General features: G+C 44.7%; 2 protein-coding genes across 2 annotated transcripts; one reads left to right on the top strand and one right to left on the bottom strand.

The window, feature by feature from the left end:
- Positions 1-6,606: 6,606 nt before the first annotated feature.
- SV2A (synaptic vesicle glycoprotein 2A) lies at positions 6,607-120,642 on the top strand. Its single transcript, XM_075283172.1, has 13 exons — positions 6,607-6,751; positions 70,666-71,491; positions 86,472-86,652; positions 89,229-89,380; positions 89,515-89,648; positions 90,969-91,058; positions 91,469-91,579; positions 93,873-93,961; positions 102,903-103,067; positions 105,770-105,903; positions 109,337-109,543; positions 118,140-118,299; positions 119,994-120,642. Exons 2-13 carry the CDS (start codon positions 70,909-70,911, stop codon positions 120,175-120,177), a joined length of 2,190 nt encoding a protein of 729 aa, XP_075139273.1. The 5' UTR covers positions 6,607-6,751; positions 70,666-70,908; the 3' UTR covers positions 120,178-120,642.
- A 17,460-nt stretch (positions 120,643-138,102) lies between these two features.
- Positions 138,103-140,187, bottom strand: BOLA1 (bolA family member 1). The gene is made up of 2 exons (XM_075281148.1): positions 140,141-140,187; positions 138,103-138,670 (listed from the first exon to the last, which is right to left on the bottom strand). The coding sequence occupies exon 2, from the start codon at positions 138,650-138,652 to the stop codon at positions 138,236-138,238; it is 417 nt and encodes a 138-aa protein (XP_075137249.1). The 5' UTR covers positions 138,653-138,670; positions 140,141-140,187; the 3' UTR covers positions 138,103-138,235.
- Between the last annotated feature and the right edge of the window lie 3,992 nt (positions 140,188-144,179).

Raw genomic sequence — 144,179 nt, forward strand, 5'->3', positions numbered from 1 at the left:
TTATAGATAGGGTCCTAGGAGCCCTGACAGTGTTAAACACTATGTATTATAGATAGGTTCCTAGGAGCCCTGACAGTGCTCTACACTATGTATTATAGATAGGTTCCTAGGAGCCCTGACAGTGTTATACACTATGTATTATAGATAGGGTCCTAGGAGCCCTGACAGTGTTATACACTATGTATTATAGATAGGTTCCTAGGAGCCCTGACAGTGTTATACACTATGTTTTATAGATAGGTTCCTAGGAGCCCTGACAGTATATACACTATGTTTTATAGATAGGTTCCTAGGAGTCCTAAGAGTATTCTACACTATGTTTTATAGATAGGTTACTAGGAGCCCTGACAGTGTTATACACTATGTTTTATAGATAGGAGCCTAATAATATGTGGCTGGAACATTGTTATAGAGGCATCAGAGGCTGACACATGGCAAAAAGGGCATTGTGATAGGGGCATCTGAGGCTGGTACATTGTTATAGGGACATCTGATGCCACTAGATTGTAAGGGGCATCTGTGGGTGATAAATTATTATAGTAGCAACTGAGGCTGGTACATTTTTATAGGGTATCTATGGCGGTCACATTGTTATAGGGTCATCAGAGTTGGTCATATTGTTATAGGAGCAACAGAGGCTGGTACATTTTTATTGGGGTATCTGATGGCTTTAGATTGTAAGAGGCATCTGTCAGTGGTACATTGTTATAGTGATCTATGGCTGGTACATTGACATAGGGCATCTGTGGCGGTCACATTGTTATAGGGGTATTTGTGGCTAATACATTGTTATAAGGATCTATGGCTGGTACATTGTTATAGGGGCATCAAAAAGAAGCACATTGATATAGGGGCATCTGACGGATTTAGATTGTAAGGGGCATCTGTGGGTGGCAAACTGTTACAGAGATCTATGGCTGGTACATTGTTATATGAGCATCAGAAGCTGGCACATTGTTAGGGGCTTCTGTGGCAGTCACATTGTTATAGGGGCATCAGAAAGAAGCACATTGATATAGGGGCATCTGAAGGATTTAGATTGTAAGGGGCATCTGTGGGTAGTAAACTGTTACAGGGATCTGTGGCTGGTACATTGTTATAGGGCCATCTATGGCGGTCATATTGTTATATGGCCATCTATGGCGGTCACATTGTTATAGGGCCATCTATGGTGGTTACATTGTTATAGCGCTATCTATAGTGGTCACATTGCTATAGGGCCATCTATGGCGGTACATTGTTATAGGGCCATCTATAGCGGTCACATTGTTATAGGGCCATCTATAGCGGTCACATTGTTATAGGGCCATCTATAGCGGTCACATTGTTATAGGGCCATCTATAGCGGTCACATTGTTATAGGGCCATCTATAGCAGTCACATTGATATAGGGCCATCTATGGCGGTCACATTGTTATAGGGCCATCTATAGCGGTCACATTGTTATAGGGCCATCTATAGCGGTACATTGTTATATGGCCATCTATGGCGGTCACATTGTTATAGGGCCATCTATGGCGGTCACATTGTTATAGGGCTATCTATAGCAGTCACATTGCTATAGGGCCATCTATAGCGGTACATTGTTATATGGCCATCTATGGCGGTCACATTGTTATAGGGCCATCTATGGCGGTCACATTGTTATAGGGCCATCTATAGTGGTCACATTGCTATAGGGCCATCTATAGCGGTACATTGTTATAGGGCCATCTATGGCGGTCACATTGTTATAGGGCCATCTATAGCGGTCACATTGTTATAGGGCCATCTATGGCGGTCACATTGTTATAGGGCCATCTATAGCGGTCACATTGTTATAGGGCCATCTATGGCGGTCACATTGTTATAGGGCCATCTATGGCGGTCACATTGTTATAGGGCCATCTATAGCCGTCACATTGTTATATGGCCATCTATAGCGGTCACATTGTTATAGGGCCATCTATAGCCGTCACATTGTTATAGGGCCATCTATAGCCGTCACATTGTTATCGGGCCATCTATGGCGGTCACATTGTTACAGGGCCATCTATAGCGGTCACATTGTTATAGGGCCATCTATGGCGCTCACATTGTTATAGGGCCATCTATAGCGGTCACATTGTTATAGGGCCATCTATGGCGCTCACATTGTTATAGGGCCATCTATGGCGGTCACATTGTTACAGGGCCATCTATGGTGGTCACATTGTTATAGGGCCATCTATAGCGGTCACATTGTTATAGGGCCATCTATGGCGGTCACATTGTTACAGGGCCATCTATGGTGGTCACATTGTTATAGGGCCATCTATGGCGCTCACATTGTTATAGGGCCATCTATGGCGGTCACATTGTTATAGGGCCATCTATGGCGGTCACATTGTTATAGGGCCATCTATGGCGGTCACATTGTTATAGGGCCATCTATGGCGGTCACATTGTTATAGGGCCATCTATAGCGGTCACATTGTTATAGGGCCATCTATGGCGGTCACATTGTTATAGGGCCATCTATGGCGGTCACATTGTTATAGGGCCATCTATAGCAGTCACATTGTTATAGGGCCATCTATGGCGGTCACATTGTTATAGGGCCATCTATGGTGGTCACATTGTTATAGGGCCATCTATAGCGGTCACATTGTTATAGGGCCATCTATGGCGGTCACATTGTTACAGGGCCATCTATGGTGGTCACATTGTTATAGGGCCATCTATGGCGGTCACATTGTTATAGGGCCATCTATGGCGGTCACATTGTTATAGGGCCATCTATAGCGGTACATTGTTATAGGGCCATCTATGGCGGTCACATTGTTATAGGGCCATCTATGGCGTCACATTGTTATAGGGCCATCTATAGCGGTCACATTGTTATAGGGCCATGTATGGCGGTACATTGTTATAGGGCCATCTATAGCGGTACATTTTTATAGGGCCATCTACGGCGGTCACATTGTTATAGGGCCATCTATGGCGGTCACATTGATATAGGGCCTTCTGTGAGTGGTACATTGTTATAGGACCATCTATAGCGGTCACATTGTTATATGGCCATCTATAGCGGTCACATTGTTATAGGGCCATCTATAGCCGTCACATTGTTATAGGGCCATCTATAGCTGTCACATTGTTATCGGGCCATCTATGGCGGTCACATTGTTACAGGGCCATCTATAGCGGTACATTGTTACAGGGCCATCTATGGCGGTCACATTGTTATAGGGCCATCTATGGCGCTCACATTGTTATAGGGCCATCTATAGCGGTCACATTGTTATAGGGCCATCTATGGCGCTCAGATTGTTATAGGGCCATCTATAGCGGTCACATTGTTATAGGGCCATCTATGGCGGTCACATTGTTATAGGGCCATCTATGGCGGTCACATTGTTATAGGGCCATCTATAGCGGTCACATTGTTATAGGGCCATCTATGGCGGTCACATTGTTATAGGGCCATCTATGGCGGTCACATTGTTATAGGGCCATCTATAGCGGTCGCATTGTTATAGGGCCATCTATGGCGGTCACATTGTTACAGGGCCATCTATGGCGCTCACATTGTTATAGGGCCATCTATAGCGGTCACATTGTTATAGGGCCATCTATGGCGCTCACATTGTTATAGGGCCATCTATGGTGGTCACATTGTTATAGGGCCATCTATAGCGGTTACATTGTTATAGGGCCATCTATAGCGGTCACATTGTTATAGGGCCATCTATGGCGGTCACATTGTTATAGGGCCATCTATGGCGGTCACATTGTTATAGGGCCATCTATAGCGGTCACATTGTTATAGGGCCATCTATGGCGGTCACATTGTTATAGGGCCATCTATAGCAGTCACATTGTTATAGGGCCATCTATGGCGGTCACATTGTTATAGGGCCATCTATGGCGGTCACATTGTTATAGGGCCATCTATAGCGGTCACATTGTTATAGGGCCATCTATGGTGGTCTCATTGTTATAGGGCCATCTATGGCGGTCACATTGTTATAGGGCCATCTATGGTGGTCACATTGTTATAGAGCCATCTATGGCGGTCACATTGTTATAGGGCCATCTATGGCGGTCACATTGTTATAGGGCCATCTATGGCGGTCACATTGTTATAGGGCCATCTATGGCGGTCACATTGTTATAGGACAATCTATAGCGGTCACATTGTTATAGGGCCATGTATGGCGGTACATTGTTATAAGGCCATCTATAGCGGTACATTGTTATAGGGCCATCTACGGCGGTCACATTGTTATAGGGCCATCTATGGCGGTCACATTGATATAGGGCCTTCTGTGAGTGGTACATTGTTATAGGGCCATCTATAGCGGTCACATTGTTATAGGGCCATCTATGGCGGTCACATTGATATAGGGCCTTCTGTGAGTGGTACATTGTTATAGGGCCATCTATGGCGGTACATTGTTATAGGGCCATCTATGGCGGTCACATTGCTATAGGACCATCTGTGGGTGGTACATTGTTATAGGGCCATCTATGGCGGTCACATTGTTATAGGGCCATGTATGGCGGTACATTGTTATAGGGCCATCTATAGCGGTACATTGTTATAGGGCCATCTATAGCGGTACATTGTTATAGGGCCATCTACGGCGGTCACATTGATATAGGGCCTTCTGTGAGTGGTACATTGTTATAGGGCCATCTATAGCGGTCACATTGTTATAGGGCCATGTATGACGGTCACATTGATATAGGGCCTTCTGTGAGTGGTACATTGTTATAGGGCCATCTATAGCGGTCACATTGTTATAGGGCCATGTATGGCGGTCACATTGTTATAGGGCCATCTATGGCGGTCACATTGTTATAGGGCCATCTATGGCGGTCACATTGTTATAGGGCCATCTATGGCGGTCACATTGTTATAGGGCCATCTATGGCGGTCACATTGTTATAGGGCCATCTATAGCGGTCACATTGTTATAGGGCCATGTATGGCGGTACATTGTTATAAGGCCATCTATAGCGGTACATTGTTATAGGGCCATCTATGGCGGTACATTGTTATAGGGCCATCTATAGCGGTCACATTGTTATAGGGCCATCTATGGCGGTCACATTGATATAGGGCCTTCTGTGAGTGGTACATTGTTATAGGGCCATCTATGGCGGTACATTGTTATAGGGCCATCTATGGCGGTCACATTGCTATAGGGCCATCTGTGGGTGGTACATTGTTATAGGGCATCTGTGGCGGTCACATTGTTATAGGGCCATGTATGGCGGTACATTGTTATAGGGCCATCTATAGCGGTACATTGTTATAGGGCCATCTACGGCGGTCACATTGATATAGGGCCTTCTGTGAGTGGTACATTGTTATAGGGCCATCTATGGCGGTCACATTGTTATAGGGCCATCTATAGCGGTCACATTGTTATAGGGCCATGTATGGCGGTCACATTGATATAGGGCCTTCTGTGAGTGGTACATTGTTATAGGGCCATCTATAGCGGTCACATTGTTATAGGGCCATGTATGGCGGTCACATTGTTATAGGGCCATCTATGGCGGTCACATTGTTATAGGGCCATCTATGGCGGTACATTGTTATAGGGCCATCTATGGCGGTCACATTGTTATAGGGCCATCTATGGCGGTCACATTGTTATAGGGCCATCTATGGCGGTCACATTGTTATAGGGCCATCTATAGCGGTCACATTGTTATAGGGCCATCTATGGCGGTCACATTGTTATAGGGCCATCTATGGCGGTCACATTGTTATAGGGCCATGTATGGCGGTCACATTGCTATAGGGCCATCTGTGGGTGGTACATTGTTATAGGGCATCTGTGGCGGTCACATTGTTATAGGGCCATCTATGGCGGTCACATTGTTATAGGGCCATCTATAGCGGTCACATTGTTATAGGGCCATCTATAGCGGTCACATTGTTATAGGGCCATCTATGGCGGTCACATTGTTATAGGGCCATGTATGGCGGTACATTGTTATAGGGCCATCTATGGCGGTCACATTGTTATAGGGCCATCTATGGCGGTCACATTGTTATAGGGCCATGTATGGCGGTACATTGTTATAGGGCCATCTATGGCGGTCACATTGTTATAGGGCCAGCTATGGCGGTCACATTGTTATAGGGCCATCTATGGCGGTCACATTGTTATAGGGCCATCTATAGCGGTCACATTGTTATAGGGCCATGTATGGCGGTACATTGTTATAGGGACACTAATAGAGACAGTACTGCATTATGATCCCTCCCCATCCATGCCAATGCCAGCCTGTCCCCTGCCCGTCACCCCAGTCCTCCCTCTGCTGCCCCCTTCCTCCTGCTGCAGTCAGTGGGAGCCGTCAGCTGGAGCCTCCTAATAATAACACACAATTTGTCAGGTTCAGCTCCTTCAGTGCATTTCAATGAGGCATATTAGTCCTGGCACGGCTACAAGGGGGAGGGGGGCACAGCAGGGCCGGCACCTGTCTCCAGGTGATGCGGCGGCTCCGTCCTGCCCTCCTCCCTGCTGACTGGATTGGGTGTGTAGGATAACCCAGATGTCAGGCCCTGCAGCCAGGGGGGAGGCTAGGGGGAAGGTGATCCATGCCTCCTCTTTGCCCTCCCCCCCCTATTTGGCTGTGCTGAGTGGTTTCACCCGATGCTCTGTTGTAAGAGCAGCTCTCAATCTGGTACCCAGAGCCTCAGCATCCTCATCCCTCCTGCATCCTCCCATACAGGTGCTGCCCTGGCACAGCCTGGCATGACCGACACAAGGTAACGACAAACACCCATTTAACCCTTTCTCTAGCCCCCACGCCTTCCTTACGAGTCGGCGCGCTCCGTCCCCATGGTGTAGCCATTTTGTCCTAGAAATCCTTGGCCCCCCCACCTATAGATCTACATACATGTCATGGTATTACGTGTGCATTGCATGTTGGGTCCGTAGCAGGACCCAGGCTGAGGAGCAGGCACGGTCCTGGTGCATTAGCCCTGTGCACTACCCTATGACCTTGGAATATAAGACAGCCATAGAAAAAAAAACTAATATCACTTCTGGTCACCCCATAGATTGTAATGGAGGAAGCGGGCACCAGGGGGTAGATAAAGGGCACAGCCTGGTAATAGTGGATCAGGGAATCATCTATGTATCACTACACGTGTGTGTCCATGGACTGGGGGGTGTGGAGGTGGTCACATAACCTTGGTCCTAAATGTATTATGTGGATGGCTGTGGAACAATCTAGATAATTGATATTCGGCAATGGTACAAAGGTCACAAAAGGGTTAATGCGAAGTCAGCTATTTTCTTTTAATCTCAGGGAAAATACTCAGTTATCTAAATTATATCTATATATCTATGCATTTATATCTATCTCCTATCTATCTATCTATCTATCTATCTATCTATCTATCTATCTCCTATCTATCTATCTATCTATCTATCTCCTATCTATCTATCTATCTATCTATCTATCTATCTCCTATCTATCTATCTATCTATCTATCTATCTATCTATCTATCTATCTATCTATCTATCTATCTATCTATCCATTTATCTTTCTTAAATCTATGTATGTGTATATACCTCATATCTATCTTTTTATCTATCCATCCATCCATCCATCCATCCATCCATCCATCTATAATATATCTATCTTTCCTATATTTTCCAACCATCTTTCTATTATTTATCTATGCATCTATCTATTTATCCCGTATTTATTCATCTATATTTCCAATACCCAACTTATGTTCTATCTATCTATCTATCTATCTATCTATCTATCTATCTATCTATCTATCTATCTAATATATATCTATCCATCCATCCATTCTCTGAAATTTCCCCACTGTGGGACTATTAAAGGATTATCTTATCTTATCTTATCTTATCCATCCATCCATCCATCCGTTTATCTATCTATCTAATATCTATCTATCTATCTATCTATCTATCTATCTATCTATCTATCTATCTATCCATGTATCCATCCATCCATCCATCCATCCAACCATCCATCCATCCATCCATCCATCCATCCCTCTATCCATCCATCCATCTATCTATCTATCTATCTATCTATCTATCTATCTATCTATCTATCTATCTATCTATCCATCCATGTATCCATCCATCCATCCAACCATCCATCCATCCATCCATCCATCCCTCTATCCATCCATCCATCTATCTATCTATCTATCTATCTATCTATCTATCTATCTATCTATCCATCCATCCATTCATGTATACTATACCACTATTATCATCATTCCCCTCATTCACTTCACAATGACCTTGACTTTCTGGATACTTAATAGTAAAGGTATACAGCTTTTAATGGCTTGTTTATGCTTATAGCAACGTGCAGCCTCCGTCGCCTGGTTTGGGAATATCCAACCCCCCGTGCTGAGATGAGGATGCTACATGTTGCAATAGCTTTTCATTTCCATTGCCTAGGGCAAGCTATAAGTTACTGCCAGATCTTTAGAAATAAAGCCGTGCCAGATGTGGGTCTACAACCGACCTCCTGCGGTGCCCTGACGTGATATAACATGTCCTATATCACATGCGTGTGTATGGCACTCGTGCCTTTCATGCCTCTCCTCTATGGCGTGTCCTCTGCACCCTGAGCTTTCCTTGGCATCCTCTGTCTTTCGAGCCTTGTATGACAAATTGTGAATTTCCTTATTTGATGCATGAGCGACTTCACCCACGATGAATAGCTGCCAGAGGAGAAACATAAAAGCCACCCCTCACCCGGGCCCGTGGCACATCATACATGTTCAGTAATTGGCTCTGAAGGCTCATGGAGATCTCGCTGCCTCTGACTGCACCAATTTGTCAGCAGGATCTGTGTTGTCGCTGCTCACAAATAGGGAATCCCCGCCATATTCTGATGGTTGTAGTCGTGAACAACAAGTCCCAGCAAGCCGATAAAAGGGAGATTTGTAGGGTATCTATCCAACCATAGGTCGCCACTGTCAGAGGCCTAGTATCCTGTAGTGTATGACCTATGGCATTTGAAGGTCTCCATATACCCTGTTGGCATCTCAATACTGGTTTTAGGGTACTGACCTACTCTTCTTAGTGCCCGCCATCTTGTCCTAATTATTTTATATGTACCCATATAAATCCTCTATTCCAAGGCACCACTAGTAGGCCCTGCACCTGCTATATGCCATGTTAACTATGTACTGTGTGGCCTATGGGCCCTTATACACCACGACGGGGTATGGCTGTTACCTCTGTAGCAGTGTAGCCAAGAACTGGCCACCTGTCACCCATTATTGGGATGTAACATACCCTACTGGGTACATGTCCACCACCCACTAAGTGGCCCAGAAGCTGACGTACCACCTAAACCAGGGATAGGGAACCTTTGACTCTCCAGCTGCTGTCAAACTACAACTCCCATCATGCTCCATTCACTTCCATGGGAGTTCCAAGAACAGCGGAGTAAGTATGCATGCTGGGAGTTGTAGTTTTGCAACAGCTGGAGAGCCGTACGTTCCCTACTCCTGGTCTAAACTGATCGAGGGATTTCAATCAAAAGTGATCGAGGGATTTCCTTTCATCCCTTTTAGCCAATCAGAAGCACTAAGATGAATCACATGACCTGACTCTAGAATGCCTAGAGCGCGGAGATATTTTTATACCGCATCATGGCGGTACTAAATTGGCAAGCAGCATGACTCATTGAAGGGAATCCCCCATAGCCATAATAAAGTGAGCTAGCTTTTAGCCCCAAAATTGGCCCTTCAGGGACCCCTATATTGAGGAAATATGATTGCAGACCTTTCACCAACTCCACCAATTCAATCCTTGAATAGGCATTAGCCCACTGATACCAGAACAGTTTTATTTTTTTCTCTAGCCCCCTCCGTTCCTGAGCAATCAGTATACTAGTTAAATGCTAACTAGACTCTCTAATGTCAAGTGGATGGTGTCAGGAAGGGACATGCAAAGGGGGCGTGGCTCTGATCTCTGCCTCTGATTGGAGCTCCGAGTCACGCCCTCTACCTGACATCACCCACTCGCTACTAGAGAGTCTAGATAGTATATCAGGCACCAAAACTACCAGGACTGATTGCTCAGGAATGATGGGGGCTAGAAAGAAAATTCCAACTGTGCCGGAATCAGTAGAATGGCGCCTACCTCATAAAACCAGTTTTGATGTTTAATATTATATGGATTTGACAAGCGTCCCGATAAGAGCTTGGTTACAGGTGATAGCGCCACTTTTTACTTACATAAGTCACGTGTTGCACCACCACACCTGTTAGTCCTACCGCCTCTTCTCAGAAATCATATACATAGCTTATTGAGTATCTCACCTGCTGCTGGAGTGTGAAAATACCGCGGTAACACTTGTCAGAGTGTAAAACTGCTTGATGGATCTCAGCATACCGTTTATAGTGCACATTTATTCCTGGATGTGACGGGATTGCTTTGTGCTATGTAGCAAGGTGTCGGGAGTCTTCTTTATATGTCATTTATAGGTATATCATTATATATATGACTTTCACCTGCCTAATAATGCGCTTACTATATGCATGATGGTATCACAGTGCCCACACCGATGCAATTCGTACCTGCACCCCTTGTCACTGACTAAAGGGAATTAATACCCACAAGGGTATTGAATCCGTCTACTATACACCTGGATATTCAACTAACACTCCTGTGCTATTTGAGAATTGTATGGTGGTATTGTTCGGCAGAATGATACGGACACCGTATGGCGGTATTATGTGAACACTATGTGACATTATTATATGGGCTCTTTATAGTGAGAATGCGATTTACGCTGCGGGTTTCGAGCCCGCAGCATGTCAATTATTGAAAACCTTGAAACCCATACACCATGTTGCCCCACCAGTAACTAATGCATTTTGTAAATTTTTAAGTTTTTTTTTAAGGTTTGCAATACCGAGCTCGAAGTGTATAAGGTCCCCCTGAACGGGGCCCCATGGCTCTCATGATATATGTATATAGGACCCATGTGGCTTAGTCATAAAGGAAACCTCATGGTTACAAAAAAGTGCAATCTATGCATTGTATCTGCGTTCTATGGGCTGCGGATGCAATGAAAATAATATTGTTCTAGTTTTTTGGGTGACAAGTCGATCGCTGCATGCTACGCGCTCATGTATTTTCGTAACGCACAATATGTGTTGTGTTAGCAAGATACACAAGTGTTATCGCAGGGCAGGCTGCACGCTGTTCCTTCTTGCAAATCATTTTGCTGTCAGGAGTGTGCTAGTGATCTATTCTTAGAGGCGCAGCAGCGAGGGAGGCGAGAGGTCTACGTGTAACAGTGTGTACGAGGCACGGAAATCAGATATTTATAGGTAGAGAGGCCACTGCATCGGTGCAGCTCTGTAATGGCTGCCTTACCATTAAAAGACCTGGGCGATCAATCGAAAAATAACCAAAACCGAACATCACCCTGGATAACCGACGCGATTTTGTTCACATTATTTGTGAGATTCCGAATCGGAACTGATATTATTATATCTCTTCAGGCCCCAGAGTATAATGATCGGAGGCCCGGGGTAGGTTATCGAACATTAAAAACAGTGTTACTCGCATCTCCTAGGCTGCTATCAGGAAACGCGAGGCTTGTGATTGGGCCTCAGCAGGTCACGCGGTGTCGTGACTCTTGCGTCTACGCTGTGTGATCCTTGGAGTCCGTAACATCAGGCAGAAGACTTGAAGACAGTAGGGAGTCGGTGCTAGAGTCCAGGAGAGGTGAGTAACACTGGTTTATATGTTTGCACACCTCTCCTGGGCCTCTAATCACTATACTCCGGGGTCTGAGGAGACCCCCAACAGTATAATAGCAGTTTCTGTCGGAATGAACCCCCAATACTTAATGGTACTGTAAAAGGGCATGACCTAAAAATGCTTCCTTCCATTCATATGGCCTAGGACTCCAGCTCCAGGTCTAGGTAGCTGCTTTCTAGGATGACATGTACCAGACAGACTCTCCACATGTCCACTGTCCTGAAAATCCTCGAAATTGCTCCTATACAGTGCACCCCCATACAGTGCACCTAAGCGTCATTCTGCAGTGGGCACGTGGTCATACCAAGTGCCAAAGTGGTACAAGACCAGTGCACCTGCAAGAAAACACAGCAATACAGTGCAAGTCCTGCACAGACAAATTTTTCCTCTTAAAAAAAATGGACACCTGATGGACCCCATTATAGTCAATGAGGTCCTTTGGCTCTATGTAACCGTTGTGCTAGCGGTCCGCCTCTCCATTGTTCGGGTCCTCCATCGAACCAGAACAATACCCCATCCACTGCTTATCAATGATTCCGGTGAACTGCAGCACCTCTCCTATTACGTGAATAGGAGAGGTCCTGCACATAGCGCCTGTACACTAGCACCTGAAATCTGCTAAAGCAGCTGATCTGTGCAGGGTCTGGGTGTCAGACCCTAATAGATGACATAGTGATGACCTATCCTGTCATCAGTATCCATTACCTTCAGATCCTTTAAAGGGATCCTATCATTAAAACTCAATTTTTTGTCCCTAACACGTAGGAATAGCCTTAAGAAAGGATATTCTTCTCTTACCTTTAGATGTCTTCTCCGGGCTGCCGTTCGATATAAATCCCGGTTTTCATCGGTATGCAAATGAGTTATCTCGCAGCACTGGGGACGTCCCCAATGCTGCGAGAGAACTCTCCAGCGACGCTTCCATCTTCTTCAAGAATGGGCTCTCTTCGCTTCTTCTTCCGGCGCTGGCTTGAAACTTCTAGGCCTCAGACAACCGATTGCGTGTGGCCGCCGGCCACAAGAAAATGGTCGCTTACGATACTGTGTAAGTGGCCGTTTTCTTGTGGCCGGCGGGCATGCACAGTTGGCTTTGCCTTAGGCCCGAGGCCTAGAAGTTTGAAGCCAGTGCTGGAAGAAGATGCGTGAAGAGGCCGTTCCTGAAGAAGATGGAGGCGGCGCTGGAGAGTTCTCTCACAGCATTGAGGATGCCCCCAGTACTGTTTGAGCGCTGGGGCCCGCCCCCAGTGCTGCGAGACAGTTCATTTGCATTTCTTGGATTTCTACCGAACGGTGGCACGGAGAACACATCTAAAGATGAGATTCTACCATTAAAACTTTTTTTTTTTGTGGATAAGACGTCGGAATAGCCTTTAGAAAGGCTATTTGTCTCTTACCTTTAGACATGGTCTCCGCCGCGCCGTTCCTCAGAAATACAGTTTTTTACCGGCAAATGAGTTCTCCCGCAGCGATGGGGGCGGGCCCCAGCACTCAAACAGCAATGAGGCCATCCCCATCGTTGCCAGAGAAGTGTCTCCAAGCGCCGCCTCCTTCTTCGTCCGGCGCGTCATGTTCAATGTCTTCTTCCGGCGCAGGTTCGTAACCTAGCAGAGCAGACTGCGCAGGACCCAGGCCACGGGAAAATGGCCGCTAACATTACTGTGCAAGCGGCCATTTTCCCGTGACCTGTGCAGTCTGCTCTGCTCTGCTAGAAGTTACGAGCCTGCGCCGGAAGACATTGAAGATGACGCGGCGGACAAAGAAGGAGGCGGCGCTTGGAGACACTTCTCTGGCAGTGGTGGGGACCACCCCCATTGCTGCGGGAGAACTCATTTGCATACCGGTAAAAACCGTTATTTCTAAGGAACGGCGCGGCGGAGACCACGTCTAAAGGTAAGAGACGAATCGCCTTTCTAAAGGCTATTCCGACGTCTTATCCACAAAAAGAAGGTTTTAATGGTAGAATCCCTTTAAGGCTATTCCTATGTGTTAGGGACAAAAAATTGAGTTTTAATGATAGGATCCCTTTAATAACCCCTTTAAGAATACACTTATTCACAGAAGATCCTTTAGGAACCACTGCCAATGAAGGACGTGTGGCGTTCATCATGCCCGGTAAGCGGCTCCTATCGGCATCTGCTTTCTCCACTCAGAGTACATGCGCCCTCAGGCGAGTCGGGTATGCATGTACTGATGGTTGACCGCTACCTGAAGTATACAACCAGCCTTAGCAGAGATCTTGGAAAGTCTATTAAAAGTTCCATATCCAGCGATGCTGTTCCATTCATATAATACCGCCATACCCATGCCTTGGTGACATTCTGTATCGACTGTTTATGATGCAACGTATTATAGCAGTGATTTGCTGCGCAGCATTAATACAGCCGGCTGCTTCCATTGCTGGTGTGGGGACGTGACCTGAATATTAATGGTACATCGCCTCTGTCTTGCAGTCATGCCTGGGTCACCGTGATAGGGACATTAATCAGGGCGCAGGGCCTTCAGGACAAGCCCGCCGCCGATGTCCCAGCTCCCCACATAGGATACAACTGGCTTGCTTTAACCTTGCCAGGCCATTCCAGCGTCTGTAGGGAACGGCGGAGCAACTGAAGCGTTTGGTCCTTCCTTGTACTGACGCATTTCGGAGACTTTGGATGTCATGTGCCATTTAATAGCAGTCAGGGAGATGCAGCCGGCAATTTACAGCCCTTCAGGCTGTGGACTCGGAGGGTGCAAGGATACTAACATGGTTTTCTGGAATTATAATAATATCGCAAACTGCTGCAGACAAGTAACAAAATTATTATGTTGTTCCGCTGGTGAAAATCAGCTTAGTGCTAAAGCCTATTTGTAATGTGGAGTGGTTTGGCGAATATGACTTTTACTCCATTCGCATCCAGAGCAGCACTCGAAGAGCTTCCTATTCGTTCTATGTGTTCTTGCCGACATATGTGCATTGTGGGGTCTTGTGGATTTAGGGCCTACACCTGACATTATATAAGGAAACACTACATCTCCCATAGTGCACTTCAGCAGTAGAAGAGTGAATACAGCTTTGGAGGTGAATAGAGGATGAATCAACCAATCAGTCAGCATAGAATGCAGATTTTTATGTTGAAAAATGGGTCTGTTATGGGTAAAGGCCGACTCTGACTCCTCTATGAGTCCACAGACTGACTCCGGCTCTGGACAAACGGATAGAAGGAGTAAAGCTCCAGTGATTTATTCCTGTGATAGTAAATATGAAACAAACTAGACATCTAATTAATTCTATCTTGTTAATAATTGTATAAAATCACTGAAAATTATTATTATATTTTGAAGTCGGAGTTGGTAACTTTTTTTTCCAATTCCGACTACCGTTCTCCAGCCCTGCTTATGGGCTGACCACTATCATCCTATAGCTGTGATGGTGAACCTATGGCGCGGGTGGCACTCAGAGCCCTCTCTTTGGGCACTCATCTGAGGAACAGATTATACTGTGTGGGGGCCACTGTGCAGCAGATTATACTGTGTGGGGGCCACTGTAGAGCAGATTGTACTGTGTGGGGGCCACTGTGCAGCAGATTATACTGTTTGGAGGCCACTGTGCAGCAGATTATACTGTGTGAGGACCACTATGCAGCAGATTATACTGTTTGGAGGCCACTGTGGAGCAGATTATACTGTGTGGGGACCACTGTGCAGCAGATTATACTGTGTGGGGGCCACTGTGGAGCAGATTGTACTGTGTGGAGACCACTGTGCAGCAGATTATACTGTGTGGAGGCCACTGTGCAGCAGATTATACTGTGTGGAGGCCACTGTGCAGCAGATTATACTGTGTGGGGGCCACTGTGCAGCAGATTATACTGTGTGGAGGCCAATGTAGAGCTGATTGTACTTTGTGGTTAAACTGTGTGGGGGTCACAGTGGAGCAGAAACCTCTATAAAGCTCCATTCACATGACCATATTTTGCAGGTCTGTAATTGTGCGCAATTGTTGATCCGCGCATTATTAAGGTTAAATTGCCGTGTTGACACTTTGTGATAAGTTAGTGGGTTTTGGGTTGCAGTTTGGGCACTCGGTCTCTAAAAGGGTCTCCATCACTGCCCTATAGGATCTGGTGACCTGTATGAGATAAAATCACTAAGGGAGTGTTCACACAGCACAATTTGACCTCAAAATCTCTTCCTCCATTAAAGGAGTTGTCCTGAATCAGAAAAACATGGCTGCTTTTCTTTCAAAAATAGCGCCACATATAGTGTATTACACTGAAGAGAATCTGGGTGAGGTGTAATACCACACACAACCCATAGACAGGGGTGGCGTTGTTTTCCATTGAAAGGGATTGTCCAGGATCTGGAGGTAATTGATACTAATGACCTAGACCTAGGACCCCGTTCCAATCATCTGTTTTGGTTGCCAGAAGTCGTATACTAGCCCTGCGCCTATTCAAAGGAATGGGAGTGGGGCTGCAGTTCCAGGCGTCACCACTACAGTATACAGAGCTCCGTATACTGTATACAGCTTGCTGTATGTACATACCGTACATATCCATACTCTGACCAGATTAGAGAGTGGTTACAAAGAGTGTCTCTTGCTCTGGAGGACCTGTCCTGTCATATATTAGATAGAAAACCCATTGATTTTGAATGGACATTGTGTAATGCTTCAAGTCCCCTGTGGAGGCGCTACAGGGAAATTAAAAAGGTGGTATCAACAATTTTTTTTTAAAATCTATTGAAATCTATATTGAAATTTATCACTTTTTTTTCTAATTTCTTTTCATTTCAAAGCGTAGATTTTTATATTATTTTCTGTACGTGATTATGAGGGCGGCCATCTTGCCTACGTGTCACTTCTTCACTGTGAACAGCATTAAAGGGATTGTGCAAGACTTCGAAAACATGGCTCCTTTATTCTCTGTAGTTTTTATTGAAAGATTTTCCATAACAGATTATACAATAAATCAACCGAGAACAATAAGCTAGGGAGGAGGCTTGACTGCCAAGTCCCAGGCAAGAAACAGCGAAATACACAATCGACCAGGAAAAACACAAAAGAAAAAAGGGGAAGGGAGAGACGGACGCACAGAGACTGGACGGGAGGAAAGGGATGGGGAGGGAAAAGAAGGAGAATCTAGGCTCAGAGACCACGCAAAGTACTATAAGTGTCCCACGGGGACCAAATAGAGTGAAAGGCTCCTTACATCCTTGATGCGGGCCAGGAGCTCAATACCAGAAGGAAGGTCACACTCCGCCAATGTTTAGCGATGAGGGTCTTAGCTGCAGTGTGGAGGTACAGAAATAGCCTGAAGGCCTTCCTACCCAAGTGTCTGCGGCGGAGGTTCAGAAGATAGACAGGGGGATATAGGGGGACCCCCTGCAAGAAGAAGGCTTCAGTTAAAGTCCTGACCTCCCTCCAGAAGCCCAGGACAAGAGGACAGGTCCAAAAGATATCATACAGACAGTGTCGTAACTACTACAGTAGCAGTGGTAGCGCCATAGGGCCCGGGTCATGTGACGTCCCGTACCTCAATGAAGATGGCCGACATCATGGGGGGGACATCATGGGGTCTCTTTTTGATCAGTTTATTTTTGTGGGCCCAAGCCTGAAAAGTAGGGACGGTCTAAAGCAATGAACCTCTTTGATATAGGACGGAGTTAATAGACAGGATCTCCGGGGCAGTCTCCATGTGGTACGTCTACTCTGAGACGTCTTGAAGACATTGCCTGTGTTTAGATACAAGTCCCCTGACACCTGTGTATTCCCAGCAGCTATGGTTCGGTGGCTGACTGCTCACACGAGGCAATGTATAACACCATGGATCGCAGCCAGAATCATCTCACACAGGAGGGGAAGATTTAGCCGTAACAATGCACAGATTACAAGATTATGGAGCTTGTTTATAAACTATGGCCATTAAGGCTGAGAGTTACTTATTTGCATTATTACCCAGAAGCCTTTGCAGATCCCTGCACAGAATTATGTCTGTCACTTTTAATTCCGTCCTCTTCTCTGTGGTAGTGACATGCCGTATCATAACGCTGGAGGCCGAGGCCTTCTCTTTTCATGTGTGACATTTTAGTGACATCATATCATACTCACGTGTCATCTCCTCAAGCTATGACCAAAGCGGAACTATAGGACTGGTGGGATTAGTAGCCGGGCGGTATATTAGTTGTGTTGTGATGGCAAGTCCCCTTTAAGACTACTTATCTACCACTTTCCGAGTCATTCACATCTAGCATTGACATGACTACCACTGCTTGTCCTGAAGTACTCTGCTGCTGCAAAACCGTGCCCTTCAACTATGTTGATACTACCCATGTCATGTTCAGTCCCGATCCTGAATAACCCAAGCGGGCCTGAATAGACAGGTCAATGCTTCCTACAAAGTCACCGTAATCTTCTCCTGAAATACTCTGTGCTGCTTATGGTCTGCTTCCTTAACGCTGCTGCAATGGAGAAAAGGATTCTTCGAGGGTTATACTAAATATATAAGATGGATTTTACATCCTACAGTAGGTGGTGCGGTACCGATTTGGGCGCAGTTGGAATTTTTTCTTACCCTCACCATTCCTGAGCAATCAGTGTTATTAGTTTCAGCACCCGATATGCTAATTAGGCTCTCTCTTGTCAGATGGGCGGTGCTAGGCAGCTTGGGACCACCCACCTGACAACAGACCTCTGTAATTATGCTGAAACTTGCAGAAATTATTGCTTGGGAACAGATGGGGCTAGAGAAAAAATTCCAACTGCGCTGGAATCAATGGATGTAAAAGTTGGAGTTGGTGGAGGTGGCGAAAAGTTCGCCTTTAAGACTGAACCAGGAATCCTATCTAACACTGCAGCCTGATATCGCCAGTCACAGTGTCAGCTAGGACAGCTCTATCCATACATCACTAGGCCATCGACTATATACTGACTCCGCAGGCAAATGATGTGTCATTTTAAATAAAGCTTTAATGAGCAGCGGTAAAGTCCCCGGGACTTCGTCTGCCGCTTCAGAGTGTGGATCACTGTGGCGGATTTTTTTTTTTTTTCATTCTTCGACACGAACGTCCGAGTCAGATGAAACAAATTTCCCACAATGTAGATTAAATCCGCACAAATCCTCCATTTAATGGGAACTTCTCAAAGAAGTCTAAAATAAAGTCATTAGTGCTTCTTGTCGAGCGCTCACGTCTTGGTTCTGAGTTCAGGTTCCTTAAGAAGACGTGACTGTAATACAGTACTGGTGTTATTACAGAGCGGGGTGCCCCATGTTTTTCGCCCTCTCTGACAATAGGAGAGACTCAATTAAAGGGGGTTTGTCGGAGCACAACAATGTCTAAAGGGAAGCCATCTGTTGACCACCGTGTTGATCTGCATGTCCTCTGCAACAACTACTGGCAACCATTCGAAATCAATGGGTGACCATGTCATGGCTGAGTTATGTCGACTCTTTGCAGCAACTCACCACTAGGGCTAATAAGGTAGGATCCGAAATGGAAGTCCTCACCATACTCCTTGATATCTATATAGGCAAGGGTAGAGCCCCACCAGTCCCTGACTATCCCCAACTAAAATTATTCCGGGGCCCACTCTCCAGTAACCCCAAGGAAAAAAGACCCTAGTACCCTTCAAATTTGGTGTCTTTTGTTGCACCATTTTCTTTTGCACCCATGTGCAAAAAAGTGAGAAAGTCCCACACTAAGAGTGCACAAGGGTGCGGTCTAAAGCAAGCCCTCCATTAAGGGTATGACTTTTTTTGACCCGTTGTTTTATATGATGCATTTTGCAAATGTTTTTTACTCTGATGCAACTCCCTGCCGTCTTCGGGCCTTCTGACTGATGTCAGGGACCCGATTGGGCCTCAAAGGTCACATGGGTCACGCAACATTGTGATACTTACGTCTATGTGTCACAATACCCTATGACCCGCCGAGGCCCAATCACAGGCCTCAGCAGTCTCTGATGTCAGTCGAAAGAGCCGAAGACAGCAGGAAGTCCTGCCGGAGCTCAGGAGAGGTGAGTATTGTATATACTCGAGTATAAGCCGAATTTTTCAGCACAGTTTTTGTGCTGAAAAAGCCCCCCTCGGCTTATACTCGAGTCAAGCAAAAAAAAAAATTAAAAAAAATTATTATTATTATTATTATTTTTTTTGGGAGGGGGGTGTCTATGACCAGCTGCAATAGTAATGTATAGAATCTCCCATAAAATAGTGAAAAAAAGAAGCTTAAAAAAAAATATAATAAAAAATAAAGTAAATAAAAGTTGTAAATCCCTCCTTTCCCTAGAATACATACAAAAGTAGAAAATGACTGTGACACGCATACACATTAGGTATCCCTGTGTCTGACAGTGCCCAGTCTACTGAATACAGGGGATCTGCAGTGCTCCTGTTCCATCGGGAAGGGGTTAATAGGAGCACTGTAGGTCTCCTATATTCAGCCAGACTGATTTCCAAGTGTGTGTGTGTGTGGGGGAAACCCATTCCTCAAGCTCAGGGAAGGGGCAGAAAGACAACCAAAACACCCCCTCCCATCACCCAGCATCTACTGCACCCAAAAACTCCGACCATTTTAATTTTTGGAATTTTCCAGTAGCTGCTGCATTTCCCCCCCCCTCGGCTTATACTCGAGTTAATAGGTTTTCCCAGTTTTTTTGTGGTAAAATTAGGGGCCTCGGCTTATATTCAGGTCGGCTTATACTCGAGTATATACAGTAATTCTGTTTTATTTCTTTACTCACCTCCCCTGGGCCTCGGCTGAAGAGACCCCAGAGTATAAAAATAGCAGTTACAATATGTACGAGTTTGGTCCACAGAAAACTGCAGGTAGAACCTCGCAAATCTTGTAATAACCGAACCGAAATAACGAATTATTTCGCGCTCATATATTAAGTGTTTTTAAGACCTTTAAAAAAAATAGTGGGGCATCGTGGAAAGTGGATGTGGCCTAAGTTGCGACAATGTACACCAAAAACGCATAAGAATTTTCTGGTGGAATCTAAGCCATCTAATAGGATATTGGTTAGACAAGTCAGTCTGGTCATACAACAGCTTTATCATCGAGAATCAGACACTGTGATAAATCTGGTGAAGTATAGGACTGCGTAGTCTAAGGGTTAGTTCACATGGGGCAAGAGGGGGTGGATTATGGCGCTGAATGTACGTCATAATCCCCCCCCCTCACAATGGAGGTCTATGTAGACCACCACGCTACTTTTTTCCGTGAGCAGTCAGCCATCTTTGGCAGGCCTATAGAAATGAATGATGATTTCGCAAACCTTAGCATGACCACATGAGTCTAAGTCACGTGCCACATGGGGTATCAGGCAATGGCCATAATGTCCAGTAGTAGCGTAAGCACTGGCGATATAACTAGGCGGAGTATATGATATCAGGATGTCAGTATTATTTTATAATCACCCGCCCGGTTTTCTGGAATCGGTTTACACCCTGTCTGTAGATGCGTCCTCCATGTAACATAAGCTGATGTGTTATTTTCGTCGGTCATGGTGGTGATTAGCAGGTATAGGATCACCTATGAGCGTCAGCCTCGCATTTTACGCACATGCAGAGCGAGGAGGAGGGGGAGGCTGCGGGGGTGGGGGGATTAGGCTGAGTCGCTGCATAGACTGGAGGTGGCTGTATACTTATGCCGATGAATACTGATTGATTTCTATTGTGTAAGACCACCTGGTAAGAGAACGTCTGCAAGATACTAGACGCCATCAATAACATAACCTATGTGGACGGAATTGGGTTGTCCATACATAGACACATATATATATATATATATATATATATATATATATATGCAGTATATTGCATCAAAGGGAACAATGGTGGAATCAGCGGTCGGTTTGACTTATCAAAAAAGGGAGTCTATCAGCATGAAATAGCATGTTAAATTGCACACAGTACCTTGCAGGGCTTTGCATGCCCAGCTGAAGATGAAGTTCAGCCCTCTGTCTGGGGTCAGGGTTCGTGTACACTTCGTAAAGCCCTGTGCGCATGCACTGCACATGCGCTTGATGTCAGTCTACACCTGGAAGTGCCGCGACCTGTACCTGTACCAGAGGTTATGTGGAGCTTCACTATGAACCACAAGTTGTGGCACTTCAATTAAGAAGTAAGGATCAGGCATGTTGAAATCCATCTGCCCAGTCCTGCTCTCCCATGATATTTACTATAGGCTTGAGACACATCCCTTACAAATCCTTCTGGTGGTCGTCCTGGCATCTCCGACACTCCAAAGCCATGAAACAAATCCAGTGCTGTGTTAAACAGGACCTTTCACCACCTTCACCAACTCCAACTCTATGTATTTTAAAATAGTCTCTGCTCCTCTGATCCAGACACAGTTGGATTTTTTTCTCTAGCCCTCACTGTTCCTGAGCAATCATTGCTGCTAGTTTCAGTACAATTGTGCTCCCTGCAGTCAGGTGGGTAGTTCCTGTCTTTTTGCTCCAGAACCAGGACCACCCACCTGACTGCAGAGAATATAATTTTGTTGAAAATTACAGCACTGATTACTCAGGAATGGCGAGGGTTAGGGAAAAGCATGCTGCAGCATGGTGAGTATAAGTGTTTGTTATTTTTCCTCACCTCCTCTGGGCCTCTCCTCAGACCTCCTCTGGGGTCTGAGGAGACTGTCTACGGCCACTGTGGAGCATTATACTGTGGGCAGGCACTATGGAGCATTATACTGTGTGGGGCCATTGTGGAGAATTATACTATGTGGGGCTACTGTGGAGCATTATATTGAGGAGGGGGGTGTTTGGGGAGCATGTTATACTGTATGGAAGTATTGTGGAGCATTATACTGTGTGGGGCCACTGTGGAGCATTATACTGTAAGGGGTTACTGGAGCTTTATACTGTGGGCGGGCACTGTGGAGCATTATACTGTAAGGGGTTACTGGAGCTTTATACTGTGGGCGGGCACTGTGGAGCATTATACTGTGAGGGGCCTTTATGGAGAATTATACTATGTGGGGCTACTGTGGAGCATTATATTGTATGGGGAGGGATGTTTGGGGAGCATGTTATACTGTATGGAGGTATTGTGGAGCATTATACTGTGTGGGGTTACTGTGGAGCATTATACTTTGTAAGGGGCAATTGTGACGCATTATACTGTGAGAGGCCATTGTGGAGAATTGTACTTTGTAGATATGCTGTGGAGCATTATATAATATGGAGCATATTATATTGTGTGGGGAGCACTGGGCAACATACTGCATAAGCCACAGGACAGGAAACTGTAAGATACATCAGATCAGGAGGCCTCACACAGTATTATGTGCTCCAAAGTGGCTCCACACAGCATTATGTGCTCCACAGGAGGGGGCTTCAAATGATGCCAGTATAGGTCCCCAGAATTCCTGATAGCAGAATAGAATAAAAGGTCCTTATCAAAATTCTCATCCAAAAGTGGGTCCCACTTTCAGAAAGTTTGAGAACTACTGCTTTAGATAGTTGTCAGCCACATACTCATTTATTCTATATTATTCCTATGTTATTCCTTAGATCACATGTCTACTGAAGGCTTATCACCTTTGAGAAATAACAGAATGAACATGTTATAATCTAAGAGCCGAATCCTCCTTGCCACTGACGTGTTCTATTGGGGGATGCCCCATACATATTAGATAGTTGGCTGGTATCCTGCCAAAATCAGCAGATTTGGCCAATGTTAATCCACTGTTCATGGACATCTTTATAAATTTGGACAAGAACCAAGAAGCCTACAAGGCCGCCATTGACTATATTGGGGTCTTTGCAGTCATCTAACTAAAATCTTGAGGGCCCCAGTGAAAACTTTTGTCTCGGGCCCCCTACTACATCTCTAGAAGACATTCTTGATAGTGATGGTTATGGGTGCTGTAGTGATATAGCTGATACATAAAAGGGATACAGCTTTAGTAGCCAAAACTGCATTTATCAAGAATACAGTGAATGAGCAGCGTCTGGTATGTATATAATACTGGGACAGTATTATGTGCTCCATAGTAGCCCCCACACCGCATTATGTGCTCCACAGTGGCCCCACACAGTATTATGTGCTCCATAGTGGCCCCACACAGTACCATGTACTCTACAGTGGCCCCATACAGTACTATGTGTTCCACAGTGACCTCACACAGTATTATGTGCTCCACAGTGGCTCCACACAGCATTATGTGCTCCACAGTAACCCCACACAGTAGCATGTGCTCCACAGTGGCCCACACACAGTATTATGTGCTCCACAGTGGCCCCACACAGTACCATGTACTCTACAGTGGCCCACACACAATATTATGTGCTCCACAGTGGCCCCACACAGTACCATGTACTCTACAGTGGCCCACACACAGTATTATGTGCTCCACACACAGTATTATGTGCTCCACAGTGACCTCACACAGTATTATGTGCTCCACAGTGGCCCCACACAGTATTATGTGCTCCACAGTGACCTCACACAGTATTATGTGCTCCACAGTGGCCCCACACAGTATTATGTACTCCACAGTGGCCCACACACAGTATTATGTGCTCCACATTGACCCCACACAGTACTATATGCTCCACAGTGACCTCACACAGTATTATGTACTCCACAGTGGCCCCACACAGTATTATGTGCTCCACAGTGGCCCCACACAGTATTATGTGCTCCACAGTGGCCCCACACAGTATTATGTGCTCCACTTTGGCCCCACACAGCATTATGTGCTCCACAGTGCATATATATTTAACAGCTACCTCATGTGAATCGCTGGCTTTAGTCACGGTCCTGACCACAGTCATACTAATATTATCTTCTACCACAGCTCAATGACATGCATCCACATTTTTCTTAAAGTGGACTTCCCCTTTAAGTGAAATGACTACTGACATCCTATGGGGCTGGCTCTCTGTGCTTGAGATATTCACTGAACCTGCTGTACTAGAGCCTTTATTTAGTAGCCAGGAGCAAAGCTGGACTGTAATCTAGTCCTGAGCAGATCCCAGAGGGCCGGCTGGATATGCCATCCCTCTTTTCCGGCACTCTAGTAGTTGTCGCTTCCGACTGATCTCACGGCGGGAGTCGGTAATCGTCCTCAGTCACTTAACACTTATTAAGTAGGTCCTTGGAAGAAAATGAAATCTTTATTGCTGACCCGGGTCAACTATACTGGGACAGAGAATGTCGCCTGCATTTGATTAAGGATCTACGGCAATTCATTACAGAGGAAGGCGAGCGGCCGGCGGCGGATAATTCCAGCTACTTATTGACGTAGCCATCGGTAGGTTTTGTGGCTGCTTGGTAGGAAATCACGTGTACTCAACCTCCGTCAATTAGAAATGATCTCCGTCCCTGTCTATATACAGATGGAGCAGACTTTGGTGTACAATAGAGCGCCGTAGTGCGAAATTCCCTTTACACAATCTATTCATTTCAGTGCAGAGGATCTTGTAATAGATTTCTTAACCCGAGGCTAAGTGGTTAGCGAAGTAGGCAAAAAAAATCATAGGCTGGAAAATACGAGTCTGAGAAACTCTCTTAAAGGGGAGGTTTGGAAAACCCTATTTCCATATACCCCATTGGAGCATTCTAGTTAAAGGGGTTTCCAGGATGACCGATGCTTAGGATAGGTCATCAATGGAAAATCAGCAGGGGTCTGACTCTGCCTCCTGCCTTCACAAGCCATAGGGTTCATCGGTCACGTGACCTGTTTGCAGCTCAGTCCCATTCGAGTAAATAGGTCGGAGCTGCAAAACTTATCTCACCTGCTATACAAAGGTGCTTGGTAAGTAGTGAGGACACTGTGTAATGCTTCACTTTCCCTGTGGTGGCGCTGTAGGGAAATGAAACACTTACAGGCTACAACAGAGCAATGGGATCCCAGCAAGGGAACGTTTCGTGGTTAGTTTATTGTCAAAGGACCCTTCTAAGTAGGGATTGTCCAAAGAGAAGAACCCGTTTAAGTCTTAAAGGGGTATGTTATCAACAAAAAGTGATGGTCTGTCCCTAGGATTTGATTGATGGCTATATGAATGTTGGGACCATCACCGATGTCTAGAATAAAGGGGTTCAGAGTCCATTTTTGAGTACTGACTGGGTGTTCTGCATTGACTTCTTTAAGGTAGTCTATAGGCCCGATGTCTGTGTGGCATAATTGGGGCCTTAGCCTTAAAGGGGTTGTCCCATTAGGGATACTTATTCCCTATCCACATGACAGGGGATAAGTATCCGATCACTAGATCCCACAGTGATCATGAGGACAGTGGAATGAAGCCCCATAAATCTGAATGGAGCGCCAATCATGCAAGCTCACTGGCGCTCCATTCCCAAGAAGGCCTTAAAGGGGATTCTCAGTTCTCCGTCCTCCTAATCACTGGAGGACTTGGTAATTGGGCACTCGGACATTGTGAATAGGGGATAAGTGTCCATAGTGTGGCTAAATGTGGATAAGTATAGTGTCCACACAACCCCTTTAAAGGGACCATAAATTTTATTAGAAACTAGCATCTGCCCGCGACTTCGTCTGCGTGTTCTTGTTGGCACTGAGTTGCTTATATTTAGCCAATTGTTGTTGTCAATGATCCACATGCTCCCGCGTCTCGGCTCTGCTACATTGCTGCATATGCGCAGCATGCCCAGTTGTATGTACACCTCTGCATATGGAGAGCCTACTGAGCTGTGCTACAGCGCTGCCTAAGCTCTGCTACATCTGGCCATTTGGATTACAGGGGTGTTCTTATGTCAGTGTATGAGCAGCGTCTGTATTAGAAACAGTTGAACAGATGTGGCAGAAATGTGCCACAGTTTGATCCACCTGCTCCCACGTCTCAGCTCTGCTACATCACTGCATATATGCAGGATACCCAGCTGTATGTACATCTTTGTATATGGAGAGTCTACAGAGCTGTGCTACAGCGCTGCCTAAGCTCTGCTACATCCGGCAATTTTGATTACAGTGGTTTAGTTATGTGAGTGTGTGAGCTGCTTGTGTTAGAAACAGCTGAACGGATGTTGCTGAAATTTGCCACAATTCTCCCCCCTCCCCCAACAGAGGCAGAACAACACATTCCCTATCGTACTCACAGCAACTCGACACCCAATATACTCCTCTTGCCCACACACAGCTTGCATGTTCTGTAGTCTCCTGATCTTCCATGAGACTTCATCTCCTGCAGCTTTCACACTGTCCAGTTTCCTCTGATATAGCTCCGGCCACAAAATAGCATGTAGCTCCGCCCACCCAACAGCGTGATCCTATCAGAGAACGGCTCAAGGACCTGTGATGATGTCTTCACGGGTCCTTTAGTGTACTCTGAAACTAAATTTGTTCATAGCGGTTGTGAAGTTACGTAATTTACCAGGATAAAAAGTAGCCTATGTTTTAATCGGGGTTCCTAGCTATGTATGTGGCAAATTTCAGCCAAATCCGTTCAGCCGTTTTTGCGTGATTGGGGGACAATATTAGTAGGATAGGATGTCTCCTAACAATAAGCTAAGCAGAGAGTGTCCCCCAGTGATCAGCTGTAATCTGGTAAGTGCTCTATTTTTCTACAGTGCCTCCACAGGGGAAATTAAGTAGTGCACGTTTACCAATAAATATTTAATTGACAGCCCTTGACATGCATGGACACGCCGGGTCCTCCAGTGCGGGAGACACTCTTTATCATCATACTCTCGGACAGACAAGGGTCTTGAATAGGGAATTTTCCTAATAGAGTATTAGTAATGGGTTTTGCGCACCCGGCACCTCTTTAACCATATGTTGGAAGTTCTGGAATGGCCTGACACTGTCTGCGCTCTTCTTGCATTATTAATAAATTACAACATAATTATAGTTTTCATTTAAGGAGAACATGTGCCATGCCGTAAATGCAATGGGTTTTCTCCTTGGAGATCGCTCAATTACGCCTTGTAGATTGGCATCGTCTTGGCAAGGAACGCAGGTACGGAGTTGAGGATTAAATTGTTATTTTTCTTTCTAAGGAGCCCAGAGAGAGTTAATAAAATCACGGCCGGCAAAGAGGCATGACTGTAGAGTCTGCAGTTATAGCAAGGAGATACAAGGGCAGGGTATATAGACTTGGCAGTAAGCGCTCATCTGCCAGATAACCTCGCCGCAAATGGCGCTCTGTGACTCACTACAATCTCAGGTCTCCTGGCAATGGGCTCATTGACCCTTTGACGATCAGGGTGCAAAGCATTGTGGGTTGTTTGTTGTGACAAAGGCGGTAGCAGCTGGAGGCGTACGATTAAATCCCTCCGGGGAGATGGGCGGCTTTCTACTAGGGGAAAAGGCAAAGGGATAAGAAGAGATATACCCGCTATAGGCAGTGCCCCTATATACTGCAGCGCTCTACTGCCAAGAGACAGCGGGGCAATCTCTTATCAATGTAATAGCATCCTATAACATTACATGATGAGGGTTGTAGTGAGGATCAATATCACCTATGATAGATGGATAGATAGATAGATAGATAGATAGGAAATAGATAGATAGATAGATGATAGATAGATTTATAGTATTTCATATCTATCTATCTATCTATCTATCTATCTATCTATCTATCTCCTATCTATCTATCTATCTATCTATCTATCTATCTATCATCTATCTATCTCCTATCTATTTATCTATCATCTATCTATCTATCTATCTATCTATCTATCTATCTATCTCCTATCTATTTATCTATCTATCTATCTATCTCCTATCTATCTATCTATCTATCTATCTATCTATCTATCATCTATCTCCTATCTATCTATCTATCTATCTATCTATCTATCTATCTATCTATCTCCTATCTATTTATCTATCTCCTATCTATCTATCTATCTATCTATCTATCTATCTCCTATCTATTTATCTATCTATCTATCTATCTATCTCCTATCTATCTATCTATCTATCTATCTCCTATCTATCTATCTATCTATCTATCTATCTATCTATCTATCTATCTCCTATCTATCTATCTATCTATCTATCTATCTATCTATCTCCTATCTAACTCTCTCCTATCTATCTATCTATCTATCTATCTATCTATCTATCTATCTATGTATCTATCTATCTCCTATCTAACTGTCTCCTATCTATCTATCTATCTATCTATCTATCTATCTATCTCCTATCTATCTATCTATCTATCTATCTATCTATCTATCTATCTCCTATCTATCTATCTATCTATCTATCTATCTATCTCCTATCTATCTATCTATCTATCTATCTATCTATCTATCTATCTCCTATCTATCTATCTATCTATCTATCTATCTCCTATCTATCTATCTATCTATCTATCTATCTATCTATCTCCTATCTATCTATCTATCTATCTATCTATCTATCTATCTATCTATCATCTATCTATCTATCTATCTATCTATCTATCTCCTATCTAACTCTCTCCTATCTATCTATCTATCTATCTATCTATCTATCTATCTATCTATCTATCTATCTATCATCTCCTATCTAACTGTCTCCTATCTATCTATCTCCTATCTATCTATCTATCTATCTATCTATCTATCTATCTATCTATCTATCTATCTATCTATCTATCACAGTCTTTGAAGAGACAATAGAAAAGGATTGCAACAGAAATAAGTGCATGGGTCAAATAATCTTGGGAAATGAATAATGCAGTGAGAGGTTGCTTAGCATATAGAGTGAATTCATTTCAATAATTATTAATCGACATTGAAAAAAAAAATCAGTTTGATGAATGAATGAATGCCATTTTATATAGACAAAGAAAAGCCAAGGGGGAGGGTGAAGTGACTGTCCAGAGTTATCTGAAGGCTAGTGTTACAAGACCAGAAATTATTACAGTTAATCTATGTAGTACCAAAGTTGAGTGTATCATACTCCAGAGCTGCACTCACAATTCTGCTGGTACAGTCACTGTGTACATACATTACATTACTTATCCTGTATTATACTCCAGAGCTACGCTCACTATTCTGCTGGTGCAGTCACTGTGTACATACATTACATTACCTATCCTGTATTATACTGCAGAGCTGTGCTCACTATTCTGCTGGTACAGTCACTGTGTACATACATTACATTACTTATCCTGTATTATACTCCAGAGCTGTGCTCACTATTCTGCTGGTACAGTCACTGTGTACATACATTACATTACTTATCCTGTATTATACTCCAGAGCTGTGCTCACTATTCTGCTGGTACAGTCACTGTGTACGTAACATTACATTACTTATCCTGTACTGATCCTGATTTACATCCTGTATTATACTCCAGAGCTGCACTCACTATTCTGCTGGTATAGTCACTGTGTACATACATTACATTACATATCCTGTACTGATCCTGAGTTACATCTTGTATTATACTCCAGAGCTGCGCTCACTATTCTTCTGGTACAGTAACTGTATACATACATTACATTACTTATCCTGTACTGATCCTGAGTTACATCCTGTATTATACTCCAGAGCTGTGCTCACTATTCTGCTGGTACAGTCACTGTGTACATACATTACATTACTTATCCTGTACTGATCCTGAGTTACATCCTGTATTATATTCCAGAGCTGCACTCACTATTCTGCTGGTGCAGTCACTGTGTACATACATTACATTACATATCCTGTACTGATCCTGAGTTACATCTTGTATTATACTCCAGAGCTGCGCTCACTATTCTTCTGGTACAGTAACTGTGTACATACATTACATTACTTATCCTGTACGGATCCTGAGTTCCATCCTGTATTATACTCCAGAGCTGCGCTCACTATACTGCTGGTACAGTCACTGTGTACATACATTACATTACTTATCCTGTATTATACTCCAGAGCTGCGCTCACTATTCTGCTGGTACAGTCACTGTGTACATACATTACATTACTTATCCTGTACTGATCCTGAGTTACATCCTGTATTATATTCCAGAGCTGCACTCACTATTCTGCTGGTACAGTCACTGTGTACATACATTACATTACTTATCCTGTACTGATCCTGAGTTACATCCTGTATTATACTCCAGAGCTGCACTCACTATTCTGCTGGTACAGTCACTGTGTATATACATTACATTACTGATCCTGTATTATACTCCAGAGCTGCGCTCACTATTCTGCTGGTACAGTCACTGTGTATATACATTACATTACTTATCCTGTATTATACTCCAGAGCTGCGCTCACTATTCTGCTGGTGCAGTCACTGTGTACAGACATTACATTACTTATCCTGTACTGATCCTGAGTTACATCCTGTATTATACTCCAGAGCTGCGCTCACTATTCTGCTGGTGCAGTCACTGTGTACGTACATTACATTACTTATCCTGAGTTACATCCTGTATTATACTCTAGAGCTGCACTCCTGCACTGAACCTGAGTTGCTATACAGTGTGACTTCAGTATACTGCAGGCTTCAGAGCTGAACTCTCCCTTCTCTAACTCCAGAATTTTCTCTGATATTTGTATTCTTGGACACGTTGTATCACTAAACTGATGTAATGAATAATACCCACATCACTGCCTTACCAGCCCTCAGCTAAGCTGTTAGGGATGTTCCTGTCAGTCAGTATGCTTGCTGACTGTTTCCCCGATCACTTGCAGTTATTTTCTGCCACCATTGCGGGGTTACCCTGACTGATACTATTCTGAGTACAACCATTTACATCATGGTGATGGATGGGGTCTGGGTCCTGACCGACAGAACAGCGTGCATACACATTTCCTGAAGTCCTCTGTGCTGCTGTGAACATTCTCATTAACCCATAGGGCACACGTATGACCGGCCACGCTGGTTCTACAATAGTCAGTAATGAGCCGTGAGACATAGTAATAAACAGACGTGCGGCTTCTGAATTCTGCTTCATTTTCTTAGAAACGGGGAAAAAAAAGATGAAACAATAAAAAGGCCAAAATCTATATTTTACATAAAAGAGTCAAATATGGGCTAATCCTCGTACAAATAATAGACGGCCTGTAGAAGGGAGGCTTTAGAAGATCGGGGAAAGGCTTGACGAAACGCTTGTCCTTACCGCTTATTATCACTCACGGTGGTTGCCATGGCGACCGGCCTGTGAATCCATGTTACGCTAACAAACTGATGATTTTACCCGCCCCCCCCCCCTCCCCCTCCCCAAGATGTGTTTTCTCCTGACGAGAGGAAAAAGACTCTGGAAAATTAATATTGTGACTCTGAAGGAGACGGAAAATGCTTCAGATGACGGGAGGGGATCGGTGAGGCCTATGAGCGATGCGGAAGATCGCGATCTGGTGTCATTATGTGCGCTATACAGATACGGAATTATATAGGTGTATTATACATGAGGTCTGGTTACCCCCCCACTCCATACCATGACCCCTCATCCGTAATATGGCCTATTAGGGTCAGGTCACACTGCTTTAGTGTTCTACACTATGTTTTATAGATAGGTTCCTAGAATCCCTGACAGTATTATACACTATGTTTTATAGATAGGTTCCTAGGAGCCCTGACAGTGTTATACACTATGTTTTATAGATAGGTTCCTAGGAGCCCTGACAGTGTTATACACTATGTTTTATAGATAGGTTCCTAGGAGCCCTGACAGTGTTATACACTATGTTTTATAGATAGGTTCCTAGGAGCCCTGACAGTGTTATACACTATGTATTATAGATCGGTTCCTAGGAGCCCTGACAGTGTTATACACTATGTTTTATAGATCAGTTCCTAGGAGCCCTGACAGTGTTATACGCTATGTTTTATAGATCAGTTCCTAGGAGCCCTGACAGTATTATACACTATGTATTATAGATAGGTTCCTAGGAGTCCTGACAGTGTCATACACTATGTTTTATAGATAGGTTCCTAGGAGTCCTGACAGTATATACACTATGTTTTATAGATAGGTTCCTAGGAGTCCTGACAGTATTCTACACTATGTTTTATAGATAGGTTCCTAGGAGCCCTGACAGTGTTCTACACTATGTTTTATAGATAGGTTCCTAGGAGCCCTGACAGTGTTCTACACTATGTTTTATAGATAGGTTCCTAGGAGCCCTGACAGTGTTATACACTATGTATTATAGATAGGCTCCTAGGATCCCGGACAGTGTCATACACTATGTTTTGTAGATAGGTTCCTAGGAGCCCTGACAGTGTTCTACACTATGATTTATAGATAGGTTCCTAGGAGGCCTGACAGTGTTCTACACTATGTTTTATAGATAGGTTCCTAGGAGCCCTGACAGTGTTATACACTATGTTTTATAGATAGGTTCCTAGGAGCCCTGACAGTGTTATACACTATGTATTATAGATAGGCTCCTAGGATCCCGGACAGTGTCATACACTATGTTTTGTAAATAGGTTCCTAGGAGCCCTGACAGTGTTCTACACTATGATTTATAGATAGGTTCCTAGGAGGCCTGACAGTGTTATACACTATGTTTTATAGATAGGTTCCTAGGAGCCCTGACAGTGTTATACACTATGTTTTATAGATAGGTTCCTAGGAGCCCTGACAGTGTTATACACTATGTTTTATAGATAGGTTCCTAGGAGCCCTGACAGTGTTATACACTATGTTTTATAGATAGGTTCCTAGGAGCCCTGACAGTGTTATACACTATGTATTATAGATAGGTTCCTAGGAGCCCTGACAGTGTTATACACTATGTTTTATAGATCAGTTCCTAGGAGCCCTGACAGTGTTATACGCTATGTTTTATAGATCAGTTCCTAGGAGCCCTGACAGTATTATACACTATGTATTATAGATAGGTTCCTAGGAGTCCTGACAGTGTCATACACTATGTTTTATAGATAGGTTCCTAGGAGTCCTGACAGTATATACACTATGTTTTATAGATAGGTTCCTAGGAGTCCTGACAGTATTCTACACTATGTGTTATAGATAGGTTCCTAGGAGCCCTGACAGTGTTCTACACTATGTTTTATAGATAGGTTCCTAGGAGCCCTGACAGTGTTCTACACTATGTTTTATAGATAGGTTCCTAGGAGCCCTGACAGTGTTATACACTATGTATTATAGATAGGCTCCTAGGATCCCGGACAGTGTCATACACTATGTTTTGTAGATAGGTTCCTAGGAGCCCTGACAGTGTTCTACACTATGATTTATAGATAGGTTCCTAGGAGGCCTGACAGTGTTCTACACTATGTTTTATAGATAGGTTCCTAGGAGCCCTGACAGTGTTATACACTATGTTTTATAGATAGGTTCCTAGGAGCCCTGACAGTGTTATACACTATGTATTATAGATAGGCTCCTAGGATCCCGGACAGTGTCATACACTATGTTTTGTAAATAGGTTCCTAGGAGCCCTGACAGTGTTCTACACTATGATTTATAGATAGGTTCCTAGGAGGCCTGACAGTGTTATACACTATGTTTTATAGATATGTTCCTAGGACCCCTGACAGTGTTATACACTATGTTTTATAGATAGGTTCCTAGGAGCCCTGACAGTGTTATACACTATGTTTTATAGATAGGTTCCTAGGAGCCCTGACAGTGTTATACACTATGTTTTATAGATAGGTTCCTAGGAGCCCTGACAGTGTTATACACTATGTATTATAGATAGGTTCCTAGGAGCCCTGACAGTGTTATACACTATGTTTTATAGATCAGTTCCTAGGAGCCCTGACAGTGTTATACGCTATGTTTTATAGATCAGTTCCTAGGAGCCCTGACAGTATTATACACTATGTATTATAGATAGGTTCCTAGGAGTCCTGACAGTGTCATACACTATGTTTTATAGATAGGTTCCTAGGAGTCCTGACAGTATATACACTATGTGTTATAGATAGGTTCCTAGGAGTCCTGACAGTATTCTACACTATTTTTTATAGATAGGTTCCTAGGAGCCCTGACAGTGTTCTACACTATGTTTTATAGATAGGTTCCTAGGAGCCCTGACAGTGTTCTACACTATGTTTTATAGATAGGTTCCTAGGAGCCCTGACAGTGTTATACACTATGTATTATAGATAGGCTCCTAGGATCCCGGACAGTGTCATACACTATGTTTTGTAGATAGGTTCCTAGGAGCCCTGACAGTGTTCTACACTATGATTTATAGATAGGTTCCTAGGAGGCCTGACAGTGTTATACACTATGTTTTATAGATAGGTTCCTAGGAGCCCTGACAGTGTTATACACTATGTTTTATAGATAGGTTCCTAGGAGCCCTGACAGTGTTATACACTATGTTTTATAGATAGGTTCCTAGGAGCCCTGACAGTGTTATACACTATGTTTTATAGATAGGTTCCTAGGAGCCCTGACAGTGTTATACACTATGTATTATAGATAGGTTCCTAGGAGCCCTGACAGTGTTATACACTATGTTTTATAGATCAGTTCCTAGGAGCCCTGACAGTGTTATACGCTATGTTTTATAGATCAGTTCCTAGGAGCCCTGACAGTATTATACACTATGTTTTATAGATAGGTTCCTAGGAGCCCTGACAGTATTATACACTATGTTTTATAGATAGGTTCCTAGGAGTCCTAAGAGTATTCTACACTGTTTTATAGATAGGTTCCTAGCAGCCCTGAGAGTATTCTACACTATGTTTTATAGATAGGTTCCTAGGAGCCCTGACAGTGTTATACACTATGTTTTATAGAGAGGTTCCTAGGAGCCCTGACAGTATTCTACACTATGTTTTATAGATAGGTTCCTAGGAGCCCTGACAGTGTTCTACACTATGTTTTATAGATAGGTTCCTAGGAGCCCTAAGAGTGTTCTACACTATGTTTTATAGATAGGTTCCTAGGAGCCCTGACAGTGTTCTACACTATGTTTTATAGATAGGATCCTAGGAGCCATGACAGTGTTATACACTATGTTTTATAGATAGGTTCCTAGGAGTCCTGACAGTGTTCTACACTATGTTTTATAGATAGGTTCCTAGGAGCCCTGACAGTGTTCTACACTATGTTTTATAGAGAGGTTCCTAGGAGCCCTGACAGTATTCTACACTATGTTTTATAGATAGGTTCCTAGGAGCCCTGAGAGTATTTTACAAATCTTTGATCTGAGGCAACCGAACCTAAAACAAAACTAATCCTGAGAGGTCTGGCTCTTCTTTAAATACAAGCCATTATCTGTACATAGGTCTTTGTTTTGCCCTTTCTGCGAGCGCGCTCATATATTTGAGGCCATACCTACCTCTGTATCCAATTTGTTTTGTATGGCCCAAAGCGACCAATCAGGTTGCAGCCTCCCTATTTTGTAGTGTAGAATATAAGATGTAATTAGTCACTATGGGTTCTCATTTCAACCCCAATGCCAGTAAGTAAGCCTGGCCGCTGTTCAGCTCCGCAGTAAACAGTTTTTCGCATGCATCCTCGATAAAAATCATTTTCACTTCCTCTAATCCCTTCCAATTTGATGAAGTTATTTTTGGTCTAACGGATTTGTGAAATTTCATGAGAGAGAATCCGAGCTGTTCTGTTTCCAAACCTAATTAGCATCGGCGTTAATCCACTGCTCATTAGCATGCAAAGTGAATATTTGTCAGTTTTTATGGTGCATCGAAAGGTCGGAGGTAATTTCATAGGGTGCGGAGGGATCTAATGCCGGCATTTAGGCTGCCAGCTTATCTTGGCCTTGATCTTCAAGGAGTTCTCCAAGAATAAAGAAACACAGCAAGGGAGGACGAGTCGATCTACGATATAACTCGTGGATCTGGGCTCATTCACATTGGTGAACTACATGCTAAAGCAATCATGCTAAAGCTAGGGGCATAGCTATGGGGGGTGTAGTGATGGCCATTGCTACTGTGCCCTGGACCCCAAAGGGGCTCCAAAAGTCTATCTGGAACTAAACTATTCCACTATTCTAATTTACACAAGGCAGGTAGGGGCCCCATTACTGAATTCGCATTGGGACTCAGCAGCTTCAAGTTTCGCCTCTGGCAGCAGCAAACCCTTTTTGCACAGGCCGAAGCTCGGAAACCCAAGGGGCTTCAGTTGATTTTGGGGTAGATTCTATTCAAAAATGAGTTCTAGAATCTGGGAGAATGCACAATCTACATTGGGACTCAGCAGCTTCAAGTTTCTCCTCTGGCAGCAGCACACCCTTTTTGCACAGGCTGATGCTCGGGCACCTAAGTGGCTGCAGCAGATTTGGGGGTAGGTTCCATTCCAAAATGAACTCCAAAATCTGGGATGAAGCGCAATCTGCATTGAGACTCAGCAGCTTCAAGTTTCGCCTCTGGTGGCAGCACACGCTTTTTGCATAGGCCGAAGCTCGGCACCTAAGGGGCTGCAGTTGATTTTGGTGTAGATTCTATACCAAAAAGGGTTCCAGAATCTGGGAGAACGCACAATCTACATTGGGACTCAGCAGCTTCAAGTTTTGCCTCTGGCAGCAGCACCCCTTTTTGCACAGGCTGATGCTCAGGCACCTAAGGGGCTGCAGGAGATTTGGGGGTAGGTTCCATTCCAAAATGAACTCCAAAATCTGGGATGAATCTTGAAGCGCAATCTGCATTGAGACTCAGCGGCTTCAAGTTTCGCCTCTGGCAGCAGCACACCCTTTTTGCACAGGCTGATGCTCAGGCACCTAAGGGGCTGCAGTAGATTTGGGGGTAGGTTCCATTCCAAAATGAACTCCAAAATCTGCGATGAAACGCAATCTGCATTTAGACTCAGCAGCTTCAAGTTTCGCCTCTGGCGGCAGCACACCCTTTTCGCATAGGTCGAAGCTTGGGCACCTAAGGGGCTGCATTTGATTTTGGGGTAGGTTCCATTCCAAAATAAGTTCCAAAATCTGGGAGGCAGCACACTTAAAAAAGTTGCATCCTATCCATTCTTGGCATGTTTTCTGCGTCAGAATCACTGCTGCAACCATGCTGCATAACTTCATTGTATGCGGCTAATCATGGGTCCAATTTTTGGAGAGGAACCCCTCAAAATCCTCTCTAAATTCCTGTTTATGAACATATGGTGATTTTCTTTTGTACCGCAGAAAAGATGTGATCAGCCGGGTTGGGTGGTCACTTACATCGTCTCTACAAACGTTCATTGCCAATAATTGGCCCAATAATTGACCTTAGTCATAGGATCTTAAAGGGGTTGTCTAGGGCCAAATCGATTTTTCATAGGTCAGGATAGGTCATCAGTATGTGATCTGTGGGGGTCCGACACCTGGGCCCCACACAGATCAGACTCTCCTATTTAACTCATATCCCTCATTGCAGCCCCATCCACTGTATAGTGCAACGCCGCCCCTGCTACGTTCTCCCCGTCCACTGCTATAACTTCCAGTTCCCGGGTGGCGGACCTCTGGACATACTGATTCGATTTGGGGCCAGAAAACCTTTAAAGGGGATATCCCGAAAAAACTGCTTTTTTTTCTCTGAATGCCAGGGAGGAGGACCCAGAGCTCCCCTTACTCATAGGCATGCAGCTTGGCTGAGCATGCATGTATTCTCAATCGGGAAAGTGGAATGCGCTGGTGCCAGACACATCTGGTGGGGGGTTGTCTCCCATGACAATGAAGGATCGGGGATCTTAAAGGGAACCTGTTGTGGCTGATATTAATCTAATATGTATGGCCTCCATTACCCAGAATTTTCACCTCAAATTTTAGAAAGATATTTTGAAAGATTTTTATCATAAAATTCTAATGGAAAAAATGATTGGTTGTTGCATACTTGGAAAATCAGATATTCTGTCGTCTGATATATGATAGTAATGTGATATCTGTCAGACTATGATAACCATATCCGGCGCTCGTAAATCCACTTGAGATATACAATCCGGCGAGACTAATTTTTTTCTAAAAAAAAAAAAATGATGTTCTCCAACCGTTACAGCGTTTCACGAGCCATCTCCCTGATTAGACAACAATCTGCGGAGATATTTATAGCATGAGATAAAATATTGCTGTATGTGCACTTCCCGCTACATCAGATGAGGTCAAGACGAAAATCTAGTGGCAGCTCCCTGGAGCCTCAATCATAAAGCTGCAACTGTGCGAGACAACATGGACCAGCACAGACCATGACAAGGAAATCTAAACTGGCCTATTTATCTATCTATCTATCTATCTATCTATCTATCTATCTATCTATCTATCTATCTCCTATCTATCTATCTATCTATCTATCTATCTATCTATCATCTATCTATCTATCTATCTATCTATCTATCTATCTATCTATCTATCTCCCATCTATCTCTATCTATCATCTATCTAACTATCTATCTATCTATCTATCTATCTATCTATCTCCTATCTATCTATCTATCTATCTATCTATCTATCTATCTATCTATCTATCTCCTATCTATCTATCTATCTATCTATCTATCTATCTATCTATCATCTATCTAACTATCTATCTATCTATCTATCTATCTATCTCCTATCTATCTATCTCCTATCTATCTATCTATCTATCTATCTATCTATCTATCTCCTATCTATCTATCTATCTATCATCTATCTATCTATCTATCTATCTCCTATCTATCTATCCTCTATCTATCTATCTCTCTATCTATCTATCTATCTATCTATCTATCTATCTATCTATCTATCTATCTATCTCCTATCTATCTATCTATCTATCTATCTATCTATCTCCTATCTATCTATCTATCTATCTATCTATCTATCTATCTATCTATCTATCATCTATCTATCTATCTATCTATCTATCTATCCATCCATCCATCCATCCATCCATCCATCCATCCATCCATCCATCCATCCATCCATCTATCTATCTATCTATCTATCTATCTATCTATCATCTATCTGTATCTATATATCACGGTATCTATCTAGATATACAATATGTTTGCAGTTTTTGATATTTTTTGTTTAGTTAGGATTTCCTGCAAAATTAAAGGGAATTTGATTCCAAAACAAGAACCTTAAAGGGATTGCTCCAATTCCTGGAAATTCCTTTAATATTACAGAAATTAACAACCACCAAACTAGAGGGCGCTGTAATTATCCCTCTGACTATGAATAGCTTGTTCTACACGCCCTCCACTCATTGAGCCCATTCGGCATAAGAACTTTATCACCTCGTTCGCCATAGACATCAGATTTTTTAGAATCTGCATTAAGATTATTTATCTGACATTTACTCTTCCCAGCTCTGAATACTTGTTTAAGTTGTCCGAGCATTCGTGTGCAATGAATGGGTAAAGGGAATAATCTGCTGCACAGGGGGAAGAGCCAGGAAAGTCCCAAACTCTATAGATAAGATAGCTCCTTCCACCAGAATCATTGGGTTTGGCCAGTGTATGGCTACCTTGTATCCATGGTTGTGACTACTGGGCTAGCAGATACAGCAGAGTGATCAGCTCGTCTGTTCCCAAGGACGTTCTGCACTACTAGCACACATACATCCCAAGCTGCAGGTCCAGAGGGTTGAGTTTTTGTTGTACATTGTTCTGACCAACTGTGTACTCGACTCGGAGAGGCCACGGTCTCGTATTGTAATGATCGTTGTCATCACGTCCGTTCCATAGGCACAAGAAACACATATGTTCTGTGTACCCGAACTGTAGGCCAAGCAGCAGCGCTACCGCTTTCAGGTCAGCACAAATTGTCCATTTATGTTCTGAGTATTTGATCATTTCTCACATGAACTCCATAGAAGCTCTTTCATTCCAGGTGCAGGAGCCAATGGAGCAGATGGTTTTTCGTTACCATTGAGCAACAAGACAGCTTATAAACTTGTTTTGTAGAGTGTATGAATAGTCTCCATTCATCGGGAGCGTGTGCACCATCTAACTCCATCAGTACAGAAACACATCGCGTTCCATTGCATAGTATAGTATAACTTCAAATCTAGACATGTGAGGTACATTCCGAGTTCATATTTGGAATCAGCGCACTTATTGCTTGGTGTTATCTATTCTCTGCTGCATTACTTTTTGCATTAACTGTAACTTTTTTCTACACATTATTTACGATATCATATTGTCCATATAGTGCAAGATCAGTGTGCACAGGGATCCCCGTATTGTGACATCACTGTGTGTATTATCCCTGTACTGTGACATCACTGTGTGTATTATCCTGTACTGTGACATCACTGTGTGTATTATCTCTGTACTGTGACATCACTGTGTATATTATCCCTGTACTGTGACATCACTGTGTGTATTATCTCTGTACTGTGACATCACTGTGTGTATTATCCCTGTACTGTGACATCACTGTGTGTATTATCCTGTACTGTGACATCACTGTGTGTATATTATCTCTGTACTGTGACACATACGGTACCTCCCAACTTTCGAAGAACCGAAAGACGGACAAAATGGGCAAATTTAGCCCCACCCACTTTTGTGTTGACTCCGCCCACTCATTCATTTTTATGTGCCCGCACACTGTATAATCCTCCTACAGTCACCCGTAAATTATATGTCCCCCCTCTATCTTTCCCCCAGTTTCATATACACCCTTCATCTGCTCCCAGTTTCATGTCCCCCCTCCATCTCTGCCCCCAGTTTCATGTCCCCCCTCCATCTCTGCCCCCAGATTCATGTCCCCTCCATCTCTGCCCCCAGATTCATGTCCCCTCCATCTCTGCCCCAGATTCATGTCCCCCATCTCTGCTCCCAGTTTCATGTCCCTCCATCTCTGTCCCCAGATTCATGTCCCCCATCTCTGCCCCCAGATTCGTGTCCCCCATCTCTGCCCCCAGATTCATGTCCCCCATCTCTGCCCTCAGTTTCCTGTCCCCCCATCTCTGCCTCAAGTTTCTTGTCCCCCCATCTCTACCCCCAGATTCATATCCCCCATCTCTGCCCTCAGTTTCCTGTCCCCCCATCTCTTCCCCCAGATTCATGTCCCCTCCATCTCTGCCCCCAGATTCATGTCCCCTCCATCTCTGCCCCCAGATTCATGTCCCCCCTCCATCTCTGCCCCCAGATTCATGTCCCCTCCATCTCTGCCCCAGATTCATGTCCCCTCCATCTCTGCCTCCAGATTCATGTCCCCCATCTCTTCCCCCAGATTCATGTCCCCTCCATCTCTGCCTCAAGTTTCTTGTCCCCCCATCTCTACCCCCAGATTCATGTCCCCTCCATCTCTGCCCTCAGTTTCCTGTCCCCCCATCTCTGCCCCCAGATTCATGTCCCCTCCATCTCTGCCCCCAGATTCATGTCCCCTCCATCTCTGCCCCCAGATTCATGTCCCCTCCATCTCTGCCCCCAGATTCATGTCCCCTCCATCTCTGCCCCCAGATTCATGTCCCCATCTCTTCCCCCAGATTCATGTCCCCTCCATCTCTGCCTCAAGTTTCTTGTCCCCCCATCTCTACCCCCAGATTCATGTCCCGCATCTCTGCCCCCAGATTCATGTACCCTCCATCTCTGCCCCCAGATTCATGTCCCCCATCTCTGCCCTCAGTTTCCTGTCCCCCCATCTCTGCCCCCAGATTCATGTCCCCTCCATCTCTGCCCCCAGATTCATGTCCCCTCCATCTCTGCCCCCAGATTCATGTCCCCTCTCCATCTCTGCCCCCAGATTCATGTCCCCTCCATCTCTGCCCCCAGATTCATGTCCCCTCCATCTCTGCCCCCAGATTCATGTCCCCCATCTCTTCCCCCAGATTCATGTCCCCTCCATCTCTGCCCCCAGTTTCATGTCCCTCCATCTCTGCCCCCAGATTCATGTTCCCTCCATCTCTGCCCCCAGATTTATGTCCCTCATCTCTGCCCCCAGATTCATGTCCCCCCGTCTCTGCCCCCAGATTCATGTCTCCAAATCTCTGCCCCCAGATTCATGTCCCTCATCTCTGCCCCCAGATTCATGTCCCCCATCTCTGCCCTCAGTTTCCTGTCCCCCATCTCTGCCTCAAGTTTCTTGTCCCCCCATCTCTACCCCCAGATTCATGTCCCCATCTCTGCCCTCAGTTTCCTGTCCCCCATCTCTGCCCCCAGATTCATGTCCCCTCCATCTCTGCCCCCAGATTCATGTCCCCCATCTCTGCCCTCAGTTTCCTGTCCCCCCATCTCTGCCCCCAGATTCATGTCCCCTCCATCTCTGCCACCAGATTCATGTCCCCTCCATCTCTGCCCCCAGATTCATGTCCCCCCTCCATCTCTGCCCCCAGATTCATGTCCCCCCATCTCTTCCCCCAGATTCATGTCCCCTCCATCTCTGCCTCCAGTTTCATGTCCCTCCATCTCTGCCCCCAGATTCATGTTCCCTCCATCTCTGCCCCCAGATTCATGTCCCCTCCATCTCTGCCCCCAGATTCATGTCCCCTCCATCTCTGCCCCCAGATTCATGTCCCCCCATCTCTGCCCCCAGATTCATGTCCCTCCATCTCTGCCCCCAGATTCATGTCCCTCCATCTCTGCCCCCAGATTCATGTCCCCCATCTCTGCCCTCAGTTTCCTGTCCCCCCATCTCTGCCCCCAGATTCATGTCCCCTCCATCTCTGCCACCAGATTCATGTCCCCTCCATCTCTGCCCCCAGATTCATGTCCCCCCTCCATCTCTTCCCCCAGATTCATGTCCCCTCCATCTCTGCCTCCAGTTTCATGTCCCTCCATCTCTGCCCCCAGATTCATGTTCCCTCCATCTCTGCCCCCAGATTCATGTCCCCTCCATCTCTGCCCCCAGATTCATGTCCCCTCCATCTCTGCCCCCAGATTCATGTCCCCCCATCTCTGCCCCCAGATTCATGTCCCTCCATCTCTGCCCCCAGATTCATGTCCCTCCATCTCTGCCCCCAGATTCATGTCCCTCCATCTCTGCCCCAGTGTCATGCCGTCCTCTCCTTCATCTGCCCCCAGTTTCACGTTCCACCTCAGTGTACACATTACACTTACCTTCTCCTTCGCTCCCTCGCCGCTCTCTGCACGCCTCTCTCTCTCGCTGACACAGTTGTAGACGCGATGTGACGTCATCACATCGCATCTACACAGCCAGTAGGCGGCGTGCATCGGCGAAGCAAGGAGCTGACCTGTAACCTGTAGCCGCGTATGTGTTCAACTCAGATCTGCGTCCTCTGGACGCAGATCTGAGTTGAAATCGGGACATACCTCCCTCCAACCGGGACCGCGGGACACGTCACCGAAATCGTGAATGTCCCGCGGAAATCGGGACGGTTGGGAGGTATGCTGTGACATCACCTTGTGTATTATCTCTGTGCTGTGCTACATACATTATATCTGTACTGTGACATCACCATATTTGTTATCTCTGTACTTTGACATGACTGTGTGGATGTGGGAGACATTCCCAAGGGACATTTTTGCAGGACCACCGTGGCCCCCTATCTGGCACTTACCTATTAGAGAACACCCTGTATTAGTTTAGGACACATTCATTAGCACAGGGCACCAGCCACATCTCTAGACTCAGGTATGCACATCCTCATACTTCTTGCGGTTCCCTAATATTTTGAGGGGCCATTTAGTCGGTGCAGTTACGCCCATCTGTCCAGCATTAAGCATATTCTGCCCCTTGAAAGCCAAATTCCCTTTAGTCTCATACATTAGATGAGATAGATTAAATCCTTAAACACTTACAGTCTGTGTATTGATCCAGAAGCTCATGACCTTCAGATATCTTCCTGGCTGTCCTCCAGGGGTAAACATATGGTTGTAAAACCTAAGTGTATCATTAATTCACTGCATCCAGGAGCAAAGCGTTTCATTCCCATTTTTTCTAGGAATTAAAGAAGCAGTCCATGTAGAAAATATTTGTCCTATACACTGAGTTATGTGTTCCCCTCTGGAGCGCTGACCTCCTCTTGGCTCCTCTGGCTCAGACAGCGGGGGAGAGTTATTAATGTATCGTGACAAAAATAGTCATAAGTGGTGTTTTGTCCAAAAAGGGGGCATGGGGAGGGAATGATGGGGGTGGAGCCATTGCCCCCACCATCAGATTTATCATCATGTATACCCGAAAACTTCCTGAAATCTGTATCATGTATGAGATGGTGTAGAGTTCAATGCATAAATCAGACGTATCATATGAAATCCGTCTTCATGAATCCTTCCCAGGTCATACCCACAATGCAAGTGTATTATAGCCTCAATTTCACCCCCATAAACCCGTAGTGTGAGTTTGACCTCCTTTTTATAAACACTGTGTGCATCAGAGGAACAAGAAGAGGTCAGTGCTCCAGAGAGGAGCACATAACTTCGCTATAAAGATCTCAATAAGTTATTCAATAAACATACACTACACACAGGTTTCTCTTAAAATGGGGTCGGGAGGGGGCAAAATTATTTGAAGGAACAATTCACATCACATTTTGATTATCCCCGTAACGGATTAGTTCTACATATGCAAATTATAGATACTAAAATGGATGCAGATGATTGTCACGATACTGGAGTCCAGTTTTCTTTTACCTCTGTCTATCTATGTATCTAACTAGACAAAACGTATGAAACATACACTATGGCCGGACAACCCCTTTAAGGCACGCCTCCATTCCCATGAGACCACACCCCCAATTGCAAAGTCACACCAACTTGTCAATCCAGTCAAAAGATTTCATATCAAACTAGATGCACTAGAACCCCAGAGTTTGGTCACCGCCATAATAATAATAAATCTGTCCCATAGTGTATATATTTACTATGGAGTTCCCCTTTAAATTTGCCTTTGATTTTCCGTGATGTTCTCATTTATGATCTGCCGCTGAAAATGTTGTAGTTCTGTATGGAGGATAGCCATCAGTGGTCTCCTGGGGGCGCTGTTACACACATCACAACATACGGTATATAGTATCGTATGTATGACCGCAACGATAAGCCCTCCTATAGGTCAGAAGGTCCTTTAGGTCCTCCGGCATAGGGGTATGATCACGACGACAGCCTCCGCAACCCCCATAGCTACACCAGCGTTACTCGCCACAAATGACTGAATTCTCAATGTACTTGGTATTAGCACGGCGGACCTGCAGAGTCACATGATAGCGGTTTGCGCAGGGACCCAGGGCTGGCACAGTAAGATAAGATTGAAGGAGACAGAGCAGTGTTGAGGGCTGCAGGCTGCTGCTGCCTCCCCCTCCCCCCACCTCCTGTTCCGCTCTACATTATAATTTTCTGTCTGCGGCTTTCTTACATACGCACCGCATGCGGGACTTTTTATGTTTTACAAATATTACAGCTGACGGTCGCAGGAGTATACCTTGTGTATACAGGAAGACAACCTGTAGGGCCCCAACTGCGGTAGAACTAAAAGTCCCAGCATTCCAAGTCAGAAGCTGTTATTACATACAGAGAGTGGGAAAACTGACAGTAGGGACATGCTGGGCCTAGTAGTGGCTGGTTTGGACAAGGTCCAGGTCAATGGTTCCCAATTGGGGCTCTGCACAGGTCCTACATCTATATCTGATGCCGGGACGTGTGTGCTGAGCCCTAAAAACAAGAGGGGTCACAAATAAGGAGAGATCTGTGGATTGTCTGGTCTGGGGTCGGAAGGATTTGGGGGTCTGACTTAGGAGTCTGAGTAATATAATGATCGGATCGGAGGTCAGAATTAATTCATGAATCTAATCTGGGGTCTAAATTAGGGGTCAGTTACAGGGCTCCAGTATTGGGTCTGGGGTTTCATCTGAGGTGTCAATTAGTTCATTGGTCTGATTTGAGGTCTAAATTAATTTAGTGGTTTGGGGTCTGATACAGGGCCCTGGTATGAGAGTTGATAAAATTTAGGGGTCTAGTTTGGGGTGTGAAATCTAATTTAGGACTCTGGAGTCTGGTTACTTCAGGGGTCTGGTCTGGGGTCGGAGAATGGATTTAGGATTCTGGTCTGGAGTCTGGTTACTTCAGGGGTCTGGTCTGGGGTCGGAGAATGGATTTAGGATTCTGGTCTGGAGTCTGGTTACTTCTGGGATCTGGTCTGGGGTCGGAGAACTGATTTAGGACTCTGGTCTGGAGTCTGGTTACTTCAGGGGGTCTGGTCTGGGGTCGGAGAACGGATTTAGAACTCTGATCTGGAGTCTTTTTACTTACGGGGTCTCTGGTTTGGGGACGGAGAACTGATTTATGACTCTGGTCTGGAGTCTGGTTACTTCCAGAGTCTGGTCTGTGGTTGGAGAACTGATTTAGGACTCTGGTCTGGAGTCTGGTTACTTCAGGGTCTGGTCTGGGGTCGGAGAACTGATTTAGGACTCTGGTCTGGAGTCTAGTTACTTGCGGGGTCTGGTCTGGGGACGGAGAACTGATTGAGGACTCTGGTCTGGAGTCTGGTTACTTCCGGGGTCTGGTCTGGGGACGGAGAACTGATTGAGGACTCTGGTCTGAGGTCTGGTTACTTCCGGGATCTGGTCTGGCGTCTGAGAACTGATTTAGGACTCTGATCTGGAGTCTGGTTACTTCCAGGGTAAGGTCTGGGGACAGAAAACTGATTTAAGACTCTGATCTGGAGTCTGGTTACTTCGGGGATCTGGTCTGGCGTCTGAGAACTGATTTAGGACTCTGATCTGGAGTTTGGTTACTTCCAGGGTAAGGTCTGGGGACAGAAAACTGATTTAAGACTCTGATCTGGAGTCTGGTTACTTCCGGGATCTGGTCTGGCGTCTGAGAACTGATTTAGGACTCTGGTTTGGAGTCTGATAAGTTTAGGGGTCTGGTTTGGGATCTGAATTATTTAGGGGTATATATTAATTGTGGGTCCTGACTTTTGGGGGTAATGTTGTAAAGGTTCTGAAATAATTTTGCACATGACATCTGGGGGTCTGTATTCATTTTGGGTCTGGGGTCTAAATTGATTTTTGTCTGACAACTTGAGTCTGAATCAGTTTTGGGTCTGGTGTGTAAAATTGTAATCAAATTTGGGTCTGAATTAATTTTTGGCCTGGTGTCTGAATTCATTTTGGATCTGATGTCGGGGTCTGAATTCATTTTGGGTCTGGTGTGTAGAGTTTGAGTCAATTTTGGGTCAGATATTTGGGGTCTGAATTCATTTTACTACATTTTCGATATTACATCCATATTAATAGGTGGTGTTTTTTTGAAGGGATTCCTCAATGGTGGTTGAAGGACCCCACTGTAAGTAATGTGAGGGTTACCCAGTCAGATGTTGAATGGTCGCAGCCTGCGCCTTGTGTCCCCTGATCTCCATGCATTGATTGGGGACTATGGGCTTATCAGATCCTCCAAGGGGTGAAGTCGAGCTTTGGAGATGTGCACAGGGTGTCTTTGAGGTTTAGGGTTCAGGTATCCAATTCCAGGTGAGCAGGGGTCTTCTAGTATCTATATATGTAATGCTCCATAGCATTACTGCAGGAGTAGTGAGCACTTGGTAATGTGTTCCCCAGTATTACCAGATGATCAGTATCCCCAATAACCTGGGGGATGTCCCAACATGGCAGCTGCTTCTTAAAGGAAGTGATATCCATATTGGAAATTCTTCAGCAGACCCGATGACCAGTCCAGGTCAGAAGAATTGTCTCATAGACCCCCCTGCATATAAGTGACCCTTGTTACTGATTTTGTATTGGGTCACAGGAGCTTCAGGCTTGTCTTGAGACGGTATGAATTGTGGGGGGACTACAAGTATCAGCCAGCTTAGGCAGAATGTAATGGGACTTGTAGTTCCACCTGGAGCATGTAAGAAGCTGTCCTCTATTACACAATGTCATTCAGTATGTTTCTAAAGGTCATATTTAGCATTTTCCTTGCCTTCAGCACATCATGGAGCCATTACACAGTGTGGTCAGAACACCCACACACATATCATTATACGGTAAGATAGACACTGTGAATGGTAAGATTTACCAGAACAGGGTGCAAACACATTGGATATATCACTATATTGTGTGTGGAGAACAGACCTGTATCCTGGAGGAGACATGTCTATTGTTCTAGAGAATCTATCACCAGGGCGGCCAGCTTATCTTTATTCCCTGTGCAGGTCAGTGCAAACTATTGTTCCCTGTTATCAGCCACATCAGGCTGGGGAGAAGCCAAATGTACTGATCTTCTATAAATGATGACTTGACTACTACTTTATGTCACAAATCTTTAGTTCTGAAAACTTCCAGGAACATATCATTTTACAATAGATAGAATTAATCTACAAAAAAGTAGATGAGACTCCAGAGCTGTGCTCACTATTCTGCCAGTACAGTCACTGTGTACATACATTACATTACTTATCCTGTATTATACGTCAGAGCTGCGCTCACTATTCTGCTGGTGCAGTCACGGTGTACATACATTACATTACTTATCCTGTACTGATCCTGAGTTACATCCTGTATTATACTCCAGAGCTGCACTCACTATTCTGCTGGTACAGTCACTGTGTACATACATTACATTACTTATCCTGTATTATACTCCAGAGCTGCACTCACTATTCTGCTGGTACAGTCACTGTGTACATACATTACATTACTTATCCTGTATTATACTCCAGAGCTGCGCTCACTATTCTGCTGGTACAGTCACTGTGTACACACATTACATTACTTATCCTGTATTATACTTCAGAGCTGCGCTCACTATTCTGCTGGTGCAGTCACGGTGTACATACATTACATTACTTATCCTGTACTGATCCTGAGTTACATCCTGTATTATACTCCAGAGCTGTGCTCACTATTCTGCTGGTACAGTCACTGTGTACATACATTACATTACTTATCCTGTACTGATCCTGAGTTACATCCTGTATTATACTCCAGAGCTGCACTCACTATTCTGCTGGTACAGTCACTGTGTACATACATTACATTACTTATCCTGTATTATACTCCAGAGCTGCACTCACTATTCTGCTGGTACAGTCACTGTGTACATACATTACATTACTTATCCTGTATTATACTCCAGAGCTGCGCTCACTATTCTGCTGGTACAGTCACTGTGTACACACATTACATTACTTATCCTGTATTATACTTCAGAGCTGCGCTCACTATTCTGCTGGTGCAGTCACGGTGTACATACATTACATTACTTATCCTGTACTGATCCTGAGTTACATCCTGTATTATACTCCAGAGCTGTGCTCACTATTCTGCTGGTACAGTCACTGTGTACATACATTACATTACTTATCCTGTACTGATCCTGAGTTACATCCTGTATTATACTCTAGAGCTGCACTCACTATTCTGCTGGTACAGTCACTGTGTACATACATTACATTACTTATCCTGTACTGATCCTGAGTTACATCCTGTATTATACTCCAGAGCTGCACTCACTATTCTGCTGGTACATACACTATGTACATACATTACATTACTTATCCTGTACTGATCCTGAGTTACATCCTGTATTATACTCCAGAGCTGCACTCACTATTCTGCTGGTACATACACTATGTACATACATTACATTACTTATCCTGTACTGATCCTGAGTTACATCCAGTATTATACTCCAGAGCTGCGCTCACTATTCTGCTGGTGTAGTCACTGTGCACTTACATTACATTACTTATCCTGTACTGATGCTGAGTTACATCCTGTATTATACTCCAGAGCTGCGCTCACTATTCAAATAAGCTATTATAGTTATACTTATAATTATATAGTGTGTTATAGTATTGCTAGTGTACATTTGCTAAACAGCAAGCAGCAGAATTGTGAAACCAGTCTTGGAGTGCTACAGTAATGCAACATAGTTTGTAACCTCGATTAACACATAGGCTACTGTTTATCCCGGTAAATGACACGACTGTTAAGAATTTATGTTCATATACTATATTACACTGCTCTTGGCAGCAGGAGAATCCGCTAATTGCACTTTGCCGATAAATTCAGGTCTGTTATCTCTCTATGTAAACACACAGATAACATAGAATACAAACATTTGATTATTATCTGATCTGCTCCAGTGCTGAGACACTGACATGGGAAAAACCCTTTAATCCAAATTGGTAGTTTGACAATTTTAAAAATTTTGGGAAAATGAAAATCTAATTTCTCGCAAAACTCTAAAACAATGAGAGCTATGAAGCTAGCCAGAAGTCTCAGAGTTCTCCTCAAGCAGAACTCAGATGGATTGAGCAAGCTAGGCGTCAAGTGGCTCTTAGCAGCCAAAACACCAGAGCAGGCGTATCATTGACTCCAACAACACACTCATTATATGGTTTCCCAGCGAGCTGCTGAGATGCCGCAAAAAATCACAGGCACGGTGTGAGGAACAAGTTCAGCAGCAGGACAGCTTAAGAGCTGCCGAAATGCTGAAGCAGGCGAACCGACGGCAGCAATTTGCTGAATATAGGTGGCTCATCCATGCCAACAACACGCAGACGAAGTCGCGGGCAGAGGCTAGTATATATATACATATATATATATAAATGATTTCAGTTTGGTTGGACAAATGGATTAACACTGTGTTTCATTCATAAAAAGTAAAGAGATATTTCATTCATCGCCTTATTTTACCCCTGAACTCCGCAGGATTGTCTACTCTCTATAACACTGAACCCTGGCACTTCCAATTTTGGATTTTGCTTTTTTCCTCTACACTATACATTTTTTATTTTTTCATTCACATATGAGTTATACGAGAGCTTATTTTTAGCCAGACAGATTATATTATGAGAAATTAGAATAATTCAGAATGGACTGGATTTGGAAAAAAAAACGCAACTACACAACTTTCTACAGACTTAGTTATTACGTTGTGGTAAAAAAGACAAGTTACCTATAGTCTTTGGTCAGGGGATAATCGTACACATCAGGGAGAGTGTGTGCCTAAATACAGTACGGCAGTACGGAGACTTACAAGTCATTCCTGCTCCGCTAGGGATTCTGGGTAAAAAATATGCAAATCTATTCTCCTGGATGGAATTAGGAGAACAGTGCACTCTGTATGCCACCCTCTAGAGGGCAGCATCCTTAACATCATGCATGACTCAGTTAATAAGCCTACTATCATGATGCGGATTTAATTGCCAAATTAGTATTTCTATTCCAAAAGGAACAGATTCCCAGCTATGGACAGCGCTGTTTCGGCCTATTGGGCCTCCTCAGCATAGCGCAGGGATACTGATTTGGCAGAGTGAGAGACTATAGACCAGGAATAGACTCCTAATTACATCCTGGAGAATAGATTTGCATATTTTTTCCCTATAGTCTTTGGGTCAGTATGGTGACAGCGATACGCAATTTGCCTAGTTTTTATGTTTTGACACTTTTACAAAAATTCAAAATTTTGAAAAATATAAAAATTTCTGTCGCTATATTGTGGCGCCTGTCATTCTTTTTATATTTCCATGTATCATGCTGTGTAACGGCTCATTTTTAGCTGAGCAACTTGTAGTTTTTATTAATATTTTTGGGATTGTTTCATATATTAAGCGCTAGTTATTCAGATTTTTGTGGGAGGGTAAACGCCAAAACTGTGGCAAGATAAGATAAGATAATCCTTTGATAGTCCCACCATGGGGAAGTTGAGTGTATTACAGCAGCATGGATGATACAGTAATATATTACAGGAGAGAACACATACAAGTTCATAGAAGATAGAAAGGATACTAGGAGTCGTAGCAACTAGGAAGAAAAAAGAAAGACTTCAGGATTAGAGATGAGCGAACAGTGTTCTATCGAACTCATGTTCGATCGGATATTAGGCTGTTCGGCATGTTCGAATCGAATCAAACACCGCGTGGTAAAGTGCGCCATTACTCGATTCCCCTCCCACCTTCCCTGGCGCCTTTTTTGCTCCAATAACAGCGCAGGGTAGGTGGGACAGGAACTACGACACCGGTGACGTTGAAAAAAGTAGGCAAAACCCATTGGCTGCCGAAAACATGTGACCTCTAATTTAAAAGAACAGCGCCGCCCAGCTTCGCGTCATTCTGAGCTTGCAATTCACCGAGGACGGAGGTTTCCGTCCAGCTAGCTAGGGCTTAGATTCTGGGTAGGCAGGGACAGGCTAGGATAGGAAGGAGAAGACAACCACAACAGCTCTTATAAGAGCTAAATTCCAGGGAGAAGCTTGTCAGTGTAACGTGGCACTGACGGGCTCAATCGCCGCAACCCAGCTTTCCCAGGATCCTGAATGGAATACACTGTCAGTGTATTCCCGTATACCCGATATATACCCCCGATACCCGTTCCAACGGTGTGCCCCCCCACCTTCACCCCAGAAATACCCTGCAAGTCCCCTAGCAATAGGATTGGGGCCATATACACCCACTATTTTTGCTACTGCCATATAGTGCCATTGTCTCACTGGGAATTCAAAGAATATATTGGGCTTACATATAACTTCAATTCCAGGGAGAAGCTTGTCAGTGTAACGTGGCACTGACGGGCTCAATCGCCGCAACCCAGCTTTCCCAGGATCCTGAATGGAACACACTGACAGTGTATTCCCGTATACCCCATATATACACCCCAAATCCCCGTTCCAACGGTGTGCCCCCCCACCTTCACCTCAGAAATACCCTGCAAGTACCCTAGCAATAGAATTGGGGCTATATACACCCACAATTTTTGCTACTGGTATATAGTGCCATTGTCTGACTGGGAATTCAAAGAATATATGGGGGTTATGTGCACCCACAATTTTTAATACTGGTATACAGTGCCATTGTCTGACTGGGAATTCAAAGAATATATGGGGGTTACGTGCACCCACAATTTTTGCTACTGCTATACAGTGCCATTGTCTCACTGGGAATTCAAAGAATATATGGGGGTTATGTGCACCCACAATTTTTAATACTGGTATACAGTTCCATTGTCTCACTGGGAATTCAAAGAATATATGGGGGTTATGTGCACCCACAATTTTTAATACTGGTATACAGTGCCATTGTCTGACTGGGAATTCAAAGAATATATTGGGGTTATGTGCACCCACAATTTTTACTACTGGTATACAGTGCCATTGTCTGACTGGGAATTCAAAGAATATATTGGGGTGACGTGCACCCACAATTTTTGCTACTGCTATACAGTGCCATTGTCTCACTGGGAATTCAAAGAATATATTGGGGTTATGTGCACCCACAATTTTTAATACTGGTATATAGTGCCATTGTCTCACTGGGAATTCAAAGAATATATGGGGGTTATGTGCACCCACAATTTTTAATACTGCTATACAGTGCCATTGTCTGACTGGGAATTCAAAGAATATATGGGGGTTATGTGCACCCACAATTTTTAATACTGGTATATAGTGCCATTGTCTGACTGGGAATTCAAAGAATATATGGGGGTTATGTGCACCCACAATTTTTACTACTGGTATACAGTGCCATTGTCTGACTGGGAATTCAAAGAATATATGGGGGTTACGTGCACCCACAATTTTTAATACTGCTATACAGTTCCATTGTCTCACTGGGAATTCAAAGAATATATGGGGGTTATGTGCACCCACAATTTTTAATACTGGTATACAGTGCCATTGTCTGACTGGGAATTCAAAGAATATATGGGGGTTATGTGCACCCACAATTTTTACTACTGGTATACAGTGCCATTGTCTCACTGGGAATTCAAAGAATATATGGGGGTTATGTGCACCCACAATTTTTAATACTGGTATACAGTGCCATTGTCTCACTGGGAATTCAAAGAATATATGGGGGTTATGTGCACCCACAATTTTTAATACTGGTATATAGTGCCATTGTCTGACTGGGAATTCAAAGAATATATGGGGGTTATGTGCACCCACAATTTTTAATACTGGTATACAGTGCCATTGTCTGACTGGGAATTCAAAGAATATATTGGGGTTATGTGCACCCACAATTTTTACTACTGGTATACAGTGCCATTGTCTGACTGGGAATTCAAAGAATATATGGGGGTTATGTGCACCCACAATTTTTAATACTGGTATACAGTGCCATTGTCTGACTGGGAATTCAAAGAATATATTGGGGTTATGTGCACCCACAATTTTTACTACTGGTATACAGTGCCATTGTCTCACTGGGAATTCAAAGAATATATGGGGGTTATGTGCACCCACAATTTTTAATACTGGTATACAGTGCCATTGTCTCACTGGGAATTCAAAGAATATATGGGGGTTATGTGCACCCACAATTTTTAATACTGGTATACAGTGCCATTGTCTCACTGGGAATTCCACAAATAATTTGGGGATTCATTCACCCTACATCTCAGGCTCTTGCCATATTCACCCAGGTTGTCAGTGCTGCACCAGCTCGTTCCCAGACAGCTCGGCCCGAAAAACACGTTACCTATATAGAGGATTTGGACAATGAAGACAACATGTTCTAAATCTAATGTCTGCACCTTCTCCAGAATTAAAATAAAGGCAGCGTTTAACTTTCAAATAGCACTGCACAAAGGAAGAGCTTATCAGCTTGTCTCATGACATGCTACTGAAAAGTTTCATTTGTGTATCTTAATGTAAATATAGTTGTATAAGCTTTTTGGGTTTTAGGCACTGCCAAGTTATTTATTACCACCCGCTCCCTTATAATGATGATGACGCCAAAGTCACTGTGGGTGTTCAGAGCTCACAGCTTTGGGTGACATTTGTCTTGCTCTCTGTCGGTACCAGCTGTCTTTTTGGATACCGTAAAGTTATGTTGACTTTATTAACAGCTATAGAAGCTTTAGCCAGGTTGTGACGGTGTGTAACCCTAACAACACTAAGTGGGATACACATTAATAGTCAGTCTATGTACGCTAAACGTATCACTGAAGTAATTTTTTTTCCCTCTCCCCTAATATAAGAAAGGAACAGACATTAGACCTAGACCGGGGTTCGAGGCTTGAAAAAATCCAGTATTATTTGTTCTTCATGATGTGAAATATGTGTTGAAAAGCAACCCAAGATGAAGTCAGCCATGTGTGCCAGTGTGTTACTTGGCATGCCTTTGCTGGCCCCAACTGTAAGGGTCACTCTCCATTTCCTCCATTTTCCACTCCCCTTCACACCATTTGTGGTGAAGCAATGGGATGCACTGAAGTGCACCCTCTAGCCTCGTGTGGGATAGGGACATCAGATGCCACTCCAACCCCCTCGTCTTCCTCCGCCAGCCAACGGTGCGAAGATGAGAGGAGTGTGCTCTGAATGTTTTCTGCCTAGCAGAGGCTAGTTCTCACTTACGAAAATGGCCCCACTTTGACCTGTATATCAGGCACAATGGTGTAGGTTTCAAAGAAACATGGCACCAACAAGTTGGAAAACGTGGGCCATGCGTGGACCGTGTTTGAGTCTGGCAAGCTCCAGATCTGCTACCAGGTTCCAGCCATTATCACAGGCGCAAAAATGCCAGGCCCCAGGTGTAGCAGGGAAAAAAAAATGCCATCTCAGCCAGGATGGCATCCCTGACCTCGGAGGCACTGTGCTGTCTGTCCCCCAAGCTGATCAGTTTCAGCACGGCCTACTGACATCTCCCCATGCCAGTGTTACAGTGTTTTCCGCTAGTAGCTGGGGTGGAGGTTGCAGCTTCGTAGGGTTTCAGTCTACTCCTGCCATGAATTTTGGCCTGGGAGAGGAGATAGGCCACCCCAGTTTGCACCCGGGGACCAGACTCCACCACATTCACCCTGCCTGTCATTAAAGATAAGCACTGCAGCATCCCTGACCACAGGCGCTTGTCCATGTGTCGGTGGTCAAGTGGACCTTGCAGCAAAGCGCAGAGCTCTGGGCCCGACTGATGTTATGGGACACATGCAGGCGCAAGGCAGAGACAGCACACCAAGAGAAGTAGTAACGGCTAGGCCCAGCATAGGGAGGTGCCCCAGCTGCCATCTGCTGACGGAAGGCCTGGGTCTCCAGAAGCATAAACAAACACCAACATCTCCAGGGCCAGCAGTTTATCGATGAGGCTGTTACAGGCTTGGGCATGGGGGTGGGTTGTATTGTACTTCTGCCTGCAATGAAAAGCTTGGGAAATGTGGAGTGGCTGGGAAGAGGCGCATGATGGTGCAGGCCAAAAGGGCGCATGAGGGTGAACTCCCCAATGTGTCAGAGATAGGTGTGTAGGTGTCCTTGCATCATATACTTGCACCATATTTGGCTTTGGAAGTTAATTTTGTGCCAAAAAGTGGTTAAGACAGCGATCCCTCAGCTACTCCCGTTACACTGTCTATTGAAGTTACCATATGTGGAAGTGGACCACCATTTCTAAGATCCCAAAGGAAGCAGGCAAGAGATGTGCAGTTCAGAAAAAAAGATGAGAAAATAAGTTTAGGCTGTAGAGCACAGAGGGATCGGAGAGGACAGAGCTGGTGTCGGCCAGGTATTCCCACAACATGCGCCTATACTTGTCCCTCCTGGTGACACTAGGCCCCTGAGTGGCAGTAATTTGTCCAGGGGGGCCATTAACGTGTTCCAGACCTAGGAATAAGTCTTCCAACAGGGTAGAGTTTTGCATGCCTTTGCTTCTACCCACTGTTTTTGCTGCTTAGCTTCCCTCCACATCTACTCTGCTTTCACCCCTAAACATCACCCCAGTTTATGCCTTTGCTTCTACCCAGGTTTTTTGTTGATTTAGCTTCCCTCTACATCTACACTGCTTTAGCCCCTAGACATCACCCCTGTCCATGTGGGGTCGGTGGCCTCGTCATCCACCAACTCCTCTTCCAATTGCGCACTGCCCCCTTACTGCAAACCGCACATGACCACAGCTTGCCTTGATGGCAACTGTGTCTCATGATCCCCACTTAGGTCCAGACAAGTCGGTGGCGGGTCCAAAACCCCAAAATTGGAAGGAAATGGCAGATGCTGCAGTATTTCTAACACCTGTTCCTGGTGCTCGGGCCTGGTCTGTGTTGTACCCTGCACCCTGCTTAACGCATCTGCCATATCCGAAGTTGTACTGAGCGCATGCTAATGTTTCGTGTCCAGTGCAATGGATGGGATGGGATTTCACATAAGTCTGCCACCCATGGCCACTCATGGTTGAGCAACTGAGGGAGTTGACTTTGACGAACCCGAGGGTTTTGGAGTTGGAACTACATCAAAGGTCTGTGCTGCTCACACACTCTGCTCAACACATGATATGTTTAGTGCCAGCAGTGTGGAGACGTCGCACAACAGCCGTTGTTCCAGCAGGTACAGGCGTTGTAGGAGTGCATAGAGGCTAGCAGCGGCAACTATACACTTTAAAAACTATCCGCACAAGCGCCACACTTTCACCAGTAGCTCAGGAACATTGGGGTACCTTTTTCAAAAGATTAGCAGCAATGAGTTAAAAACGTGGCCCAGGCATGGAATATGTTGCAGGCTGCCAAGCTACAGAGCCAATCCCAGGTTACGGCCATTATCACACATGACAACATGCCTGGGCCCAGGTGCAGTGGCAAAAACCACATTGCCGTCTCATCGAGGATGGCATGACTCACTTTGTAGGCAGTGTGCTGTCTGGCCCCCAAGCTGATGAGCTTCAGCACGGCCCGCTGACGTCTCCCCACACCAGTGTTGCAGCGTTTCCAGCTCGTAGCTGGGGTCAATTTAACAGCGGAGGAGGGTGGTGTTTCAGCCCTCCTCCCAGGAATGTTGTGTGGGGAGACAAGTCAGGCCACCACATTTTGCGACCCGGTCCACGCCTCAACTACATTCAACCACTGTGCCCAAATTGAAAGGTAGCGTCCCTGTCCGCATGCACTTGTCCATTCGTAACTGGTCACATGGAACTTTAGGGCTAAGCGCTGAATTTAGGGACCGCCTCATGTTTGGGGGAAAGTGCTGGTGTGGACGGCACAGTGCGGTGGCGCAGTAGACACTCTGCCCAAAAAGGGCAGCGTGTCCCCCAGCCGGGATTCCAACATCTCCTGGGCCAGATTTCTTGAGATGAGGCCGTTGAAGCCTTGGGCATGTGGGTGGGTTGCGCTGTACTTTAGCATGAAATGAAAGGCTTGGGAGATGGGGAGTTGCTGGGAAGAGGCGCATGATGGCGCGGGCAAAAGGAGAAATGGCAGGAAAAGGTGAGGATAAGGGTGAACTCCCCAAAGTGTCAGAGGCAGATGTGGAGGTGTCCTGGCTCCTGGTCTGGACTGCAGCGCCAGCCCTGTCAACAGTGGAAGAGGCAGTGGCCGCCAGGCCAAACGACGATTATCCTGCGCTTGCTCTCACCCACTGAGCCCAGGGCTTGCCTTCCAAATGATGGCACCCGCAAGAGGTGGTGAGATTCCTCTCCGCAGATCTCCAAACCATCTTGGACTTGCAAATTGCACTAAATTTGTCATGTAACTGACATGTATATGATGAGTCTATCCATTGTCTGTTCATTTTGGTGAAAGTCAGCCTGTCAGCTGACAGACAGCTGTGCTTGTCAGTGATGATGTCACCGGCTGCTTGTACCCCCAGTTTTTGCTGCTTAGCTTGCCTCCACATCCACACTGCTTTTGCCCCTACACATCACCCCTATCCATGCCTGTGCCTCTAGCCATAAGTCTGCCACCCATGGAAACTCATGGTGCAGAAAGTGAGGGAGCTGACTCTGAGGAACCCTTGGGTTTTGTAGCTGGTACTCCATCAAAGGTCTCTGCTGCTCACACACCCTGCTGAACATACGGTATCTAGGGTTAGAGCGTGTGGTGACCTCGCACAACAGTAGGTGCTTCAGGCAGATGTAGGCCTTGCTGGAGTGTATTGCGGCTAGCTCCAGGTACTGTAGACTTGGGAAAGTGGGTGTCCAAGTGCCGCACTTTCACCCTTAGCTCAGCTAATTTGGGGTATGTTTTTAAAAATCATTGCACCACTACATTGAACATGTGGGCCAGGCATGGAACGTGTTGGAGGCTGGCAAGCTCCAGAGCCCTCCAACAAGCTAAAAAACCTGGCCCCAGGGGCAGCGGGGATAAACAAATTGCCATCTCATCCAGGATGGCATCCCTGACCTCAGAGGCAGTGTGCTGTCCGTCTCCCAAGCTGATGAGCTTCAGCCCAGCCTGCTGATGTCTCCCCACACCAGTGTTGCAGCGTTTTCAGCTCGTAGCTGGGGTAAATCTAACAGCGGAGGAGGAGGAGGGTGGTGTTTCAGCCCTCCTCCCAGGAATGTTTTGTGGGGAAACAAGTCAGGAAAATTCTTGAAACGGGAGAGTTTTGCATCTTTGCCCTTGCTGCCTATGGACATCCCTTTGCCTCTAGCCACCATTTTCCCTGCTTTGCTTGCCTCCACATCCACACTGCTTTTGCCCCTAGACATCACCCCAGTCCATGCCTTAGCTTGTACCCCCAGTTTTTCCTGCTTAGCTTGCCTCCACATCCACACTGCTTTTGCCCCTAGACATCACCCCAGTCCATGCCTTAGCTTGTACCCCCAGTTTTTCCTGCTTAGCTTGCCTCCACTTCCACACTGCTTTTGCCCCTAGACATCACCCCAGTCCATGCCTTAGCTTGTACCCCCAGTTTTTCCTGCTTAGCTTGCCTCCACATCCACACTGCTTTTGCCCCTAGACATCATCCCTATCCATGCCTCTTCCCCTAGCCATAACTCTGCCACCCCTGGAAACTCATGGTGCAGAAACTTTGGTTGCTGACTTTGAGGAACCCTTGGGTTTTGTAGATGGAACTCCATCAAAGGTCTGTGCAGCTCACACACCCTGCTCAAGATATGGTATTGTAGGGTTTCAGCGTGTGTGAATGACGGACAACAGCCTGTGTTTGGACAGATGTAGGCCTTGCTAGAGTGTTTTTAGGCTAGCAGCGACTCCTGTGCACTTGCAAAAGTGGGCGCACAAGCGCCGCATTTTCAACAGTAGCTTCGGTACATTTGGGTATGTTTTTAAAAAACTTTGCACCACTAGGTTAGACGTGGGCCAAACATGGAACGTGTTGGAGGCTGGCAAGCTCCAGAGCCGCTACCAGGTTCCAGCCATTATCACAGGCGTAAAAATGCCAGGCCCCAGGTGTAGCAGGGAAAAAAAAATGCCATCTCAGCCAGGATGGCATCCCTGACCTCGGAGGCACTGTGCTGTCTGTCCCCCAAGCTGATGAGCTTCAGCACCGCCTGCTGACGTCTCCCCACACCAGTGTTTTAGCGTTTGCCGCTAGTAGCTGTGGTGGAGGTTGCAGCGTCGTAGGGTTTCAGTCTACTCCTGCCATGAATTTTGGCCTGGGAGAGGAGATAGGCCACCCCAGTTTGCACCCGGGGAACAGACTCCACCACATTCACCCTGCCTGTCATTAAAGATAAGCACTGCAGCATCCCTGACCACAGGCGCTTGTCCAAGTGTCGGTGGTCAAGTGGACCTTGCAGCAAAGCGCGGAACTAAGGGCCCACCTGATGTTGAGTGACACGTGCTGGTGCAAGGCGGGGACGCCACACCGGGAGAAGTTGAGACGGCTAGGGACGGCATAGTGAGGTGCCACAGTTGCCATCAGGTCCGGGAAGGCGGGAGTTTCAACAAGCCGGAACGCCAACCTCTCCTGGGCCAGCAGTTTAGCGATGTTGGCGTTCTAGGCTTGCGTGGGTGGGTGGTTAGCGGTGTATTTCTGCCGGCGCTCCAATGTCTGAGAGATGGTGGGTTGTTGTAAAGAAGCGCCTGATGGTGCCTTTGATGGTGCAGGAGAAGGAGATAAGACAGAAACAGGGGAGGATGAGGGAGAAGTCAACAAAGTGGCGGAGGCAGATGAAGTGATGTCCTGGCTCGTCCTCTGGAGTGCATCGCCAGCACTGTGAGCAGAGGCAGTGGCATGAACGGCGGGCGACGTTTGTCCTGCCGTTGCTGCCTGCCACTGATTCCATTGCTTGGATTCCAAATGACGGTGCATTGAAGTGGTGGACAGGTTGCTCTTCTCAGGGCCCCTACTCGATTTCGAGAGGCAAATTGTGTAGACGACACTATATCTGTCCTCGGCGCATTCCTTGAAAAAACTCTACACCTTCAAGAAACGTGCCCTCGATGGGGGAGTTTTTCTGGGCTGGGTACAAAAGGGAACATCTTCGGACATTCCGGGTCTGGCCTGGCTTCGGCAAAGCAGCTGACCTCTGCCTCTGGACATGTCTCTGCCTCTAGCTACCCTTTTTGGTGCTGCACCTGCCTCAACATCCACACTACTTTCCCAGCTTGACATCTGCCTTGTCCAGGTGGGGTCGGTGTCCTCGTTGTCCACCACCTCCTCTTCCAACTCCTGTCTCGCCTCCTCCTCCTGCACAATGCGCATGTCAACTGGCTGCCCTGACAGCAACTGCGTCTCATCGTCGTCGATGAGGGTGGGTTGCTGGTCATCCGCCACCAAATCGACCGGAGATGGAATGGAGGAGACTCTAGTGTTTGAGCATCTGGACACAGATACTCGTCTGTTAGGTCCGTGGAATCGCGAAATGGAGGGGCAGGTTGCGGTACAGTCAAAGGAAGGGAGAACAGCTCTGGGGAGCAGGGACAGTTGGGGTTATTGTTCTGAGAAGATTGGGAATTTTGGGTGGAAGGAGGACAAGACTGTTGGGTAAGAGGAGGTAGAGGCTGACTGGCTGGTGGACAATGTGCTTTAAGCGTTATCCGACAGCCATTGCAAGACCTGTTCCTGGTTCTCGGGCCTACTAATCTTTGTACCATTCAGCCTAGTTAATGTGGAACTTTTGTGCAAAGCACAGAACTTAGGGCCCGCCTGATGTTAAGGGACACACGCTGGTACAAGGCTCAACTCACCCTAAGTGCCAAAAACACTGCTGGTGCAAGGCTCTACTCATGCCAAGGGCCTCAATCTCTGCTGGTAGCTCAGCTTAAGGTCATGTAACTTTGTTTGGAAGGGCTCATGTTAAGGGCTAGAAAAGTGAATTTTGGAAGGTCTTACCACATCACACACACACACACACACACACACACACACACACACACACACACTCAAAATGACAGTTAAGGGTGAGGGCTTTTGGAATTCCCATTGCCTATTCCATTTGTGGTTGTCATGGGGAACGTGATTTAAAGGGGTGGTTGTTACTGTTTGTTGAGCTTAAATTGGGGTTTGTGTCCATCCATTTGGGGAGTAAAGAAGGTTTCCAGGTATTTTCCCACTTTGATAGAGGTTTTTTTGAATGTGGAAAGTGTGTAGTTGTTAGGCTGTGATGTTGGGGTAATAGAGGGTCTTTGGTGTGTTAGATGCCCCCAGACATGCTTCCCCTGCTGTCCCAGTGTCATTCCAGAGGTGTTGGCATCATTTCCTGGGGTGTCATAGTGGACTTGGTGACCCTCCAGACACGGATTTGGGTTTCCCCCTTAACGAGTATCTGTTCCCCATAGACTATAATGGGGTTCGAAACCCGTTCGAACACACGAACATTGAGCGGCTGTTCGAATCGAATTTCGAACCTCGAACATTTTAGTGTTCGCTCATCTCTATTCAGGATCATTTAGTTCTGTGTGGAGTGTCTCCGCTTGGTCTGATGTAGATTATAAAGCCTGGTCACGGATGGGAGGGAGGATCTCCGATAGCTCCTTCTCACACTTGGGGTGAAGCAGTCGGTCACTGACAGTACTACCCAGTGCTGTTACGGTTTCATACATGGGATGGGAGTTGTTCTTCAGCATGGAGCTCACCATGGACTGTGGCACCATATATATCAGTACTTTATGGAGACATTATAGAGGCACCCTGCCACAGTTTACTTTAGCACTTTTATCTATATATAATTTCCATACCTCCCAAACATCCCAGATTCTGCGGAGCAGTCCAGATTCCGGATCGTGTCCCGCGATCCTGGTCGGCGGGAGGTACTTCCTAGATTGAATATAATAGTAAATGAAGCAGGAGTTATATGCAGACAGCTCCTGCTTCACCACTGTGCCCCCTGTGTGCTCTGGTCCCGGGAGCTGTGGGCGCGATGTGATGACATCACTCACATCACGCCTGCAGTTCCCTGTACAGTCTAGGAGAAGAGACAGAGTGGCAGTAGAGTAAGGAAAGGTGAGCATCAGTGATTTGATTACATTAAGCTTTGGCGGGCGGGGGGAACATTTGACTGGGGAAAGGTAAAGGGGGCGTTAAACTGGTGGCAGATATAGAAGAGCAGTTAAACTAGAGGCAGATATAGGGGGACAATTAAACTGAGGGCAGATGAAGGGGCATTGAACTGGGGGCAGATGAAGGGGTAATTAAGCTGTTGGCAGATGAAGTGGAACATTAAACTGGTGACAGATGTAGGGGGCAATTAAAGTGGGGGAATATGAAGGGGATATTAAACTGGGGGCAGAAGGAGGAAGGAACATTAAATTAGTGGCAGATGAAGGGGGACATTAAGCTGGTGGCAGTTGAAGAGGAGCATTAAACTGGTGACAGATGTAGGGGGCAATTAAAGTGGGGGAATATGAAGGGGATATTAAACTGGGGGCAGAAGGAGGAAGGAACATTAAATTAGTGCAGATGAAGGGGGACATTAAGCTGGTGGCAGTTGAAGGGGAGCATTAAACTGGTGGCAGATGAAGGAGGGACATTAAACTGGGGAGGGATGGAAGGAGGGACATTAAATTCGGGGACAGATGAAGGGTGACAATACTAGGGGAAACTGGAGGAGGACATTAAACCATGGGGGTACATAGACGGGGACATGTCTGCCTCTAGTTGCCCCCAGTTTAATGTCCCCCTCTATTTGCCCCGAATTTAAAGTGGGAGACATTAAAGTGGGGCACAAGGAGAGGGACTTCATACTGTGGGGTATTTGGGTGGGCACAATGTGGGGGCCTTTAATGTTAGGGTGACTGTAGGACAATTATACTGTGTCGGGGCACAAAGAAAAATGGGTGGAGTCGATCTAGAAGTGGGCGGAGTTAAATTTGCAGTGGCGCGCCGCACATTTTGTCCCTCTTTCTGTCCTTCGAAAGTTGGGAGGTGTGCATCCCTCTACGTAACGGGTGCCAGACCTGTTGCCATAGCAAGCTTATTCTCAAGCAGCTGGCTCCTTAATACGGCTTCGGCGACCATAAAGGGTAACAGGATACTTTGTCACAGCGCAACGTCAAGAAGATATTCGCTTCCGCAATTCACAGCTCCCGACCAAAGACGTGTAAGGTGTCGGCCTTATTGGCAATGTTAGAGTGATTCTCAGTCCCTTACATATGTCCTTACATTCTTATAGGAGAAGGGTCTGAACCAGGGTTGCCGTCTCCATTTTAGTATGACATTGCTTCTGATACACCAGACGTTTTTGTCCAGTTTGTAATCTTCAACCTTGTGGGATTTAGGAAACCAGATGTTATCATTGTCATACAATGTGACCATAGGAAAAGGGTCATGTTGACCCTCAAGGGTTATTTTGACATGTATTTTTGCCGAATTTCTCAGAATTCTTGTTTAGATGCCAATGACTAGTCATACTTTGATCGATATACTTTGGGAGGGGTGCTACTCTGTCAGAGGAACGCCTCAGTCCATTGGAGGGACCACAAAGCATTCACCCCAGATGAATTGTATATTCTGACGACTGTCTAGTGCAGGCTCCAAATCAATTGTCGCTATTGTGTAAGATCAGGTATATTCCTCTACTTCTTGACTTCATGTTCTATCTATTGTATGACTAGCCTCTGCCCGCGACTTCGTCTGCGTGTTGTTAGCGTCGATGATCCGCCAATATTCAGCAAATTGCTGCCATCGATAGTTCACCTGCTCTGGCGTTTCAACAGTTCTCAAGCTGTCCTGCTGCTGAACTCGCTCCTTGTGCTGTGCCTGTGATTGTTTCGGTATCTCAGCAGGTCACTGGGACAACATAGAGTGAGCATGTTGTTGGCGTCGATGATCCGCCTGCTCCGGCATTTCGACAGCTCTCAAGCTGTCCTGCTGCTGAACTCATTCCTCACGCTGTGCCCGTGATTGTTCCGGCATCTCAGCAGCTCGCTGGGACGCCATATAATGAGCGTGCTGTTGGCACTGATGATCTCCCTGAGCTCCGCCTGAGGCTACCTTCATAGCTCTCGTTGTTTTAGAATTTTGCGACAAATTAGATTTTCTTTTTCCCAACATGTTTAATATGAGCAAACTGCCAATATGGATTAAAGGTTGAAACAATAGTGAATAAAATCCAGCTCCAGCTGTAGTCGAACAAATCACGTAGCGTGGTAGAATAAAATATAACTTTTATTATATCAAAATTCAACATTGACTCCTATGTCACTATGTGACGGTTTTATTATTTTGATATAATAAAAGTTATATTTTATTCTACCACGCTACGTGATTTGTTCGACTACAGCTGGAGCTGGATTTTATTCACTATTGTTTCAACTTTTGGACCTGGCATCCAACAGAGTTTTCCGTGCTCGCTGGTCGGACATTATACATATTGGAAAAGGGTGAGCTGTTTTATGGATTAAAGGTGTTTTCCCATCCAGTGTGTCAGCCTGGGCAGATCAGATAATATGCAGATGCTTGTACACAATGGACTGAGGGTTAGCTGTGTGTTTACATAGAGAGATAACAGCTCTGGCTGAGATAAGCTGCAGCCAAGAGCAGTGTAATATAGCATATGAACAAAGATTCATAACAGTTGTGAAGCCATGTCATTTACTGTATAAAAAGTAGCCTATGTGTTAATCGAGGTTACAAACTATCTATGTGCACGTTCACATTTATAATATTAGTAGGATTATATGTTGTTTGTCTCTATATGTTGTTCTTTATATGCCTGTTTTATGTATGTTAAGACACCCGGAAAGCCCACATGCTCATAAGATGGAAGCCTCTTCCATGTGCCGATGCCGTCATGTTTATTGTTCACATGGTACATTGGCAGCTCAGTCCCATTCAAGTGGCGCGCCAAACATTCTGTCCTTGGGAGTTATACCTAATAGGACATATATAAAGAGGTTGTCCATAGCAGACATCCCTTTAATAGGAGCACCACCCCTTTAAGTAGCGACAGGTCATGTGCTGCTGTATCCTGCACCACGTCTAGTGCCGTTTTGTCAGAATATGCCAATATAAATCCGCATTATCCCTGCATTTGACTGTGTGTGGGTAGAGGACATAACCATTTCATTTTTCTCCGGCTGCCGATAGTCTGCCTCTCCTATCTGCGGATAATGAATTTTTCCTAGTGAAATAAATTCCACTCAGCTTATTTTGAGCGATTACATGATTTGGCCTCTGGCGTTTCTGCAGACGACGCGCTTAGAATAACCGCTTGCTTCTTGTTCCCTGTATTAATTTGTTTCATTCTGTTTTTAGCTTGGAAAATTAGGAGGAAATGAAATCTCGCGGCAACACGCTGATAATTGAGGTTTTTTTCCACCTTATTGTTATTACTCGTAGGTTACTTTTGCATGGAGATGCATCCTTGTTAGTACTGGTGACGCGTAAAAAAATTCATCATTCATTACCAATTATGATGTCATCAGCAAGGCCCGGACTAAGGTCTACGGAGAACCCCGGGCCGGCATATCCATTCTATAGGTAAAAAGTGGAAATTAGGCTACAATATATTAAAGGGTTTCCTCAATCAGCAGATACACCACTGATATGCCGTCCCTTTAAGACAGAGACCCTACGTCGCAAAATGCTATGAAAAAAAACGCAGTTAAAAAGTCTCTCTGTTTCCCCCCCCTATTAAATATATGCGCACAATCCCGCATATAAAATTAACATGTGGGAATGAAATTAGTGTAATCTCATTTACAGTACTATAAGGCTAAGGCCCCACGGGCCTCAAACGCCGCGCTAAAATGCTGTGGGAACAACCGTGGCGGGAACGCATCGCGGTTCTTCCCGTGGCGCTATGAACAGAAAGTTCACAGAGTTTTCCTCCACGGACTTTCTGTTGCCATTATATCTACGGGGAGATCTCCGACTTTTCCGTAGATATAATTGACATGTTGCGATTTCCAAAAATTTTTATTTGCGGCGTTTCCACCGCGGGCAAATTGCGGCGTTTTCCCGGCCTAAAACACAGCGCTTTTCAGCAGCAGCCTTAGCCTAAGATATTCCCTTTATCAAAAACAGCTAAAAAAAATCACAATAATAGTCTTACAAAAACTAGAAACAACAGTAATAAGTGTCTAAATAATACCGCCATATAGTGCCCATATAAAAGAACTGTATAGTGACTATATACAGTAATAAATATATGCACTAAGTAACAGTGCAGTCTTAATAATACCACCATACTGTGTCCATATAAAAGAACTATATAGTGACTATATACAGTAATAAATATATGCACTACCTAAGTAACAGTGCAGTGTCTTAATAATACCGCCATACTGTGTCCATATAAAAGAACTATATAGTGACTATATACAGTAATAAATATATGCACTACCTAAGTAACAGTGCAGTGTCTTAATAATACAGCCATACTGTGTCCATATAAAAGAACTATATAGTGACTATATACTGTAATAAGTAAATTCACTACCTAAGTAACACTGTAGTATCTAAATAATCCTGCCATACTGTGTCCATATAAAATAATTATATAGTGACTATATATGGTAATAAATATATGCACCAAAGTAACAGTGCAGTGTCTAAATCATACCGCCATATAGTTTCCATATAATAGAACTATACAGTGACTATATACAGTAATAAATATTTGTACTACGCTTACAGTGCAGTTTCTAAATAATACTGCCATGCAGTGCACAAATAGTAGTGACATTACATAATGACTATAAAATGAATAAAATAATTGCCTAAGTATACAGTACTCAAATAACTATACGCTAAATACATGTACTGGTTAACTAATAGTACAATGTCTATATAATACCGCTATTTGGTGCCCAAATATAGGGTAACAAAAATAAATACATGTACAGGGTATGCGTAAGTAAGAATTACAATGTATAAATAATACTAACATACAGAGCCCAAATAACAGACATATATGGTGACTGTATAACATACATGTACTAATTAAGTTATAGGGCAAGCTCAAAAAACTACCACCATATAGTACTCAAATCACAGAGCTATATGGTGACTATATAATAAATACTGTACATGTACTATCTAAATAATAGTGCAATGTATAAATAATACCAACCTACAGTACTCACATAACAGAGCTATATGGTGAGTATATAGACAAATGCATGCATTGGCTAAGCAATAACGTAAAGTCTTTATAATACCGCCATATAGTACACAAATAACAGAACGATTCAAGTGAATGACATTATAAACAATAAATTTTATCTTGCGCACTGTTTTGACCTGTGGAGCAATGAATTGGACAAGCCACAGAAATTTCTGCCTCAAATTTGCAGAGTGTGAATGTCCCCAGTTTTAGCGAGTCTACTGTGTACAGTTCTGAGATACAGCTCTGTAGTATATTGTCTCGTAAAGTAAACATTGCAGATGGTAGAGGCGCACCTGCTGGACACATCCTGTGTGACGCCTGCACAAATTGCCCATCATACCCGAGATTTATCCATAGTTTGTCTATACCTGCCTTCAGATGAATGGCCAAATCTTAGAATCCAACCAGGACGCCATCTGCGTCGAGCTTGGCTTTTCATCCTGTGTCCATGTGTGCTCTGGTTTCCTTTTACGGTATTAGAAAATTGTAGTAATTATTATCCTTTTGATGGAATTTTGTTTTTCCTGTAGGCACAAAAATTTGTGCCGCTAGCCACTCTTTCTATACAACGCAACGTACAGTTCGGTAACACCAGCCAATTGTCGCAATTTACACAATTATCCGGAGTGCGGGAGATGCCTAACTTTGGCTCTTCCACCATCTACGTGCCAGAAGTGCCCATGTGACTCCATAGGCCCCCCCCGAGCAACTGATGGTCTATGTTGCCCAACTTTCTTGGCTACTTACGTCTGTTCCAGCCAAGGACCCCCAGGTTACCTTGCCATGGCACGTAGCTACCAACTCCACATGTATGGCGTGTTTCAATCCCACTGTACAACACAGAATGTCACAAAAATACAAGATTTCATATAGGAGTTTTCCCACAGGATAGAGAATGAGTGTCTGATTGCTGGATTCCGACCTTGAGACCCACAGTAAGAAGAATCTCACCTTACGAAGCCACTTGGAACACCTAAGATCACCTTTCTTAACCTTTCACTCACACCCTGTGAGTGTCTGGGCTCATAGGATAATACAAAAGGCACTTTATAAATGTAATATATTTATTTACCGAGTGGGTCGGTACTAGCCACTAAGATACCCAGAAATATATATCAATGGATCATCAAGCAAATACAGATAGAAGTACAATACAATACAGAAAATAAAATGGGGATAAAATAGTAGAAAAGATATAATACTGAACAAAGTTATGGTTTGGATCGCTGGGGCCTCACTCCTAGGTCGCAGGGAGGTTTCTTAAATCAGTCAAAAAGCACGTGTCCTTGTTGTTGCCTCTTTCCTGAGTGACCAAGAATCTAGGTCTGCCTTGCAGTAAAAGGCTGTTATCTAAACACCCCTCCCTTACAGGTGGTCCCCCGTCCTTCCCCCATTGCAGAATCCGGGAAAAGAGGGGTGTTTTCCTGGTTGGTGTAAAGCTGTGTGCCTTTGGTTCAACTGAGGGTCATTATCTCTCCCTCCCTCCTTGGACATCTTCCTTCTAGGGGCCATCTCCCATGGTATAGACATAAAACCACTGAAGCAAATTGACCTCCGAGGTAAACTCAACAATCCTAGAGGTTTGTGTAGGACTGATATGAACAAGTAAAAAATACATTTCAAAGAAAGATACATGGCTGAGGGTGTGTTCATCACACAAGGGTTCCCGAGAATGGTCTCCCCCGAGTCCCCGGTATGAATGGGATGGTAGATCACAAGCATGTCCATTGTTCTATTGACTTATATGGAATTGACGGAGCACTAAACTTGTTCCGTTCTGTTGAGGTGAATGCACTACTGCTCCATGGACTTTGTGATTCGGTGGGAGTCCTAGTGGTGGAACCCCAGTAATCTCTTATGCCTTATCTTGTGACCAATGCCATGTTATACAACCTACCTTAGCTAGCTGAAGCCCACTCTCCCATCATTGAAGTCAACATGGTCCTCCTCTATCTATAGTAACACATCTCATGGATAAAATTTGGATGTTCCTGTTCCTTCCTTACTGATATATGATTTTTCTCTTATTTTTGCAGGAGCTAAGAGATCTTCTTAGGTGGGATTTTACATTTCGGAGAAGTATGAGGATACCTGAGAACTTCACCTTGTGAATATATTCCGTATCCGAGACTTTGGGATGCTTTTTGGCTCAGCAACTGTCTCTTAAGAGGAGCTGTCCACCCTGCAAAGTGCTGAATCTACCATCAAAAGTTCTGGAAGAAGAACATTGACAGTGTCTACATTTTCATACTAGGTTAGGAAGGTTCTTCTCAGTCACCATGGATGATGCATTCAGAGATCGGACTGCTTTTATACGAGGGGCCAAAGACATTGCTAAGGAGGTTAAAAAACATGCGGCAAAGAAGGTCGGAAAAGGTGTCGATAAGATGCAAGATGAGTACACCAAGCGCTCTTATACTCGGTTTGAAGAAGACGACGATGACGATTACCAACCCCAGGATGGGTACTACCGCGGTGACCCTCTAAATGACGATGAAGGAGGTTCTAGTGATGCCACCGAAGGTCACGATGAGGATGACGAGATCTACGAAGGGGAGTATCAAGGCATCCCAAGAGCGGATTCCATGAAAGGAGACAACCTTATCGATAACCAACAGCTCGTAACAGAGTTTAAAGACTTTGAAGATCTAGAAGGACAGAAAAAGAAGGACAAGGAAGAACTGGCCCAGCAGTACGAGATGATCCTTCAAGAATGTGGACATGGAAAATTTCAGTGGACTCTCTATTTTGTTCTAGGACTTGCTCTCATGGCAGATGGTGTAGAAATTTTTGTAGTCGGCTTCGTCTTGCCAAGTGCGGAGAAGGACATGTGCTTGTCTGACTCAAACAAAGGCATGCTGGGTAAGTTGCTGACATTGTGCAGGACCTCATGGTCCATGTTACCGTACTGATATTGAATGAGATAGAATTGTGTAGATTTATCCTTAGTGATACAGTATTTAGCAAAATGGCGCATGACAATGGTGCACTTGGCGGTATAAATTTGATGCCTTTTAAAGTCACCACATGCATTCCATTAAAAGTTGCGCACATCACAAAAATTTTAGGCATGTCATGACTTCTCTTAGCCAAATGTGTTTTTGTGACACTTTCAAAGCTATTAAGGCATAAAAATGTCTACATCTTACTCACTTTTCATTGGTTCATTAAACGGTACCTTCCACCAACTCAAGTTCACTGATTTTGATGCAGTTGGAATTTTTTCTCTAGACCCCACCGTTCCTGAGCAATCAGTGCAGCAAGTTTTGGTACATGATATACTAATTAGGTTTTCTAATGTCAAGTGGGCGGTCTCAGATAGGAGCAGACAAGGGGGTGTGATTATGAGCTGAGCTGGTACCTTGACAGTATGGAGGCTACTTAGCATATCAGATGCCACATACAACTGCACTGATTGCTCAGGATCGGTGGGGGCTAGAGCAAAAATTCCAAAATCACTAAGAACTGGGGTTCTGGGTGAGAGGTCCTCTTTAAAGGGTTTGTCTGGATGGATAAAGTTTTTAGAATAATTTAGAATGTGTTAATAAAAAATAGAAGAAATATTACTCACCTCACCAATCTCCTGCCAATGCTCTTCGGGCCCTTTTTGACACAAAGCAAATGACCACTGATAAGACTGAGCAGAATTTCATCCATGTCCAAAGGGTCCAGGGCATCTCAAAAAGAGTAAAAACAGTAGCAGTGGGAATCAGTGAGGTGAGTAAAGCTAATTTTATTTTGGATTTTAACAATTTTTGCCCCTTTCGTCAATTTTGTAAATATAGACTATTTTCTAATCTCGTAAAACCCCTTGAAGTGGTTCAGGACAATCCAACCGGCCATTCCCCTGGGTTGGACCCATCTGAAAATAAATCTCTATATGTTAGAAGGCAGTAAAGCTCATCACAAAGTGTCCTCCTGCTAGGACCTCCAGCGATCTGCTGAAATCTGTGGGGGAAACCAGGCAGTAAGTGTTTCATTTTGCTGCAGCACCCCCACAGGAGAAAAGAAGCATTACACCATATATATTTAAAGTATTAATATTAATATAATTAATATAATTAATATTTAATATTATTATAATTAATACTATACTTAATAATAATATAATTAATTATTATTATTATTAATATAATTAATATAATTACTATTATTAATATTAATTGCCCATTAATATTAAAAGGACAATTCATCGAAAAATAATCGATACCAAACATCAACCAGAATAACCAACATTATTTTGTTCACATTGGTTATTTCAGTTTGGTTATTACAATATTCGCCAGGGTCCATCTGCAGTTTTGTTCGGACTGAACAAGGCCGAATCAGAAACTGATATAATTATACCCTGGGGTCAAAAAAATCAGAGGCCCAGTGGAGGTGAATACACATTAAACAGTGTTACTCACCTCTCCTTGGCTCTGGGGCGACTCCCTGCTGTCTTTGGGTCTTCTGACTGATGTGAGGGACCAATGAGACCTGTGATTGGGCCTCAGTAGGTGACATGGTGTTATGCCACAAGCGTCACAATGCTGTGTGACCCATGTGACCACTGAGGCCTAATCACAAGCCTCTGCAGTACTTCAAAGAGAGCAGGGAGTCACACCAGAGCCCAGGAGAGGTGAGTAACACTGGTTATAAGTTGGATAACTTTCCCCAGACCTCCGCTCATTATGTTCTGTTGTCTGAAGAGACCCCAGAGTGTAACAGCAGTTCCGCTTCAGCCATGTTCGGTCCAAAACAAACCCGCTGATACTCATACTCATACATGGGTTAAAAGGGGCGTGACCTAAATAATCACCATTAATTGTAATTGAGGTAAAATGCCTGAATACATTTTCAGGGGGAGGCAATAGTGGAAAACGAAGAAGGTATCTGAAATGAATGTCCATCCCCTTTTCCATAGTATGATCGGACCCTGATATAAATATAACTCACCTCTCCGTGGGCCTCTGTATCCAGAGGTGGTCACATCATTGATTTGTATACACGTCCTCCGGCTGTTTGTGCCAGTAGGCCACGGCAGTCCATCGCAGGCCTCGGCGCTCACCGTCGCAGCAGTCACATACCGTTTATAAAGGGGTCACCTGTGATTGGCTACTGCAGTCCACTACCGCAAATGGGACGTCCCTGGTGACGTCAGCCAGGGACCAAAGGAGTGGCCGCCATTGGGAACAGAGGCTCAAGGACATTACCAAGTAGCAGTCCTACTGTATCCTAAAAATATGAACTGAACAACCCCTTTAAAATAAAGGGGAGGTCTGTGTAATGCAGGACAGGACTGGTGCTCCAGTGCGAGGACCGATCCTGAGGATACCGTATTAACTAGTAGGGTAGTTTTTTTCTATATCCTATATAAAGGATCGCTCTGGATGGTAAACACTTCCTCGAGGATCCATTACAAGGCATAAATCTTCCTGAGGCTGAATTCCCTCTGCGCCACTTCTGCCACTGTCTCCTTCAAATAACCTTCAAATCCTTCGAAGGAGATCTACAAATCTCAGCAGTGGGGAGGGGGAATCCATTGATCCAGCAGAACAGTCAATATACAAATAGCGTTCTTCATCGATCCTTCCTCCTGTTAGTACAGCAGGGGAAGCCCCGGTGTTATTCAGTAACGTCTTGGAGTCATCCATTACTTCTTACCTCCGCCTCGGCACAGGCTATGGGGTTATACATCACTGCAGATCCATGCGGGAGACGGAGAGAACTCACACATAGGATGCTCTGTGGGTTCTCGGCACTCACAGCTCTATAGAAAAGCTGTGCATTCACACATCGGTTACGGTCATGGCGCTTAGCAAAATGTACTTTACACAGAACAAATCACGAAAATCCAGCAAGCATGAGTTTTCCCTGAACGCATTGGCAAGCGGTGTGCAGTGAAAGCACACGGACCCCATAGACTGTAATGGGGTCCGTGTGCTTTCCGCACGAGTCATGTGGACAGGAAAGTAGATTGCGAACTACTTTTCTATCCGCATGTTTCGTGCAGAAATCACACAGACTCCATTATAGTCTAGGGGGTCCGTGTGCTTTCACTGCACACCACTTGCCAATGCGTTCAGTCGTCCATTTGGGTGTGTCCCCCGAACGGATGACCGACACATATATGAACGAGGCCTTAGACGCTGTTATTGATGGCCAAATACTCAAGTAGCTGACAGCTATTCCTCTTGCCCCACACCATACACATGCATGCTTGAGCATTCATGTGTTCTCAATAGGAAGAGGGACGTAAATCACTACCAAGTGGTCTCAGAACTGGAACATCAGGGGAGCAGGATGTTATATATACTCATTTTTAGACTATTTTTAGACCTCCGCTTCCCCCTTTACGTCCAGTACAAACCTAATACTTATCCTAGGGTGGGATTTACTTGAATCTTATGTAGACAATCCTCTGCGAACCTCTCAGCTGTCCCAATAATCTACTACCTCTGGTGTAACTATAGGGTTGGCCCAGAAGCCAGGGGGGCCCATAGGTTACCCTCAACACGCTAGGGCAGGGCAAACTTCCTTGGTCTCTTTTCTGGCTTCCTATGGCTGCATTGTATATGTATGATCCCTGTCCTCTGGTGCACTGGAATGAGGAGATTTGTGATCCACAGCCTTCCACTGTCTGAAAGGAGAAAAACTAGTACCAGCAGTATCTGACTATATTTCCTCTTGTTATCCCTGCCCTAAGTAATGCCAGTACTATAATATATATATATATATATATATATATATATATATATATATATATATATATATATATGCCAGTACATTATAGTGAAGAAATAAAAATTACAATTAAAAATCGCAAAGTGAAAAAATTGATGAAAACACTAAAAAAAAGTACAATTTTTACAATTAAAAAAACCCCTAAAGTTTTAAATAAGCTCCACATAAATGCTCCTCCTAGCATCGTAACATACTCTTATATATTTATTTTTTATTTGGGGTGGAATTGTTCATTTTTTTTGCATTTTTGCCCAATTAAAAATTTATATAAATTAAAGAAGTTAATGGGGATGGGATATTAAAGGGGTATATGGGATTATGATATTGATTGCTGCGTCCTCTTCACTAATTACCAAACATGGCTCCCGACAGTATATAGTGGCCATGCTTAGTATTGCATTATTTGAATGGGACTGAGCTGCAGCATGGTATGTGATGTCTGAGAAGATGGAATGGAGCACAAAATCAATGCCCCCTCAGCTTAATTGAGGTTCGATTTTCGCTGTAGTGCTCGGCCTATCAGGTCCATTGGCCTCATGGCCTTTTAGCAACTCAGTCCCATTCAAGAGAATGGAACTGAGCTGCAATACCAAGCTCAACCACTATGAAATGTGTGTTGCTGTATCAGGGGCACATCTTCCATGAGATGATCTGAGGCATTGGGTTCAGACAGCACCTAAACTGGGGGAAGGGGCAGCATTCTAGTTTCTAATCGGGCTAGTTTCTAATCGACGCCTGGGCTGAAGAAGCAAGGGGGTCATATACTGTGAGGGGAGCCATAAAAGGGGATCACATACTGTGATGGGGCCATAGAAAAGGGGAATCATATACTGTGGGGGAGGCAGCCATAAAAAAGGAGGCATATACTGTGGGAAGAAAGGGAATCATGTATTATGGGGGGCAAAAAATGGGGTCATGTAATGGTGGGAGGACAAACCATCAGGTCATAAACTTTGTGGGGGCCAAAAAGGGGATCATATACTGGGTGGGGGGAGCGGCAGAAAAAGGGGTTTATATACTGGGGGGGGGGGGGCATAAAAATGGTGGTGATGTATTGTGGGGGCCAAAAAAGGAGGTCATATAATTGGGGGACAAAAAAGGAGGTCATACTGTGGGGGGAGCCATAAAAGGCCTGTACTGTGATGGGGCCATAGAAAAGGGGGATCATATACTGTGGGGGAGGCAGCCATAAAAAAGGAGTCATATACTGTGGGAAGGCTGTAAAAAAAAGGGAATCATGTATTATGGGGGGCAAAAGAGGGGGTCAAGTAAAATGGTGGTAATGGTGGGAGGACAAACGATCAGGTCATAAACATTGCGGGGGCCAAAAAAAGGGGTCATATACTGGGGGGGGGGGGGCGTAAAAAAGGGGTTTATATACTGTAGGGGGGGCATAAAAAAGGTGGTGATGTATGGGCAAAAAAGGGGGTCATATAATGGGGGGACAAAAAAGGGGGTCATATACTGTGGGGGGATAAAAAAGGGGGTCATATACTGTGGGGGGATAGAAAAAGGGGGTCACATACTGTAGGGGCCATAAAAAGAGTGGTCATGTATTGTGGGGGGCAAAAAAGGGGGTCATATACTTTGGGGAGCTGGCAGGGGGTCATATACTGTGTGTGTGGGGGGGGGGGGTGGACAGAGGGTCATATACTGATATACTGTAGGGGAGTGGACAAGGGGTCATATACTATGGAGGGGTCAAAAAGGGGTGTTGTACACCATTTGGGGGCAAAGATAAAGGGGGTCATATAAAAAAAAAAAGAGGAGGTCGGCACTTTTTTTTTTTTTTTGGGGGGGGGGCACCTTTCTGTAGTTCGCCTTAGGCAGCAGGGAGGTATACAGTGAAGAGCCTGCAGCACCTGTCCCCATCTCATGGTCTATTCATGCAGCTGATCGGTGGGGGTGCTGGGAGTTGGACCGCCAACAACCTGATATTGATGGTGGCTGCTTCCAGAGAACAATAGATTGCATTCAGCTGTCTCACAGAGATAGACAATAGGTTTTAGTATTTTGAGGGTGAGGTCCTAACCCCAATGCATTCGCTTATTATAAATGATAGATGCGCCTCTATTAATAGGTCCGGGCGCAGAGCGAGCGTTTTCCTGGCAAAAGCCTTTTTGCCATTAATTTCGGGGCCTCTTTGCTGCCGCACATTCAAAAAAGGCAGCTTAGCCGGGAGCGAGTCCAACAGCTTGGAAAGTTACTGCCGGCTGCGGGCAAGAGCGAAGCCATCCACACACCCACACACAAGTCCAAGCGACGAGCAAATGTGAGGAACCGCTGCAAATCGGATGGACGTGGAACAGTGCGAGCGCGCTGATGGAAATGACTGCTCCGGAGAAACTAGGTCACTGTCTATAGGATGTCTCAGCACAACGCTCCCTGCTCACCAGAGCGTCGCCTTCCTGCCACTCACTACTCAAATGATCAAGTCACCATTTTCTACTACATTACTCCCCATAACTGGCGCGCTAAAGCGGGAGAGCGCCAAGGTTGTAGTGTCTATGCTATAGAGGTGAGCGTGGCTCCATCCCCTGTCTACGTTAATGGAATCGCATAAGATGGCAGGTGATTGCCTCTCATAGGATCAGTACACTGCTCTCCTGAAACACTCTGTGCTGCTGCAGGGTCTGCTCCCGTCACTGACTGACTGTGACCTCCCTTTTGTCGCCTAGTGTAATGACATCATGGCTCAGTAGTATTATCACATGAGCGAACAGGTCTGTGCTTAGAGATATTTTCCTTAAATACTCTGTGCTGCTGTGCTCTACCCACAGGTCTTACATTATTATGCAATTATCATCAAAAGCCATTGCCATTTAAAAATTCTGATCCCTTAGGGTGCAGTGTGTAGGGCTGACTCCACCATCTGCTAGTCCGACTGCACCCTCTGCTGGTCCAACTGCACCCTCTGATATTTTCACTGAGCCCTCTGCAGGTCCGACTGCATCCCCTGTTTCTCTGACTCCACCTTCTGCTACCCTGACTTCACCCTCTGCTGCCCCAACTGTAGCCTCTGTGGCTCCAATCGCACCCCCTGCTGGTCTGACCCCCCTCTACTTCCCTGTCTGCACCCTCTGCTGCCCTGACTGCATCTTTAGCAGCTCCAATCGCAACCTCTGCTGCTCTGACTCCATCCTCTGCTGAGTTGACCAAACTCTACTGCTCTGACTCCACCCTCTGCTGCCCTGACTCCACCCTCTTCTGAGTTGACTCCACCCTATTCTGCTCTAGCTCTACCCTTTACTTCCCTGACTCTCCATACTCTACTGCTCTGACTCCACCCTCTTCTGAGCTGACTCCACTCTCTATAGGGCTCATTCACACAGGGCAAGAGGGGGCGGATTATGGCGCTGAATCCACGTTATTATCCGCCCCCTCACAATTGAGGTCTATGAAGACTCCCAGGCTTTCGACATGCCCTTTCTTCAGGCTTCAGACTCCGCGACATCACCCTCCAGAGTAGGCCCATTCATTTGAGCCTATTCCGGAGAACCCCGACGGGATGCCGTGCACTGCACAGCGACAGAATATGCACACGTGTAATTGTGTGTGAACTAGCCCTGACTCTACCCTTTACTGCTCTGACTCTGCCCTCTTCTGAGTTGACTGCACTCTCTAATACTCTGACTCCACCCTCTTTTGAGCTGACTCCACTATCTACTGCTCTAGCTCCACCCTTTACTACTCCAACTCTCCATTCTCATCTGCCCTGACTCCACCCTCTTCTAAGCTGACTCCACCCTCTACTGCTCTAGCTCTATCCTTTACTTGACTGACTCTCCATCTTCTACTGCTCTGACTCCACCCTCTACTGCTCTAGATCTACCCTTTACTACTCCAACTCTCCATTCTCTACTGCCCTGACTCCACCCTCTTCTGAGCTGACTCCACCCTCTACTGCTCTAGCTCTACCCTTTACTCCACTGACTCTCCATCTTCTACTGTTCTGACTCCACCCTCTGCTGCCATGACCATACTTCAGCTTGTCTCCTTCTTCTCATAAAAGTCGCATGCAGCACCATACACACTAATAACATCACAGATAACCGTCTCAGACAAGATCATTTTCTGAAATACTCTGTGCTGCTGAGTTACTCTCTTTATTTACTTGTGTCTCACTCCAAATTTGTCCACATTCCTTCGGGCTATCATCCATGGCAAGTATTCAGTTCACTGCTCTAGATCTGTATCCAAACACCCTAGTCAAAGCAGAGTGGCCTATTGATGCCCAACTGTAGCAACAATAGCCCCAGCTCTGCCCCTGGATCCTGCCCCTGTTATATGTAGCTTAACATTATCACATCAATGGCCAGGTTATTGCCTCCCACAACATCAGTGCACTCTTCTCCTGAAATACTCTGTGCTGTTGAGATACTTTCTGGGTCTGGGGTGCATTTTTCAATGTGCCCCTCCTTATGTACTGACACAGCAGAGTGTCTAGCTCTGTGCCCAAATATCCTGCACCCCTAGTATCCACCATTAGACCCAATAGTATCCTGGCCGATTGATATTAGCCCAGACCTCACTTACATCATCAGATGAGGGATCAGCTCCCTGCACGATCAGCACACTCCTGTTGTCTTGTTGTAAACATAGCCCCTGGTGCTAGAGGATAAAAATCAATGTACAGATTTCCCTGGAGTTGATTCTGGTGTCAGTGAGTAAGGACTAGGCCCCCTCTTGCTGTTAAAAAATCAGATTGGATTGATTTTGCATGGTACCTTGAAATGGTCCATTTAAAGGGAACCTTTCACCACCTCCACCAATTCCAACTCTTTGCATACTTCAGTTGGTGCTGCCCCATTGATTTGAGCCCAGTTGCATTTTTTCCTCTAGTCCCCACCATTCCTGAGCAATCGGTGCTGGTAGTTCCAGCATTGATTATACTATTTAGACTATCTAGGCTCAGGTGGGCGGTCCCAGACTACCTGCTCCAGTCTAGGACCGCCCACCCAACAGAAAGCAGTCTAATTAGCTGAACGTATAAGCATTGATTACTCAGGAATGGTGGGGGCTAGAGAAAAAATTCCAACTGCGCCGGAATCAGTGCCAATGTGGGATTGGTGGCAGTGGTGAGAGGTCCTGTTTAACCCCTTCGGACCTCCCAGAAGTTTAAAGTCAGCATTATTGTTCAGTTGCAGAAGCAGGGGCCGGCTGTTATAGAGAAGGCCGGACCTCCTATAGAGAAGGTAGGGATGATTTATTACTGTCCCTGCCATCCCGATCAGTTATGGGAAATGCATAGAATTGACAGTACTGATAGAAAGAAGAGGATCCCTTTAAGAAAACATGTGACTTGGCAGTATGTATAGGAACTGACGTTCATGCTGCGTGTTATCTCTCCGCAGCCCTCCTTGCAATCCATTTGATCGCTAAATATCATGGCTGTCACAATACAAGCTGCGTAGTAACACGAATTGCGCATTAATCGTGCCAAAAGCGACATAAACAGTAGCATCAAAGGCGAGTATTTGTGTGAGAGGGAACGCAGCGTGCAGACAGCGTGCAGTCACGATGCCGGCTGCCTGCGCTCTTATTAACGCTCTCAGTAATTAGAATCATCAAGCAGGAGCGGGGATTGTTTCTACATCACCTCCTCCGAGCCTGACGATCGGAAACGTGTGTCATCTGGATCCTGTCACTGACACAGGCCGGGGAGATGTACTGATTACTGGGTTCAACATGGAGATAAAGTTGGGGCTGATAAAGTGTTATCAGACAGACCGAGAAGCGCTTAGTTAAGACTCATTATCTCAGTAAATTGCTAGTTCTGGATGGGAGACTGCTGGACTGATGGCCTGTGAAATTTGTACAGAGCCAAATGAGCTACATGTACCTGCAGATACACCATGCTTGGCCGACTACATGACGGAAATGTATTGATATTTACACCACTCAACACCATCTGATGTAGAGAAAGTAATGTTGTTCAGTGGTACAGTCACTGTGTACATACATTACATTACTTATCCTGTACTGATCCTGAGTTACATCCTGTATTATACTCCAGAGCTGCGCTCACTATTCTGCTGGTACAGTCACTGTGTACATACATTACATTACTGATCCTGTATTATACTCCAGAGCTGCACTCACTATTCTGCTGGTACAGTCACTGTCTACATACATTACATTACTCATCCTGTATTATACTCCAGAGCTGCGCTCACTATTCTGCTGGTACAGTCACTGTGTACATACATTACATTACTGATCCTGTATTATACTCCAGAGCTGCGCTCACTATTCTGCTGGTGCAGTCACTGTGTACATACATTACATTACTTATCCTGTACTGATCCTGAGTTACATCCTGTATTATACTCCAGAGCTGCACTCACTATTCTGCTGGTACAGTCACTGTGTACATACATTACATTACTTATCCTGTATTATACTCCAGAGCTGCGCTCACTATTCTGCTGGTGAAGTCACTGTGTACATACATTACATTACTTATCCTGTACTGATCCTGAGTTACATCCTGTATTATACTCCAGAGCTGCGCTCACTATTCTGCTGGTACAGTAACTGTGTATATACATTACATTACTTATCCTGCACTGATCCTGAGTTACATCCTGTATTATACTCCAGAGCTGCACTCACTATTCTGCTGGTACAGTAACTGTGTATATACATTACATTACTTATCCTGCACTGATCCTGAGTTACATCCTGTATTATACTCCAGAGCTGCACTCACTATTCTGCTGGTACAGTCACTGTGAACATACATTACATTACTTATCCTGTACTGATCCTGAGTTACATCCTGTATTATACCCCAGAGCTGCGCTCACTATTCTGCTGGTGCAGTCACTGTGTACATACATTACATTACTTATCCTGTATTATACTCCAGAGCTGCGCTCACTATTCTGCTGGTGCAGTCACTGTGTACATACATTACATTACTTATCCTGTACTGATCCTTAGTTACATCCTGTATTATACCCCAGAGCTGCACTCACTATTCTGCTGGTACAGTCACTGTGTACATACATTACATTATTTATCCTGTACTGATCCTGAGTTACATCCTGTATTATACTCCAGAGCTGCGCTCACTATTCTGCTGGTGCAGTCACTATGTACATACATTACATTACTTATCCTATATTATACTCCAGAGCTGCACTCACTATTCTGCTGGTACAGTCACTGTGTACATACATTACATTACTTATCCTGTACTGATCCTGAGTTACATCCTGTATTATACTCCAGAGCTGCGCTCACTATTCTGCTGGTGCAGTCACTGTGTACATACATTACATTACTTATCCTGTACTGATCCTGAGTTACATCCTGTATTATACTCCAGAGCTGTGCTCACTATTCTGCTGGTATAGTCACTGTGTACATACATTACATTACTTATCCTGTACTGATCCTGAGTTACATCCTGTATTATACTCCAGAGCTGCGCTCACTATTCTGCTGGTGCAGTCACTGTGTACATACATTACATTACTTATCCTGTACTGATCCTGAGTTACATCCTGTATTATACTCCAGAGCTGCGCTCACTATTCTGCTGGTGCAGTCACTGTGTACATACATACATTACTTATCCTGTACTGATCCTGATTTACATCCTGTATTATACTCCAGAGCTGCGCTCACTATTCTGCTGGTGCAGTCACTGTATACACTATTCACCATATAACACATTGCTTTCTTCCTGCCACAGTTTCCCTGTGACTTTGCTTATAGTCCTCACCGCCCGCAGCTGAATATATTGTACATCTTCTGCTGCTGACTCAGAGTGCCCCAGCTGCTTATCCGAGGCCCCACAAACTCTGCACTGACGGGGGGTGGGGGTGGCGGATAGCTAAAGCAACGTCTGCAGTCCCTGGCATGGATTGGGTTAATAGCACGTCACCCGCTTCCCGTCCTACAAACACTTGCCTCGTAATTTCACGGCCTGATTACATATTTATGGGGGAATCCTCCAGTGGATTTTAAGTTTGGAAGCAAATATTTGATGTTAAATAATATTTGCATGTTTTATTTATCCGGGGTTTTAATTCCAGGATGTTTGTGAATAAAACATGGCAGCAGATTTACCGACGACGAGGACAATTGCCTCGCTAATCCCGACTGCAGAGTCAGCATCGTACAATATGGCTGACAAGTTGTATTTCTGTTGCACCCATGTCGACCATGTGACTGACCCTTGACCTCTTGTACTGAATTTAGGGTTATAAGGATCATGTTTCGATGTCATCATGTCGGTCATTCAATCCATTCCCACCGCACTATGTGTCTTTTTTTACTCATTACCACAATGAAATACAATTTATCCCACAAAAAATAAGTCCTCATGCGTCTCTGATAACGGAAAATCAAAAGTTATATAATATTCCATATGGAATAAAAAATTCAGAATGGGGTGGAATTAGAAAGAAAAAACAACAGTTGCACCATAACTTTTTAATTTTCCGTTAGCAGAGTCATTTGAGGGCTTATGTTTTGTGGGACAAATTGTCCTTGGTAACATTTAATATTCCATAGGAGGTTCTGGGGAGCTCGAATATAAACCTTAGAATGGGGTGGAATTAGAAAAAAAACAGCATTTGCACCATATCGTTTTAATTTTCCATTAGCAGAGCCATATGAGGACTTATTTTTTGTGGGGCAAATGATACTTCATAACGGTAGCATTTAATAGTCCATACGATGTATGGGGAAGCTGGAATAAAAAATTCAGAATGGGGTGAAATTAGAAAAAAAATATCATTTGCACCATTTAATTTTGCATTAGCAGAGTTGATGAGGACTAAATTTTTGTGGGATAAATAATATTTCATAATTATAGCATTTAATATGTCATACTGTGTTCCGGGAAGCTGGAATGAAAAAATTAAAAATGGATGGAGTTAGAAAAAAATAGGTATTTGCACCATAGCTTTTTAATTTTCTGTTTGCAGAGCCATTTGAGGGATTATGTTTTGGGGGATGATTTGTACTTCATAATGGTAACATTTAATATTCCATAGGCTGTTCTGTGGAGCTCCAATAAAAACTTTAGAATGGGGTGGAATTAGAAAAAAACAGCATTTGCACCATATTTTTTTCATTTTCCTTTAGCAGAACCATATGAGGGCTTATTTTTTGTGGGGCAAATGATACTTCATAAACGGTAGCATTTAATATTCCATACAATGTACAGGGAAGGCGGAATGAAAAATTCAGAATGGGGTGAGATGAGAAAAAAACAGCGTTTGCACCATAACTATTTAATTTTTCATTAGCAGTGCCGATGAGGACTAATTTTTTGTGGGATAAATTGTATTTCATAATGGTAGCATTTAATATGCCATACTGTGTTCTGGGAAGCTGGAATAAAAAAAAAAAAATTCAAAATGGGTGAAATTAGAAAAAAAAGGCCATAACTTTTTGATTTTCCATTAGCAGAGTCATTTGAGGGCTTATGTTTTGTGGGACAACTTGTACTTCATAATGGTAACATTTAATATTCCATAGGTGGTTCTGGGGTGCTCAAATAAAAACTTCCACAATAAGAGGAAATTCCTTGTCTATGATACCCGCTCAGCTCCAGAGTAGGAGACATATTTACAGTCCCGACATCCACTGTACTATTACAATGGTTGTCGAGAAGGGATAAAAAAGCCTACAAGAAAAACAAGTCTGGTTTCTTTCAAAACAGCGCCACTTCTGTACACAGGTCATGTGTGGTATTGCACTTTAATTCAATTAACTTCAATGAAGTTGTAATACCAATTACAACCCATGGATAGGTGTGGCACTGTTTCTAGAAAGAAGCAGCCATATTTTTCTATTTCTAAGATTGTTCTGATCAATGGAACAATTTAGTGGAACAACCGTAGAATAGGAACGCTCGTTTCCAAATTTTGCCGCATATCACTACGCCATTTACAATAAGATTATTAAATATTAATATTGGTCATTGTTTTTATTTTTTGTGGAGGAATGTGGCAGCAAGTGTAGAAATTCCCTGCAGCGCCACCATAGGACAAATGAAGAATTGCACAGCTCTCAACTAAAATCATGGGGCGGTCCATGTAATGCATAGACTGGATGAGTCCTCCAAAGCGAGAGACACTTTATATCATTGTTTTCTAATGTGGCTAAATCATGAGATCCTTATTATTGGACTCCAATAACTAAACTCATATGTTTCTAGTAGGATATTTGACCCCCTGACCCACTTTGCAGAATCATTAAGAGAGGTCATCAATATCAGATCTTTTGGGGGTTCGAACCCGCTGGCCTGCTTGAAGAAGCTGCAGCTCTCAGAAACAGTCACAGCACCATAGAGTGTGTAGTGGCCATGAGCGGTACTGCAGGCCTCTCCCATTCAAGTGAATGAATCCTTCATTTTCTTTGGTTATTTTCTATCCCTTTTATTTTAATTGAGTCAGCTATAAATTGATTCAGAGCTGTAGTTAGTCACATTTCGGATCAGTAACCCGACGCCTCTGAACATTCGCTAGCTCGTTCAGAACAGGGATCAAAAAGCTGCCGATTATCCAATTCTCATAAAGACTTACAAAGGCCAGATCTTATGGGGAATGTAAGAAGTAAGTGCCTGATGAGAAGGGAATGAAGACACACTTGGCTGTACATAAACCTGCCTGACCGCCCGCCGTGCCGAGGTGAGAGATGCGCCATATAACGGCTTAATTTGGAGCTTCCTCAGATGGGAATGTGCGAGAATATTATACCTGCTGGTTCTTCGCAGTGTCTGCTGGTCATGTGACCTTTACCGCTAATGCCTTGTGAAGGACTTCATATAACTACCATAGGTATTAACCTACTTGGCCAAGTGGCGTAGACAGTATCAGAGGGCCATACAATGTCATTTAAAGGGGTAGTCCAACATTTGAAAAACATGGCTGCTTTACTTTTAGGTTAACCCTAAATATATATATATATATATATATATATATAATCTATAAAGTATAAAGGGACCGTACGGACAGCGTAATCTCATTCACTTGAATGCCGTTCACGCCCCATGGCGCAGGGACCTGCTACAGATTGACCATTGTGTACAACAAGGCGCATAATAAAGACTAGGAATATGATTGATGGATTTTTCTTTACGATTTGTCCGCAGGTCTCATTGTGTACCTAGGTATGATGGGGGGAGCCTTCCTGTGGGGAGGAATGGCCGACCGAATCGGCAGAAGACAGTGCCTGCTCATCTCTCTCTCTGTCAACAGCGTGTTTGCCTTCTTTTCTTCATTTGTTCAAGGATATGGGACATTCCTGTTCTGTAGACTTCTGTCTGGTGTGGGGTAAGATGTCATGTCTGTCATCTGTATATCATTAATCTCATATCTATCTATCTATCTATCTATCTATCTATCTATCTATCTATCTTTATATATCTATCAATACATATATCTATCTATCTATACATATCTATCTATCTATGTCCTATCTATCTATCTATCTATCTATCTATCTATCTACCTAATCTATCTATCTTTATATATCTATCAATACATATATCTATCTATCTATACATATCTATCTATCTATCTATCTATCTATCTATCTCCTATCTATCTATCTCCTATCTATCTATCTATCTATCTATCTATCTATCTATCTATCTATCTATCTATCCCATATCTATCTACAGTGTTGGCCAAAAGTATTGGCACCCCTGCAATGCTGTCAGATAATATTCATGTTCTTCCAGAAAATGATTGCAATCACAAATTCTTTGATATTATTATCTTCATTTAATTTGTCTTCAATGGAAAACCACAAAAAGAATTGTCAAAAAGCCAAATTGGATATAATTCCACAGCAAACATAAAAAGGGGGTGGACAAAAGTATTGGCACTGTTTGAAATCATGTGATGCTTCTCTAATTTGTGTAATTAACAGCACCTGTTACTTACCTGTGGCACCTAACAGGTGGTGGCAATAACTAAATCACACTTGCAGCCAGTTGAAATGGATTAAAGTTGACTCAGCCTCTGTCCTGTGTCCTTGTGTGACCACATTGAGCATGGAGAAAAGAAAGAAGACCAAAGAACTGTCTGAGGACTTGAGAAGCAAAATTGTGAGGAAGCATGAGCAATCTCAAGGCTACAAGTCCATCTCCAAAGACCTGAATGTTCCTGTGTCTACCGTGCGCAGTGTCATCAAGAAGTGTAAAGCCCATGGCACTGCGGCTAACCTCCCTAGATGTGGACGCAAAAGAGAAATGGACAAGAGATTTCAACGCAAGATTGTGCGGATGGTGGATAAAGAACCTCGACTAACATCCAAACAAGTTCAAGCTGCCCTGCAGTCCGAGGGTACAACAGTGTCACCCCGTACTATCCGTCAGCGTCTGAATGAGACGGGACTGTATGGTAGGAGACCCAGGAAGACCCCACTTCTTACCCAGAGACAGAAAAAAGCCAGGCTGGAGTTTGCCAAAACTTACCTGAGAAAGCCAAAAGAGGCCTTCAAAGAAAAGAAGACGCCCCCTACAGTCAGACATGGTGGAGGTTCCCTGATGGTTTGGGGTTGCTTTGCTGCCTCTGGCACTGGACTGCTTGACCGTGTGCATGGCATTATGAAGTCTGAAGACGACCAACACATTGTGCAGCATAATGTAGGGCCCAGTGTGAGAAAGCTGGGTCTCCCTCAGAGGTCAGGGGTCTTCCAGCAGGACAATGACCCAAAACACACTTCAGGTCAGCACTAGAAAATGGTGGTGAGAGAAAGCCCTGGAGACTTGTAAAGTGGCAGCAATGAGTCCAGCCCTGAATCCCATAGACCACCTGTGGGGGAGGAGGAGAGATCTCTTGGTGGCAGTTTGGAGAAGGCCCCCTTCACATCTCAGGGGGGACCTGGAGCAGTTTGCCAAAGAAGAATGGTCTAAGATTCCAGCAGAGCCTTGTAAGAAACTCATTGCTGGTTACCGGGAGCGGTTGTGCGCAGTTATTGTGTCTAAAGGTTGTGCTACCAAGTATTAGGCTGAGGGCGCCAATACTTCTGTCCGGACCAGTTTTGGAGTTTTGTGTAAAATAATCAATGATTTGACTTTTTTTTCATTCTCTTTTGTGTTTTTTCATTGCAAGCAAAATAAATGAAGATATTACCAAAGAGTTTGTGATTGTAATCATTTTCTGGAAGAAACCGAGTATTATCTGACAGAATTGCAGGGGGGCCAATACTTTTGGCCAACACTGTATCTCATAAGTATATATTTCTCTATGTCTATCTATAAACCATCTAGCTGTACTATATCTTCTTGAATAGTTGTTGGCTGTGTTCTGTAGTCATTACAAGCAGCAGCTCAGATCTGTCTTTGTGTACGTGTGTAATGAGCTATGTAATGTACTAAGTGCGATGTGGCAGCCATAATGTGCTCCACTGCTCACAATGAACAAGTCTTCTAATCCCACGAACAGTCCAGCGTCCTCTTCTAAAGTATTGCTATAAGATACTGATGGGGAGGGATTACAGCAATAGGTGTGTGTGTGGGAGGGGGGGGGGTCACCAGAAATATGTGCCAGCCCTTCATGGGGTGTGAATTGAGCCCAGGTTTGGGGCAAAGATTAGAGGAGTGTCCTTTAAATAAATGGATGTAGCTTTACCGATGTGATACACAGTTGTCAGCTCAATAAGGTAGCAAGACGGCCTTTTCCAAGCTCGGGCCGTTCCCGTGGCCAGTGGATACGTTGCAAATTTTCCAACTGGATTGTCAGTCTGCCACATATAATAAGTCGTAAAGTGGATGAGATCTCACGTATCACCTTATACCCAGACCACTCAGTCTTATGGGAGAGTCAGGAATTACAAATCGGAATGGCAGCCATGTTGGATGTTACTCAAGTAACTAAAAAATTCCTCATTTCCTTTGCAGTATTGGTGGATCCATTCCTATCGTCTTCTCATATTTCTCTGAATTCCTGGCCCAGGAAAAGAGAGGAGAACATCTGAGCTGGCTAAGCATGTTCTGGATGATCGGGGGTATCTACGCCTCGGCCATGGCCTGGGCTATCATCCCTCACTATGGTGAGTTATAGGATGGCTTTTTTTTTGGACACTTTTTGTGACCAGGAATGAATTCAAGAAGGAATGACCTGGATGGCAACATCTAGTAGATGATGAGACGTAGACAGTCATAACATCGTATCGCATTCTTGCAGGATGGAGCTTCCAGATGGGCTCAGCGTACCAGTTCCACAGCTGGAGGGTGTTTGTCTTGGTTTGTGCGTTTCCTTCTGTGTTTGCCATCGGAGCCCTGACCACCATGCCCGAGAGTCCCCGCTTCTATCTAGAGGTAAGATATAACAATATGAAGAGACATCAAGCCCTTCTGCTTGCCATCAGTTCTTCCCCATCCAGGGATCAGATTTAGTGAGGATGGAAGACGTTGTAGGTCCTACCACTGGTGGAGACATCTCTTCTATGATCTTTACCATACCTTGGGTCCATATGGGTCATTCGACTTCCGCCTGAGATTCCTCTTCACTTTCCGGCCCCCATAGCTTTTACTCAATTATTAGGCTCAGATGAATGGGGCTAATCCACATGGGGTCTCGCACCGCGGGTTCTATGGCTGAATCAGACACAAAATCCATAGCTAGGGTTGAGCGATCGGGATCGGAAAAGATTGGATTCACGATCCAAATCGGGATTCTGGCCCGATCTTTTCCAGCGGGATCGAGATCGCAGGTTATCTCAAGATCATCTCAACCCCAAAAGTGACTTTTCCCATAGAAAAGCATTAACTAGGGTTGAGGATCGCGATTGGAAAAGATCGGATTCCGATCGGCGATCGAGCAAATTTCACGATCGGGATCGAGATCGGCTGGAAAATGATCGGAAATCGGATTTTAAAATCGATCTTGAAATCTCAAGATCGGCTCAACCCCATCCATAGCAAGATCGTGTAGGAAATATTTTTCCAGTTTCCAGAGTCCGTCTTTGCTTTCCATTGAAAACTAGGGGACGGAGATTTTGACCAAAATTTGGAAATGATTTTGAGGAGGAATCTGGCTTCAAATCAGCTCCAAATTGCACCCTATAAATTCATCAGGGGTAAATGATAGGTAAAGGATGGCGGACTTCAGTGGCACATGGCACATGCACTGAATAATATGACGCTGGACTCGTATTCCACCGGGTGATCCGGTTGCTGGTGGGGCATCCTGATGAATGGAAAGTTGGACGCACATTTATGGGGCTCTATGTTCACTTTTATGGGAATTAAACATGGCTGTTCTGTCACTCACATAGGAGTGAATGGACAGAGATGTGTACCCATTAGAGATGAGCGAGTAGTATTCGACCGAATACCTCCCCGCCATAGGTATGCGTGTAAGCGGCCGAACACCAAGGGGTTCGATGCGCTTAACTCCTTGGTGTTCGGCCGCTTACACGAATACCTATGGCGGGGAGGTATTCGATCAAATACTACTCGCTCATCTCTAGTACCCACCTCTCAGTTCATGCTCCACTTGGATATGGAAGCTAATGACTGCTTCACCAGGGGGGGGGGGGGGGGGGGCAGGTCTTTCGGGTAACATTAGTTTACCTATATTATTACCCACAATGCTTTGCATTAATAATGATATTCTAATTCTGAAATCTTTTCCAGAACGGAAAACATGATGAAGCTTGGATGGTGCTAAAGCAAGTCCACGATACCAACATGCGGGCCAAGGGCCACCCAGAGAGGGTCTTCTCTGTAAGTATTCTTGAGTGCTCAGTCTTCCTTAGGTAGTGATCTTCGGGGTCCTCTACCTCCTTTCTGGACCTGCACATAATCTCCAAGGTCCCTTCAGATCTTTACCATGGGGGTATCCACCAGGATAGCAGGGACTGTGGTTGTTTTTGGACCTAGCAACTAAAGGGGTCCCCTATGTTAGCCAGAAGTGAAGGACAGATTGAAATACCTATCATTTCTCTATCAGACTACACAGATTTGGTTTGTTGTATGTTACCATGTTGATGCATAATAAACATAGAAGCTGAAGACACAAAACGGTCGAAAATTTTTGAAAAATTGCTTCGTGAAGGACATTTGAATCGAACATCTTTATCGCTCGCCTACAGTCTTTGTAACCCTTTATTTACCGGCCAACTATGTCTGTACAGGTCACCCAAATAAAGACCATTAAACAAGAGGATGAGCTGATTGAGATCCAGTCTGATACGGGGACGTGGTACCGGCGCTGGATGATTCGGATTCTTAACTTGTCTCAGCAGGTAGGACTTAGATTTTAGGATGACCTGGTTGAGTCACAACATAGTTCTAATAGCCACAAGTCCAAGTCAGACCCGAGTGATCTATGATGTTAACAGTCCGGTCTCAGGCCAGGCCTCGCAGCTATATCGGCGCCCGATTCCGTCCATATTATTATCTGCCTGAAATTGGCCTTAGATGATATATAGGCTGCCATATAGGTTGGCTTTTTTGTGGGGTGAATCTGTACCCTCTCATGCAGATCCAGCTTTGATACTGTCATAGAGATACAGTGGGGCAAAAAAGTATTTAGTCAGTCACCAATAGTGCAAGTTCCACCACTTACAAAGATGAGAGGCGTCTGTAATTTACATCATAGGTAGACCTCAACTATGAGAGACAAAATGAGAAAACAAATCCAGAAAATCACATTGTCTGATTTTGTAAGAATTTATTTGCAAATTATGGTGGAAAATAAGTATTTGGTCACCTACAAACAATCAAGATTTCTGGCTCTCACAGACCTGTAACTTCTTCTTTAAGAGTCTCCTCTTTCCTCCACTCATTACCTGTAGTAATGGCACCTGTTTAAACTTGTTATCAGTATAAAAAGACACCTGTGCACACCCTCAAACAGTCAGACTCCAAACTCCACTATGGTGAAGACCAAAGAGCTGTCAAAGGACACCAGAAAGAAAATTGTAGCCCTGCACCAGGCTGGGAAGACTGAATCTGCAATAGGCAACCAGCTTGGATTGAAGAAATCAACTGTGGGAGCAATAATTAGAAAATGGAAGACATACAAGACCACTGATAATCTCCCTTGATCTGGGGCTCCACGCAAAATCTCACCAAGTGGGGTCAAAATAATCACAAGAACGGTGAGCAAAAATCCCAGAACCACGCGGGGGGACCTAGTGAATGAACTGCAGAGAGCTGGGACCAATGTAACAAAGCCTACCATCAGTAACACACTACGCCACCAGGGACTCAGATCCTGCAGTGCCAGACGTGTCCCACTGCTTAAGCCAGTACATGTCCGGGCCCGTCTGATGTTTGCTAGAGAGCATTTGGATGATCCAGAAGAGTATTGGGAGAATGTCCTATGGTCTGATGAAACCAAACTGGAACTGTTTGGTAGAAACACAACTTTTCATGTTTGGAGGAAAAAGAATATTGAGTTGCATCCATCAAACACCATACCTACTGTAAAGCAAGGGGGTGGAAACATCATGCTTTGGAGCTGTTTCTCTGCAAAGGGGCCAGGACGACTGATCCGGGTACATGAAAGAATGAATGGGGCCATGTATCGTGAGATTTTTGAGTGCAAACCTCCTTCCATCAGCAAGGGCATTGAAGATGAAACGTGGCTGGGTCTTTCAACATGACAATGATCCAAAGCACACCGCCAGGGCAACGAAGGAGTGGCTTTGTAAGAAGCATTTCAAGGTCCTGCAGTGGCCTAGCCAGTCTCCAGATCTCAACCCTATAGAAAACCTGTGGAGGGAGTTGAAAGTCCGTGTTGCCAAGCGACAGCCCCAAAACATCACTGCTCTAGAGGAGATCTGCATGGAGGAATGGGCCAACATACCAACAACAGTGTGTGTCAACCTTGTGAAGACTTACAGAAAATGTTTGACCTCTGTCATTGCCAACAAAGGATAACAAAGTATTGAGATGAAATTTTGTTACTGACCAAATACTTATTTTCCACCATAATTTGCAAATAAATTCTTACAAAATCAGACAATGTGATTTTCTGGATTTGTTTTCTCATTTTGTCTCTCATAGTTGAGGTCTACCTATCATGTAAATTACAGACACCTCTCATCTTTTTAAGTGGTGGAACTTGCACTATTGGTGACTGACTAAATACTTTTTTGCCCCACTGTATGACATACATCTACTGGACCCTACTGTATTTCCAAATTGGTAGAAGAGAATATCTCCATGATACAGCACCATATGGGGGGTCCTTATGGCCTAGTACGGATCTGAATGCTCTTCATGTACCTCCGTATAGTCTTGGTGGACCCAAATGTGTGACCTTAGAGAAATTGTATTACAGGGGTTGTCTCATGAGGACAACCCCTGTCCATAAGCCCTATTTATATGGATATGGACATCATATAGCCAAAATGGAGAGACGCTCTGTACAAGTCGCTTTCGTTTTGTTGGCGGTATTAGGATTGGGACAATCAACTAGTTTCCAAATTCAGATAATAATCCATGTATTTTTATATCTTTTTTGGAGTGAATTTTTGAATTAATTTTTGGAAAATTTCTTAACGTCCTTTACATTTTCCTTCTTTTTAGGTTTGGGCCAATTTCCACCAGTGCTTTGCTCCAGAATACAGACGCATCACCCTGATGATGATGGCGGTTTGGTTCACAATGTCTTTCAGGTAGGTTATTTTTTATTTTCCACGTAAGATGTATCATTACAGATCGCACTACCGGAAGGATGCAGGAATTTTTATCTTTGTTTTGGTTGATTTTTTTTTTTACGAAGGTCGCTCAGATTTACTAATATCAGTACTTAGTCTCACGCACGGTCTCCTTGCTTCATCAAACTCAACGCCGCACGGTGAAATTACTATTGTCATGGCAACCGCTGCAGGACCGTCTGGCTTCCTTCTCTTCGGACGAGACTGGAGATGGAGCCTGCCAATGTTTTGTTAGGGTTGGGAGGTGTTTTTTGCTCTTTAGTCTTTGCTAATTCGCGTTTCATTCTCAATTAAGTAGATCTGACAACATTAGTCACGACCGTCGACGGTTTCGAGCCGCTTCCCCTGTATTACCCCAGCTGTCAGTCCGATGTAGTTATCACCGCCATGCTGACAACCAGGTGGCCTCTATATTAACTACCAATTTCTATATAAAACCAGGAATAAACAACATCATGGTTTAACGCTTTGCAACCAGTTAGGCGGCATCAGATGTTGATGGGAAGGCAATAGATACGATAACCTTTTTCCTGCTGCTCATATGGAGACAATATTTTCGGTATCGCTGTACCAGTATGAGGCTAATAATAGAAAATTTCCATGTATTTCCAAGATATATGTATTTTTTGAAGTGTGGGATGTATCCGCATCACTATTGCCCCCTCTCTCCAATCCTGATCTCAATGACTATAGTAAATCCGCATCCCCCATAGCACAGGTAAGTTACCTTGAGATCAGGAAAGGAGGGAAGGGCTGTGGAGTGACCTGGAGGCCATGGGAACCCAAGATATGGCAACCGATCTTTCTCCTGGAGCATGAAGAGTGGCGCCATCTTCTGTAGCACTGGGATAAGGGATAAGCTGCAGATGTCTATTTTTTTTTTTTTTTTTTTTAAATGTAAATTGTGAACCCCACATAGAGCTCACAATGTACATTTTTCCCTATCAGTATGTCTTTTTTTGGAATATGGGATGGAAATCCATGCAAACACAGGGGGAACATACAAACTCCTTGCAGATGGTTTTATGCCCTTGGTGGGATTTGAACACCAGGACTCCAGCGCTGCAAGGCTGCAGTGCTAACCACTGAGCCACCGTGTGGCCCCTCTGCAGATGTCTATTTTTTTATACCCTATAGACCAGGGGTGCCCAATACGTCGATTGCTATCTACCGGTCGATCGCAATGGACGTATGGGTCGATCACGGGATGCAACCAGGGATCCCTGGTGTCTGCTTGTTCACAGTGCAGGCTGAGAGTCGACTCTCAGCCTGCGCTGTGAACAAGCACTCCGGACACTTGCAGGCCGGGCAGCAGAAGCTCCGGGGGATGACGTGCTCCCCACTCTTAGGGATGGAGGGAGCCGGGGTGCTGCTTGTTCACAGCGCAGGCTGAGAGTCATCTCTGGACACTGGCAGGCGGGGCTGCCGCAGCCCCAGCCTGCCAGTGTCCAGAGATAACTCTCAGCCTGCGCTGTGAACAAGCAGACTCCGGGGATCCCTGGGTGGCCACAGAACGCCGCTGTCTCCTGCTCTCACGCCCCGCCCGGCGCCGCCCACATGTCCGACCCCACCCACAGACGCGTCCGCCCTGTCTTCGCCCACAGGCCCACCCCGGCCCCACCCACAAGAAGTGGGTAGTAGATCTTTGGACTTGGTCATGTTATAAAGTAGCTCACATGCTGAAAAAGTGTGAGCACCCCTGCTATAGACCCTCGACTAGTGGTGGGGTGGGAGCTCCAAGTGTCTATACCTGGTGACTTATACCATTGTAGCTGATATAACGCTCCATATACGAGGGTAGTCTGAAAAGTTTCTGACCTCCAAATGTAGATGGCAACCAAAGTTGGGGAATGTGTTCGCGCATGCGTTGGAATGTACTCACTAAAATGTCAGCCGCTTTGCACCAGCATTTTTTCTTTGACAGTCGTTGTAGTGAGTCGATGCGAGTGATTTCGTGACAATGGATAAAATCGAATATCGAGCTGTCATTAGATATTTGTTTTTGAAAGGCAATACGCCTTCGCAAATTGAAGACGAGTTGGACGCTGTGTATGGGGACTCCAACGAAAACATTGCTCAAGTTCACGAAATTGTGCTAGAGAACCGTCGAATGAAGGTTAGAGAGATAGCAGAGGCTCTCTAGCACCATTTGGTGAACTTGAGCAATGTTTTCGGTCATGGTTGCAGTTTTTGGCCGTCCCGAACGTTCATCGTAAACCAAGCTGGTACGGCCACGTTTAAATTCAGCTGCCCAAAATTTGACGAGGTACCTGATGGTGCAGAGTCCCCGTACACAGCGTCCAACTCGTTTTCAATTTGCGAAGGCGTATTGCTTTTCAAAAACAAATCTAATCTAATGACATCTCGATATTCGATTTTATCCATTTTCACTAAATCACTCACATCGACTCACTACAACAACTGTCAAAGAAAAAACGCTGGTGCAAAATGGCTGAAATTTTTGTTAGTACATTCCAACGCATGCGCGAACACATTCCCCAACTTGGTTGACAAGTGTTGCCATCTATATGTGGAGGTCAGAAACTTTTCCGACTACCCTTGCATGTCCATATATTGCCCGGCGGCATGGCTCAGTCCTACTGGGGGGATCAGCAGACGTATATTCAGTTGCAGCCATTTCCTTAATTTTTGCATCTAGCAGGGTGCTGGGGTGCAAAAAGAGGCGTCACTTTGAGAATGGAGCCCATGATCAGTGGGTCTACACTTTGCATTTGCTGTATAGAAGGGGGTTGTTTAGTCAATATGCCTAGATAGTGAGATTCGTTGCAGTATAGCCCTGTGTTGGACGTATACATTGGGGGTTCTCCTGAAGTATGCCGAAATAGTGAGATATACTGCATTACTGTCTTCCATGAGAGGTATATGTTGGGAGGCCTCTAATGGAATTTCGATATGAACAGAGGCTTACAATGGAGTACTACTCACCCAACGATACCCTACACCATTTTTGAACTTCTTCCCGGGTCCCTGCCAATCCCTGTTAAGCAAGCTCCAATGATGACACGTGACTGCTGCCAAACAGTGGGGGTGAGGGTGACACGTTGCCACCACGGCAGCAATATATGTCATGATGGAATATAATTTCTGGAGCTGGATAACCATAGACCAGAAGGGGGCGCTCTAAAGCATTGCCACAAGGTAATGTGGGTATTGCTGTCTGTATTTTATAGCATTGTACGTTGTGCAAAACAGATATATTTCTAGCTGCATCACGGAGGTATATAGAGCTACTGAAGGATCTGTGCAATAAAAGTATGTGAACCCCTTACTCCATATATACTTCCTAACCCACAATTCACATTTCTTGAAGCAATGCAAAGACACTGACTGGCCAACTTAGTCAGGGGGCAAAAGAAGACCATTACCAGCAAAAACAAGATAAAGAGTATGATGTAGGAGAAAAAGCAAAGGTGGCCATTAGCGAGGAAAGAAAGAGCAAGGCCGAGCGTGACCTTTACAGTAGACGTCTGCATAACGCTCCACACCGCTACAATCCCATTCTGCAGTCTCCTTCATTAGAGGCAATGACTGGAGTCAGCATAATTCTTGGACATAAAAGGAACGGAGAAGCAGATTTAGTAGCGGAGAACAGACTTGGGCTACATGGTGTTCCTCGATATGCTGGAAAGCTATGCTACCATATGAAAATCTGGCATCCTGGCGCAGTGCACAGGCCTAGTCTGCCATCCTTCAATGTACTCCACAAACACTGTTATGATACTCGGGGTCTCTTCTCAGACCCCCAAGTATAATGATCGGAGGGCTAGGAGAGGTAAGAGAACATTAAAAAAGCGGTTACTTACCTCTCCTACGCTCCGGCAGGCTTCGGCCTACTTTGATGTAGAAGTTATGTGGCCAGGCCAGCATCATTATGCGTCGTGATGTTGGCCTGAGTCAGGTGACTTCTGTTCCATCACTGAAGATGGCCGACATCACTGAGGATTACGGCGGTGCCCAGGGAGAGGTAAGTAAAAGTGTTTTTAATGTTTGTATCTCTTCCCTGGGTCTCTGATTATTATACTCTGGGGTCTCAAAAGACCCCAGAGTATAATAATTGTTCATGGTGTCCACAATGGGGCACAATACTGTGTGCAGGGGCCATTATGGGGTGTAATACTGTGTTCAGGGGCCACTATGGCATAGTGGCCCCTGCACACAGTATTATTCCCCATAGTGGCCCCTGCACACAGTATTATTCCCCATAGTGGCCCCTGCACACAGTATTATGTCCCATAGTGGCCCCTGCATAAAGAATGATGTCCCATAGTGGTCCCTGCACACAGTATCATCCCCCATAGTGGCCCCTGCACACAGTATTATCCCCCATAGTGTCCCCTGCATACAGTATTATCCTCCATAGTGGCCCCTCCACACAGTATTATGTCCCATAGTGTTCCCTCCACACAGTATTATGCCCCATAGTGGCCCCTGTACACAGTATTATCCCCCATAGTGGCCCCTGCACACAGTATTATATCCCATAGTGGCCCCTGCACACAGTATTATCCCCCATAGTGGCCCCTGCACACAGTATTATGTCCCACAGTGGCCCCTGAACACAGTAGTATGCCCTATAGTGGCCCCTGCACACAGTATTATGCCCCATAGTGGCCCCTGTACACAGTATTATCCCCCATAGTGGCCCCTGCACACAGTATTATACCCCATAGTGGCCCCTGCACACAGTATTATGTCCCATAGTGGCCCCTGCACACAGTATTATGCCCCATAGTGGCCCCTGCACACAGTATTATGTCCCATAGTGTCCCCTGCACACAGTATTATGTCCCATAGTGTCCCCTGCACACAGTATTATGCCCCATAGTGTCCCCTGCACACAGTATTATGCCCTATAGTGGTCCCATCACATAGTATTGTTCCCCATAGTCACTATGGGGCGTAATACTGTGTGCAGGGACCACTATGGGACATAATACTGTGTGCAGGGGTCACTATGGGGGATAATACTGTGTGCAGTGGCCACTATGGGACATAATACTGTGTTTGCAGGGGCCACTATGGGGCATAATACTGTGTGCTGGGGGCCACTATGGGTTATAGTACTGGGTAAAGGGGCATAATACTGTGTGCAAGAATGCGAGGGGGGGGGGTGATCATGGTCTTAGGGAGGGGGCCACATGTCAAAGGTTCGCCATGGGGCCCCCGCCATTCCTAATTACACCACTGTACCCAGTAACATAGTTAAATAGTTGATATGGTTGGATGAAGATGCAAATTGGTCAAGTCCAACCTATAAACCAATACTGTTGATCCAGAAGGAGGCCCCCCCTCCACCCCATGACGTGGACACTAATTGCCCAAATAAATCCCTGGATCAGATCTCATCTCAAAATGTTAGTTCCCATAACCTGTGCTATTTTTCCTTTGAAGAAAGACATTGCGTTCCCTCTTGAACTCGTGCAAGTTATCAACCACCACAACATTTCTCAATGGTCTCCATGGTACCAGACTACAAACAAAGACTCTGTGTAGTCTGATCCTACAGTCATGTGTTAGCCCTACCATCTGTCTTCTGTCTTTCTCCTTTCTATAACTTAGAGGGTAGAAGGAAGGCAGTAACATATGTCAAAGATAACATATGTAAGCTTACTCCCAAATTTGTCCGTAAAACACGTAGCTTATATTTCAACCAGTAAGCGCGGCGCCTTTCTTGTTGGTCCTTATCTGTAGAAACAAAACTCTAAAGCCAATTGGCTGCCCATAGGAAGTATCTGATAATGCTATGACTTTTTTTGTACCTCCCCTTAGCAATTGGCTCCATCCCAAGTGTTGTCTATCACGCGCATGCGCGACGTGTACGAAAAGGCGACAAAATAATCACCGAACCAATTACCTTCCACGGAAGCCACCGCAGTCTTATTTACAAGACGGATGTTAGAACCTCCCGCCTTACGTTACGATTTCCAGGACTGAAGCTTCCAGATTGATCCCCCGCCCCCCCCAAATAACTATTAATTCCGGCTGTCAGGGACGTAATTAAAACGCCATATTCCCAGTTACCGCACGCCATTCCTTGGCTGCACATTAAAAGAGGCAGCGATGACTTCCTAATGAAGTTATCGGGCCTGCGGTTCGACACCGGGGCGAGATAACAAGATCGGAGGCTTTAGGGGAGAAGAGAATGTAGAATTATGTCGCGTGCGGTTTCTGTTGCTTCTAGAAAGATGAGATTTGGAAGGACGGAACGTAACAATGAGGTGGAAAGTGACTCTAGTAAATGAGATCCTACTTGCAGGATAGGATTGCGCTTAAAGGGCGACTCCGCTAAAAGCCTACTAGTAGCATACATCATCGGTTACAACTACGTACGCATAACAGAGACTAATGCTACCAAAGTCTGCGCTTCATTTCACGCATTGTTACCCCTTGTAAACGTGGAAAGCAGACAATGGACTTGCTCGGAATCGTAAGAAAATGATATTAATAGCTCATTTATGCTAATGCGCAAATGGTTTAATCCGCGGCTAAACTCATTAGTATAATATAATAATGGAGGCAATTCTTTCTCATTTGTATTCGTTCCGTTTTTTGTTTTATGTTGGTATGTATAGGCGACCCCAGATTAGTTATACACGTGTCAACGCACCCAGCTTTCCAGGGAATCTCGCGGTTTTCAGTGTTCACTTTCACCCGGCTGTCAGATCATTAGTATTCATGGCGCTGTGACATCACCTCTGTGCAGTGAATATTAATGAGGAGGTTGCGAGGGGATTCCCCTATTGATGTAAAGATTTATTTGATGTCATGTTTTATTAGGTTTCGAACCCAGAATCATATCAGATGACTGCCGGCTCAATGGCTGCCTTCTCTTACCACAGACATATTTAGTATGGCCATAACCGTTTACTAACTACACAATGCAATTAACACATAGTTATAAACGTGTCCTGATTTGCATTGTTTATCTATACTACATGTGCTGTGTGCAGAATCTCCGGTGTATCTTATAGGATACACCGTCACACTGACCTCGGCTCCTTCTTTTAAGAGATTGTCAAAGAAAAACCTATAAACATACAGGAGGCATTGGACATCTTGTTGTTAAGGACATTGCAGAATCTTATTGAATTCTATGTGATGTATCCTCAACCTGTCTCCTCTGCCTCCTGTATGTTTATAGGTTTTTCTTTGACAGTCTCTTAAAAGAAGGAGCCGAGGTCAGTGTGACGGTGTATCCTATAAGATACACCGGAGATTCTGCACACAGCACATGTAGTATAGATAAACAATGCAAATCAGGACACGTTTATAACTATGCAGTTGAAAGAGTTAATAGGTAATGAACTATGGTAATCATATAGTTCATAGGAAGTCAAGACAGAGATGCTTTCTACACAGGTCAATAAGATCTGGACTGGTAGTCAGACTGGATAAGGATATGTCTCAGTAGGGTTCAGAATGTTTACTGTATTTTTTGGACTATAAGACGCACTTTTTTTCCCCAAAATTTTTGGGGAAAAGAAGGGTGCGTCTTATAGTCTGAAGGTGGCGCCTGGCATCCGCTGTAATAGAGAGGCGGAAGCCGGCAAGTGATAGACGCCATTACAGGTGCCGGGGCCTGCGACATCGCTGCGCTCCTCTGCCATGCATGAAGCCAGCAGCGGGAGGAGTGATGCTATTCCGCTTCTCCGTCCCCCCGCCGCTGGCTTCATGCAGGGCAGAGGATCGTAGCGATGTCTCAGGCCCCAGCGTCTATCCCTCCCCGGCATCCGCCTCTCTAGTACAGCGGATGCCGGGTCAGTATCCGTGGCCCCTTCTCCCCCGTACCGGCCCCGTACCTGTGAAGTTGCAGGCCGGCTCCTGCGCGGCGATATCGCAGGAGCCGACCTGTTCGGGTGACAGCCGGGAGCCTAATGAGGCTCCCGGGCCTGTCACTGCTATATATTAGTATTGCGGCTGGGTCTATGACCAGCCGTAATACTAATATATAGAATGTCCCATAGACGGCAATACAGTTGTATTGCCGTCTATGGGACTTGCGATCAAGTGACCGCAGGCTCAAGCCCCCCGGGGGGGAATAAAATAGTAAAAAAAAAAAAAGCTTTAAAAATATGAAATAAATAAAAGTTCTAAATCACCTCCTGTTTTTTTTTCAATACAAGGTGATCTAAGCAATAGATATCCCCCAAAATGGTATAACTAAAAATTACAGCTGGCCCCGCAAAAAAAACGCTCTATGCATCCCCGTACAGCTGCAGGGTCACCTGTCAATGTGGCCTTGCAGCTGTTGCAAAACTACAACTCCCATATATTAAATATTTTACCAGTTTTTGCTTCAAAATTTTTTTTCCCTATTTTCCTCCTCTAAAACCTAGGTGCGTCTTATAGTCCAGTGCGTCTTATAGTCCGAAAAATACGGTATATGTAACTGAACCAGATATAATATGGAAGGGAAAATAGCATGATATGTCCAAATAGAAAATTTGCCAAGTACCACTTTAAGGCCTATGTGTATATGAAAAACACAAAAAAATTGTGTTTCCCCTTTTTATTGGAGACATGGTCATTTTGGAGTATACACAAATACTACTTATTCCTAATTTTCTTTTTATCTTTCCTTCTTCCATACCAAACCACAAATATTCTTTATTCCTCCCTCAAGTACTTAGGAACTGGTAGAGAACCATGTATATGTACCACCAGGACTCCCACCAACCCATAGACTGAAAGTATCAGGTGGCTCCAAGTTAGATTTTTCAGTCTTCTAGAGACTGATCTACTTCTTAACCACAAGCCCCGGACCATAGTTTGATGATGGTCAAAGCAATTTTGGGTAGTCCTCTCAAAGGGGATTCACTATCTATGGATAGCATGTGAGACTATTATTCCCTAAACCCTTTCTTCATCCTTTCCTCAGCTACTACGGACTGACCGTATGGTTCCCAGACATGATCAAACATCTCCAGAACATCGACTATGCTTCACGCACCAAATATTTCTCCAACGAGAGGGTGATCAGCTTCAACTTTAACTTCACTCTTGAAAACCAAGTTCACAAGAATGGCGAATACCAAAACGACAAGTAAGGAGATATAAAATGCCCTTTTTTATATTTGGACACCAACATCTTAAAGAAAACTGAGGTAGACATTTTGTTAGTCTTTTTGCTACTAGCGTGGTGGCATCTCATGAAGGTTAGTCCTAAAGTGTTCAGAGGTTGGTTGTATAAAATGGTTACTCTGAAAAACTGAATGGTTATACAAATATGTATACGACCTAGTATAATACTTATTGGGTGCTGTATCAAATAAAAATTCTATATGATGACCATATCTCTATCGGGAGATTAAGACCATCAGTGTTTCTGAAAGTAGACTCCGTTTACGGGTGAGACTTTCTTCTAGGGCCCCAACTACCATACCTAGCCCCATTCTAGAAAATAGCTATATTCAGCCTCTAGTTTACTTTTCAGCAGTATACTGCCTCTACTTCTTCTTCCACCACACACCTCTGCTACTTCCATATTTTCCTTCCAGCACATACAGTTCTGCTACCTCTGTGCTTCACCTTTACAATCACAACTCTGCTACATATGTTTATTCTCTGCATATAGCTTGCTCCCTTTCTACACCTAGCTCTGCTGCCTTCATAATCTCCCACTGCTCTGCTACATCCACATTTCCACCCTCACTCAGCTCTGTTACGTCCACATTTCCACCCTCACTCTCAGCTCTGTTACATACACATTTCCACCCTCCCTCTCAGCTCTGTTACGTACACATTTCCACCCTCACTCTCAGCTCTGTTACGTCCACATTTCCACCCTCACTCTCAGCTCTGTTATGTTCACATTTCCACCCTCCCTCTTAGCTCTGTTACGTCCACATTTCCACCCTCACTCTCAGCTCTGTTACGTACACATTTCCACCCTCCCTCTCAGCTCTGTTATGTCCACATTTCCACCCTCACTCTCAGCTCTGCTACATCCACATTTCCACCTTCACTCTCATCTCTGCTACATCCACATTTCCACCCTCACTCTCAGCTCTGCTACATCCACATTTCCACCCTCACTCTCAGCTCTGCTACATCCACATTTCCACCTTCACTCTCAGCTCTGTTACGTCCACATTTCCACCCTCACTCTCAGCTCTGCTACATCCACATTTCCACCTTCACTCTCAGCTCTGTTACGTCCACATTTCCACCCTCACTCTCAGCTCTGCTACATCCACATTTCCACCTTCACTCTCATCTCTGCTACATCCACATTTCCACCCTCACTCTCAGCTCTGCTACATCCACATTTCCACCTTCACTCTCATCTCTGCTACATCCACATTTCCACCCTCACTCTCAGCTCTGCTACATCCACGTTTCCACCTTCACTCTCAGCTCTGTTACGTCCACATTTCCACCCTCACTCTCAGCTCTGCTACATCCACATTTCCACCTTCACTCTCATCTCTGCTACATCCACATTTCCACCCTCACTCTCAGCTTTGTTACGTCCACATTTCCACCCTCACTCTCAGCTCTGTTACGTCCACATTTCCACCCTCACTCTCAGCTCTGCTACATCCACATTTCCACCTTCACTCTCATCTCTGCTACATCCACATTTCCACCCTCACTCTCAGCTCTGCTACATCCACATTTCCACCTTCACTCTCATCTCTGCTACATCCACATTTCCACCCTCACTCTCAGCTTTGTTACGTCCACATTTCCACCCTCACTCTCAGCTCTGTTACGTCCACATTTCCACCCTCACTCTCAGCTCTGCTACATCCACATTTCCACCTTCACTCTCATCTCTGCTACATCCACATTTCCACCCTCACTCTCAGCTCTGCTACATCCACATTTCCACCTTCACTCTCATCTCTGCTACATCCACATTTCCACCTTCACTCTCAGCTCTGTTACGTCCACATTTCCACCCTCACTCTCAGCTCTGCTACATCCACATTTCCACCTTCACTCTCATCTCTGCTACATCCACATTTCCACCCTCACTCTCAGCTTTGTTACGTCCACATTTCCACCCTCACTCTCAGCTCTGTTACGTCCACATTTCCACCCTCCCTCTCAGCTTTGCTACATTTAATTTTCTCCCCATACACTCAGCACTTCTAAATCCACATTTCCTTCCAAACACTCAGCTTTACTACCTCCATAGTTCCCTGCTCACATTTTAGCTCTGCTACATCCACATTTCCACCCAAACTGCTACCTCCCTGCAGTCCTGTTCAGCTTCTTCCACATACACAGAGTTATTGTACAAGCTTTGTCCTTGCGTGTGACTAATCACATGACTGTGACATCAGGAGGTCTTTACATGATCCCCCAGGGGTCGTAACCCACAGTTTGGGAAAAAAGTGTCCTAAGTGAACAAGTATAAAGAATAAATTTACATCATATTTAAAGTATAAGGGAGAAACCTGCAGTCATTTTATTTATAGGAAAACTCAACCCCTAGGGGACATTCCATGTTGTATGTCGCCAACCATTCCCAGAAATGGTTGTACCGTTGTAAATGTAACAACAACCCAAGGGGAATGTTCTTTAAGAATCAGTAGGAATTACCCCCTAAAAGTCACTGTTAAAGGAGTAGGCATGGGAGGTTTGTCCTTCAGGAACAGCTATACAGTGATTATTGGTAGAACAATCTAAGGTCGGAGCTGTCGTGTTCTTCTGCTGATGTTGTCAACCTTTTCATGTAACACGTACACTGTCTACTGAGACCTGAAATAATTACACCTCTCGCTCTTGTCTCAAAAGATTCATCGGCCTCAAGCTGAAGTCAGTTATATTTGAAGATTCCTTGTTCAAAGACTGTTACTTTGAAGACATCACATCCAGTAACACTTTCTTCAAGAACTGCACTTTTATCTCCACCATGTTCTACAACACAGGTGATAATTTACTCTCATCTTTAAGACACTTCACTTATTTACATCCATCATTTTGTAACGGTAATTGTAATTAAAGTCGACCCAGAAGGTACCCTACTCTATTATAATACTGCCCCCTATGGATAAAAATATAACTACTATCATACTGCTCCTATAAACAAGAACATAACTACTATAATACTGCCTCCTATGTACAAAACTATAACTACTATAATACTACTCCTATGTACAAGAATATAACTACTATAATACTGCCTCCTATGTACAAGAATATAACTACTATAATACTACCTCCTATGTACAAGAATATAACTACTATAATACTACTCCTATATACAAGAATATAACTACTATAATACTGCTCCTATGTACAAGAATATAACTACTATAATACTACTCCTATGTACAAGAATATAACTACTATAATACTACTCCTATGTACAAGAATATAACTACTATAATACTGTGCCCTATGTAAAAGAATATCCTATTAATATTATAAATGTGAAAGTTTGTGGGTTTGTGAGTTTGGATGTTTGTTCCTCAATCACGGAAAAACCGCTCGACCGATTTGGCTAAAATTTTCCACAAACATAGTTAATACACCCGATTGCGCAATAGGCTACTTTTCGTCACAATAGCGCACATACGTTTGTGCCAGGACCCCCACAAAACCCAAACTCACACCACCATCTCTGCAATCTCACACACTTTGGACCATAGCAAGCCCCAAAATTCATATTCCCCTCTACAGCCTCGCCCCTAACCCCACACAATCACATATACATATACTTTACCACTTTGCCCCTCCCCTTAACCATACTCCAGGAGGCTCTCTTTAACGCTCCGGTGCAGCCATGTTTGCCGACCCCACCGCTCTGACAATCCGTGACACCGCCCACCCATGACAATACCCCTAGGCGCTCTAATAAATGCAAAAAGAAAGTTTTTAAAAAAAGGAAAAAAATATAAAAAAATAAATAAAAAGGATTAAAAATTCAAATCACCCCCTTTCCCTAGAACACATATAAAAGTAGTTAAAAACTGTGAAACACATACATGTTAGGTATCCCCGCGTCCAAAATCACCCGCTCTACAAAGCTATACAAATATTTTTCCTGTTCGGTAAACGCTGTAGCGGGAAAAATGGTCAAAAGTGCCAAACCGCTGTTTTTTCACTGTTTTGATTCTGAAAAAAATTTGAATAAAAAGTGATCAAAGCAATAACATTTCCCGAAAATGGTAGAACTACAAAGTACACCCAGTCGCGCAAAAAAAGACGCCCTATACATCCCTGTACATGCACGTATAAAAAAGTTACGGCTGTCGGAATATGGCGACTTTTCAAAAAATAATTTTTTAACAGTTTTGGATTTTTTTAAGGGGTCAAAATGTAAATAAAACCATATAAATTTGGTATCCCCGGAATCGTAACGAAACACAGAATACAGGGGACATGTCATTTTGGTTGCACAGTAAACGCCGTAAAACCAAAGCCCGTAAGAAAGTCTCAGAAATGCATTTTTTCTTCAAATTCACCCCATTCTGAATTTTTTCCCTGCTTCCCAGTACATTATATAGAATAAATAATGGTGGCATCATAAAGAAAAATTTGTCCCAGAAAAATTAAGACCTCATATGGCTCTGGGAGCGGAGAAATAAAAAAGTTATGGGGTTTAGAAGGAGGGGAGTCAAAAACAAAAATCAAAAAATTCCATCGGCGGGAAAGGGTTAACTTCAAATACTTCTGTCCCAAAGTCACTATGTAAAGTTTCTCACAACACCGTATATATAGCAGCTCAAATACAAAGTAACTTCAACGCAAAAGTCTCACGTATTCTCTGAATTACAGCAAAAACAAGATACAAAGTTACATTTCATATCCCATACCTTATACACAGTACAAAAACCTTTCCCGCGCCTGTATATACCCACTTCTACAATCACCGCAGACGAAGTCACGGGTACCAGCTAGTAACTACTATAATACTGCTCCTATGTACAAGAATATAACTACTATAATACTACTCCTATGTACAAGAATATAACTACTATAATACTACTCCTATGTACAAGAATATAACTACTATAATACTGCTCCTATGTACAAGAATATAACTACTATAATACTACTCCTATGTACAAGAATATAACTACTATAATACTGCTCCTATGTACAAGAATATAACTACTATAATACTGCTCCTATGTACAAGAATATAACTACTATAATACTGCTCCTATGTACAAGAATATAACTACTATAATACTACCTCCTATGTACAAGAATATAACTACTATAATACTGCTCCTATGTACAAGAATATAACTACTATAATACTGCTCCTATGTACAAGAATATAACTACTATAATACTGCTCCTATGTACAAGAATATAACTGCTATAATACTACTCCTATGTACAAGAATATAACTACTATAATACTACTCCTGTGTACAAGAATATAACTATTATAATACTGCCTCCTATGTACAAGAATATAACTACTATAATACTGCTCCTATGTACAAGAATATAACTACTATAATACTGCTCCTATGTACAAGAATATAACTACTATAATACTACTCCTATGTACAAGAATATAACTACTATAATACTGCTCCTATGTACAAGAATATAACTACTATAATACTGCTCCTATGTACAAGAATATAACTACTATAATACTACCTCCTATGTACAAGAATATAACTACTATAATACTGCTCCTATGTACAAGAATATAACTACTATAATACTGCTCCTATGTACAAGTATATAACTATTATAATACTGCCTCCTATGTACAAGAATATAACTACTATAATACTGCTCATATGTACAAGAATATAACTACTATAATACTACTCCTATGTACAAGAATATAACTACTATAATACTACTCCTATGTACAAGAATATAACTACTATAATACTGCTCCTATGTACAAGTATACAACTATTATAATACTGCCTCCTATGTACAAGAATATAACTACTATAATACTGCTCCTATGTACAAGAATATAACTACTATAATACTACTCCTATGTACAAGAATATAACTACTATAATACTGCTCCTATGTACAAGAATATAACTACTATAATACTGCTCCTATGTACAAGAATATAACTACTATAATACTGCTCCTATGTACAAGAATATAACTACTATAATACTACCCCCTATGTACAAGAATATAACTACTATAATACTGCCCCTATGTACAAGAATATAACTACTATAATACTGCCCCTATGTACAAGAATATAACTACTATAATACTGCTCCTATCTATGTGAACAGACAGCACAGGTTGAAATCTCCCCAGAATTGCTGTATAGGATTCTTCTCGTGATATTCTGCGGTATTTTCGGTACTGTAGGTAACTTTTTGCTCTGTGTCCGCTGTCCCTCTTGCTTTGCAGACCTGTTTGACTACAAGTTCATCAATAGTCGGATTATTAACAGCACGTTCCTGCACAGTAAGGAGGGCTGTCAGCTGGACTTCAGTGATGACATCAATAATGCTTACATGATCTACTTTGTCAGTTTCCTGGGTACTCTGGCGGTGCTTCCGGGTAATATCGTCTCCGCCCTTCTCATGGATAAAATAGGACGTCTTCGTATGCTGGGTGAGGAATCCAATTCTCTGGTAGTAGAGATACGTTTGGATGAATTTGGAGGTTTATTGTATGTATCTTATTTTTTGGTAATTATTATTAGTATTATCATCATCATTATTAACTGAATGGTGATCTACTTTGGGAATCTCTTTTTGTGCCAACTGACCCCTGGGGTACCTTCTGTATCCTATACAGCACCTCTACTGAGGAAATACTGACAATACAGGGGTGCCATATTTTCTATTGACCTCAGGAAGACTAAGCAGTTAAGAACTGGTTGTGTGGGTAGAGAACATAAACACATAGTGCCCCCTACTGGTAGTATGGTTTATAGTTACACCCAGATCCTTCTATAGGCCTGTATATTACACAGGAATCACTGATTTGGTTATAACCTCGCATCATGCAGAAAAGGCTTCTGGGAAGTCGGGCATGTTGTTCAGGGTTGCTTGCTATAGAGGGCAGCATAACAGAGGCACTGTCTCCCTGTTTACATCTTGGAAGTCAGATTTGCATATTCTTCACAGGAATCATTAGGAATTTATCCCGCCACAAAGAGGGGATTTAAAGGGAGTTTGTCACCAGAACCAGCATATCACCCCAGTCCTGTAGATGGATAGGTTAGTGTCACCAGACCCAGCATATCACCCCAGCCCTGCAGATAGATAGGTTAGTGTCACCAGAACAAGCATATCACCCCAGCCCTGCAGATACATAGGTTACTGTCACCAGAACCAGCATATCACCCCAGCCCTGCAGATAGATAGGTTAGTGTCACCAGACCCAGCATATCACCCCAGCCCTGCAGATAGATAGGTTAGTGTCACCAGGCCCAGCATATCACCCCAGCCCTGCAGATAGGTTAGTGTCACCAGACCCAGAATATCACCCCAGCCCTGCAGATAGATAGGTTAGTGTCACCAGAACCAGCATATCACCCCAGCCCTGCAGATAGATAGGTTAGTGTCACCAGACCCAGCATATCACCCCAGTCCTGTAGATGGATAGGTTAGTGTCACCAGGACCAGCATATCACCCAGCTCTGCAGATAGATAGGTTACTGTCACCAGAACTAGCATATCACCCCAGCCCTGCAGATAGATAGGTTACTGTCACCAGAACCAGCGTATCACCCCAGCCCTGCAGATAGATAGGTTAGTGTCACCAGACCCAGCATATCACCCCAGTCCTGCAGATAGATAGGTTAGTGTCACCAGGACCAGCATATCACCCCAGCCCTGCAGATAGATAGGTTAGTGTCACCAGAACCAGCATATCCCCCCAGCCCTGCAGATAGATAGGTTACTGTCACCAGACCCAGTATATCACCGCAGCCCCGCAGATAGATAGGTTACTGTCACCAGAACCAGCATATCACCCCAGCCCTGCAGATAGATAGGTTAGTGTCACCAGAACCAGCATATCACCCAGCCCTGCAGATAGATAGGTTAGTGTCACCAGAACCAGCATATCACCCAGCCCTGCAGATAGATAGGTTAGTGTCACCAGAACCAGCATATCACCCCAGCCCTGCAGATATATAGGTTACTGTCACCAGAACCAGCATATCTCTCCAGCCCTGCAGATAGATAGGTTAGTGTCACCAGAACCAGCATATCACCCAGCCCTGCAGATAGATAGGTTAGTGTCACCAGAACCAGCATATCACCCCAGCCCTGCAGATATATAGGTTAGTATCACCAGAACCAGCATATCACCCAGTCCTGCAGATAGATAGGTTAGTGTCACCAGAACCAGCATATCACCCCAGCCCCGCAGATAGATAGGTTACTGTCACCAGAACCAGCATATCACCCCAGTCCTGTAGATGGATAGGTTAGTGTCACCAGAACCAGCATATCACCCCAGTTCTGTAGATGGATAGGTTAGTGTCACCAGAACCAGCATATCACCCCAGCCCTGCAGACAGATAGGTTAGTGTCACCAGGAACAGCATATTCCCCCAGCCCTGCAGATAGATAGGTTACTGTCACCAGACCCAGTATATCACCGCAGCCCCGCAGATAGATAGGTTACTGTCACCAGAACCAACATATCACTCCAGCCCTGCAGATAGATAGGTTAGTGTCACCAGAACCAGCATATCAACCCAGTCCTGCAGATAGATAGGTTAGTATCACCAGAACCAGCATATCACCCAGTCCTGCAGATAGATAGGTTAGTGTCACCAGAACCAGCATATCACCCCAGCCCTGCAGATAGATAGGTTAGTGTCACCAGAACCAGCATATCACCCCAGCCCTGCAGATAGATAGGTTAGTGTCACCAGACCCAGCATATCACCCCAGCCCTGCAGATAGATAGGTTAGTGTCACCAGACCCAGCATATCACCCAGCTCTGCAGATAGGTTACTGTCACCAGAACTAGCATATCACCCCAGCCCTGCAGATAGATAGGTTAGTGTCACCAGACCCAGCATATCACCCCAGTCCTGCTGATAGATAGGTTAGTGTCACCAGGACCAGCATATCACCCAAGCCCTGCAGATAGATAGGTTAGTGTCACCAGAACCAGCATATCCCCCCAGCCCTGCAGATAGATAGGTTACTGTCACCAGACCCAGTATATCACCGCAGCCCCGCAGATAGATAGGTTGCTGTCACCAGAACCAGCATATCACTCCAGCCCTGCAGATAGATAGGTTAGTGTCACCAGAACCAGCATATCACCCAGCCCTGCAGATAGATAGGTTAGTGTCACCAGAACCAGCATATCACCCCAGCCCTGCAGATATATAGGTTAGTATCACCAGAACCAGCATATCACCCAGTCCTGCAGATAGATAGGTTAGTGTCACCAGAACCAGCATATCACCCCAGTCCTGTAGATGGATAGGTTAGTGTCACCAGAACCAGCATATCACCCCAGTCCTGTAGATGGATAGGTTAGTGTCACCAGAACCAGCATATCACCCCAGCCCTGCAGACAGATAGGTTAGTGTCACTAGGACCAGCATATTCCCCCAGCCCTGCAGATAGATAGGTTACTGTCACCAGACCCAGTATATCACCGCAGCCCCGCAGATAGATAGGTTAGTGTCACCAGAACCAGCATATCAACCCAGTCCTGCAGATAGATAGGTTAGTATCACCAGAACCAGCATATCACCCCAGCCCTGCAGATAGATAGGTTAGTGTCACCAGAACCAGCATATCACCCCAGCCCTGCAGATATATAGGTTAGTATCACCAGAACCAGCATATCACCCCAGCCCTGCAGATAGATAGGTTAGTGTCACCAGAACCAGCATATCACCCCAGCCCTGCAGATATATAGGTTAGTATCACCAGACCCCAGTATATTACCCAGCTCTGCAGATAGATAGGTTAGTGTCACCAGACCCAGTATATCACCGCAGCCCCGCAGATAGATAGGTTACTGTCACCAGAACCAGCATATCACTCCAGCCCTGCAGATAGATAGGTTAGTGTCACAAGAACCAGCATATCACCCCAATCCTGCAGATAGATAGGTTAGTGTCACCAGAACCAGCATATCACCCCAGCCCTGCAGATAGATAGGTTAGTGTCACCAGACCCAGCATATCACCCCAGCCCTGCAGATAGATAGGTTAGTGTCACCAGACCCAGCATATCACCCAGCTCTGCAGATAGGTTACTGTCACCAGAACTAGCATATCACCCCAGCCCTGCAGATAGATAGGTTAGTGTCACCAGACCCAGCATATCACCCCAGTCCTGCAGATAGATAGGTTAGTGTCACCAGGACCAGCATATCACCCCAGCCCTGCAGATAGATAGGTTAGTGTCACCAGAACCAGCATATCCCCCCAGCCCTGCAGATAGATAGGTTACTGTCACCAGACCCAGTATATCACCGCAGCCCCGCAGATAGATAGGTTACTGTCACCAGAACCAGCATATCACTCCAGCCCTGCAGATAGATAGGTTAGTGTCACCAGAACCAGCATATCACCCAGCCCTGCAGATAGATAGGTTAGTGTCACCAGAACCAGCATATCACCCCAGCCCTGCAGATATATAGGTTAGTATCACCAGAACCAGCATATCACCCAGTCCTGCAGATAGATAGGTTAGTGTCACCAGAACCAGCATATCACCCCAGTCCTGTAGATGGATAGGTTAGTGTCACCAGAACCAGCATATCACCCCAGTCCTGCAGATAGATAGGTTACTGTCACCAGAACCAGCATATCACCCCAGTCCTGTAGATGGATAGGTTAGTGTCACCAGAACCAGCATATCACCCCAGCCCTGCAGACAGATAGGTTAGTGTCACCAGGACCAGCATATTCCCCCAGCCCTGCAGATAGATAGGTTACTGTCACCAGACCCAGTATATCACCGCAGCCCCGCAGATAGATAGGTTACTGTCACCAGAACCAACATATCACTCCAGCCCTGCAGATAGATAGGTTAGTGTCACCAGAACCAGCATATCAACCCAGTCCTGCAGATAGATAGGTTAGTATCACCAGAACCAGCATATCACCCAGTCCTGCAGATAGATAGGTTAGTGTCACCAGAACCAGCATATCACCCCAGCCCTGCAGATAGATAGGTTAGTGTCACCAGAACCAGCATATCACCCCAGCCCTGCAGATATATAGGTTAGTATCACCAGAACCAGCATATCACCCCAGCCCTGCAGATAGATAGGTTAGTGTCACCAGAACCAGCATATCACCCCAGACCTGCAGATATATAGGTTAGTATCACCAGACCCCAGTATATTACCCAGCTCTGCAGATAGATAGGTTAGTGTCACCAGACCCAGTATATCACCGCAGCCCCGCAGATAGATAGGTTACTGTCACCAGAACCAGCATATCACTCCAGCCCTGCAGATAGATAGGTTAGTGTCACCAGAACCAGCATATCACCCCAGCCCTGCAGATAGATAGGCTACTGTCACCAGAACCAGCATATCACCCCAATCCTGCAGATAGATAGGTTAGTGTCACCAGAACCAGCATATCACCCCAGCCCTGCAGATAGATAGGTTAGTGTTACCAGAACCAGCATATCACCCCAGCCCTGCAGATAGATAGGCTACTGTCACCAGAACCAGCATATCACCCCAGTCCTACAGATAGATAGGTTAGTGTAACCAGAACAAGCATATCACCTCAGCCCTGCAGATAGATAGGTTAGTGTCACCAGAACAAGCATATCACCCCAGCCCTGCAGATACATAGGTTACTGTCACCAGAACCAGCATATCACCCCAGCCCTGCAGATATATAGGTTAGTGTCACCAGACCCAGCATATCACCTCAGCCCTGCAGATAGATAGGTTACTGTCACCAGAACCAGTATATCACCCCAGCCCTGCAGATAGATAGATTAGTGTCACCAGAACCAGCATATCACCCCAGCCCTGCAGATAGATAGGTTAGTGTCACCAGAACCAGCATATCACCCCTGCCCTGCAGATAGATAGGTTAGTGTCACCAGAACCAACATATCACCCCAGCCCTGCAGATAGATAGGTTAGTGTCACCAGACCCAGCATATCACCCCAGTCCTGTAGATGGATAGGTTAGTGTCACCAGAACCAGCATATCACCCCAGCCCTGCAGATAGATAGGTTAGTGTCACCAGACCCAGCATATCACCCAGCTCTGCAGATAGATAGGTTACTGTCACCAGAACTAGCATATCACCCCAGCCCTGCAGATAGATAGGTTAGTGTCACCAGAACCAGCATATCACCCAGCTCTGCAGATAGATAGGTTAGTGTCACCAGACCCAGCATATCACCCCAGCCCTGCAGATAGATAGGTTAGTGTCACCAGACCCAGCATATCACCCAGCTCTGCAGATAGATAGGTTACTGTCACCAGAACTAGCATATCACCCCAGCCCTGCAGCAGTGGCGTAACTAGGAATGGCGGGGCCCCGTGGCGAACTTTTGACATGGGGCCCCCCCCCATCCCAACTGACGCCGAAGACCTCGACCGACCCCCTCTTCCTCACTCTATTATGTCCCTTACTTGCCCCTGCACACACAGTATTAACCCCAATAGTGTCCCCTGCACACACAGTATTAACCCCAATAGTGTCCCCTGCACACACAGTATTAACCCCAATAGTGTCCCCTGCACACACAGTATTAACCCCAATAGTGTCCCCTGCACACACAGTATTAACCCCAATAGTGTCCCCTGCACACACAGTATTAACCCCAATAGTGTCCCTTGCACACAGTATTAACCCCAATAGTGTCCCTTGCACACAGTATTAACCCCAATAGTGTCCCTTGCACACAGTATTAACCCCAATAGTGTCCCCTGCACACACAGTATTAACCCCAATAGTGTCCCCTGCACACACAGTATTAACCCCAATAGTGTCCCTTGCACACAGTATTAACCCCAATAGTGTCCCCTGTACACAGTATTACGTTCCTCTGTGGACACCCATAAACAATTATTATACTCTGGGGTCTTTTCAGACCCCAGAGTATAATAATCGGAGACCCGGGAAATAAAAACATAAAAAAAAACAAAAAAACACTGTTGCTTCTTACCTGTTCCCCGGCTCCTGTGCTGTGCTGTCCTCCTCTCGCGTCCTTCGTTAATGACGTCGGACGTCACATGACCCGGGAAGCATGCCGGGTTCATGTGACGTCAGAGACGTCAGACAGCAGTAGGACGGAGGCCTGGCAGGATCGCGGAGAGGTAAGTAACAGTTTTTTATGTTCCCTTACCTCTCCGGTCCGCCGATCATTATACTCGGGGGTCTGCAAAGACCCCCGAGTATAATGATAGCCCTTGTGGGGCCCGCGGTGTCACTTGCCGATCCCGGCCCAGCCAGGATCGGCAAGTGAATAGGGCCTGTAACTGCCTATTGAAAAAAAACCGCAGCGGTAGCGGCTGTCACCGGGCCCCCTAATGGCCCGGGCCCTGTGGCAGCTGCTACTGCTGCTACCACGGTAGTTACGCCACTGCCCTGCAGATAGATAGGTTAGTGTCACCAGACCCAGCATATCACCCCAGCCCTGCAGATAGATAGGTTAGTGTCACCAGACCCAGCATATCACCCCAGTCCTGCAGATAGATAGGTTAGTGTCACCAGTACCAGCATATCACCCCAGTCCTGCAGATACATAGGTTAGTGTCACCAGTACCAGCATATCACCCCAGCCCTGCAGATAGATAGGTTACTGTCACCAGAACCAGTATATCACCCCAGCCCTGCAGACAGATAGGTTAGTGTCACCAGAACCAGCATATCACCCCAGCCGTGCAGATAGATAGGTTAGTGTCACCAGACCCAGCATATCACCCCAGTCCTGCAGATAGATAGGTTAGTGTCACCAGTACCAGCATATCACCCCAGTCCTGCAGATACATAGGTTAGTGTCACCAGTACCAGCATATCACCCCAGCCCTGCAGATAGATAGGTTACTGTCACCAGAACCAGTATATCACCCCAGCCCTGCAGACAGATAGGTTAGTGTCACCAGAACCAGCATATCACCCCAGCCGTGCAGATAGATAGGTTAGTGTCACCAGACCCAGAATATCACCCCAGCCCTGCAGATAGATAGGTTAGTGTCACCAGAACCAGCATATCACCCCAGTCCTGCAGATAGATAGGTTAGTGTCACCAGACCCAGCATATCACCCCAGTCCTGTAGATAGATAGGTTAGTGTCACCAGACCCAGCATATCACCCCAGTCCTGTAGATAGATAGGTTAGTGTCACCAGAACCAGCATATCACCCCATCCCTACAGATAGATAGGTTAGTGTCACCAGAACCAGCATATCACCCCAGCCCTGCAGATAGATAGGTTAGTGTCACCAGAACCAGCATATCACCCCAGCCCTGCAGATACATAGGTTAGTGTCACCAGAACCAGCATATCACCCCAGCCCTGCAGATAGATAGGTTACTGTCACCAGAACCAGCATATCACCCCAGCCCTGCAGATAGATAGGTTAGTATCACCAGAACCAGCATATCACCCCAGCCCTGCAGATAGATAGGTTAGTGGCACCAGAACCAGCATATCACCCCAGCCCTGCAGATAGATAGGTTAGTGGCACCAGAACCAGGATATCACCCCAGCCCTGCAGATAGATAGGTTAGTGTCACCAGAACCAGGATATCACCCCAGCCTGCAGATAGATAGGTTAGTGGCACCAGAACCAGGATATCACCCCAGCCTGCAGATAGATAGTTTAGGGGCACCTGAATAGGAAAACTCCATTTGATTCAGGTGCCCTTAACCTATCTATCTGTTGATATACTGGGTTCTGGTGACAGACTCCCTTTAACCCAAAGTAAAATTGTTATCCTCTGTTTTTGTTAGTTTCTTACTAAAAGCAGTCATGCAGAATTATAGAAACACAACTGCTTTCTTTCAGACACAGCGCCACTCTTCTTCACAGGTTGTCCCTGGTACTGCAGTTCAATTGGAGTGAATGAGGCTGAGTTGTAATACCATTCACAACCTTTGGTGCTATTTCTGGGAAGATCGGCCATGTTTTTCCAAACGTGAAAAAAAAACATTTTACATTACATTTTGGAAAAATCTAATAATTGTGTGATAGAAGGACTGTGTCACTGACTGTTCTGTCATTGTTCCCAGCTGGTTCCAGTGTCATGTCGTGTATTAGCTGCTTCTTCTTGTTCTTCGGGAACAGTGAGTCGGCCATGATTGCGCTGCTCTGTCTCTTTGGTGGAGTCAGTATCGCATCTTGGAATGCTCTGGATGTCCTGACGGTGGAGCTCTACCCCTCAGACAAAAGGTATATGGCTCTTTGTATTAGGTTTACTGCAGGACGTCTCAATCATCTTCTATGGTCTCAACCACCAAGTCGGACCTCACCAATGAATAAATACTACCATGATGCTGCCATGTTATGTAATAACGCCAAACAAGTCCACTGAACTCCACCCATATTAGTCCCTGAAACACTGACCAAATACTTCCCCAATACCCACATAATATCCTTTAGCAGCAGGAAATACAGTGCAGCACTAAACATCTCTCCAGAAGTGCTATAAATTACCGAATCTTCCCTAGAGCCATAACCCTAACCCTAAAGTGCTATAAAAATACCACAGTGCAGCACAAAATACCGTCCCCGAGATGCTATAAAAATACCAGAGTGCAGCACAAAATATCTCCTTAAAGGTGCTACACAAATTTCACATTGCTGCATCATATTCCTCTTCAGAGGTACTATGAAAATGCCAGATTATTGCATAAAATACCTGTTCCGAGATGACAAACCAACAGCACCTCTTCAGGTGCCAAACTAAAACCCTCAGTGCAGCACTAAGTAGCGCCCCAGAAGTGCTACATGAATACCACAGTGCAGCACTAAGTACCGCCCCAGAGGTGCTACATGAATACCACAGTGCAGAACTAAGTACCGCCCCAGAGGTGCTACATGAATACCACAGTGCAGCACTAAGTACCACCCCAGAGGTGCTACATGAATACCACAGTGCAGCACTAAGTACCGCCCCAGAGGTGCTACATGAATACCACACTGCAGCACTAAGTACCGCCCCAGAGGTGCTACATGAATACCACAGTGCAGCACTAAGTACCGCCCCAGAGGTGCTACATGAATACCACAGTGCAGAACTAAGTACCGCCCCAGAGGTGCTACATGAATACCACAGTGCAGAACTAAGTACCGCCCCAGAGGTGCTACATGAATACCACAGTGCAGCACTAAGTACTGCCCCAGAGGTGCTACATGAATACCACAGTGCAGCACTAAGTACCGCCCCAGAGGTGCTACATGAATACCACAGTGCAGCACTAAGTACCGCCCCAGAGGTGCTACATGAATACCACAGTGCAGCACTAAGTACCACCCCAGAGGTGCTACATGAATACCACAGTGCAGCACTAAGTACCACCCCAGAGGTGTTACATGAATACCACAGTGCAGCACTAAGTACCTCCCCAGAGGTGCTACATGAATACCACACTGCAGCACTAAGTACCGCCCCAGAGGTGCTACATGAATACCACAGTGCAGCACTAAGTACCGCCCCAGAGGTGCTACATGAATACCACAGTGCAGCACTAAGTACCGCCCCAGAGGTGCTACATGAATCCCACAGTGCAGCAATAAGTACCGCCCCAGAGGTGCTACATGAATACCACAGTGCAGCACTAAGTACCGCCCCAGAGGTGCTACATGAATACCACAGTGCAGCACTAAGTACCGCCCCAGAGGTGCTACATGAATACCACAGTGCAGCACTAAGTACCACCCCAGAGGTGCTACATGAATACCACAGTGCAGCACTAAGTACCGCCCCAGAGGTGCTACATGAATACCACAGTGCAGCACTAAGTACCACCCCAGTACCACCCAAAACTTATGCACAGTATTTGATATAGGCATAATATGTATTCCAAATACCATCCCAAGTACGCCAAAAGTGCTCATGTATTTTATTTCCGATTCCCTTGCAGAACGACTGCCTTCGGATTCCTGAACGCCCTCTGCAAGTTGGCCGCCGTCTTGGGCATCAGCATCTTCACCTCCTTCGTGGGTGTAGCCAAAGCAGTGCCCATCCTCCTGGCTTCTGCTGCGTTGGCTCTGGGTAGCTTTTTAGCCCTTAAACTGCCAGAAACACGAGGCCAGGTGCTTCAGTGAGATTCGCCATGGTAGAAAGAGAGTAGATTAGTAGACACTGTGAAATGTCTTTTTATTTTGTTGCTATGTTTGGGGCCCCTTCCCCATTTCCTCTTTCCAGAAATGTGTGGTTATAAAAAAAAATATGCATACGTGTCATTGAAAGTGTAAGAACTGAACATGTTTGCACTATTCTGAGTTTTGGCGCTTCCTCCATGATCGGCGTGGGAATTAGAAGCACTAGACTTTGTGTAGAGCAGAGATATTATGTTCTAGATAGCTCTAGTAAAAGATGATTCTTACGTTGTGTTCCTGATACCTCTAGTCATTGAGGAGACTGGCCAGCTGTTCCAGAACTACAGTAGTTGCCATGTTCAGAGACGTAGTTCAGCAATATCTGAAAGGTACAGGTTTGGAGAACCCTGATCTAGAACAAGTTGTAGTTCAGTGTTCTAGATTACTCTTGTTTCTCTAAGCATCTTACATTTTGTTTGTCCTGGTTATTGTAACCTATAGAAAGTATCTTGTAGTTACTGTCTAGATTAAACTGGGTAAGTAAAGGAACCTGAAGGATACCACAGTTGTTCTAAGTTTCATGGATCTTGAAGGATCCTACATTCGTTCTAGTTTGTGATGGGTCCTGAAGAATTATAGAGTTGTTCTGGTTTGTGGTGGATCTTGAAGAATCCTACAGTTGTTCTGGGTTGTAATGGATCCCAAAGAATCCTACAATACACTTGTTCTGGCTTGTGGTGGATCCTGAAGAACTATACAGTTGTTTTGGTTTTCAATGGATCCTAAAGGCTACTACAGTCATTCTGGATAGATCTTGAAGAATCCTATTGTTATTCTAGATTTTAAGGGATTCTGAATGATTCTATGGTTTGTATTATTTTAGAAGATCGTACATTTGTTCTAGATTTAATATATTCTGAAGGATTCTAGAGTTGTTCTGACTTGTACTGCATCTGAAGGATCCTACAATTGTTCTAGGTAGTGAGATCATCCTACAGTTGTTCTAGGCTGTAATAGATTCTTAAGGACCTTACAGTTCATCTGAGCTGTAGTGGTTTCTAAAGGTTCCTACAACTGTTCTAGGTAGTGAGAGCAACCAACAGTTGTTCTAGGGCTGTAATAGAGTCTTAAGGGCCTTACAGTTCATTTGGGTTGTAATGGTTTTTAAAGGTTCCTACAATTGTTCTAGGTAGTGAGATCATCCTACCGTTGTTCTAGGCTGTAATAGATTCTTAAGGACCTTACAGTTCATCTGAGTTGTAATGGTTTTTAAAGGTTCCTACAGTTGTTCTAGGTTTTAAGGATCCCATATGTGTTCTAAGTCAGATCCTTAAAGATGCTACAGTTGTTCTAGGCTGTAATTGATTCTGAAGTCATTCTGGGTTCTGTTTGGGGTTGTCCATTTGGGTCTTCTTCTCAAAATATTGAATACTCTCAATTACTAGCCAGGTATAAGGAACACAAATCTGAATTCTAGTTTAATCTTATTAGTAGATGTGAAAATTTCCTTGTTGCAACCAAAGTGCATCGGTGCCTACGTAGCCGGGAAGCTTATTTTCACATAAATGCTCTAGAAAACAAAAAAAGTCTGGGGGAGCAGAAGTAGATTGCAGAAGCCCAGTACAAAAACTAGCCTCATCTGAACCATTCTGGATATATTTATTCTAATTATTACTTAGATAAAGAATTAGCCATGTGCTATGTTTACATTAAAGATGGCGGCATTCAGGGCTGGGCGGATATAACTTCATCTAGAAATCTAGGCGTGGTTTAGATACATGGTTTAAGCTTAGATACCTATAGCATCACTCCTAAATCCCTCTGTAATATTTTTCAGCCATATACAGCACATGCAGTGGGGGCAAACCCCTTCTAGATGCTCGGGGTGACAGGGGAATTGAGTCAACCCAATTCATTTGCCCTGCTAAGAACAGGCACAAAGCACATCTTAGATAAAAATAGTATCACAATTAATTGATAGCATTTTTTTTTTTAATATTCACTTTTTTATGGTTAGAAAATTATCTAATATGACGGGAAAAAGCACAGAAATATGACCAGCTCATAACAATGAATGAAACATTCCATAAAACGATGGCACATTCCATTACTATATGGCACATGAAGGGAATTTTTTGTATTTTTTTCTATTTTTGAAAATTTGGGTACCACAAATCCCGATTTTACGCTATTGGATGTAGAATACTGCATTATCGGGACAGGAAGGAGTCTTGGGAGTTGGGTGATGGTTTGGTCGCGTAAACCATACTCCAATTGGACATTATGGCACCTAGGATCAAAGGGTTTATTGGTTATTTACCCCTTCCGCAGCCTGTCCATGACCCTTGGGCCATTAACCAAATTAGTTGTATACAGTGAAACATTTTTGGGATGAATGCCCAAAATTAGACTTATTATGGGGTGGTCTTCACAAAGAAGATGGAGGGACCTAAAATCTGACACAGGTTCTTCCCACCCAGTAGTCTGATAAGGTCATAGTCGTGCTTATGACTAAATGACCTTATCAGCTGGTGCCCAACGTGGGGCGCCAACTGATAAGGTCAATTAGGCATAAACACAACTATGACCTTATCAAGTCCAAGAGGATGGGACCAACCGAGTGTAATTTTTTTTTCCAAAAATAAAGCACAAATTCAAGCACGTAAGAAAGCACAAGAAAGAAATGTGAATATTCTAGTTGGAAGATGTCATGACACAACCCAAAAAATTTAACCAAAAACTTAATACACATTATAAGGATCCCGTAAATTGATCAAGTATATTTTTCTGTGGACGCCATTAATAATATAAATTTTTGCATACCTATTTCGGATATACTATTAAAATTAAGCTGACGTATTTGAAAAAATAGTTGAGGGTCCTGAGATTTGGGCTTCGGTACTGTTTTTTTTAAATTTAATTTAGAAATTTAAATTTATTTATTTTTAATTAATTTAATTTTTATTTTACTTCAAGTAGTGGTGGGACGTACTCACCTTAAATGATGTCAACACTAGTAAGTGATTTCATTTTCCACCTCCCATTGCACACTTCCTAAGTATACTGTAAAATAATTTATTTTATAAAAAAAATAACAAAAAAAAAATTCTGTTTTTGTAAGTGGACTTCTGGAGGTGAGGCCCCTTTTCCGTACGATGTGAGCATCATCTGTAGCACAACCCGTTAGGTCGTCATTGTGTAGCGTCTATAGCGACACTGCATGCCTGTTGAGTGCCATATCCCGAGCTGGCAGACTTAGTAGTAGACGCGTTTTTACATCTTAATAAAAATTAATGTGTCTGTAAGGAAAAAAAAACAAAAAACAAAGAAATAGTTTATTTATATAATATAAATGGTAATTTTACCACCATTTGTATAATACTGTAAATATATAGATATATATGGAAAATTACAGTGTAACAACCTATTAGCTATCGACTATATAGAAATATACACAATATTTGTACACGGTATGGACTTCCTTGCAGCATATCTAGATGCGTTGTGTGCATATCGTCAAAGTTTTCTATTTGGAGACTTTGCTTCTGGATATTTCTGCACACAATAAAAAAAAATCCAGAAAAGCTGGTGGACTTTGGCCATACCTTTGCTACGATTGACTGCATTCTCTTAAGACTATGATGTCATATATCTGAAGGTCTTAAGTAGGCTACAACCTACAAGAGTGGACACTTGAACATTCCTAACCTACAGTACACAATAGAACTAAGGAGTTGCCACCTAGACCAGGTCGCTTGACTTGAATGACTCTTTGGTGTCCGGTGGTGGATATAGTCTTTAGTCTAGATCCTCACTCAAGCGCCCAATAAAAATCCAGAAAGGCTGGTGCACATTGGTCATGCCTTTGCTACGGTTGACTGCATTTTCTTAAGACTATGATGTCATTTATCAAAAATTATGGAGGTCTTAGGTAGGCTAGAGCCTAACCAAACCCTAAGAGAGTCGACACTTGAACATTCCTGACTTATAGTACAAAATATAACTAAGGAGTTGCCACCTGGACCCATAGGTCAGGTTGGTTGACTTTAACAATTCTTCAGTGCCCACTTGAGGATAAAGTCTTCGGTCTAGATCCTTATCCTTTAGAAAATAAAGAAAACATGTAAGTACAAACTCAACGACCAATAGTAAAGTGTTGACCAAGTCTTCTGCTATGAGGCTTTTTGGACCTCACGGCCTACTCAGTTTAATAGGTTGTGACTTACCTTCAAGCAAGTATGTGTTTGTGGATCTTCATGACATAAAGATAGTGTCATACCTGACTACTCTACTATATACGAGTTTAAGAGGATGTAGACATATTTTCTTTTATATTCTATATGATAACTTTTAAAACAAAAAAGCATGGGTCTTTATAGAGCACAAGCGTTACACGTCAACACTAGAGCAGAAAGCACAAATGCTAACATATTTCCATATTCCTCCCGATGGAGGATCGATTTGTGTTTTTGTGTGTCTATATTGACTGCGACTATTATAATGATGTATCCTCAAATTTTCCATGCTGGTTCTTCTTAGCGAAACGATGTACTAATCTGTACAGAAATGTAAAAGAAAAAAAAAAAGCAAAATTAAATTATTTTTCAATGGTTGGTATTAAGTGTATGTAAAGAGGCCGTATCTTGCGTCTTTGTGTTGTGGCCATGCTTATTGTTCACTAGACTTGTTATATATCGTTTCCATGTTAGTGAATAGGAAAGCAAAAGCTCCTTTTAGATTGTAACAACCGTGTACAGACAATGAATCACATCAGCAGATGTCCATAGATGTCTATGTATGATTTTTGTTGACCATTTGAAGAAATCTGTGAAAAAAATTGGAAATTGTTTTTAGACATTGAAATATACATCCAAATTCATATAGATTTAGGACTGTACGCTGGGAGACATCAGCGCTGTTCAACTACATAAGCAAGGGGTAGTAGAACGTTCAATTTTAAAAAAGTATGTCGTCAATATATCGGCGACTAAATGAAAGCTAAAGAAGTTTCTCGTAAAGGACATGGAGTTGTGGCAGAATTTGACATTTGCGTTGGAAGGTGAAAAAATATCTAATCCTCAGACTTTCTAACAGGGTTTAATATATACAAAATCCAAAGAGACAATTTCCTAATGGGAAAAAAACTCTGGCTACCTTCACTTGCTCTCATGACATCTCTGATGTGAAATTCTTTTGTGCAAATAAGTGCATACATTGTATCCCATTCCTTTTTCATATCCCCCCCCCCAAAAAAAGGACAAAAACATTCTTCCAAAACTTAGGAAGATTCTAACGTTTACTCTATGACATGGATTTAGAGCATTATTATACAAGAATTCTCAATGGGGAAGTAGTGGCTGAAGTTATCTCGAAAATTTTCGAGTGAGTCCTGAAAAGTCGTAATTCACTGTCTCGGTGAGGTCTGTAAATTTAGCAGTGTATAAGGACTTACAAATACACTGAGCATCTGGTTTTGGAATATAAAGGAACCTGAATTTTTCTTCGTGTCCATGTTGAAAAAGTGACTGATGACACAACGCGTTTGCCGATATAGGCGAAGTTCTCCCGAAAGAAAACGTGGAAATAATATCAGCTAGTTACTTGAAATGGACAACAATACGTAACTAAAAAACACACAACAATGAACAAACCATCCAGTCGTCATCAGTTTGCCATGAACAACATTGTGACAATCAGTTTGTGTGCCGTGTATACGTCACCTGTCATTTTTTGCCAAATATTTTTATACTTTTTTTTTTTTCCAGTTCGTCGTCTTTCTTGCTGTACCAATTTGTTCAACAATAACTTATGATGCAATAGTGGTAGATGTGTATTAGGATATGATAATATGATAGAGATGGAGGAAGTACGGTGAATGGGAGGAGGGTCATGCTAGGAGTTGTCCGAGGTTCTAATGATGAAGATCTGATGAAGTCAGTAACCTGAGTCAATCTTGACCTGGGCCTCCGGCCATGTTAAGTGAATTGATCAATTAACCAGTAGCCCAAGGGTCCTTTGACCCAATTAAAGGAATAAGAGGTCTATGCTGATAACCAATGGTTCTAGAACATGCGGCCAATGACAAAAGTGTCCTAACTGGCTTCAATTCTCAAATGTTTCACACAAATATTGATCTCATAGTACCAAAAATTTACTTGAATGGTTTAGGAATCCGCTAACCTATTGAGTTAGGGTCAATTTGTGTCATTAGTTCCAAAAAGTTTCCAAAGTCTGGTTGTTTCATGTTGGAAGACCAATAACGCTTGTCAAATTTTTGAAGGCCAAAAGTTGACTCAAGATGGAGACGATACTCCACCACTACTAAAGCTACACCACGTTCCAAGCACAGAAGGACAACTCCTGACCAGAACTTACCTCCAGTTCCGTACTCCTCAGGTTCTCTAATACGTTTTCTTGTCTTCAACCCATTCTTTGTAGTAGTTGGTCTCCACATACGTAGTACTGTCTGTTTGCAAACCGTACCGTGGCGTAGTTTATAGATGTTTGTAAAGATCAGAGGTATGAAAAAAATTACAATGTGTCTTGAAAAAAAAAGAAAAAAAAAAAAGATCCATTTTGTCTATACAGAAGTGAATAGTTATATGGGAGGTATTTTATTGTCATGCCGATACGGTGCTGTGGAAGGTGTATGAAAATCCGTGCTCCCTGGAATTCAGTTCATCTCTATTGTGCAACAAACCAGTTCCAGGGTGAAATAAAATATCAATAAATATATGTCCACAAGTGATAAGTGGTGTCAGACGTGGTTAATGTGTCCATGTTTGTTGGGAATCTCTGATCGATGTGAGTAGTCATTATGTCTTCCTTGTTCTAACCAAGTATACACAGTCATGAAGAAGAAGTCCACAAACTTAGAATTCTGAGGTTTTACATTTCAAGACATAGAAAAAACTAATCTGGTCCTTGTAAGGCCTTAAAAAAAGGTAAATCCAACCTCAGATAAACAAGGACACATAGATTTGTTGGTGTGCTCATTGTCCTGTTACATAACCCAGTTTCGGCCAAGCAACACCTGGTGGACAGATGGCCTCACATTTGACTCTAGAACACTTTGATACACAAAGGAATTTGTGGTTGACTCAGTGACCGCAAGGTGTCAAGAATCTGTGACTGCAGAACAAGCCCAAATCATCGCCCCTCCACCACAATGTCAGACAGCTGATACGTAGTGTTTGGTTTTCGCCAAATGTGGTGCTTTGAATTATGGCCAAACATCTCCAGTTTGGTCTTATCTGTTCAAAGGACAGTGCTCCAGAAGTTTTTTGGATTATTTAGGTGCAACTCTCAAGACTTAAAGGTGTTGTCCGAGGGGTACTAATTTACTTACCTGGTCCTGGGAATGCTTTTGATGGACCCAGTGGCAGGGCTGTTTTAACACATTGGTGGGCCCTGTGCAAAGACTTCATAAGTGGTCATCCCCATCACCACCACCTAGAAATACCTGACATGCACATGCTCCCTCAATGGCCCCCCATGCCTCTTAGTGGCTCTCATACAGTATAATGGCTTCCTAGTAGCCCCATACAATATGCCCCTTATAATGTTCTCCTTCAGGTTGCCCCACAAATTCATTTTCCCCTTCAGGTTGCTTCCACAAATTCATGGTACCCGCCGCGTCATAACACCCTCAGGTTGCCCCCACAGAATCATGTTCTCACCCCAGGTTGTCACCATAGTGTCATGCCCAGACCTCCCCCCATATAATGTCTTCAACCCAGGTTCTCCCCCCAGTACCATGTCCTCTTACATTGACATGCCCACCTCAGGTTGCCACCACAGTATCATGTCCGCCCAGGTAGTACAGGAATTAATTACCTTTGGGATTGGGTAAGAAGGAAGGGGAGGCGGAAGGACCAAGAAGCCGAATGGTGCCTCGGATCATGACCCAGGGATTGTGACATTTCCAGAAACCCGGGTCTATCAAAAGCATTCCTGGGACCAGGTAAGTACATTAGTACTCCCCAGACAACCCCTTTAACCTGTGAAACTATGTTATTTTTAGAAAGAATAGGTTTACACCTGAAAACCCTTGTAAACAAGCCCTACTTGTTCAGCCTTTTTCTAATTGTTCTGTCATGAACTTCATAATTTGTCCTGTACAGTTGTAAGCCTGGTTTCACATCTGAGTTTGGTAATCCGTTCAGAAAGTCTGCATGGGGACCCCCTCCGAATGGAATACCCAATGCATTGCCAAGTGGAGAGCTTATGAGAGCACACGGACCTCATAGACTATAATGGGGTCCGTGTGCTGTCTTATTGTAGAATGGATTTCAAATGGTTTGGAAATGGACTTATAACACTTCCCAGATTGATGAGCAACAACAATTGCTGCTCTAAGATCTTTGCTAATGTCTTTCCTCCTTGGCATTGTGTTAATGAATGTCTGAATACTCCAGCTGAATAATAGCAGAGAGTTAGCTTTCAGAGAGGTCTAAGGTGGTGGCAATAGTTCAGATGGGCTTAAGATGGTGGCAGAGAACCTGTAATCCTGGCAGTGAGTCACACTACACTTCACATACTTATAAGCAGGAACCCTTGGGATTCTATTTCTCACTCTAAGTGGACATATTGTATATTCTCATAAGTGGCCCCAAGCTCCTTGGTTCATCCAATAGTTCAACATATCCATCAGTATTTGTGTGCCATGAATTATATCAGCAGATACTTAGAACACCTCTTGTGAGCATTGCGATGAACCACTATACAGCCCCATACCAGATTTTTGGGCACTTGCATCCTCACGCCAGATGAAAAGGGTAGAAGATCATACAATCATTGCAGAAGCGGGAAGGACCAGAGCGGCAGCACTGAAGTGTCCCAGCGCTTGTCAATTTATGAAATAATTCAGACAACTCTTATTTCAAGCACCACATCAGACCCCTAAATTGCCTATTGCCCCCTATATGCCTAATTCAGACTTCAGACCTGACCCCGAAATTAAATTCAGACACCAAATCAGGCCCCTAAATGAGTTGACCGCACATGCCTAAACAAACTCATACTCCAGACCCAATCCCCAAATTAAATTCAGACCAATACCAGACCCCTAGATTAATTCAGACCCCCCCCGATGTCCAATTTATTTCAGACCCCTAAACTAATTCAGACCCCTATATTAATTCAAAGACCAGACCCTTAAAGTGTTTCGTATCCCAAAACAGATTGCTAAATTAATTCAGACCTCTAAATCAATCGATCAACAGTAGAGATGAGCGAACAGTGAAATATTCAATATTCGTTTCGAATAGCTGCTCAATATTCGACTATTCGAACGAATATCGAACCCCATTATAGTCTATGGGAGAAAATGCTTCGTTTCAGGGGATCCCACCATTCGACTCTGGAGAGTCACCAAGTCCACTATGACACCCCAGGAAATGATGCCAACACCTCTGCAATGACACTGGGACAGCAGGGGAAGCATGTCTGGGGGCATCTAACATGCCCAAGTCACTGTTTTACCCCACTATCACAGCCTAACAACTACACACTTTACACACTAAAAAAAACCTCTATCAAAGTGGGAAAATACCTGGAAACCTTCTTTCCTCCCCAAATGGATGGACACAAACCCAAATTTTAAGCTAAAGAAACATTACCAAGCACCCCTTTAAATCATGTTGCCCATGACAACCACAGATGGAATAGGCAATGGGAAATCCAACAGTCCCCACCCTGAACTGTCATTGTGTGTGTGTGTGTGTGTGTGTATGTGTGTGTGTGTGTGTGTGTGTGTGATGTGGTAAGACCTTCCATAATTCACTTTTCTGGCCCTTAACATGAGCCCTTCCAAATTAAGTTACAGGCCCTTAAGCTGAGCTCCCAGCAAAGATTGAGGCCCTTTAGGTGACTTCAGCCTTCTACCTGCAGAGTTTTAGGCCCTTTAACTTAGTTGAGCCTTGTACCAGCAGAGTGTTTTTGGCCCTTGAGGTTAGTTGAGTCTTGAACCAGCAGTGATTTTGGCCTTTGGATTGAGTTGAGCCTCTAGCCAGCAGAGTTTGGGGGAATCAGGGTAGAGGCGGAGGGTGGTGGTTCAGAGCCCCTGCCAGGAATGTTGGGCGGGGAAATGAGGTACACCGCCCCAGTTTGTGACCGGGTCTCAGCCTCAACTACATTCACCCAGTGTGCCGTCAGTGAAATGTAGCGTCCCTGTCCGCATGCACTTGTCCATATGTCGGTGTTCAAGTGGACCTTTGTGCAATGCGCGGAACTAAGGGCCCGCCTGATGTTGCATGACACGTGCTGGTGCAAGGCGGGGACGGCACACCGGGAGAAGTAGTGACGGCTAGGGACGGCATAGCCAGGTGCCACACTTGCCATCAGGTCACGGAAGGCCTGAGTTTCCACAAGCCGGAACGGCAACATCTCCTTGGCCAGGAGTTTGGAGATGTGCGCGTTTAAGCCTTGTGCATGGGGGTGGGTAGTGCTGTATTTTTGCCTGCGCTCAAACGTCCGGGAGATGGTGGGTTGCTGGGAAGAGGCGCATGATAGTACAGGAGAAGGAGCTGAGGCAGGAAAAGGGGAGGATGAGGGAGAAATCTCCAAGGTGGCAGAGGCAGATGTGGAGGTGTCCTAGCTGCTGGTCTGGACTGGAGCGCCAGCACTGGCAACAGTGGGAGAGGCAGTGGCGGCAACACCGGACAACGATTTTCCTGCATTTGCTCTCTCCCACTGAGCCCAGTGCTTGCCTTCCAAATGATGGCACATGGCAGTGGTTGTGAGGTTGCTCTTTTCAAAGCCCCTACTCAGTTTTGAGTTGCAAAGTGTGCAAACCGCACTATATTTGTCCTCTGCAAATACATAAAAAAAATTCCACACCACCGAAGACCGTGGCCTCGATGTGAGTTTTTCTAGGCTGGCTACAAGAGGGAACATTTTGGGCCCTGCTGGCTGTGGCCTGGCTTCGGTGAAGCAGCTGTCCTCTGCCTCTGGACATGCCTCTGCCTCTAGCTACCCTCTGTGGTGCTGCACTTCCCTCCACATCTACACTGATCTTCCCGCTTGACATCCGCCCTGTCCAGATCGGGTCAGTGGCCTCATCGTCCACCACCTCCTCTTTCAATTCCTCTTTCGCTCCTCCTCCTCCTGCACACCGACCATGGCAACAGGCTGCCCTGATGGCAACTGTGTCTCGTCATCACTGAGGGCCGATTGCTGGTAAACAACAACAACAGGAGATGGCAGATGCTCCAGTGTTTGGGCATCAGGACACAAAAGCTCATCTGGTACCTCCGGTGATTCAGGACGTGGTGGGACAGATAGAGGGACAGTGAATGGACCCAAAAACAGCTCCTGGGAGGTGGGAAAGGTGGGATTAGGTTGCTAGGAAGATTGGGCATATTGTAAGGAAGGAGCACCAGACTGTTGGGTAGGAGGAGGATTTGAGGTAGAGGCTGACTGGCTGGTGGAGAATTGCATTGTCCGCCAGCCATTGTAACACTTGTTCTTGGTGCCCGGGCCTGGTTAGTGTTGTACCCTGCACCCTACTTAATGTGGCCATCAAGTCGGGGACTGTGGGGAAGCGTAATGCTTGCTGCTGCAGAGCAGTAGGCACAGTAGACGCTGTTGGCTGAGCACAACCTTGCTCCACATCTGGATTTCCACGACCCGGCCTCGTCACCGTCACTTTGCACTAGCCTTACGCATTTTTATGGTCTATACACCGAGGAAAGCTGGGTTGAGCGTACATAGCCGGACCTATTTGCTCTGTATCCCCATTTTGGGGGGGCACTGCCTGCAAAGCTGGGTTGAGCGTATATAGCTAGACTGAATGCTCTGTATCCCTGTTAGGTGTTTGGGGGGACACTGCCTGGAAAGCTGGGCTGAGCGTATATAGCCGGACCTATTTGCTCTGTATCCCTGTTTTGGGGGACACCGCCTGCAAAGCTGGGTTGAGCGTATATAGCCGGACTGAATGCTCTGTAACCCTGTTAGGTATATGGGGGGACACCGCCTGCAAAGCTGGGTTCAGCGTATATAGCTGGACTGAATGCTCTGTATCCCTGTTAGGTGTTTGGGAGGGGGGGGGGGGGGACACTGCCTGTAAAGCTGGGTTTAGTGTATATCGCTGGACCTAATTGCTTTGGATCCCTGTTAGGTATTTAGGGGGACACCGTCTGCAAAGCTAAGTTGAGCATATATAGCCGGACCTATTTGCTCTGTATCCCTGTTTTGGGGGGACACCGCCTGCAAAGCTAGGTTGAGCGTATATATAGCCGGACCTATTTGCTCGGTATCCCTGTTTTGGGGACACACAGCCTGGAAAGCTGGGTTTAGCGTATATCGCTGGACCTAATTGCTCTGGATCCCTGTTAGGTATATGGGGGGGGGGGACACCACTTGCAAAGCTGGGTTGAGCATATATAGCCGGACTTAATGCTCTGTGTCCCTGTTTTGGGGGGACACTGCCTGCAAAGCTGGGTTGAGCGTACAGTATATAGTTGGACTGAATTGCTCTGTATCCCTGTTAGGTATTTAGGGGGGCACTGCCTGCAAAGCTGGGTTGAGCGTATATAGCCGGTCCTATTTGCTCTGTATCCCTGTTTTGGGGACACACAGCCTGCAAAGCTGGGTTGAGCGTATATAGCCGGACTTAATGCTCTGTATCCCTGTTTTGGGGGGACACCCCGTGGAAAGCTCAACTCCTCTCCCTGCAGTATATAGCTCTGAGAAGAGCTGTTGTTTTTCTTCCGTTTTTCCCTGCCTACTAGAAGCTAATCCCTATCTAGCCCTCAGCAGATCTCTCTCTCTCTCTCCCCCCCATCTCTCACCGCAAATGTGACGTAGATGGCGCTGACTATTCTTATAAATCGGAAGTCACATGTTTTCGGCAGCCAATGGGTTTTTTGAATTTTTTTCAATGCCTCCGTTGTCCTGTCCCACCTCCTCTGCGCAGTTATTGGTGCAAAAAACGCGCCAGGGAAGGTGGGAGGGGATACTAATTTTTAGTGCATTTTCCACGTGGTATTCGATTGGAATCGAATACCTCGAACAGCCTGATATTCGATCAAACAGTGTTCGCTTATCTGTAATCACCAGTAGAGATGAGCGAGTACTATTCGAAATGGCCGTTTCGAGTAGCACGCACACATAGGAATGAATGGAAGCAGCCGGCACGCCGACTTTGCCGGCGGCTGGCCGCTTAACCCCCTGCGTGCTACGTCCATTCATTCCTATGGGTGCGTGCTAATCGAAACTAGAGTTTCGAATAGTACTCGCTCATCTCTACCCCAGGTGACTAATTTAATTCAGACTCCAGATGAGACTAATACAGACCCCAAAAATTAATTCACACCCTAGACCCACAAAACTTAGACCCTATCCAGCGGGACAGTCCCGATATTACACTGCTGTCCTTCATAGCTTACGGTTTGTCCTGCTACGCCCCCTGATGTGTTTTGCTGTTAAACTTTGCCCCATCCACCAGCTCATCACAGGGTAGGGTAAAGGCTAAATGGTAGATGATAAAATTTTGTGTGCTATAGCAGTGATTTTCAACCTTTTTTGAGCTGCGGCACACTTTTTACACTTAAAAAATCCCGGGGCACACCACCAACCACAATGGCACAAAATGACACTAAAACAGTACATATTATACATATAGTTAATAATATAGATTCTAAATGTATTTATACTCACTCAGTGTGAAACCTGGGCCTGTTTCGATGAACACAAAATTTCATTATCATTCATTATCTGCCCCCAGATTCATGTCCCCTCCATCTCTGCCCCCAGATTCATGTCCCCTCCATCTCTGCCCCCAGATTCATGTCCTCTCCATGTCTGCCCCCAGATTCATGTCCCCTCCATCTCTGTCCCCAGATTCATGTCCCCTCCATCTCTGCCCCCAGATTCATGTCCTCTCCATCTCTGCCCCCAGATTCATGTCCCCTCCATCTCTGCCCCCAGATTCATGTCCCTCCATCTCTGCCCCCAGATTCATGTCCTCTCCATGTCTGCCCCCAGATTCATGTCCCCTCCATCTCTGTCCCCAGATTCATGTCCCCTCCATCTCTGCCTACAGATTCATGTCCCCTCCATCTCTGCCCCCAGATTCATGTCCCCTCCATATCTGTCCCCAGATTCATGTCCCCTCCATCTCTGCCCCCAGATTCATGTCCTCTCCATCTCTGCCCCCAGATTCATGTCCCCTCCATCTCTGCCCCCAGATTCATGTCCCCTCCATTTCTGTCCCCAGATTCATGTCCTCTCCATGTCTGCCCCCAGATTCATGTCCCCTCCATCTCTGCCCCCAGATTCATGTCCCCTCCATGTCTGTCCCCAGATTCATGTCCTCTCCATGTCTGTCCCCAGATTCATGTCCTCTCCATGTCTGTCCCCAGATTCATGTCCTCTCCATATCTGCCCCCAGATTCATGTCCCCTCCATCTCTGCCCCCAGATTCATGTCCCTCCATCTCTGCCCCCAGATTCATGTCCTCTCCATGTCTGCCCCCAGATTCATGTCCTCTCCATCTCTGCCCCCAGATTCATGTCCCCTCCATCTCTGCCCCCAGATTCATGTCCCTCCATCTCTGCCCCCAGATTCATGTCCTCTCCATGTCTGCCCCCAGATTCATGTCCCCTCCATCTCTGTCCCCAGATTCATGTCCCCTCCATCTCTGCCTACAGATTCATGTCCCCTCCATCTCTGCCCCCAGATTCATGTCCTCTCCATCTCTGCCCCCAGATTCATGTCCTCTCCATCTCTGCCCCCAGATTCATGTCCCCTCCATCTCTGCCCCCAGATTCATGTCCCCTCCATCTCTGCCCCCAGATTCATGTCCTCTCCATGTCTGCCCCCAGATTCATGTCCCCTCCATCTCTGCCCCCAGATTCATGTCCCCTCCATCTCTGCCCCCAGATTCATGTCCTCTCCATGTCTGCCCCCAGATTCATGTCCCCTCCATCTCTGCCCCCAGATTCATGTCCCCTCCATCTCTGCCTCCAGATTCATGTCCCCTCCATGTCTGTCCCCAGATTCATGTCCCCTCCATCTCTGTCCCCAGATTCATGTCCCCTCCATCTCTGCCTACAGATTCATGTCCCCTCCATCTCTGCCCCCAGATTCATGTCCCCTCCATATCTGTCCCCAGATTCATGTCCCCTCCATCTCTGCCCCCAGATTCATGTCCTCTCCATCTCTGCCCCCAGATTCATGTCCCCTCCATCTCTGCCCCCAGATTCATGTCCCCTCCATTTCTGTCCCCAGATTCATGTCCTCTCCATGTCTGCCCCCAGATTCATGTCCCCTCCATCTCTGCCCCCAGATTCATGTCCCCTCCATGTCTGTCCCCAGATTCATGTCCTCTCCATGTCTGTCCCCAGATTCATGTCCTCTCCATGTCTGTCCCCAGATTCATGTCCTCTCCATATCTGCCCCCAGATTCATGTCCCCTCCATCTCTGCCCCCAGATTCATGTCCCTCCATCTCTGCCCCCAGATTCATGTCCTCTCCATGTCTGCCCCCAGATTCATGTCCTCTCCATCTCTGCCCCCAGATTCATGTCCCCTCCATCTCTGCCCCCAGATTCATGTCCCTCCATCTCTGCCCCCAGATTCATGTCCTCTCCATGTCTGCCCCCAGATTCATGTCCCCTCCATCTCTGTCCCCAGATTCATGTCCCCTCCATCTCTGCCTACAGATTCATGTCCCCTCCATCTCTGCCCCCAGATTCATGTCCTCTCCATCTCTGCCCCCAGATTCATGTCCTCTCCATCTCTGCCCCCAGATTCATGTCCCCTCCATCTCTGCCCCCAGATTCATGTCCCCTCCATCTCTGCCCCCAGATTCATGTCCTCTCCATGTCTGCCCCCAGATTCATGTCCCCTCCATCTCTGCCCCCAGATTCATGTCCCCTCCATCTCTGCCCCCAGATTCATGTCCTCTCCATGTCTGCCCCCAGATTCATGTCCCCTCCATCTCTGCCCCCAGATTCATGTCCCCTCCATCTCTGCCTCCAGATTCATGTCCCCTCCATGTCTGTCCCCAGATTCATGTCCTCTCCATGTCTGTCCCCAGATTCATGTCCTCTCCATCTCTGCCCCCAGATTCATGTCCTCTCCATGTCTGCCCCCAGATTCATGTCCCCTCCATCTCTGTCCCCAGATTCATGTCCCCTCCATCTCTGCCCCCAGATTCATGTCCTCTCCATCTCTGCCCCCAGATTCATGTCCCCTCCATCTCTGCCCCCAGATTCATGTCCCCTCCATCTCTGCCCCCAGATTCATGTCCCCTCCATCTCTGCCTCCAGATTCATGTCCCCTCCATCTCTGCCCCCAGATTCATGTCCCCTACATCTCTGCCCCCAGATTCATGTCCCCTCCATCTCTGTCCCCAGATTCATGTCCCCTCCATCTCTGCCCCCAGATTCATGTCCTCTCCATGTCTGCCCCCAGATTCATGTCCTCTCCATGTCTGCCCCCAGATTCATGTCCCCTCCATCTCTGTCCCCAGATTCATGTCCCCTCCATCTCTGTCCCCAGATTCATGTCCCCTCCATCTGTCCCCAGATTCATGTCCCCTCCATCTCTGCCTCCAGATTCATGTCCCCTCCATCTCTGCCCCCAGATTCATGTCCCCTCCATCTCTGCCTCCAGATTCATGTCCCCTCCATGTCTGCCCCCAGATTCATGTCCCCTACATCTCTGCCCCCAGATTCATGTCCCCTCCATCTCTGTCCCCAGATTCATGTCCCCTCCATCTCTGCCCCCAGATTCATGTCCCCTCCATCTCTGCCCCCAGATTCATGTCCTCTCCATGTCTGCCCCCAGATTCATGTCCTCTCCATGTCTGCCCCGATTCATGTCCCCTCCATCTCTGTCCCCAGATTCATGTCCCCTCCATCTGTCCCCAGATTCATGTCCCCTCCATCTCTGCCTCCAGATTCATGTCCCCTCCATCTCTGCCCCCAGATTCATGTCCCCTCCATCTCTGCCCCCAGATTCATGTCCCCTCCATTTCTGTACCCAGATTCATGTCCCCTCCATCTCTGCCCCCAGATTCATGTCCTCTCCATCTCTGCCCCCAGATTCATGTCCTCTCCATGTCTGCCCCCAGATTCATGTCCCCTCCATCTCTGCCCCCAGATTCGTGTCCCCTCCAACTGTCCCCAGATTCGTGTCCCCTCCATCTCTGCCCAAAGATTCATGTCCTCTCCATGTCTGTCCCCAGATTCATGTCCTCTCCATCTATGCCCCCAGATTCATGTCCTCTCCATGTCTGCCCCCAGATTCATGTCCCCTCCATCTCTGTCCCCAGATTCATGTCCTCTCCATGTCTGTCCCCAGATTCATGTCCTCCTCATGTCTGTCCCCAGATTCATGTCCTCTCCATGTCTGTCCCCAGATTCATGTCCTCTCCATCTGTGCAGACAGTGTACACATTACACTTACCTTTCTCCTCGTTCCCTCGCTGCTCTCTCTCTCTCCGCGGTCTTGCTAACAGTTAGAGATGATGAAGTAGGCAGACTACGGAGAGAGAGAGCGGCGAGAAGAACGAAGGGAATGAGGAGAAAGGTAAGTGTAATTGGGGAACTTTCCCCGCGGCACACTAGTTGAAAATCACTGTGCTATAGGACCCTTGATGACGTCATGATCATGTGATAATACTCGTCTATGGATGAGCACTGAGAGCAGAGGGAGGGTGCGTTCCTCTCCGCTCACACAGCACAGCGCGATAATTGCTGCTATGTAGAAGGACGTTCCTGACAGTGTCAGGAACGCCCTTCTGACTGTGAAGAGCTACGGTACCGGGACCGATAGCTCTTCACCCGGGGCACAGATCAGGAAAGCTGACAGTGCGCTGAATTCAGCCGCATGTGCCCAAACCCATGAAAGGTCCTTTTTAATAAATAAATACCATAAGGATTTTTTTTTTTTTTTTTAAATAATATTTAATTTCTTGATTTGTGAACTATTTACAGGTAACACTGAACGTTCTCATCTACAACATAACACTATCAAGAGAAGTCAAAAATCTGTTCCAGGGTAGACAGGTGGAGGGGACGCAACATCTGTGCCGGCAGGTATAGCTCTGCCATTGGTTATCTTCTCATCTGGGGGTCATGTTTCGATCCCCCCATACAGGCAGGGCTTTTACTGACGGTGGGGTTCTCTTCCCATTGTTGCGGTGTCTTGGCCTCGATGGACAGAGCGTGGACGGGTCCGGCTAACTCCTCCTTCAATACATCATTGACAAGTCTGTGACGCTGAATGAGAGACTTCCCATCGAACACATCAGATACCACCACCACTTTAAAGTGGGATTCCGACCCGGCGGGCACGGCATGCATGTAACTCTCATTATGCACCTCTAGGTGGCAGGGTTGCAGGTTCTGAGTCAGTTTGGCTCTGATTGACGTCTCCACAGGCTTTTCCATGCTTTGAGATCCTAAATATCTTGACGTCACCAAAGCCGAGGGAATGCGTCTACAAGACTGCAAAATCCGGGCCGGAAGCATCAGAGCTGAACGAAAGACCTGAAACCAAGGACAGGATAAAAGTTCTGTAAATGTATAGACATGGGTGACATAATAAAGATACTGAGGGCATATCCAAGGCTACAAAACAGCGCCACCTCAGCAAGGGGCCGTGACTGGTACTGCAGCATTCAGAAGTCCTGTGTTACAGCTCATACAGAGTGCTGGAGAAATGGAGTCATAGGACATAAAGGGAAACCTAGGCTAGAGGCCCTAAAGGGAGCCCCAGAGTCATGGAGCCCCCAGTACTTCATTATAACATGTGGCCACTAATGGAGTCACATGGCCACATAGTATAATGCCCCATTAGTGCCCACATGTTATTATAAATGATTGGGGACCCCTCACAGTATACTTAGTGCCCCTCCACACATTATAAAGTGTCTTACTGCCGCCTCACTAGTTAGTGACATTGACCACCAAGGAAGGATAAAAAAATACAAAATAGTTTTCTTGACTAAACCTGAGATACATCTTACAGTCCAAAATATGTCTTACATCTTATCGTTCAAAGATCAAAGCAAGTACAGGACATGTCATGCTCGTGTTTAGGGCATACACCTGGGGCACAGGCTCTACAGGGCATACACCCGGGGCACAGGCTCTACAGGGCATACACCCGGGGCGCAGGCTCTACAGGGCATACACCCGGGGCGCAGGCTCTACAGGGCATACACCCGGGGCGCAGGCTCTACAGGGCATACACCCGGGGCGCAGGCTCTACAGGGCATACACCCGGGGCGCAGGCTCTACAGGGCATACACCCGGGGCGCAGGCTCTACAGGGCATACACCCGGGGCGCAGGCTCTACAGGGCATACACCCGGGGCGCAGGCTCTACAGGGCATACACCCGGGGCGCAGGCTCTATAGGGCATACACCCGGGGCACAGGCTCTACAGGGCATACACCCGGGGCGCAGGCTCTACAGGGCATACACCCGGGGCGCAGGCTCTACAGGGCATACACCCGGGGCGCAGGCTCTACAGGGCATACACCCGGGGCGCAGGCTCTACAGGGCATACACCTGGGGCGCAGGCTCTACAGGGCATACACCAGGGGCGCAGGCTCTACAGGGCATACACCAGGGGCGCAGGCTCTACAGGGCATACACCCGGGGCGCAGGCTCTACAGGGCATACACCCGGGGCGCAGGCTCTACAGGGCATACACCAGGGGCGCAGGCTCTACAGGGCATACACCTGGGGCGCAGGCTCTACAGGGCATACACCTGGGGCGCAGGCTCTACAGGGCATACACCTGGGGCGCAGGCTCTATACTATACTATACTATAGTCTATAGGGTATACACTTTACACACAGATCCTATAGTATATACACTTGGTGCACAGGCTCTACAGGGTATACACTATCTTCTATAATCCTCCTATTACTATACCTAGCGCCCCCACCAGCCCCTGTCCTGTACCCTTCAGCCTCTCAGGGGTTACTGCACTGCCCCCTCCTCACTTACCGCTCTCTATAGTGTCCTTGCTGCCATTACACGGAAGCCCCGTTGCATGCCGGGATATGTAGTAGCAGCGCAGCCCTAAGAACTACAACTCCCATAATGCAGCAGAGCGTAGCGCCGCCTGCAGGCCGCCTGTAATACTGAAGCGCTATGGCTGAATATTGTACCCTGGAGCAGGATTACATCACCTGACCTGCTCAAACCGGGGGACTACAAGTTCCAGCAGGTCTTCCCGGGTAGGTATTATGGGCCTTGTAGTTCCCCCACATCTCAGACCTGCCATCATACGGTGTAAGAGATCACAATCTATTATTATGCGCCAAGCTTGGATTTTTGCACGTTTGGTCATTTTTGCGTTGCATTATTACAAGCTGCAGTTTCTCTCATTGACCACTAGATGGCAGAGTCGCCTCACTCGTCTCTGCTCACTCATTTACCTCAGACATCAGTGTATGAGGGGCAAAGCTGCGGGGTCTCCATTATGGGGGGATTATCATGGAGACAAGTCATACACCGGGGTTGGGGCTTATTGGTAGGTCTGCATTTAGTGGACATGTGATATCTGCCATCTTAGCACAACCTAAGGCTTCATGGTGAGCGTGCTAGCTTCTGAAATTTCCCCAAGGTGGGACTATTAAAGGATTATCTTATCTTATCTTATCTTAGCTGTGTGTTATATCCTAAGGCCACACCTCACAACAGGCCCGGGCTCCCTGAGGTAAATGAAGGTGTCTGTGTAAGGTTTGGTGGCCTACGGATATCATCCACAGGTCCGGCACATACACAGGGGGAATCCATTCACAGATCCCTCACAGTCTTATCCCGGGGTCAAAACACTAAACCCACTGTCAGGAAAGTTTCTGTAAGGAGGACCTACCTATAGCAACTACAGAATATACCCAGCCAAGGTTCTTTATCCACCATCCGCACAATCTTGCATTGAAATCTCTCGTCAATTTTTCTTTTCCATCCACATCTAGGGAGGTTAGCCACAGTGCCATGGGCTTTACACTTCTTGATGACACTGCGCACGGTAGACACAGGAACATTCAGGTCTTTGGAGATGGACTTGTAGCCTTGAGATTGCTCATGCTTCCTCACAATTTTGCTTCTCAAGTCCTCAGACAGTTCTTTGGTCTTCTTTCTTTTCTCCATGCTCAATGTGGTACACACAAGGACACAGGACAGAGGTGGAGTCAACTTTAATCCATTTCAACTGGCTGCAAGTGTGATTTAGTTATTGCCACCACCTGTTAGGTGCCTCAGGTAAGTAACAGGTGCTGTTAATTACACAAATAAGAGAAGCATCACATGATTTTTCAAACAGTGCCAATACTTTTGTCCACCCTCTTTTTTATGTTTGCTTTGGAATTATATCCAATTTGGCTTTTTGACAATTCTTTTTGTGGTTTTCCATTGAAGACAAATTAAATGAAGATAATACCAAAGAATTTGTGATTGCAATCATTTTCTGGAAGAACACGAGTATTATCTGACAGAATTGCAGGGGGGCCAATACTTTTGGCCAACACTGTAGATAGATATCTAGATAGGAGATAGATAGATAGATAGATAGATAGATAGATAGGAGATAGATAGATAGATAGATAGATAGATAGATAGGAGATAGATAGATAGATAGATAGGAGATAGAGAGATAGATAGATAGATAGATAGATAGATAGATGATAGATAGATAGAAGATGATAGATAGATAGGAGATAGATAGATAGATAGATAGATAGATAGAGATAGATAGATAGATATGTGATATAGATAGATAATAGATAGAAGGTAGATAGGAGATAGATAGATAGGAGAGATAGATAGAGAGAGATAGATAGATAGGAGATAGATAGGTAGACGAATAGAGAGAGACAGTTACACGTGAGAAATAGATAGATAGATATGTGATATAGATAGATAGAAGGTAGATAGGAGATAGATAGATAGATAGATAGATAGATAGATAGATAGATAGATAGATAGGAGATAGATAGATGATAGATAGATAGGAGATAGATAGATAGATAGATAGATAGATAGATAGTAGATAGATAGTAGATAGGAGATAGATAGATAGGAGATAGATAGATAGATAGATATGTGATATAGATAGATAGAAGGTAGATAGGAGATAGATAGATAGGAGATAGATAGTAGATAGATAGATAGATAGATGATAGATAGATAGATAGGAGATAGATAGATAGTAGATAGATAGTAGATAGATAGATAGATAGATAGATAGATAGATAGATAGATAGGAGATAGATAGATGATAGATAGATAGATAGATAGATAGATAGATAGATAGATAGATAGATAGATAGATACCACTGCTACTTTCCCTTTGTACCGGTTTTGGTTATCTCTCTTCATTGTAGATTACTCAGAAATATTTCACACCGTGTACAGGATGTTACATTTTACAGATAATGTTCTATGGTTTTCTATTTCCAATTCAGAAATTGCTAGAGATTATGAAATATAGTGAGTTACTATATAGTAGTTTTAGTTATTTCCATAACTATAAATCCTATAGATGAAATGTACTGTATATATATATATATATATATATATATATATGAACATTTTATTGATAGTATTATTATTTTAATTATTGTAATTTAAAAAAAAAAAAATCTATCTCATTTTATATTGATGGCCGATTTGCCACCAGCGGATATTACATTGCAAGACATGTGATTGACAGAAATGACCTCACAAGCAGAAGATAAATTGTCCTTAATGTACTGTTGATATTCCAGTTTATCATTAGGATTAGATGACCCTATAGTCCCTAATAAAAAATTCAATATAATAAAAAAATAAATTAAAAAAATTCTCTATTTTGTACTATTGTATACGACGACAAACAGATGTTATAAAGACGGCATCGTACATAACTGATTCTATTGTATGACTAGGGAGATGACCAAAGGCATCAAAATTTCAGCAAAGGGATTAAAAATCCCATAAAACAAACGATTAATGTTTATGATACAAGAAAATTTTTACAGGCTCTGGATCAATGACCAGTGTATTTAATGTAAGTTATTGATAATGATCCTCAAATACATTCTGTGATAATGGCCCTTAATTAAAAAATAAATAAATACATTTTTTTTGAGAATTTTATGTTTCATTTTGTTGCTATCGATATGACTATATAGTATTGCAAAAATTTAAATCTAAATTTTTTTAATTTTTTTGCTGTTGAGTGTTTCTCAAAAATTAAAACCAGTTCAGAGCTCCCAAAACTTTCAGGATGGTCTTAAGAAAATCAAAATAAAAGAAATATTCCTAAAAACAGATTTATAAAAAATTTTATTTCATGAATGATGCAAAAAATTTTGGGGGGATATAGTATTTTATGAAACAACAACACGTATTATAATTTTTTTTGTATTTTTTTTAAAGATCTATATAGTGAATTGTAAAAACACCAAACCTTTTATGCAAGTGGTTTTTTTTTTTATCATGCACAAGAAGTTTTCAAACATTTTTAAAAAATAAATAATTTGAATTTCTTTCCATAATGATAAATAATATTGAAATCTCTACTAATATTGTACATGTGATCTATTTTCAGATTGCGAGAAACATGTGTGGTCTCGTTTCATGGCTGTGTAAAATTCTATTTCGGGGACTTCAAAACCTGCAAGAGACAGATGGAAATTATTAGTAAGTGTTTCAGATAACTAGTGCCAGATACAAGGTCAGTACTCAACAAACTGTACATACATTACATGTGTCAAGAGGAATAATATTTTCTTACAAGGTGGAGATAATATTATATTGAGATGCGTAAAAAAAAAATTTGTGTTCTTGAAATTAAGTAAAATTAAATAAATAATTTTATTTTAAAGACTTTTTACATTTTTTTTCTCTTCTTTAAATTCAATTTGAAATTAAATAAATCATTTTTTAAAGACTTAAAAATTTCTGGAGAACAATTATTGTCCTGAAATTTTTAAATTGAAATTTGAAAAATTGTATAAACGGGTTTCTTCAGTCTCTAAATAATAAAAAAAAAAGT

This window comes from Leptodactylus fuscus, chromosome 7 (genome assembly GCF_031893055.1).
Source record: "Leptodactylus fuscus isolate aLepFus1 chromosome 7, aLepFus1.hap2, whole genome shotgun sequence".
Classification (NCBI taxonomy): domain Eukaryota; kingdom Metazoa; phylum Chordata; class Amphibia; order Anura; family Leptodactylidae; genus Leptodactylus; species Leptodactylus fuscus.

Excerpts from the sequence above, each read along its gene's own strand:
- BOLA1 (XM_075281148.1), bottom strand. The coding sequence starts at position 138,652 with ATGCTTCCGGCCCGGATTTTGCAGTCTTGTAGACGCATTCCCTCGGCT.
- SV2A (XM_075283172.1), top strand. The coding sequence starts at position 70,909 with ATGGATGATGCATTCAGAGATCGGACTGCTTTTATACGAGGGGCCAAA. Across the intron at positions 86,653-89,228 it reads AGACTTCTGTCTGGTGTGGG|TATTGGTGGATCCATTCCTA; the intron begins GTAAGATGTCAT and ends TTTCCTTTGCAG. Across the intron at positions 89,381-89,514 it reads GGCTATCATCCCTCACTATG|GATGGAGCTTCCAGATGGGC; the intron begins GTGAGTTATAGG and ends GCATTCTTGCAG.